Raw genomic sequence first — 144,179 nt, 5'->3', positions numbered from 1 at the left:
GGACATGTGGCAGGCATATTCAACCATATTGGGTGGTCTAATGGGCCATAATTGGGTGACACGTGTCACCTCTAAGGAGTCACCACGTGGCAGTGATGACATCATATCGGAAGTCAGCGATCGGAGGATTGAAGATGTCGGAACTCTATAACATATCAAGTGTTGAAAAGTTCTGATATAGAGGGCTTTCGATATGGGCTGGAACATGGTCATAAGAGCTCAAAGAACCAAAGGCATGGAGCTAGGGCTGAGCACCGAGAGCTATGGGCTATATTGGAAGTGGTAATATCGCAACTCCAAAGTTAAATCCACGATTCGAAACTTTCGATGAGAAGGGCTCCGATATTTGGCTAGCGCATGGTCAAGAAGAACTTAAAGAACCAAGGGCGTTAAGAATTTAACAAAGGAAAAATATCCCTCAATAGGATAAAAAAATTCTCTAGGACATCAAGGCTAAGAGGAAGGTCACGACCCTCAGTTCTATGGTGAGAAATGCGGGAAGGGCTAAGTAGAAGGAGATAGTCATATCGGAGGTCGGCAATAAGAAGATTAGAATACTATACCACTGTGAAGATTGCGATATGGAATCACTCCGATAAGGAAGTACAGGGTTTTAAAGAGCGTATGGGTTGGCAGCTGCGAAGTTGAGTGTAGCAATTGAGAAGTTGGTCTCAGGATTAATCGTGACTGTCAAAGATCATTGGGTCAAGGCATCAAGGACCATGATCTTCAAGAAAGAGTGTTGGGATTGCCTTGAGGTAAGACAAGCGATCTATGTGCTCTGATTCACGTCTTAGTGAGGTAAGTGGATGAATGGGTCGGCTACAAAGGAACAAATGTAGGTCGACAGATTTGGTTCATGGAGTCAAATGGATCAGCAAATTTTTTTGAGAAAAGGCAATGGGGACAATGATCCACAGAGAAGCCATGTCAAATTACAACCAAGACTATGTGAAACCATGAATAAGCATGGAGAGCCTCAGTGATAAGAGAGTTGTACATAGAGAGGACGTGCCTGGTTGGAGTGAGCAGATGGACTGAGAATTCACTCTCAGTATGGAGAACTTGTTAGTGCCCATTCTCATGGTTAATACAGTGGAAGAGACCAAGTCATATGCAACAACAGAATGGAAGAGCCATGTCAACGTACACTCGTGCACTGTGAACATAGGATAGCGTGGAAGCATCGATCGAGGGGTAGCAGAGGAACAAAACCCAGGAGCTCATGTGAGAAAATGGGTGGAAAAAACATAGTTGCTAGAGAGCTAAGAAGAAAAGCTCTGAGTGTGTGCACTACTGTGTAAGGCTGAGTGAGATCTTGTTATGTAGAGAGAGGCCAAGAGTGCCTATGCAGAGGTAAGAGACACCGAGTGTTGCTTTGTTGTGAGAAAGTAGGAAGTTTCCTATGCGTTGTGTGAGAAAGGTTGAGGTTTCCTATGCCGTGTGAGAAAGATCGTAGTTGCTTGTGCTGTAAGAGAAAGGTCGAAGGTGCCTGTGTAGTGAAAGAAGGCCAAGAAATGTGTGTTTTCTATGGAGAGAAAGATGCTGAGAGATAAGTGACTATTGATGAAGAGCAGAGATCAGAGAGATGCATGGACAGTGATGAGCGGATGATGTTGAGCAGATCAGTGGGCTGCGATAGAGTGAGCAGAGTGAGAAGTGAAAAAAGATGAGATCAAGTAGAGTGGATGTCATTTACAGAGAACATTCAATTCCTATTTGAGTGTGGGTTGGTGCGTTCATACAGGACTTTGGTGCTTCCATCTCTAGTGGGTGCTTCAGAAGGCTTGGGGGTTGGTGCCTCCTGCAAGTTGGCTTGTAAAAATACAAGGAGCTGTAAGTTGGTGCTTGCAAAAAATCCGCGAGGTCGATACCTCACATGGTTCTTCTGGTAAGATGGACAGGTGTCTACAAAAAGAGGGAGTTGATGCTTCTTGCTAGTCAGTGCTAGCAAATAATCAAAGGGAGTTGGTGCTTCCTGTGAATGGGTGCTCACAAAAAAGATTGATGCAATAATGTATGTGCTCTTATTTTAAATCAATAAGAACAAGAAGCTTGGTGGTTTTTTCCCGAAAAGGTTTCCATGTAAAACCTTGTGTCTCATGTGTATGATGCTCATGGTGTGTATGCTTGTATGTTGATTTCATATTGTTTCTTATTAGATGAATGGTTGCCAAGTTTGAATAAAAAAGGTAAATTGGCATAAAAAGTTTAAAATTAGCCTTTATATTGATTAACCCCCCCTTAGTATTATCATTTTTTCCAAAAAATATTAATGCAAGTTCCAAATAGAAAAAATTAACATGGGTATGGCCTAATCCCTGTAAAAACTATCTTAAAATTATATTCAATCATTTCACATCTTAATGCCCATTAAATTTTCAATCCTCCTTCTAATGATATAAGGAAAATCATGCTTATAAATTAGAATGGATAACTTGTTTTTTCTCTAGATTCATCATGTGGGTCTATTGGTTTTGAAACAAATATGAATTTTTTCTATTAAAACCCTCAAATCATTGAAAACTTGTCGAACAAACCATTGCATAAAAAATTATGTAGAATACATTTCACTGAGGTTTGAAGAAGTACCCTTCCATAGTCATCAGTTACTATGAAATTGGATAAATAAAGAGTCACATATATCAACTTTTAATACTTTTTTTAGAGATGCAACTTGATGAAACTAAAATCCATAATTTTTAGTCATATTATTTTTGTCTATAATCATTTTATTGATATTTTCTTCAGAACAATGACACAGTCATGTAATTTATACAGGAAAATAACACAGTGGTGTAGTTTCTTGTAACTATATAAGCATAACTACTTCAATGAGAAATTTTTTTAGCTTAATTTCCTCAAAAACAAAATAAAACACTTAGACGATGTCGACTGGAAAATATATATAATTTAGATCATAATCTACATAATGTAATAAAGACAACCACAAAATCTTTATTTTATTATTATACCTTATATCATCTAGAAACATGTAGATATTGTAATAACAAGTTCATGATCATTTGACAACCTAAATAGCTCAGATGCTCTATTAGCAAAGTCCACTATATTCATCATGTCAAAAAAATTGCCAGCATCAACCGTATGAGGAAACACAAAAAACTTTAACTATCTAAATATAGCTACTCTAAAAAATTGTAAACAAAAAAAGGCTCGAGTTCAATCTTGACACTGAAACTAGAATGATAAAATAGAATGGCTCCTTTATCATGTACCTACCTATACATAGAAGCCGAAACTAGAATACAAAATTGCATTGACTGTTTCTTTGGTTGATGGAAAACATAAAATACATAGAATTTCATATTTTATGAGGAGAAATAACCTGGATGAATAGAAGTATTACCGTAGATTACTCAAGAATATCAATATGTATTGGTTTTCGTATATTATGAATAAAAAACATCATTTTTTTCTTTCTCACAAAAATGATTATCCAAAAATATAAAATTTATAAAGACCAATTTGATTGGAAAACTAATTAAACCAATTTCTAAATCCAAATATTGGATTAGGTAGAGGATCACTTTGCAATCCCTCTACCCTTAATCCAGTATACATTTTTTTAACACAAGCATAGATCCATGTCACAAATTCTGGCATTAATGAGTGAGAATTATGAACGAGTAAAGTATTGACTTGATTCATTTCATTAATTAGCAATAAATACAATGGAAGACTCTGTTGTGATCCCCTTAAAACACTTGTTCCAGGGGAACTACCATAGATATATAGTTATTTCACTACAATTTAGAGTTCGATATATCATCCTCCTCCCGCGGTTTAGATAAAGAGGTCCATAGGGTAAAATACTTGTGAGAGATAAGCTGGATTTATTAGAATGCTTCATTTAAAACAATACTATAGATATATAGGAAACACAAAAAACATAAAAAACATTAACCATCTAATATAGCTACTTGGTATTTCTTTGTTTGGAGAGCGTAGGAGCGATGACAACATGAGCAACTAGGGTTTTCATAGACCCATCCTGACAAACCTGCAAGCCTTGCAGATAGTGAGGCGATTGCTACAACAGGACAAGGAGGTACCACTGACAGTAGCCATGAGTGGCATGGTAGGGGGGGGAGATCTCCTCCTATCGGAACATTGGTGCAAGTGAATTGAGCTAGTACAAAACAACTAGAGGTAACAGAAGCTGTGGAAAAGGAATGATGGTTTTGGGAGCCAAATGGCAAGCGGGTTTTGGAGGGAAATGCCTTCCCAGGGAAAGCAAGAAACCCTGATTTGTTATTCCAAAAAATAAACTATAGGAATATAGAAGATACATGAAGGATCACACCCTGATATGTAAGTTTATTAGGGCTTGGCCAACAGAGAAGGAACTGATCAAATGGATCCAACAATGGTGGAAACCAAAGGGGCACATAGATCTCAATCTAGGGGCAAAAGGGTTCTTCTCAGTAATATTTTCTAACCTTGAAGACAAGGAGAAGGTTTTCGAAGATGGGCCGTATTTTTTCAACAATGCAGGCTTTTTTATGAGACATTGGGAGGAATGCTACAACCTGGATTAAGAAAATATTCTGGCAACCCCCATCTAGGTATGAATTTTCGGTCTACCAATGGATTTATGGGACCCCAAAATCTTGGAAGGGATAGGCAACTCGATCGGAACCTTCGTCAAAGTAGAAGACTCGACAAGAAAAGGTAGGTACACCTCTTACACAAGAATTTGTGTGTACATGAATATCACTGAGTCGTTAACAGAATTCATAGAGTTGGAATACCATGATGAGATATGGAAACAACCCCTCGACTACAAACATACCCCCTTTAGATGCCGGCAATTTCATGAATATGGCCACCTGTACCAAGTCTGCCTGTTAAATAACCATGAGAACCCTATGACTGAGAAAAAGGAAGGAGAAACGGCGACAAGATGATGTAACAGAATCTAGCTAGGGGAGATCAAGCTGGAGTATTTGTCTTGGCAGACTAAAAAGGTTCACATCTAGTTTTCTAAGTCTCATTTAATTCTTTTAGTTAATAGCATTTATGATGTTTTGGCAAGTTTAACGTTGTCTCAGCCTACTGTTTTTATTTTCATTACGTTTTCTTTTAAATTTACTGTTGTAGGTTAATTTTAGAATCTAGATAAAAAGAAATGAACAGTTATCATGAATAACCATATGTAACTACTGGCAATTTTAAGTAACTGTACAGTAATCCTTTGAAAAAGGAAAAAATAAAAACTGTAACAATTTCCATCATAGCTGAAAAGAATAGAAACATACAAGCATTTTTTTAAGAGAGAATCTGAATCCATTTCCATTGCAGCAACAGATTAATTTCTTCCTAATTAAGAACTGACTGTGTACCATAATAACCACAAAGAACTAGCAATTTAGTTTTTCTTAACATCCACTGAGAAAGTCAAATTCAGTGAAACAACATAGGGCCTCGTGAAAGAATCAACCACAAATACGAGGGTGAAATAACTAGCGGAGGAATCAAATACAGTTACAACCAACATCTACAGTTCCTGAGTATACAAAGAACCTGGCAAAGACTATAGTCACACATTGATGGAGGGTTTCATAGAACCAATAAACACAGTCATAGCGAGGACGCCACATACATCTACAAGTACCAGAATATATAAATATATTTTCTTTTTCCTTTCAAAATATTTGCATAAACATATACACAGAAGTACCAAAAATATTTACATTCCAAGTTAAGGACGAGATTGTAAACTGAAAAGACCAAACGACGAGACCGTGGTTCGAAACCCCAACTAATAACTTAAACAACAATCAGACATAAGTTACAAAATTCTTTAAGGCTCGAAGGCATTCAGACATAAAGCCAGTAACAGAGAGGCCGAAGCCCTCAACCACATACCAGAGACAACCAACAGGTAGCAAGAGTGTCGATACAAGAAAACAAACAAAGCAACATGGAATGACCCTACCCGTTCCAACGTGTGGGAAACAGGACCTGAGACCAACAACCAGGATGGCTCAACATCCACCTGCAACCACCAAGAGCCAACCATCAAGAAATAGGAGTTACATTCTGAAACTGAAGTAGAAAGATAGGGGTAAGGGTTTATAGAGTTGGAACTTACTAGAGGAGTTGAGCTTCAAAACCCCTGAGAGAACTGGCGAACAGAGGACTGCAACCAAAGCTAACACATAACTAGAACCCTCGGCTACAAGGGTAGAATTCGTGGCCAAGGTGTGTAGACAGAGAGCCATCGAACCCTCACCAAACGAAAAAATAAAACCAGAGCAGAAAACCCTCTCGGTAGAACAGAGAAATGTCGGGCACAATGACCAAATGAGGGATTAGGGTTTTTCGGGAGTGTAGTGTAAAGGCGGGAGAGCAGAGCCCGAGGTCGGGACAGGTGTCCCCCTCACAATTAAGAGCTGGTACCAAACAATTAATCACACAATAACGCAAATCAACCGCCAGATATTATCACAAATCACACGTTTAATAATTGACGGGGTACAATAGGGCTGGTCCCATCATTTTGGTATTAGAGCCAGGATTAAGTTTTTTTTTTAATAAATGGAAGTTGGAAGACGAGGTCGTGGAAGAGCTATTCAAAGAGTAGCAAATGAAGGATTGAGAGAGGAGATTAGGATCCCGAATGCCCATTTGGCAGCAGTAGAAGTAGGAAGGAGAAGGGATCTAGACGGATGAGACGATAGTGAGGAAGAAGCTGCAGCTATGACAGATGGATCAGATGAGGAAGGACCTGAAATCAGGTTGTTAAAGTTAGTTTTGTTGGCTAGTAGTAAGCCAAAGCCTGAGATTTCAACCTATGATGGTAGCTTTCCTGCAGAAGTACTGTTGGACTGGATCAGTGAGTTAAACAAGTACTTTGAATATGAGGAGATCAACGAAGAGAGAAGAGTTAAATTTGTTGCCACCAAGTTGAAAGGGCATGTAGCCTTATGGTGGGATAGTGTACATGCAGAGAGGAGGAGATTAAATAAGCAACCTATTAAAAAGTGGAACAGGATGGAAGCGAAACTTAAGGGTAAGTTTTTGCCCAAAGATTACCAGATTGTCTGTATCGGCAGGTGCATAATCTGAAGCATAAGGGAATGACTATAAAAGAATACACCAAAGAATTTTATCAGGTGAACCTGAGAGTAGGTTACTTGGAGAACACCCCAAAAAAAACAACGAGGTTTGTAAATGGCCTAAGGCTAGAGATATTGGACGAGATAAGTATTCTTTCCCCAAAAACTATAGATGAAGCCTGTCAGAGTGCTGTTATAGACATTTTTGTGCCTTACAGCATTGAGCATGAAATGTCCATAATCTAAGGGATCCAAAGTCCCTAAACATGTTATTCCTACCCCTAGAGGAACAAGGATAAAAAATCACAGCAATTCACAAAAGTTCTCCACCTGAAACTTCTCAAAAACAAGTCAATTCAGGATCATGTCAACTGCTCCATTGACCATCTGCGCTGAATGTCAATGGCTCCACTGTCTACGTGCGTTGAATGTCAACTCCAACACTAGCTACCTGCGCTGAGCGAGTTTGGACAAGTGGCAGACTCATTCCTCAAGGTGTCAATGCTCAGGAAGCTTCCAAAATGACACTTGCCTCAGGGAATTCGACTGGTGATGAGTAAGAGGTTCCAAATCTCCAAGTGGAAGAAAGAACCTCCAAGTGGACTCAAGAACTGAGAGAGGGAGAGGACACTAGTCAGATCTCAAGATGACTCATCCTCTCTCCAAAATAACTATATATAGATCTCTCCTCCATGAGATCTAGGAGGCTGGAATTTGATTATTGCAAAGAATTGTTGTTGGTTTGAGATTGGAATCATTGGGTGCTTAATGCTTTGAAGGGGCTGAAGATAGGAATTCCAATCGCTGGGAAGGAGATGCTGGATTGGAGCCCTCTGGGTTGTATCTCTTCCTAAACCTTGTTATTCATCAATAAAGCTATCTTGGTTTTCTCCTATATACTGGTGTATTTGTATGATTGCATTAGTGTATTTGATTTACTTCTAATCTTGAATCATTTATGAATATGAATATTTTCCTTTGTGTTGTGTTCTTCTCTTGTCGCAAGTAGTTGTTCTCTTGTGATCTTGCAGGAATCAAGTAGTTGTTCTCTTGGGCGAGCAAGGAGGCAAGTAGCTGTGAACACCCGAAGAGAAGAGGATCTAGATCGAGGGACAAATGGAAGACACCGGTAAGTCTATTGATCTCTCTTCTTTCATATTTCATAAAGGAAGAAACCAGTGTACTTGTACTCATTTGTTGCTAAGGCACTGTCACACCTTAGGTGGATAGGATCGTCTTGCATAGGCATTTTTCCCCACAACAAATTGGTGACTCCGCTGGGGAAAAATTGGTTATTCATATCATTTGTGTTTCTGTCATTTGTTTACTTCATAGACTTGATAGCAACAATCGAACTGCATCTTTCCCGGATGCAAAGTAGAAAGTTGCTGCTTTGATCCAGTTGCTGGACTTGTCTATGATCTAAACAATGGATCCACAAATGATTTGATGATCCTTGTGATAGATCTTAGTAGCTTTCAAAGCATCCCTTTGATTATACCTTCCTTGTGTTTCTGATTTGGCCTGAAACTGTTGATTTTTGAGCAATTTGTGACCCAGAACCTAGGAGAAACAAGAGTTTCTCCTTCAGCGCAACTACTGTGAAGGCAGTCTGCATTTCAACACAGGTCCCGTGAGGGCTACCTGCGCTGAATTTCAAATCCTCAGTGTTGAGGTTGCGCTGAACCAGTTTGGCCTTGTGCAGCTGGGGTTCTCTGCTCTCTGTTGCCCTGTTTTGATCTCTGTTTTTTGCAGCCTTTAACCAGCATAGGTACCAGTCAGATAACTCCTTTTCTTTGCTTAGATTCCGCCTCCTTTTGTACAAAAAGACTGTGAATGTTTTTATTTGTTTGTGGCATCATTTACAGTTTTCCTTTGCATGAGTAAAGTAGTCATCTTGTAGCCTTTGATTCAGATCTGATTAATTGTGGTCTTAGAAGAGAGTTCATTGGCTGTTTGCAGATTGATTATAGATTTACTTTTGCTTATTGGTTTGAATTTGTCTCTTTTAAGTGTCAAAACAAGTCTTTATTTCGAAAATCGTTAAGTGTTGTAATCTCTTCTATCTTCTCTGATTTCGAAAAAGTGAACTTGTTTGTATTGATCATTTTAAAAGCAAATTCAAAGTTGTACAAAAAGCTTTCTTTGTAGGCATCATACTAAGAAAGCGGAAAACAAACACCTGCATTGTGCATTTTGCATTTGATAGTTTGCATGTTGGATTTAGGAAAAGTGCATTAGAGTGTGCTGATTGCTCTTTGAGAAAAGATGGTGTCTTTCTTTTCCCTTAGTAGCTAGGATTTTCAAAGTTGAAAAGATAATAAAGCTTGCTTATCATCTTTAGACTGCATTTAGGAATTTGTATCATACATCTCGTGGTGAACCTTGAAAGGCAAACTTTAAAAAGATCAACCTAAAATAAACTGAATGAACCTAACAACGCTTTGTAACATAACGCACAACATAGAGGTCTAGGCTAGAGACGTGTTCCAGCGTCGTTAAGCCTAGTGACTGTCGATCTCGTGGAAGGTGGGTGATTCCTCCTGAGGGACGATAGCGCTAGTACGGATTGTGCTCCCACATACCGTCGCGTATATATTGGGAGACCCCTATAGGCATATATCCTTTATCCTTAGGAAGCCGTGTCGGCCGCCCTACTGATCGCAATGCAGTGAACACAGCATTCACGAAGATCGACCGCTCGTACCTTAACAAGTATTCTCCGGTTTTGCGAAAAGTTTGGCACACCCTCTGCCTAGAACTCTAGAGCAGTTCCTTTTGGCCTTTTTCAGACTCTATAACAGAAAAAGTCCATCCTAGCATTTGTCACTTCGGGCTCGTTAAAACATCGAAGGAGACTAGAGTCATCTTTAGCTTTTTCTCGACTCTTTAAAAGTGAAAAAGCAAGTTGTATCTAAAGCGTCTAATAAAATTCATTCAATTCGGAAACACCAATTTCCCCTTTTTGTATTTTGGTTGATCGAGTAATCCGCAATCGTGGAAGAAAGTCAATTGAAACCCCGTCGTTCGCGGAGGCTTACGAGTCGACCGTATTTGTCTCCGGAATCGAAAACAGTATGGACAAAGCGAACTCATTTAACCGGTTCAAAATATCCTATCAAAGTTAGAACAAGTGTTCCAACCACATCTGAGATTCCGGTTACTCCAAACATTTCTAGAAACCCTGCCTCTATAGAAGAAGTTCAACAGCCACAGAGGGACAGTAATACTGATCCTAGTCTGGGGGAAAATACTTGCGTTACTGAACCAGTTCCATCTGTAACCGGTTTAGAGAGTCTTGCTCCCCAAACAACTGTCGCTGTCGATTCAACCCCTTCTTCAGCACCAGAAATATTTTATGGACCTGACGGTCTTCCTCTTCCACCGGGTCTGATTGCGATAGAGGAAATTTTAGAGGATCCGCAAGCAAGTACTCCAACCCATTTTGGAGTCGGGGTCACTCTATTTCCTTCATCAGAAGTTAATCCACCACAAGTGGAAGTTCCTGTAGAATCGCTAGGCAATCTATTGGATAGACTCAAAATGTCTGAAAAACCGTCAACATCTAGGACTGTGTCGAACGACACAGTGACAGCAGAAGCTCCTGCCGTCACTCCAACAATGTTTGCCGGCATACCATCTGTCCCGACTAGCTCACAAGCGCTAGAAGGAGTCCACCAAGGGACTATTTCGACAGTGTGGTTTGTTCCAGTTTGTTCATCCGGAATAATATCCGGAAACTCTTATGTTGAGACTCGCCAGATTGATCCTTTTGGAGGTCAATTTGGGCAATCCAGTCCCCAAGGACAAACAATCCCCTTGAGTTCCGGATTGCTACCGTATGGGGGCCAGTATTCCCTTTCATTACCCCCTCCGGGAGGGTATCCATACGGGAGTTCACAACAGTATTCAGGTTATACTGGAATTACATCAAGTGGTTGGGTACCTATGCTACCTCAACAACCAAGGGTTGTATATTCTATGCAACAGTGTGTACCTATGTCGAATATCCCGACCACACCGGCTATTGTGACAGTGTCGCAGGTTGAAACGTTTCCTGTTGTATGTCAACCTCAGATTTCTTAGGTTGTAATGCAACAGCCCCTTGACCCTGGGTCACAACCGCAATCGCCAACTGGTAGGGCGACACAGGTCCAAACGGGTACAATTACCCCACACCTTGGTCCAGCAGTTAGTATAGCACAACAAAACATGGCTTCACAACTGTGGCTAGTGCAATACCAACAACCACAATTCCAGCAAGTGTACCAAGGTTCTGAGCAGCAGATCTTTGCGAACAGTGGACAACCGTATATTCAAAACGGTCAAAACCAACCGCTTTACAGTGGTCAAGTCCACCAACCGTATCAGTCATACCAACATCAATTACATTATGCTGGTATGCAAAGGCCCACTGCTCAAGCGATTCCATCGTACCCTGGTTATGCTTCACCTAACCTGAATCAATAGTTACCATTCGTGGAAACTTTAGAGTTACTCGATTTACACCGGTTAACCAATGATCCGATTGCTTACGCCCCTTGGTGGCCAGCGATTCCTCACAAACTTCCATCTGACATTCCTAATTTCAATGGAAATCCAGGTGAAGACCCATCGAATCACGTGATGACTTTTCATCTGTGGTGTTCATCAAACACCCTAAATGATGATTTGATAAGGCTTCGCCTTTTTCAGAGGATGTTAACGGGTCCAGCGGAAAAATGGTATATTGAGTTACCTAGAGCCTCGTTCGACAATTTCAGCTCCCTAGCCACGACTTTCTTAACCCATTTTCAATTACTGATAAGGTATGAAACGGGAACAGAAATATTAACCAACTTCAAACAGACAACTGCCACTCATATATCCAATCATATACATGAATGGCGTCGTCGTCGTAGGATGGTGAAAACATACATTCCCGATCAGCTGCTAGCTGAATGGTTTATAAAGTCGTTACTTCCTGCTATAACAAAAGATGTGGCAAAGGGGGGAGTCGTAACAGAGGAGCAAGTTATTGCTCGTGCACAGTATCTAGACTTAGTTTATACTCAGTCTGGCACACTCTACGATAAAATACCTGACGCCCCTAGACCGGAATTCTCAATTCCTCCTCCTCATAAATCCAATAGTGACTCTCATGCCGGCGATGGCGTGATTGGCACGGTAAACGCGAAATCGACAAAGGCTTCGTCTAAGAAAGCCCGTAAGAATTCAGATCAAAATGCAAAAGATGAAATTCTTGCTTCGGAAGTAAATGCCGTATCAACAGATAAAGGCAAAGAAACCAATCAACCAGGGAGCAAGAAGAAACAAAACAAAGGGAAGAAGAAGAAACAGGGTGAGTCATCTCCTGGAAAAACTTCTTCAAACCCTCCTGGGAAAGGGAAATCAAATTATCCATGTCAAATATGTGATGAGGAGGATCATTGGACAAGGGATTGTCCCTATAAAGCTGAGCTTAAGAGGTTCTTTAAAAGTTCACAAACCTCAGCTGTGTTAACTGATCCATTTCCAACCCAGGTCAAAATCTGGTTGATAGTGGAAATGCTTCCCCGTCGCAAGTGCTTATGTTGTCAGTTTCAAAACAGCAGAATGATGCTTTGATTTCGACAAGGAACAAAGATTACGGGAATCCGCAGCTGTCGAACGACAAAGGTAAAGATCAACCAAGTAGTTCGACAACAACTTCGACAGAAGTTGTACCGCCCATCATTCCTGAATTAAAAATAAAACCGCCAAAGGGAGTAGTACACAAGTCGACATTTAATCCTCGTGCCAGAGCGGCGCAGCATTATAACATAGTGGAATATTTGGCCCAATTTCCATCCGCTATGTCGACTCTTGAAGTATTACAAAATTGCATATCCCAAAGGCAGGCTTTGTTATCGGCTATTGGTGGGGTGGATCCTAAGGATTCCAATCTTGTATCCTTTGATCACAAAGGATACGATCCTCAGTTACCAGCTCAACTAGCTTTCCTTATTCAAGTGAAAGCCCTCAACAAAACTGTTCATTGAACAATTATTGATGAGGGGGCGTCTACATGCATTATGTCGATGATTTGCTGGAAAACTTTAGGATCTCCAACCTTGTCGCGATCTTCGACGACATTAAAAGCTTTCGACGGAAGGACTTATACCCCATACGGTATCCTTAATAACTTGAAGGTTGAACTGGGAGGAAAAACAGTAGAAATAGATGTTGAAGTCATCAATGGGAATCTTGACTACACCATCCTACTGGGAAGACCATGGATCTATGCCATGGCAGCTGTTGTGTCGACTTATTTTAGGAAGATCGCATTCCCGTTTGAAGGAGGGATTACGATCGTCGACCAACAAAACTTCCTCCCTAATGGTTCACAAGTTACAGGAAGCATTCCCATGATCCATGGAAGCAACCATTCACTTCAAGACATCCGAGTAGGCCTACTGAAAGACCCCAAATTAATGGGAACTTTCGCACTTCCACCTCCATTCTATATAGGAGAAGTAGCATTCGTAAGAGCCTGCAACATGATATCTTCCACAAAGATCTCAGAAGACAATGTCGAAATGGATCATGCAATGGTTTTGCCCCCAAGCCCTATAGAAATATTGTAGCAATCAATGTTTCGAGCATGGGAGGCTAACCCAAATCAACGCTCGTCAAGCGTTTGGGTAGATAGGTCTAGAGAATATGGTACCCCATTAGATCCTTGGTCGAAAGTACATGGGACTGACGAAGGAATTCTACAATCAATGATTGAGGGGGCACCATGGAATGATTGCCACCATCGTTCCCTTCTTCAGGAATATGAAGAAGATACTCAACATGACCTTTATCACCCTTCAGTTTTTGAATTCCTATCAACTACTGTAAATACGGTGGATTCCGAGCGAAACTTATCCAATATTGAAGAGAGTATAGCCATAAATATCTCGACTAAAACAAATGTTGTAGAGAATATTTATGTCGGCAAAGGTTGTTCCCCTTCAGAACTGGAAATATATAACGCTATTTTTCGCGAATTCAGAGATGTCTTTGCTTGGTCATATGATGAAATGCCAGGCATTGACTCGAGTATCGTTGAACATGAAATTAAAATGTATCCTGATGTCAAACCAGTAAGACAACGGCTTCGGCAGGTGCACCCCAAGAAAGTCGCTGCCATTAAGGCGGAAGTTGAAAAGCTTCACCATGCTGGTTTCATCTACCCGGTTCCTCTAACCGATTGGGTATCGAATATTGTCCCTGTTATGAAGAAACAAGGGACGATTAGAGTGTGTGTCGACTATAGGGATGTAAACCAAGCTTGTCCTAAGGACAACTACCCTACACCCTTCATCGACCAGATAATTGATGAATGCGCCGGATGTCAAATCTTTTCATTTATGGATGGATTTTCCGGGTACAATAAAATAAATATCCGCCCACAGGACCAGTCAAAGACTGCATTCATCTGTCCGTGGGGCACATTCGCTTATCGAAAATTACCCTTTGGTTTAAAGAACGCAGGGGTGACGTTTCAGAGGGCAATGAATTATGCCTTCCATGACATCAAGAGCATCGTTCAACCATATCTCGACGACCTTCCGGCTCATTCGCGAAAGCGGACTGATCATCCGCAGCATTTAAGAGCGATATTTCTACGTTGCCGACACTACAAGATAAGACTCAATCCGCACAAATGTGTGTTTTGCGTCGGTTCTGGTCGTTTACTTGGCTTTGTAGTCTCTAAGGATGGGATTCATCTCGATCCTTGCAAGGTTCAGGCAATCGTTAATTTGCCTCCACCTTCAAATTTGCTTCAGATTCAGAAACTCCAAGGGAAAGCAAACTTTCTGAGGAGGTTCATTCCAAATTACGCAGAACTTGCTAAAGGTTATACTTGTCTTTTGAAAAAGGATGTACCTTTTGTTTGGGATCAGGTGGCGCAAGCTTCCTTTGATGCTCTGAAAGATTCTCTAGTAAAAGCATCATTAATGTATGCCCCAGACTATCAAAGAGATTTTAACCCGTATCTGGCTGCAGCGGATACGACCATTGTGATGGTTTTAGTTCAAGAAGTCGATGGAATTGAACATCCTATATATTATTTAAGTAAAAACTTAAATGATACAGAAAGTAAATATTCTTATGTTGAAAAACTAGCGCTTGCGGCTGTTTAAGCGATTCAAAGGTTTCAACATTATGTCCTCTTTCGGAAAACTACCATTTTATCAAATTGCAACCCTATGACTTATATACTGTCGTGACAGTTACTGGGGGGCAAATATTCAAAATGGATAGCGATCCTTCAAGAGTTTGATCTGGAATTTGTAAAATCCAAATCAAAGAAAGCCCTAGTTTTTGCAGAATTATTGTGCGATCTCCCATCGTCGTCCAACGATGAAACCTACGAAGAATCAATCGTGGACGAGAATTTGTTTCTGATATCTACAAGCAATGAGTGGTATGGAGATATCATAATTTATCTCCAAACCCAAAAGTTCAGGCCTGACACCTCTCACTCAGAACAGAAACGTATACGATACCAAGCGAAAGACTACATGATCGTCGGTGATACACTTTACGGTCGCGGTATCGATATAGTTCTGAGGAGGTGTCTCACCCATGAAGAAGCCGAAAAAGCCCTGAATGAGTGTCATTCAGGCGCGTGTGGTGGGCATCAATCTGGATATGCAACAGCACAAAAAATCTTACGAGCAGGATACTTCTGGCCAACCATGTTCAAAGATTGCATAATCGCAGTCAGAAGTTTCCATGCTTGTCAAATTTTTGATAGCAAAACCAGAAGACCACCTGCACCTTTACAGCCAATAGTTGCTGTTGGGCCTTTCGCCAAATGGGGCATCGATTTCATGCAATGTAATCCCACCTCGACCGGGGGGCATGGGTATATTATAGTCGCTGTTGACTATTTTACCAAATGGGCCGAGGCGATGCCTACATTGGATAACACTGGTGAAACAACTGCCCTTTTCTTTTTCAATCATGTAGTCGCCAGGTTCGGCGTACCACAGGCTATAGTGACAGATCATGGATTGCATTTTTGCAATCACATGATGGTCGAATTAGCTGCCAAGCTAGGGCTATCTCACGACAGCTCTACCTCGTATTATCCGCAAGCCAACGGACAAGTTGAAGCAATCAACAAGGTCCTGAAGCGTATGTTGCAAAGGATGATCAGGGTTCATAAAAGAAGATGGCACCTAATCCTGTACTCAGCCTTGTGGGCTTACCAAGCATCGGTAAAGAATGCGACTGGGTTCACACCTTTTCAATTGGTGTATGGCCTGGAAGCAGTCTTGCCAATCCAGTGCGGAATTTCGTCGCTTAAACTCGCAATTGATCTCCTCCCCGAAACTTCGGAAGAAGAGGCTCGTTTCTTGGAATTAATCCAATTGGATGAAACCCGTTGTGATGCCGCTTTGGCTAACGAAGCCCATAAGAAACGAGTCAAGGCGCAGTTCGACAAAAATGTCAAACCCCGTGTCTTCTCAGAAGGTGACTTGGTCTTGCTTTACGACCAAGAATCCGATAAATTGGGAGAAGGTAAATTTAATTCCTTATGGATGGGCCCCTATATTGTTAAACGAGTGTTAGCAAAAGGAGCCTACGAGTTAATGGATTATGACGGAATTCCACTGGCGCAACCCCGCAACGGGTTGTACCTCAAGCGTTACTATGCTTAAATAGTAACCTGTATGCTTTTGTTGTATTTTGTTTTCGCTAAAGTATTTGTTTTGGCCGAGTGATCCACCTTTTCTCATTTATTGCAGATGTCAAACCTTCTGGAGACATGTGTTGGATATGCCGACGGAGCGAGTCGTAGTTTGCGGAACCTATCCTCCACAGCCTGGGCCATTTTTGGTCCAAGCGGCGAGTTAGTAAGTTTCAAAGGTGTGTGTATTGGGCAATCAACGAATAACATCGCTGAGTATAGCGCGTTGATAGAACTACTCTCTGATGCCATCACCCATGGTATACACCGACTAATTGTCAGGCTAGACTCACAACTCGTAAAACTACAACTCAATGGTATATATTCTGTTCGCAATCCAGCTATTTATCGCATGTTCCTAAGGGTTAAGATTTTGGAAAGACCGTTTGATTCAATTCAATACCAGCATATTTCCAGAAACTTGAACACATTAACCGACTCATTAGCAAACTATGTGTTAGATATACATTTGCGACATTTATAAAAAGAGACACATCATCAATGATTGTACATATGGATCATATAACTCAACTAGAATAAAACATGAAAATCAAAATATATATAAGCTGTTTATCGTTCATACATAATGTTCTGTAACCAAGACAAAATCGGTCATATGATCCAAAAACTCAAAAGTGCTAGGGGGCACCCTAGTCTAGTGATGCTCATGATAGCACGTCACGGCCTGTGCAATCATGCGCAAGAGACGAGTCCATCGTCTAGGCACGCCAGTAGTATGCCGCTGCAACTGTAAAGGTAACTCATCAATCCTCACATCGGGAATGCCGAGAGTAAGGCTCTCAACCTGCTCCTACACAACTGTAAGGGTCTCAACTACGTCAAGGTCGCGGAGAATAACTCTCCCAGCAGTCTCCCCTGCTGGGGCAGCAACTGGCGCTCTCGGGCGAACTGATGGACGAACAGGACCAACATCTGCATGCACACATGAGTTTGATTAAAGTCTTGATAGAATAAAGCACAAGGGAATTATAAATAAGAGTAGTAAACAGTACTATGGTCGAAGGTTTTACCAATAGCGCCCCACTGTTCGCTATCCGGCAGTACCAAGTCCGGATCACCTCGGAAATCCATACCAACATATGGATACTCAGAATAGACCATCTCCTGGCGCTCGAACCACCTGAAGAAGGTATCAGTGAAAGTAATCTGAGATTGACCAGCATGCCTAGACATGTGGTCAACCCATCTCTGCATGCGTGGCTCGGTAGGAGAAGGCAGGTCGAGTGCAATATACTGAGGCTGCATCAGTGGTATTTTCTCCAAGGCAAAGGCAGTCAAAATAGAACCAAATCCAAATTTCTTCAGCTTCCCGTCCTTTACCTTGGTCAATTGACTTTTCATCTGAACAAGTACTGCATCACACCAGTTGAATACTTTCGGTTGGAGACACTCCAAGGCATGTTGTACATAGGACCTATTGGTGACATGAAGAGATGCGCTACCGGCCATCCTACCAATAGTATACAGAATGGACCAGGGAGACCTGTCAGTAATCTCACGGATAACAACCTTGCCGTCTCTGCTCGGCTGGGAACCTTCCCTGCAATACTGGCGGACATAATCTCTCACGGAGTCATTCCCCTGGGCCGAACCTGACAAAGAAATGGGGGCACCCCGCCTTGACAACCCAGTCAAGAAGTAAATGTCCACTATGGTCAAGGGGATAGATTTTCCCCTAATCTAGAATACTTGGTTGATGGGATCCCAAGCATCAAGCATATACTGCAGTAAAGAGATCTGTGCTCTCATGCTAGAGATACGGAAAAACTTCGGCAGGCCACAGTTCCGCAGCGCGTTCACTGTGACAGGGTCGTGGAGAGCGATCATATCTTCTTCTTCATGTTCTCATTCTCGCCATGTAAGGGACATTTTGCTCAAAGATCCCTGCAAAACAAATAAGAGAAAGAGTAAGTTCCTAGATTTGATGAGAAACTGGCAAAATTTAATCAAAAAACTGTGCAAAAAGACCAGTTTTTGTGTCCAACGCAGGTAACCAGTGTCCCACCTGCGTTGAATGTCAAACTGCCTTAAGGCAAATTGACATTCAACACAGGTTTCGAATGGACCACCTGCGTTGATGACAGGGCGCCCTGACAAAACCCCAGGTGCTCAGAAAGACAAGGAAACAGGCACAGAATGGAAAAATGAAACCATGAAAAGAAAGAGCTAGGGTTTAGCTCCTACCTGGTCCAGACGGTGCCGAGAATCGTCCACAGAATCTCCCGAAATCAGCTGGTGAAAATCAAGGGGAAGAGGCACCTCCAAAGCTCCAACAAACCAAGTTCAAATGAAATGGTAAAATGAGAGGTAAAAACACCTTTTAATTGCTTTTTACGTAGTTCAAAGCGAAATATTAGGGTTATATTCTCATTTCCATGCAAATGTTATTCATTTCTAACTAAGTTTGATGCAGCAATTGAGAATGCAGTACTATCCTTGAAAAGAGAAAAGCTAGTTATGGTTAAAAAATCGAAATTTGACTATATATCGAGCAGTTTTAGCACAAAGTTCATGCTCGTTAAAAAATAAACGCAAGATCCGAGCAGTTTTAGCACATAGTTCATGCTCGTTAAAAAATAAACATAAGATCGAGCAAATGTTTCCACCCGCGTTTAAGTTCGTTAAAAAATGAACCTACCCGGTAAATAACCACCGTGAATGTAATATCACCAGCCATTAAAGCCTTGGCCGTGTTTGCACCTGCCACCTCCACTTTTCATTTGGCCGATCGTTCACCTCCATATGATTGTTTACCCATTTTGAGGAACAGCTGCGAAGAGTGATTTCACCTAGCCATCCTTGTGACACTGCCGTGATTGGAAAATTCCAACTTGTACCTGGAATCTGCTGCTAACCCTGTTTATCACTCGTTCCTCAAAAGACGAGTCTTCTTTAAGCTCTTTTCAATTGACTCGTAAAATATGAAAAGATTGCCAAGTTTTGGCCTTCCAGCTCATTAAAGGACCGGGAGAGCTATCCCTCCTCTAGATTTTAATCTTTTTGGACCTGAGGGATTATTGCACAAAAAGATCGAGCGCTTGTTTTGTTCGGCTCGTTAAAATGATCGAAAACTCATCCCTTCTGTATTGTTTTATACTTTTTCAGACTTAAGGGATTAGATGACGAAAAAGGAATTTTGGAGTTGACTTTATGTACCTTTTCAGACTCTCTAAAAATGAAAAGGACCGAGTTATCCTTGTTGTTAGACTCGTTAAAATCATTAAATAGCGACAAACTTGTCTTTAGACGAGAACGAGTTTCACTATCGCTAGGCTCGTTAAAACATAGCGATGGGCTTGCCCGAAGGGCAGGTTATAGAACAAGCATATGTTATCCTCCTCAAGCTTGACAAAAATAAAGAGGTACTGGTCAGTAATGACTGGGGAAAAATTGGGAGAAACTAAAGAAAGCTTTGATGGTAGCAAGTCAATCTTGAACATGACACTTTTCCCCCGTATCACAATCGGGTTGGGTTGTTTCATTCACCGGTCACATCACCATGGTCTCGCCATACCATCCATATTTGGGGTAATGCTACCGATCCATCGCATCAGTGTCGCCATATGTTCAAGAGAAGTCGTTCAGAAAGAGTCAACCGTGTCCCATCCACTGCCATACATTATCCTTCATCCATTCATGACCGCCACCCTGAATCATATGTCACAGATCGTTTTCACCTCCATTAAAATCATTAGCTCCGTTCCATGTCACTGATGTGGGATTCATTAAGGCCCTCCTGTGACGGATCGCTTCTTGTCGACATCAGCTCATTATCCAAGAAGTTGATCTAGGAACAATCCCTTCAGTACTTTGAAGCTTGCATGCCTCAATGGCAAGTTTCTCACTTCCGGCGACAGGTATACATCAATGACCTTCGACCAGAAGATTTTGCGTGGTGTTCGACACCAAGTCCTTTATTCACACCACGTGAATTGTACTGCAGTACCTTGAGGGTCATTATCATTATCAGTGATTCCTCTCACGCTTGTTAACGGTTTACATCATTGACCGGTAATCAAGCGATGTCTTTCCATGTTCGACTTCAGAACAATTCTCACATGGATCGACTTGTACTTAGAGTGAAGATCGAACGAGTTTGAAGACCCCGGATCTAGTTTCATCCATCCAGGCTGCGATATATATTCAGGAAAGATAAAGACATTGACATGTACATCATTGCAGCAGATAATCATCCTACTCAAAGGATGATAATTTCATCAAAATTATCAGTCTATCATCAGACGATTGTCTGTTCTATGTATAGAAAAATGAATTTATAAAGCCGAGCATGGGAATGCCCGCCTCGGCTAGATCATGAAAGCAGTATGAAAAATAATGTATTGTATTGTATTGTATTACAGGTCTCCTCCCAGCATTGGATGAACTTCGGATCCCCATGATAAAGCATTTCGCCCGATAAACAGCCTCATACTTTAGGGGGAAACTGTTATAGACATTTTTGTGCCTTACAGCATTGAGCATGAAATGTCCATAATCTAAGGGATCCAAAGTCCCTAAACATGTTGTTCCTACCCCTAGAGGAACAAGGCTAACAAATCACAACAATTCACAAAAGTTCTCCACCTGAAACTGCTCAAAAACAAGTCAATTCAGGATCATGTCAACTGCTCCATTGACCATCTGCGCTGAATGTCAGTGGCTCCACTGTCTACCTGCGTTGAATGTCAACTCCAACACTAGCTACCTACGCTGAGCAAGTTTGGACAAGTGGCAGACTCATTCCTCAAGGTGTCAATGCTCAGGAAGCTTCCAAAATGACACTTGCCTCAGGGAATTCGACTGGTGATGAGTAAGAGGTTCCAAATCTCCAAGTGGAAGCAAGAACCTCCAAGTGGACTCAAGAACTGAGAGAGGGAGAGGACACTAGTCAGATCTCAAGCTGACTCATCCTCTCTCCAAAATAACTATATATAGATCTCTCCTCCATGAGATCTAGGAGGCTGGAATTTGATTATTGCAAAGAATTGCTGTTGGTTTGAGACTGGAATCATTGGGTGCTTAATGCTTTGAAGGGGCTGAAGATAGGAATTCCAATCGCTGGGAAGGAGATGCTGGATTGGAGCCCACTGGGTTGTATCTCTTCCTGAACCTTGTTATTCATCAATAAAGCTATCTTGGTTTTCTCCTATATACTGGTGTATTTGTATGATTGCATTAGTGTATTTGATTTACTTCTAATCCTGAATCATTTATGAATATGAATATTTTCCTTTGTGTTGTGTTCTTCTCTTGTCGCAAGTAGTTGTTCTCTTGTGATCTCACAGGAATCAAGTAGCTGTTCTCTTGGGCGAGCAAGGAGGCAAGTAGCTGTGAACACCCGAAGAGAAGAAGATCTAGATCGAGGGACAAATGAAAGACACCAGTAAGTCTATTGATCTCTCTTCTTTCATATTTCATAAAGGAAGAAACCAGTGTAGCCGTACTCGTTTGTTGCTAAGGCACTGTCACACCTTAGGCGGATAGGATCGTCCTGCATAGGCATTTTTCCCCACAACAAGTGCCTTGAAGGCAGAAGAGAAGATTACTAGGAGACAAAATGCCAGAAAAGGACATGGATCTGGCAGAGGCAAAACTTCCAACCATAGTGAAGAAGGCAACAGTGCAAAGACTTTAGGAACAACGGAAAAGGAAAGTAGCGCTACGGGGGGAAGGCCATACCAGTGTGGAAGGGGTAGTGGCAGAGGCAGAGGAGATGCTATCCAATGTTACAAGTGCCACAAGTGGAGGCACAAGTCCTATGAGTGTCCTGAAGGTGAACTGGCTGGACCAAGAGAAGCATATGTTGCTCAAATAGAGTAAGCAGAGGCACCACCCCAGGAGGTAGAGAATGTACCGGAGACAAAAGAGGCCTTAGTCTTGAATAAGGTACTGCAGAAACCGGCAAAGGAGACAACTGACCAAACCTGAAGAAAGGCATTATTCCGGACTATGTGTAAGTCACATGCGAAATCCTACAAACTGATTATAGACAATGGAAGCACTGATAATCTAGTTGCCACATAGATGGTGGAGAAGTTGGGTTTGAAAAGGTTGAAGCACCCCACTCCTGATAAGGTGTCTTGGTTACAAAAAGGGCATCAACTACTAGTTGATGAACAGTGTGAGGTTGAGTTCCATATTGGCAAATATAGGGACAAGGTAACTTGTGATATTATACCTATGGACATGTGTCATATTCTGCTAGGTAGACCATGGTAGTATGATTGAAAGGTGGTTCATGATGGAAAGACAAACTGCTATAAGTTTGTCAAGGATGGGATTAAGCATATGCTTTTACCCATCAAGGAAGAAGAGATAGCAGAAGCTAGTGGAGCCAAAGCGTTGTTGGTGGGAGGAAAAGGATTTTTGAAGCAGATTGAAGATAATGAGATAAAGTATGCTGTTGTAAGGAGGCCAAGAAAAGTGTTGTTACATACTGAAATTTCGGACTTACCTGAAGAAATTCAGGATATGTTGCAGGAGTTCAGCGACATTGTGGTGGATGATTTACTGGATAAATTACCACCAAAGTGAAGTATCAGTCATCACATAGATTTCATTCTTTGAGCTAGTTTACCAAACAAAGCTACTTACTGGATGAGTCCTAAGGAAAACGAAGAGATCAGGAAGCAGGTTGTTGGACAAAGTCTTAATACGGGAAAGTTTAAGTCCCTGTGCAGTTTCAACAGTTTTAGCTCCCAAGAAAGGAGGAGAGTGGTGAATGTGCATTGATTCAAGGGCCATCAATAAGATTACCATCAGGTACAGGTTCCCATTGCCACAAATGGATGACATGATGGACTGCTTGAGTGGAGCAGCATATTTTTCGAAAATAGATCTAAAAAGTGGATACCACTAGATGAGAATAAGAGAAGGGGATGAATGGAAAATAGCTTTCAAAACCAATGAAGGTCTGTATGAGTGGCTGGTGATTCCATTTGGGTTAAGTAATTCCCCTAGCACTTTCATGCACCTAATGAACGAGATGTTGAAAGAGTTCATTGGGAAATTCGTGATTGTATATCTTGATGATATAACAATTTTCAGCAAGACCAAGGAGGAACATTTTCGACATGTTAGATATGTGCTGTAGAAATTACAGCAAAATAAAATGTTGATAAATTTGAAAAAATGTTCTTTTTTTCAGGAGGAATTAGTCTATTTGGGTTTTGTGATTTCAAAAAATGAGCTGAAAAAGGAGCCAAAAAAAGTTGTAGCTATAATCAGTTGGCCATCCCCTAAGAGTCTGTTTGAAGTTTGGAGTTTTCACAAGTTGGCAAGTTTCTATCGTAAGTTTGTAAAGGATTTTAGTGGGATATGTGCAACTATGTTGGACACCATTAAAAAGGTAAGTCAGACTTTCCATTGGACTGAAGCAGAAGAGAAAAGCTTCCAGATATTGAAGAAGAAGATCACTAAAAGGCCAATCTTGAGATTGCATGATTTTAACAAACTTTTCCAAGTTCGTTTTGATGCTAGTGGTACAGCCATTGGAGCCATACTCAACCAGGAAGACAAAATAGTGGCTTACTTCAGTGAAAAATTAAATGAAGGTAGTTAGAAATACACGTCTTATGACAAGGAGTTTTATGTTGTCGTCCAAGCATTGAAGCATTGGAGACACTATTTGTTGGGTAATGAGTTTGTCTTGTTTTCTGATAATTCTGCATTGCAATATGTTATGCAGCAACATAAGCTGAATCACAAACATGCAAAATGGGTGGAGTACATGCAGAGTTTTACATTTGTATTGAATCATATCAGTGGTCAAGCCAACAAGGTAACAGATGCGTTAAGCAGGAGAGTTTACTCTTACAGGAGAGCACGATACAAGTGTTGGGTTTTGAACACCTGAAGGAATTGTATTAGATAGGCACAAATTTCAAGGAGGCTTATGAAGCCTGCCAAAATCCTTTGTTGAGGAACAATAGCCCATGGCTGGACTATAACTTATAGGAGGAGTTGTTATTCAAGGGAGGACAACTGTGTGTTCTATAATGTTCGATGAGGGAGAACATCATCCGGGAAAAACATAGTGGAGGACTAGCTGGACATTTCGGCATTGATAAGACCTTGGATCAGCTCAGTCATTTCTATTACTGGCCGAAGATGTGAAGAGACGTGCAACGATATGTGACCAGGTGTAAGATATGTCATTTGGCGAAAGGGCACAATCAGAACACGAGGTTGTATACACCCTTGCCTATTCCAAACAGATAATGGGATTCAGTCAGTCTGGACTTTGTCCTAGGTCTACCCAAAGCACAACAAGGTTTTGATTCCATCATGGTGGTGGTGGACCATTATTCCAAGATGGCACACTTCATCCCTTGCAGGAAAATCAGTGATGCTACCCATGCAACACACTCGTTTTTCACTGAAGTTGTTAGAATGCACGACTTACCCAAGTCCATTGTTTCCGACAGGGATGTGAAATTCACAGGGCATTTCTGCGCACCTTGGCGAAAAAGCTGGACACATAGTTGAATTTCAACTTCGCTTATCACCCACAGACTGATGGGAATATGAAGGTGGTAAACAAGAGCTTGGGAAACCTACTACGAAGCTTAGTTGGAGAAAATTCACGGATGTGGGATCATGTACTTTCCCAAGTGGAATTTACTTACAACGATTCACTGAATTGAAGCATGGGAAATAGTCCTTTTCAGATCTTGTATGGAATGCATCCTCGCGGAGTGCATGAGTTATGAGATTTGGGACAGTTGGAAAGAAGGAGCACTGACGGGGAAGATTTCACAAGAGCAATTAATGACCTACATGAGTAGGTAAAGTCAAAGTTACAGGACAACAATTAGAGGTATAAATAGCAGGGAGATCTAAAACGGCAAGAGGCACAATTTAATGTAGGGGACCAAGTCCTAGCACATTTGCGTAGAGAAAGGTTCCCTAAGGGTGAATACAATAAATTGAAATTTAAGAAAATTAGACCTTGCAAAATTTTACATAATTTTTTTTCAAATTCCAATGAGTTGCAACTACCTCTAGGAATAGGCATATCACCTATCTTTAACGTGGCAGATCTATTTCCATACACTGCCAGTCCTGAAGAAGACAGTTTGGCATAGCCAAATCGGGATACCTAAAAAGGAAGTAGTTCTTGGATGAGGCAAATGCCTTCGGCTCACCCCCTTGAGATCGAGAGAATCCTCAATACACAGGTGGCCAGGTGGACTCGAAGAAAAGAGTACCTACAGTACCTTGTCAAGTGGAAGAACCATCCCATTGAGGACAGTCCATGGCTTGATACAGGACAGATACAACGTGCAGGGTATTCAATCGAGGAGCTCATGGACCGGAGCCATGAATTTTTATTACCCCGGGAGCCTGATGCAGGAGCATCCAGCTAGGGGAGATCAAGGTTGGAGTATTTGTCTCGACAGACTGGAAAGGTTCACAGCTAGTTTTCTAAGTCTCATTTAATTCTTTTAGTTAATAGCATTTAGGATGTTGTGGCAAGTTTAAGGCTGTCTCAACCTACTGTTTTTATTTTCATTACATTTTCTTTTAAATTTACTGTTGTAGGTTAATTTTAGAATCTAGATAAAAAGAAATGAACAGTTATCATGAATAACCATATGTAACTGCTGATAGTTTTAAGTAACTGTACAGTAATCCTTTAAAAAAGGAAAAAATAAAAAACTGTAACAATTTCCATCATAGTTGAAAAGAATAGAAACATACAAGCATTTTTTAAGAGAGAATCTGAATCCATTTCCATTGCAGCAACAGATTAATTTCTTCCTAATTAAGAACTGAGTGTGTTCCATAATAACCACAGAGAACTAGCAATTTAGTTTTTCTTAACAGCCACCGAGAAAGTCAAATTCAGTGAAACAACATAGGGCCTTGTGGAAGAATCAACCACAGATACGAGGGTGAAATAACCAGCGGAGGAATCAAATACAGTTACAACCAACATCTACAGTTCCTAAGTATACAAAGAAAATGGCAAAGACTATAGTCACACATTGACGGAGGGTTTCATAGAACCAATAAACATAGTCACAGCAAGGACGCCGCATACATCTACAGGTATCAGAATATATAAATATATTTTCTTTTTCCTTTCAAAATATTTGCATAAACATATACACAAAAGTATCAAAAATATTTACAGTCCAAGTTAAGGACAAGATTGTAAACTGAAAATACCAAACGATGAGACCGTGGTTCGAAACCCCAACTAATAACTTAAACAGCGTTGGGACATAAGTTACAAAATTATTTAAGGCCCAAAGGAATTTAGACATAAAGCTAGTAACGGAGAGGTCGAACCTCACCCACAAACCAGAGACAACCAACAGGCAGCAAGAGTGTCGAGACAAGAAAAAAAAAAAAGCAACATGGAATGACCCTACCCGTTCCAATGTGTGGGCAATAGGACCTGAGACCAGCAACCAGGATGGCTCAACGTTTGCATGCAACCACCAAGAGCCAACCATCTGCAAACAGGAGTTACATTCCGAAACTGAAGCAGAAAGACAGGGATACTTGGGTTTACAGAGTTGGAACTTACCAGAGGAGCCAAGCTTCAAAACCTCTGAGAGAACCGACAAACAGAGGATTGCAACCAGAGCTAACACATAACCAGATCCATCAGCTACAAGGGATGGATTCCTGACCAAGGTGTGCAGACAGAGAGCCATCGAACCCTCACCAATAGCAAAACGAAACCAGAGCAGCAAACCGTCTTGGCAGAACAAAGAAATGTCGGGCACAATGACGAAATGAGGGATTAGGGTTTTTCGGGAGTGTAGTGTAAAGGTGGGAGAGTAGAGCCTAAGTTCAAGAAAGGTTTCCCCCTCACAATTAAGAGCTGGTACCAAACAATTAATCACACAATAATGCAAATCAACCTCCGAATATTATCACAAATCACACATTTAATAATTGATAGGGTACAATAGGGCTGGTCCCATCACAAGAGAAGACGGGGATGACATTCAGGAGGTGCACAAGAGAAAAAGGAACCAAAGGCTGACATGCAACCAGAGAGAAAATCAAAACAAGAAAGAGCAGTGCGTCCATAGCAGATTCGCCACCCTCCAGGAGGACGAAATGGGGGAGACAACCCCAGACAATATCATGGAGATGGAAAGCATGCAAAAGAAGGAGCTATAAAGAAATAAGTTAAAGAGCTAGGAGGTAGCAGAAATACCACGAGAGGAGCTCACAATGCAAATGATAGAGAAAAATCCAATGGAGATCGATAATCTGAAAGAAGATCTCAGTGCGGAAGAGAAAGTAATGAAACATTTACTACAAACGTGGAGACACTTGGATGAATGTTTCACCCTAGAAGATCAGAAGAAACTCTACAAGGAAACCTTTTAGCAATATAAGACCAAACAAGGATCAACTATCATAGCCCAACCATATCACCTAGGGTCTCAAGGCGGGCAAGAATTAGGAGCCCTAGAAAAATGGGGGAAGAAGCAGGGAAGAAGAACAATGAATGAATCCATCCCGATGGTTGGGGAAATACTAGTAAAATCTAGAAGAGTAGTGATCCGGATTTAAACAAGAACACAACAAATTACAAATATAACAATAAATACAGAGATGCAACAAAAATAACACTTCCTTTCATTAATAGAAAAATACTGAAGTATGCTTACAAACATAATGGAAATAGGACTAGCTCAGACGATGGTAGCTTATCTCTGAGAAGAGATGTGGTGGCTACATGCCTCTGAATTGTGTTACAATGAGGCTCAGAGGCCTATTTATTATTGAGAAACAATGGAAAACCCCAAACATCCAAAAACCTAACCCTAGGAGATGAGGCGCCAATACCGTGGGCCTCGTTTGGGTAAATTTGTACATCAACTTCACGGGGTAGTAACTTTTGCCTACGATCTCCGTTTGGCTATCATAATTCCTCTTTTTGAATACCTCAAAGAGAAGGCCGAAAAAAGTGACATGCTAGTTTGGGATGATTTTGGTCTCTTTGTTTTCCCTAAGAACGTTGTTTAAGGCCTCAAAACGACTCAGGAAGTTCGGGACCTAAAAAACTGCCAAAAATAGTACACTGTGCTACAATTAAGGATACCAAAAAACTGAAAGAGACAGTGTTAGGGGTCCAAGTGGAATAGGTGGGTGGCCACCAATATCCACCTGGATCATTCCTCCCCCCTTAGGAAGCAATGGTCCCCATTGCGTTGAGTGCCTCCATGAGATGAGGAAATTTCTATTGAACTGGTCCGTGGTGAGATGTTCTGTAATCTTTGATGTGTCCAGTAATGGTGGGAAGTATGGTCGAGGGTGGTGCAAGCCAAGGAATGGAGGAATGTTGTGCTCCAAATCATTGTTTCCCACAACCTTGGTAATGGTGTAAGGACCATATCAGAGTGGTTTGAGTTTCCAATGGGCTCTTGTAAGGCATTCTTTCTGCAAATGAAACTAGACTTTGTCACCCACCTGAAACTTGTGTGGCACCCGATGTTGATCATGTCATTGCTTGTACTTGGAATTTTCCATAATGGAGCAGTGATATATTAGCCCATTGGGTATAGGTGCTTCGGGAGTCAGATCGAACGAATGGTTGACTTGACAGTGAAACAGTACACCTATCGGTGAGGAGAAGATGTTCGTGTATTATTTCATGACTGTATCCACCTGCTTCTGCTGCATGGAGGAACCCTTCCCAAGGGCCATGCATGTAGCTACGAGCTTCCCCTTACTTTGAGAGTGAATGAGAAAGAAAATAAATTTCTTGGTCTGGGAGATGATCTTATTGCATTTCTTGGCAGAGATCAAAGAAGTGGTAGTAGGTGGGGATACCTCTGGTATCCTCTATAACCTATTACCCAAATAAATAATCAAAGAGTGAGGTCTAGACTCATATACATCATGTTGCTTCCACAAGTATGGTTGTCCTAATAATACATCACAAACGTCAAGAGGAGAAACATTACACAATACCTCATCTGTGAAGGGCTTGATGCTGTAGGGAAGGTGGCACTACTAGCTGACTTAGAGGTCTCATCCTTGGTGAAGCCACCTGATGATGTACGAATGTGGGTGTGGTATGGTCAGTAGTCCCAGCCGCTTCACAACTTTTTTTGAAATGAGGTTCTTTTGGCTGCCACTGTCGACAATGAATTGCAACAGTGAACCCTTTGCCCACATTTGTGAGTGGAAAAGGCACTCCCTCTCCTGTAGATCGTTGGGATTATTCTTCTGGATCTTAGCAATGGAAATAGTGGTGCTGGGCTCCACATCAATAATATTCTTCCCTTTGTCATTCCTCTTGTCGGGTTCTGACTCAGGGTCGTGACATGCATCTGATTCTGAGGCCTTCAACTCAACCACCAACGACTGCTTGGTTCGACACTAACTCGTGTTTTGAGTGGGGCTCTTATGGAACTCACACCACTTTCCTGTGTACCTCTTTGAATTCGTGATGGTGTTCTTTTCTTGCAGCTTCGACGGGTTGCCTTCGGTCACCCCACCTTGTCCTTTGTTTTGCGGATTCACAGATCCAAATTATCGCTTCTTTTGTTTAAACTTCTTCTTGATCTTGATAGTGTATCGATATGCCGTGCCAAGCGAGGAGATGTCCAAGAACTCCATCTCGTCCTAGATGTACTAGTGTAAGAAACCATGATATTTGAGTACCAAATTCCACTCTAAATCCTTGATACCCAACTTTGTGTGAAGGGTATGAAAAATATTAGTAAACTCTGACACGTCTTGGTCCCTTCCCTGCCACTGTGTGGTCCACTTTATGTATTTATCCTCATAGCTTCCAACAGGGTAGTACTGCTCCTTGATGGCATCTTGGAATGAATTCCAGGTGGGTGCAGATGAAAACAGTGAGGCTGTACTTTCATCCTTCTATTCCTAGTAGGTTTCCCACCAATCCTTGACGTGGGGGGTGGATTTGAGAAGTGAAAAAGTCATCTTTTCCCGGATAGAAAAGTCATGAACAAAAAAATATCCTTCTAGAAAATTTAACCATTTATCTACGGTGTCTGCATCTATCTTACCCTCAAACACGGGAATGTCAAAATTAAATTTTACCTTAAAGGATGTGGCGCTTCTAGAGTAGCTGCTGGAAGTCGATGCATCACCCCTAGGTAGCCGCTGAAGGATCTGGGCAAAGTTGTCCATCATCGTGTTCCTTTGTCACATGAGGGCTTCTTCGAGCAAGATTTTGATAGGATCTCCTGCCTCCTCATCTTTATTTTCATCTGCCATGGGAGGCTGTGGGGATTTGTGAGGCTGATCTTGCAAAGGTTCGGCCAAATCGAACCTTAACTCCTTATATCTTGACCTCGCTGGGGACATGCAAAGAAAAATAGAGAAAGAGCAGACCCCTCTGATACCACTGATCCGTATTTAAATAGGAACACAAGAAATTACAGATATAAACATAAATATAGAGATGCAACAGAAATAAATTTTCCTTTCATTAATAGAAAAACACTGAAGTATGCTTACAAACAAAATGGGAATAAGACTAGCTCAGACAATGGTTGCTTATCTTTGAGAGCAGATGTGGTGGCTACAAGCCTCTGAACTGTGTTACAATGAGGCTCAAAGGCCTATTTATTATTGATAAACAATGGAAATCCTTAAACATCTAAAAACCTAACCTTAGGAGATGAAGTGCCAAAATTGTGGTCCCTATTTGGGTAAATTGGTACATCAACTTCCTGGGTTGTAACTTTGGCATACGATCTTTGTTTGTCTATCATAATACCTCATTTCGAAGATCTCAAAGAGAAGGCTAAAAACAAAGTGGCAAGCCAATTTGGCACTTTTTCAATCTCTTCCTTTTCCCTACAAACGTCGTTTAGGGCCTCAAAATGGCTCCGGAAGTTCAAGACCCGAAAAACTGCCAAAAATAGTAAATTGTGCTACAACTAAGGATACTGAAAAGCTGAAAGAGACAGTGTTGGGGGTCCAAGTGGAATAGGTGAGTGCCCACCAATATCCACCTGGATCAAGTAGTGCCATTATCACAGGTCTTTCAACAACCCCTAAAATTGTTCAAATGATTATTACAACATGGAACATAAGAGGCCTCAATAGTAGTGCAAATAGAGATACCTCAAAGAGAGATTGAAGAAAGATAGACGAAGCATCATGACAATACAAGAAACTAAAATCAGTGAAAGAAAACTGAAAGGAATTCTGGAAAATTTCAAACCCTAGTACCAAGTTATAGCCCAGGACGCAAATGGTAGTGTTGGAGGGTTGGCCATTATATGGAATCCTGGAGAGATCTGGTCAGAAGACTGGGTTAGCCTCCCTCAAATACTCTCAGGCAGATTTAGAATTATTGGATCGAAAGACTAGGTGCTGCTCACAAGAGTGTATGTACCACATATCTCGGGGGAAAGAAGAGCATTCCTTCAAAATTTGGCAAAGATGAGAAACCTATACCTGGAAGACCTTTGGGTAGTAGGAGGAGATTTTAACATGATAACCTCCCTAGCAGAGAAGAAGGGAGGTATGAGAAGAATGGATATAGACATGGAAATATTTGGCGATACCATTGCAGAACTGCACTTAGTAGACCTCCCAACAATCAACGGGGTTCACACTTGGAATAATAGAAGAGGAGGGAACCATCAAATTGCTTCACGATGGGGTAGATTTTTAATCTCTGAATAATTCATAAGCAAAGTTATATTCATAGAAGCCTTGATCCTCCCAGGTATGGGATCATACCATTGGCCAATAAGACTAGAAGTGGACCTGAAAGCGAGCCCTAAAAATCAACCTTTCCGGTTTGAAGCCTTTTGGCTAAGAGACACATACCTCATAAAAAACATAGAGGAATGGTGGACTTACAACAAACAACAAGGGAGGAACTGCATGCATACATTCCAACTAATATTGAAGCATCTCAAGAAGAAGCTGAGGAAATGGAATAAAGAATAATTTGGGCATATTATGAACGACCAAAACCAGATCAACAAGCGCATGACAGAGGTGAAAAAAAAATCATACAGGAAGGGAGATCAGAAGAGCTAGCTAAAGAAGAGGGACAACTAATAAATCAGCTAGAAGAAAGGAGAAAACAGGAAGAGATCCAGTGGAAACATAAATCAAGGGTGAACTGGTTGCGGGAAGGGGAGAAATACACCCAATTTTTTCACAAGGCCATGGTTCAACATCGACAACACAACATAATCTTCTCCTTGAAAGATGAGGATGGCAATCGCAGAGTCCAACATGAAGAAATGGAGGAACTTTTGGTAAATCACTTCAGAGATCTCCTATCAGAACCACAAGAAAATAGAATGGAAGCAATTCAAAGAATCTCACAACATATACCTCACCGAGTAACTCAGGACTAGAACCTAGCCTTGATGAGAGAAGCTACTCTAGAAGAGGTGGAAGAAATTGTCAAGGGTATGCAGAAAAACAAGGCCCCAGGCCCGGATGGATTCACAGCAGAATTCTACCAAGCCACCTGGAAATTCATGGGACAAGAAATTCTTGAGGTTGTTGAGGAATCCCACTGCAATCAAAAGGTATGCCCCAGTTTGAACTCCACTTTTATTGCTCTCATTCCTAAAACATTGAAATCAGAAGATCCTCAAGGATTTTATCTTATTGCCTTATGTAATGTCATATATAAAATCATAGCTACTCTTAGTGTAAAACGGCTAAAACCCCTCCTTCTGAATATCATCTCTCCAGAGAAGATGAGATTTGTCGAGGGAAGGAAAATCTTGGACAGGTTGGTAACTTCTCAAGAAGTAGTCCACTCTCTCAATGCGAAAAAGATCATTGGAATAATGATTAAGTTGGACCTCTCTAAGGCATATGATCAGTTAAGTTGGGCGTATCTGAGTAGCATCCTCAAAGCCTATGGATTTACTCAAAGATGGATAAATTGGATCCTTGCTATGATATCCACTCCTGTTATTTCTATTCTACTGAATGGGACTCCTTCCCAAACCTTTAATCCAACACGGGGTCTTAGACAGGGAGACCCATTGTCTCCTTTTATGTTCATTATTGCTACCAAAGGTATGGGAATATTTATAAAAAACGAAGTCTATGAATCTAGGATTAGAGGCCTGAGGATTTGGGGTAACAATTTAGCCATCACCCATCAACAATTCATTGACAATATCATGCTCTTCTGTCAAGTCTCCCTTAGGGAAGCTCGTAGAATAAAAGATATTCTGAATACCTTCATGGAGGCCTCGGGGATTCAAATAAATAATGAAAAATCTTGTATTTTATTTGTCAACAGTGAGGGGAATGTCAAGACCTATCTTGCTAGGATCCTGGGGTTTAGTACTGGAAATCTCCCCTCTAAATACTTGGGCATGCCCCTATCAGAAAATTCCCTAAAATTATCATGCTGGCATCAAGTCTTACAAAATTTGCAGGGAAGATTAAGTAACTGAACTTTTAGATTCCTCAACCTTGCAGGAAGGACCGTCCTTCTAAAAGTAGTCCTTTAATCGATATCCATATAATAACTCTTAGGTACGTCTGCCCCTAAAGGGGAGTGCTTCGGAATGGTGGATATTTTCAAAAATTTCTTGTGGGGAGAGGCACATCAGGTCACAAAAAATGGAAGGCGGTATAGGCCTAAGAGACCCCTATACTTTAAATCAAGTAATGGGCGCAAAAATATGGTGGAGATGGATAGGAGGTGGAAGGGATCTATGGAAACAAATATGGACAAGAAAATATAATATTCCTAAGAGAACTGAGGATATTTTGTGGTACAGAGACCCCCATAAAGGATCGACAGTATGGAACTTGGCAACCCAAAATAGGGACCTCATAAACCAGCATGCTTTCTGGGAAAATTGTAATAGGAAAACAACATGATTTTGGAAAGAATCTTGGCAACAAAGAGAATGACTAGAAAAAAGGAAAGACCTTAGGGATATATATCAATTTACCAGAGACATCAACATACAATATGTAGATAAATTCTGGAAAGAGGACCAAGGAACGGGAAATTGGATGAGATGGAAGAAGAAGAAATATTGGTGCCATGCTATAGAGACAGACCAATGGATAAAGTTCGAATAAGAAATGAGATCGAGACAATTAATGATCCGAAATGACCTAGACATTCTAAGATGGGGACACACCACGAAAGGAACCTTTACCATAAAAGAAGCTTATGACCTACAAGTAGAACAAGTTCAAGATGGGCAAGGCATTCTTTGGAAAAAAATCTAGAAGGGAGGGTGGTGGCCAAAGGTATCTCATTTCCTCTGGCTGGTATGCAAAGGACGAATCCTAACTTGGGATCAACTGCAGGAAAAGGTGATTCTAAGGGCTGTCCCTATGTTGGTTATGTCAGCAAAACAGAGAGGATATGGAGCACATGCTCAACACTTTCCTGTTTGCTGAACATAAATGGGGTCAGATGCAAGGAGTTTTCGAAAGGATGGATCAAGACTACCACATCATTAAGGAAATAATCCTCTTATGATGTAACAACATATTCACAAGCCCAATATTGAATCGAGCATGGGGATTGGCCCTAGGATTAAATATATGGGCCATATGGAAAGAGAGGAACCGTAGAGTCTTTTAAATTAAAGCATCATCTCAAGAACAGGTGTGGGAAGGAATAGTTCAACACATCAGAGAAACTATCAATAGTTCAACACATCAGAGAAGCTATCTTAGCAGAACAATGGGACCAAGAAGATTGGCAAGTCCCTCCCCAACAAGCTCAAATCTTACGGAAACTTAATCTAGTAATGGAAATGTTTGCCCCAACTACTTGGAGAAAAGATAGGCTTGATGTGATATCCCTGGCTCACTTCACTACCCTAGGAGAAGGATTCATAAAACTTAACTTTGACGGAGCATCAAAAGGGGACCCAGGAGTAGCAGGCCTTGGTGGCCTCTTCCGAGAAAAACATGCCAACACACAACTCATATATGCTTACTCGTGTGAGATAGAAAGAAACAACGAGGCAGAATTCATTTCAGAAAGACAGGGACTCATAATAGCTATCAGAATGGGATACCGAAACGTAGTGGTGGAAGGAGACTCAAGTCCAGTCATAAACACTCTGGCGAAAATGAGCAATGGCACCAGATGGGACAAGCTTAGCCAAAGTTGGAGCACAGCTCGCCTCATACAAGAGATAGGAGAACTAATTCAAAATTTCGATTATATAATGGTCTTACATGTAAGACGAGAAGGGAATAAAGGGGAAAATTTTCTGGCAAACTATGGTTGCAACCAACAAAATGGCTCGGTGGAAAAATTATGGCCGGTACAACCCTCGGATGAGAGGTTCGAAGCCCTGGTGGAAATACTAGATCAGGACTGCAGGTAAAGCCAGGAAAATGGGTCTCCAGAAAATCAAAATCCCGATCGGGGTGCATGCTGGAGGATGGAAGTGCCTGCGGTTAGTAATGAGAGTACATGTGATTTATGTAACACTGCCCCCACATGTTCAAAGCGATGGGTGCGGTGGCCCTTGGCATGAGTACATGCAAGGGTGGTGGGAAAGGTGGCAGAGATGGCAGGGGCGAGGTGGGATGCATAGTAATTAAGGCGACATGGGCGGGTAAGAATTGTAATTTGGCTTGTGGAGTAAGGAGTTGGAACAATAGAGAAGGAAGGTGACGACAACAACGACATCAACCTTGGAGTGGAAATGGGTATGTATCTTGGCTCTTTGCCTCCTTTGCAATGTCGACCTGGTTTGATTCTTGCTGGGGGGAGAGGGAGATACTTGGGAAGGGTAATTGGGGGAAATGTAGGGGGAATTGGAGGAGGCATCGAGCTGCATTAGTTTGGCTTTGCGTCTTTGTTTTGAGCCTGTCGGGATTTGATTTGGCCTATGGCTGTGAGGACCTTACTGTGGGTGGCAATGGGAACCCGGGCTTCACATACTGTGGGATGAGAGGGGTTGGTCGCTAGGGATGGGTAGGTAGTTGCTCGACATTGGAGGTTGAGGGTAGCAAAGGGCAGCTAACATGTTGGTTTGGCGGATGGACCAGTGGTTATAACCATGGAAAGCTATGGGGAACTAGGAATAATTACAATGCTAAGAAACCAACTAGGATCCCTGTGGGGGAGGATAGGCATGATAAGGGAAGAGGAATGTATTTGGCTTACTGGGCAGAGGGAAATGGGATGGCACACCATGGAAGAAAACTAGCTGGGCTAAGGCTAAGCTCATTTGCAAGGCCTCAACAGGGGCTTGTCAACCACACTGAATATGTGAGGAAACAGAGAGGGAGGAGTGAAAATCCAGAAGGGATAAGGAGTCTGACCCTGTCTCAAGGTTGGCTCACCACCCACCGTGCCCCTGGTTCTGCTCGTAAATGGGACAAGAGAAATAATAGTGAGAGTGACGGAATTGACAATCCCAACTAGGATAGTAATATGCTACAATGCTTACGGTTAACATATCTTTCCTATGAAGAGGTATCGAATCATGCTGATATGGCTCAGTGAGAAAGAGAATGGGGATGGAGAAGATGAGGTTGGGAGCCTGGAAAGGCTAAGGACCTGAGCACGTCGGAACCCCACAGAGGAAGGAAATCATTGGAGCATATTATTAGTGAAGCAACTACGACATATCGAGAGGGAAGAAATGAAGGCATTCAAAATTTTCTAGAAGAATGGGAAGAATAAATCAAGCAGGGTAGTGAGATAGAGGAGGAGATGGAGAATTGGAGGACACTAGTCCCGGACCCTGGGAATACCAGAGGAAGGATAACCCAATTCAAGCAGACATTATACCTCTACTGGCTAATGAAAATCCTATTGGGGAAGGCCATGGAAGATATCTTGTTGGGGATGTCACTCTCTCTCCAAGGCATGTCAAGTTACAAACACGATCTGCAGAGAATTCAGTTTCAAATCCACAAGCAAGACATTAGATCAGACAAAATTCAAAGGCACATTCCATGTATCATAGAATTGACTGAGATGTCTGGAGCAACTTTCAAGGATCTGACACCTGTGGAATCGACATCAGAAGAGAAGAAGGGCTAGTTAGTTTACCATGTTTATTTTTGTTTTATATGTGGTTAGCATTTACTTTACATCATTCATGTTTAAGGATAGTTAGATATATATATTCTGGTCATAAAACAGAGACATACATAGCTTGTCTAGAAAGATTTAAACCTTTTTGTTTTTGGATGGCTTACAATGAGGATAGGTGGCCAACAAACTTGGTTTCCCACTAGGAAATTTGAGGCCACTTAGACAACCATGTCATGTAAATTTTCCAATTATAAATAGAAAATGAAAGGTCCTAGCAAGCTTAACAAAAAAAAATATAGCTACCCTAAAAAATTGCAAACAAAAAAAGGCCTCGGTTCAAAACTTAGCCAAACAGAATGGTTGATTCTTCCATCCTGACACCAAAACTAGAATGATAAACTAGAATGGCTCCTTTATCATGTACCTACCTATACATAGAAGCTGAAACTAGAATGAAAAATTGCATTGACTATTTCTTCGCTTGATGGAAAACAAAAAATACATAGAATTTCATATTTTATGAGGAGAAATAACCTGGATGAATAGAATTATTACCTTATATTACTCAAGAATGTTGATATGTATTGGTTTTCGTATATTATTAATAAAAAGCAACGTTTTTTTCTTACTGACAAAAAAGATTATCCAAAAATATAAAATTTATAAAGACCACTTTGATTGGAAAACTAATTAAACCAATTTCTAAATCCAAATATCAGATTAGGTAGAGGATCACTTTAGAATCCCTCCACCCCTAATGCTGTATACATTTTTTTAAGACACGCATAAATCCATATCATAAATTCTGGCATTAACGGGTGAGAACTTTGAACTAGTAAAGTCTTGACTTGATCCATTTCATTAATTAGCAATAAATACAATGGAAGACTCTGTTGTGGCTCGCTTAGAACACTTGGTCCATGGGAACTACCATAGATATATAGCTATTTCACTACAATTCATAGTTCCATCTATCATCCTCCTCCTCTGGTTTAGATAAGGAGGTCCTGAGGGTAAGATACTTCGGGAGATAATCCTAATTTCATAGAATTCTCCTTTTAAAACATTACAATAGATATATAATTACGTCATTGAAACCCAAAATTGCAACCAAATAGTTGAACATGAAGATAGTTCTTCCATCCATCCTCCTTGTCTGGTTTACATAAGGAGGTACAGAGGGAAAGGTAGTTCAGGACATGGTAGAATGGGCCAAATAAGCAAGGGAGCCTACTAAAGGTGCATTGATATATTTAGAATGTTTTGATTGCTTGTAACCATTTCGGTCATCAGGAAATAAATCCACGTTGTTCGAGCCTCCCACCACATCTCCCACCAAGATGTTGGGATTGGGTGCATTGGTGTACAAAGATTGGAAGCTTGTGTTGCATGCAATGGGTTGAGGATGATTTTCTTGTAGGGAAGAGAAGAGCCTCTGACGAATATGTTTTGGAGAGTGGGAACCATATCCAACCATGTATGACATGTTGAGAGGATTATCCTCCAATATGTAATCAACTGTCATTGAAAAAACAAAAAAATGACATTGAATTAGATCCCATATACCAATAACTGGATTAAAAGGTTAGAAAAATTAATTAGTGGGTTTCTATGAATATATACCTAGCGTTTTACAATAGTTCTTAGTCTCTTTGGACTAAAATTCATTGACCCACAAGTTACTACTTGTTTGGAGGAGCTCAGGTATTTAGCATAAGTGAAGATCAAGAAGGAAGAAGATGTAACATATTGCAAATTTCTATTAGACATTGTGTAAAGAAGCCCTCCTGCTTACACAAGAATATACCCAAAGTTAGAATCAGAATAAAACACTGAGGAGAGAGCATGTATACCCTTCAAAAGCAATACATATCAATGCTTTCAGCAGCTCCTTCATGCATTATTACTAAAGGTCCCAAGCTCCAAAGGTCTACCAACAATGGGTATGAAGCAACTGGAGGGGAAAGTGCCGATGATAGTGACTGATCCTCAACAAGATTCCACAAACCACCATGGAATAAATTGCTTTTCAATTCTGCTTATATGGGAAAAAAGAAAACTGCTAAGCCATTACCCTACTAGACAAGTCTGCTGCCATACAATGTGAGTAAACTAAAAACAACAGGTTAGACAACAGAGCGAAGAATGCAACCAATCACTGGGAAAGGTGTAATGAGAGATATTCCTGAAGGATGTTGAAACTATAATTTGAATATATCTCAAGCATCACCTGTGCATAACTCCATGGCTATGAAAATGAGCTACTGCTTTGCACAGTTGATACATGAAGCTCTATTAGCAAAGTCCAATATATTCATCATGTCAAAAAAAATTCCAACATCAATCGTATGAGGAAACACAAAAAACGTTAACCATATAAATATAGTTTCTCTAAAAAATTGCAAACAAAAAATTCCCCGTTCAAAACTTAGCCAAGCGGAATGGCTCATTCTTCCATCCTGACATCGATACTAGAATAATAAACTAGAATGGCTCCTTTATCATGTACCTACTTGTACATAAAAGCCGAAACTAGAGTGCAAAATTGCATTGATTGTTTCTTTGCTTGATAGAAAACAGAAGATACATAGAATTTCATATTTTATGAGGAGAAATAACCTGCATGAATAGAAGTATTACCGTAGATTACTCAAAAATATCAATATGTATTGGTTTTCATATATTATTAATAAAAAGTAGCATTTTTTTCTTAACAAAAAAAATTATCCAAAAACATAAAATTTATAAAGACCACTCTGATTGGAAAACTAATTAAACCAATTTCTAAATCCAAATATCGGATTAGGTAAAGGATCACTTTAGAATCCCTCCACCGCTAATGCGGGATACATTTTTTTAACACAATCATAGAACCATGTCACAAATTCTGGCATTAACGAGTGAGAATTATGAACGAGTAAAGTCTTGAATTGATCCATTTCATTAATTAGCAATAAATACAATGGAAGACTCTGTTGTGGCCCACTTAGAACACTTGTTCCAGGGGCACTACCATAGATATATAGTTATTTCACTACAATTCAGAGTTTCATCTGTCATCCTCGTCCTCTAGTTTAGATAAGGAGGTCCAGAAGGTAAGATACTTCAGGAGATAAGCCAGATTTCTTGGAATGCTCCTTTTAAAACATTACTAGAGATATATAGCTACTTCACTACAACACGGAGATGTATAGCTACTTCAAATAGATGAACATGAAGATAGTTCTTCCACCCATCCTCCTTGTTTGGTTTACATAAGGAGGTATAGAGGGAAAGGTAGTTCAGGACATGGTAGAATGGGGCAAATAAGTCAGGGGTCCTACTAAAGTTGCATTGATATATGTAGAAGGCTTTGATTTCTTGTAACCATTTCGGTCATCAGGAAATCGATCCATGTTGTCCAGGCCTCCCACCACAGCGCCCACCAAATTGTTGGGATTGGGTGCATTGCTGTACAGAGATTTGTGTGTATTTTCGTGTGCTTAAATTATAGTTGCGTAGTCATATAGATGACACTTACTGTAAGTTTAGTGTGAATATGGATAACTTTAACATGAGAAACAATGACTTTGAGTCATGAAATATTTGGTATTAATGTTGATTATGGTTGATATTAAAAGATTGATATAATGGTTGAAATGTTGTTTGAGATGTGTTTTCTTAATTATTGTTTTTTGGTTGACTTAGGTTGAATGGTTATATTGCATTTATAACATTCATTGAGGGTTATGTTTGTATTCGAGTATTATTAATGTTGATTTATGTCAATATTAAAAGATTGATTTCAATAGTATGTTATATTGCAAATTATTTATGTTAAGTGGATGTGTTCATTAATGTTTATTTCACACCCGTGATTGTCTTTAACGGTTAGGTTAGGTTGTGATTTTTTAATTGTTTCTTTATATTATAATGTTTATCATGGTTGAATTATGTTAATGATGACTTCTTTTAGCTGGCCATAGTTCACTATGGTTACGATTGACCATAGTTTATTATCATTGACTTTGGTTTATTATGGTTAATTTTGTTTAACCATAGTTTACTATAATATTGCATAGTGATATTATGGTTAGTTTATCTCAATTGTGGTTGTTTTTATTTAAACGAAAATCATTTCACTTACATTAAAATAAAATAAAATTATTTCACCTAATTCAAAAATAAATTATAAAAAAAAAATAACATCCAAAAATTATTTAGCTTAATTTCCTAAAAAAAAAATAGAACACTTAGACTATGGTGATTTGAAAATATATATAATTCAGATCATAATCCACATAATGTAATACAGATAACCACAAAAATCTGTATTTTATTATTATATCTTATGTCATCTAGAAACATGTAAATATCCTAATATCAACATCACGACAACCTAAATAGGTCAGATGCTTTATTAGCAAAGTCCAATATATTCATTATGTCAAAAAAATTGCCACATCAGGAAACACAAAAAAACTTTAACCATTTATGCATCTTATTTAGATTTTCTCTGCATCTTATTTAGATTTTCTCATTCCCATGTCGCTATTGTTCCTCAATTTATGCCTTACCACGTTTCCTTTGCAACATGTGGTGCAAATGCTAGTTAAAAAACTCTGAAATATTGCATGCATGCTCATTTCCAATATAGATAAACATATCAAGAAATACAAGTATGAAAATAAAGTAGGCAAGAACTCAAAACTTAGAGTTGAAAACCAACAATGCAGGTAAAAAAGTTTTAATAATACAAACAATCATAAATCCATATTCATAAAATGTAAATAAATTAATAAATTGAATCACAAGTTTTTATCATATTCATAAAATGCAAATAAATTAATGGCGCAAAACAATTTAAAAAAAAGAATGTGATTTTTTGTTATTTGAAATACATTTTTTAATGCATAAATGGATTCAACACTCTGAAAAAACCATCATAGCACTCAAGTTTGCAAATAAACAACTTAAAATCAAGTTTTTAAAAATTTATACCAGATTTTGATAAAAATTAACCAGAAAACATGTCGTGAAAAAAATCATTTCATCTATAATTTAAACTACACCTAAATTAATAAATTAAGTCACAACTTTTTATCAAATGCCATAATGGAAAATATTATTTTTGTCGAATTTTTTTTTATTAAATTTTAAATATATAAAAAATATTTGTAATAAAAAAAATAGATAACAAAGTTCTTATAATATTGATATTAAAGTCATTTATATTTAAATTACATCAAGTTGAATTATAAATATAAACCACTCCCACACGTAATTAGTATTTATAATTTTTAAGAAAAACAACCATTTATGCCCTTTAACCTATGCGAAGTTAAACGGATTTTAAACGAGAGGATGATAGAGGTGATCTGCGCGCTCTTTATGTGATTTATGGTTTTGGTTTTCTCAATATTAAATGTTCAGGTTCTATATATAGCATCCACAGGTCACAGAGTTTTCTCAGGAGTAGATGCCCAGGTTCAATAGTGTGAGAATATATATTAAACACAAAAGTTCGGCTCGGTTAACTTAGTGCCTGCTAACATGGCTTCGAAGGGTTTGATGGCAGCGCTGGCAACGGTGCTATTACTCTGTGAGAAAATCCTTTGAAAATTTCCCATGTTCGTGCTCGTGCTCGTTGGGATTTCTGACTGACGAGTTTGTCTGTGTTGTGTCGTTGCAGGGCGCGTTGGGGTTAACGGAACGGTATTCACGGTAGTGAACAGGTGCTCGGAGACGATCTGGGCGGGCGTCCTCACGGGGAACAACGGCGCTTCCCTCGCTGGCGGTGGCTTCGCCCTCAGCGCCCAGCGGTCTGCACAGGTTACCGCCACGGCAGGCTGGTCCGGCCGCTTCTGGGGCCGGACGGGCTGCAAGTTCGATGCATCGGGCGCTGGTTCCTGTGCCACGGGTGACTGCGGACGCGGCCTCAAGTGCAATGGCGCCGGTGGGGTTCCGCCTGTCACCCTCGCCGAGTTCACAATCGGCGACCCGGATTTCTACGACGTCAGCCTCGTGGACGGCTTTAATGTCCCCTTGAGCATCAGCGCGGCGGGCGGCACCGGGAACTGCAGGACGGCCGGCTGCGTCGACGATCTTCGGAACAACTGCCCGGCCAAGCTTAGGGTTACGGGCAGCAACATGAGGGTGATTGCCTGTAAAAGCGCTTGCGAGGCGTTTGGGAGTCCGGAATACTGCTGCACGGGCGACCATGGGAGCCCTCAGACGTGTCCTCCCAGCAAATACTCCAAGGTCTTCAAGGCCGCTTGCCCGACGGCCTACAGCTATGCTTACGATGACAATACCAGCACGTTCACCTGCAGACATCCCCATTATACGATCACCTTCTGTCCATGAGCTGCCGGAGAGAATTTTATGACGGGTGTACGCCTATAGGCTGGCATTAACAGAAAATGAGCGAATGTGCATCATTATTATAATGTCAACATTAATATAAGATTAAGTTTGTGAATTCAAAATTGTTAGGTTAACCATATTCCAACCTATCAATGACATACATAGATTTCACATGGATCATGTCACCAAAGATATAAAATATGCTTAAGCAATTCTTCATGAATTCCTCTCAAATCACATATTATATTGACATGAATAGTTTTCATACCTACCTTGATGCTACTAGTAGCATTCCTATTGTTGCATGATTCGCCAATGCCTCATGGAAACTCTCATGATCTCTCCATTAACCATTGGAAAAGCATTCTATGGTCTTAATCCTTTGCGTATGAGTGTCTACCATGTGTAGCTACATTGTCAACATCTTCAACCAGTTTTATTTATACATTTATCACAATTATATTACTCAGTGACATAGATCCATCTTCATTTGTAGCTACATTGTTAACATCTTCAGCGAGTCTTATTCATGCATTTATCACAATTATATTAGCCACTGACATAGATCCATCTTAACTAAGGATCTAACATGAGTCTAGAGAGATACAATTTCTTCACTTGCAATATTTTTATGACTAGACATTATTTAAATGTTTTGTATAGTTTTTTTTTTTTTCATATTTAAAAAAAATATGAGCCACTCAACTCAATCATGTCATGCTTATTGCATTTGTTACAACACTCTTCAAATCAATGAACAATATAAGACATACTCCCACATATCTACATGCACTCTACCATATATTATCTCTTAATTGTTTACTAGTACACATGAATTGTGATTATTTATTTTGTTGCAATACATTTCAATTATTTATTTTCTTGCAATTATCAACTTTCTCATGTTTGTGACATGATCCCTCCATCCTCAATTAACCATTGGGAAATCATTCTGTTGTTTCTATCCTTTACATATGAGTGTCTACTATTGGTAGTTACATTGTCAACATCTTCAATCAGTGCTACTCATGCATCTATTACAACTATGTTAGTCATCATGTCATGCTCAATGCATTTGTCGCAACACTCTTAAAATCAATGAGCTATATCAGACATAATCCCACATAGCTACATGCACTCTACCATATATTATCTTTTAATTTGTTTACTAGTGCAAATGCATTTGGATTATTTACTTTCTTGCAATGCATTTCAATTATTTATTTTCTTGCAATAATCAACTTTCTCATGTTTGGATTATTCATGCATAGTACTTTTTAAAGCTCGAGACAATATAGAAAAACAACGAGGAGTTGAGGCATTGTCCCTTCCATTCCTTTGGAAAACCTATAATTCACAACATATCTCATCCATCCCATATCCTCTAGCACCTAACTTAGTATTAGTAGTGATATTTATCAAAGTGGTTATTCCTATTCACTTTTCACAACCATACTCATTACCTTATTTACATGGTTCAACTTTCTCAATGCATTCGCCATACTAAGGCATACATGTAGCTTATGATTTTAATTACAATGAAGTGTATTTTATATGAAAAATCATATACAAATAGATTTATTAGCAACTTTTGTAACAACCCTTCCGAAAATTCCATGTAATAAAAGTAAATAAAGGCAAAATAATAACCATGGATGATGGGACACTTATTCAAGCTAAATGTTGGGTAGAATCCTAGTGATGGGGATCACTTGTGTTTGTCTATGACTAAGGAAATTGGCAAACACAATGGCTAACGCTTTCGAAAGAAAAAATGGTGTTTTGACACATTTACTTATGAAACTAAGGGAAATTAGGAAAAAAGGGAGGTGAAAGGTCACAGGTTGCATTAGAGGAGGAAAATTAAGGAAAATGAAGAAAATAGAGGCCTCATTCATAAAAAGGATTATGAGGATTAGTTGGTAACCTTTTGTCAGTTCAGTTTTTGAGTTATCTCATTATTCTCTCTCTCTCTCTCTCTCTCTCTCTCTCTCTCTCTCTCTCTCTCATACTCTTAGAGACTTAGATTTTTCTTGGAGCAATCTTGGAGGGTGTGGCATACTTGGATTCTTAGAGAAAGAAGGCAAAGGAAGAGCAAGAAATTACAAGAGGGCATCAGGATCAACAACAACATCAGATTTTCTTGTAGGTATTGAGTTGCATGTATGGTTCCTTCACTAGTTCTGGAATGCATGGCATATGCATGTGGATTTATGGTTGTGATCTTTCAGTGGCATGGAGGATGGTCAAGATTGACAGTGGATTTCCTTGTATTTCCATTTCCTGGATAGCCATGGTGATTGTGGGTTTACTTTCATTATTTGCTTTTGGTTGTTTCTCATGTTTCCTTAGCTTGGCTTGAGTTATTAGTCCTAGAAACACTAGTTGGACAAATGCTTCGTAAGCCCTATAATAGCATGGGTTGAGTTACTAGTCCTGGAAGCCTTGGTTGGACAAATTCTCTCAAACCCCTTGGTCAGTTGAGTTACTAGTACTTGAAGCCTTGGTTGGACAAACACTCTGGAAGCCCTGTATAAGCTGTGGGTTGAGTTACTAATCCTGGAAACCTTGGTTGGACAAATGCTCTAGAAGCCTTGAAAGGCTTGGATGGAGACCAATCTGATGATTGTTTTAGTGATGTCCGATTGGGTGGTGGAATCATTGTATTATGGGTTGAGGTGGATGGCCTCTCGAAGTCCTGTATGAGTTTTGACTGATGTGTTCTATGAGATCCCACATTCATACTTGCAATATGGCATGGGGATGAATGACTGAAGAGAGATTTTCTTCAACCATTCTATGGTCAGATGGAACGTGGATGTCTCATCTCAGGTTTGGATTTTGCATCATTAATGAAAGGTTGTTTCTCCTTGATTTCTATGACAATCTTGATGGATTATATGTGGTCTATATGTATTTACTTTCATGGGTATTTTTTCTACTATTATGTTGGTTATGTATGTATTTTATGACAACAACTATGTATGGCTTTCACCATGTTCCTACTTGTAATTGAATGATCAATGTATCTATGACGTAATGGATGGAATGGTAGGTGATGTGTTAAGACATAAATCGTTCTTAGTGATTCTTGGCTAAGTATGAGACCCCTATTCGTGATATTTATGATATGTTTGATGAAATGCCTATCATGGCTAGTAGGGGTCGAGTCAAGGTTTCATTCAATCATTTGCTTTAGACTGTTATTCCATGTTATTTTACTGTTCTAAAGAGATGGTTCAATTCTGGGCAGTGACTTGGGCTCTGGGCCTAAAAGGATGGCTCAAATCCCGGGTACACTAGCATAGCAATGACAAATTTAGTCTCTCGACGCTGGAAGGAAAGCCCGTGAGTGCGACTTTGTGTTTCTGGATGTTGTCATGCCTATAGCATGAGAGCGACTGAGGCTTAAGTTGTCCAAAATTTTAGTGGGACTTAAGGGAAAGTTTTCTAAAGTATTGGATTGGTTCCTACGGGTCCTGTAACTGATGTTGAACGTTTGTATGGTGTGTTTCCATCAATTCCACTTCGTTAACATGAATTAGTTTCAAACCATATCATAGTGGCCTCTCGTTGCATGTTTACCTTGGTTGGTCGGTTTCTTGGGTAGATGTGGGAAGAGGGTGTTACAGAGTGGTATAAGATCATGGTTCACCCCTCAGACTAGATGGGCTATGTGTTGGTCATGCATGCATGTTAGTTGCATGTGTGTCTCTCACACTTGCATTCCATGTGCTTGTTGCATTTTCATGATGTTGTTCATGGTTGTAGTGATGTCGTTATGTGAAACTTGAGGTTCTTATTATGGAATGTAGGGTTGTGAGTGTAGGGCTAGTTACATGTCGACTTATTTCGCTTACATGTATTGTTGTAGTATGTTTGATTGTAATATTTCTTTTTGGTTACATTCTTGTATGCTTGGTTGCATGTATCATTCTTGCAGGTTTGATTTCAAGTATTGTTCATTCATGCTTGATCATATGTGTTTATGCATATGTGTGGATGGTTATGCATCACTTATGCATGTTCACGTTTGCATGTTGTCCAGTGCATAGTGACATAATAATCATGATTGTCATGCATAAGGTCGCGATGTGTGTTGTTGTTGAGGTCATGCATTGATGACTAGACCCTAGCTAGAATGACGGTTCCATGGTCATATGCTTATGTATTAAGTTTCTATATGCTATCATGATTATGTTATACATTTATCACGCTGATTTTTGGATCTTGCAGACAAGGTATCCTCCCTGAGTTATACTATGTTACATTGGTTTATGGTGATTTGGTTTAGCTGACATGATGTACCTTGTAGGAGGAAATATCAAATGGCTAACAAGATGGTCGACTAAAAATACTCTCCCTATGAATCATAAGAGCAGTATGGCATTGGGAACTCTTTTGATTGGGCAGTTACACTGAGAAGTTTAAAGGAAGAAATAAAGAGTCGTGAGGTAGATAATTACCGAATCATATAGGCATAGGAAAAGTTAGCAGAGGTAAATGCAGTCATACTTAAGATCTCGTCAGATTTGTGGCGATAGGGAGTGCTTTAGATTAGCCATGAGTAGGAGGATAGAACTAATGGGGCATATGGTAGTAGATCGTATAGTGGTCACATATCATATAGAGATGACACAATTAGAGATGAAATATTGTTGGACACTCCAGAAAGGAGAGGGGATAGACACATGTATGATTCTATTTCTGATTCATATACACACTATGATCATCATCAGTATCATCCTTATAGGAAAAGTGATAAGGGGTATTTTCCATATGAGTTTAAGAAAGAAAAGCCACCTAATTCTGATGGAGAGGTAAATAAATCACAAGATGTAGAGGTACAGTTGCTAGGCATGAAGAAGTTCTTCAGATTGCATGACTACTTAGAGAACATGAAAGCTAGGGTGGCTACATTTAGTCTAAAAGGAACGGCAGACATTTGGTGGGAAGGCATGAAGAATGTCAGAGGTATAAATGAGGAGTACTTGAATTGGAGTGAGTTTGAGCAGTTGTTCAAGAAGAAGTACCTATCATAGAGATATTATGATTACAGAGAAAATTAATTTTATGAGCTAAAGATGGGTTCCATGACAGATGACGAGTACATTAGAAGATTCTTGGAGTTGTTGAGGTATGTTCCTTACCTCAAGGAGGAGAAGGCTAAGATTCATATATTTGTTAGCATATTACCGGTTGCATTCAAAGATAGGATCGAGTTCAATGAGCTTAGATCATTGGACGAGGCCATCTAGAAGCTAACACATTGCTATGAACAACCGAAGCGCAAAACTAAGACTAAGCCAGACTTGAGAGGTGATGCAAAGAACAAAGGAAAATAGGATAAGAAGTGAGTAAGACCACAGGATACATGTAACAAGGAGAATGTTGCACTAATTTTACAGCCATCATCCCTATTGATGTTCCTCGTCCTTCTTTCGATTTCTATGGCTTCCCTAAATTTCTGGTGATGTAAATGCACCACCTTGGCAATAACACAGGCCTCCTCAATAGGGATGACGACTGAAAAATTAGTAGTTGCTGGATCCTTGCCCTCTCCTCCTAGCCGCTTCCCCGTTTTTTCCCTCCCTCCCCCCCGTCCTTGGCCTGGTTCCCTTGTATTTCATTTTATCGCTTTCTGTTATCACACTGTCGTTTCAATCTAGCTTAGTTTCCTTAATTCACTATTTTATCATTTTTTTATAACTCAATTAAATCTTGTTATTTCGTTTGCATTTGAATTTCTTTTTAGTCGTTTAATGGTTTAGTTTCTTCAATATTTTTTCCTTAATTACAGTCTGTGTTAAAGGAATGATTTCATTCTTTTAGAATTAGAACTTGTATATACTATGTATTCAACGTTAAAATATTATGTTCATGGTTTTTAGAATCAAAATTTGTATATACTTTGTAGGAAAATTCCAAAAGATTGTTTTCTTTCTCTTAGAATCATTTGAATCTCAATACTCTGTTTTATTGTGGCAACATGTTTAGGATTGGTTCATAATTTTAGAAAGATTAACATAAGATGTTTGAGAAGGATAATCAATATATATATGACCTGGTAGATTAGTTTAACAATAACTCTACTTCCACTAATTAATTTGTAGAAATCTACCTCTAAACTAATGCTTACAAATAGGAACCTAGATAACAACGAAAATCCCCAAAACAAATATAACCGCCATCTTATATATTAGAAGAAAGTCTTCTAGCATATATAGTTCACTTTCACTTCATAAGTTTACCAACTCCGATCGATAATTTATGCTTGCAATTTAGGAACATTAAATTGACCAAACATTTGGGCGTCATTGTCGGGGAAGTGTAAATAGAAGTCTTAAAAAAAAATCAAATAAAAACATGATATGCATTGGGAAAGAGACTCTAGAGGTAGGTTTATAGGTTGAGGAAGAAGTCTAATTCCCACATCATCATTCACTCCACCACGACCACTTAGTGCCACAACACCCACACAAACTCGAATTTACATCCATAGCAGGCCAATATAGACTTCTTGAAGTCTTGAGATCTAAAATCCAACCTAAAGATTCACCAACTTCATCAAAAAAATTTGTAATCGAAGTAGATCCTACAATCCCAACAAAAGGAATAATTTTCTTATATTCAACTGGAGAACAACTTCTAGCTCAAGAGTTGGAAGTTCCTATTGAAGAAGAGGAAGGAGAAACCCACTTCAAACCATTGATAGAGGAACCAGAAGATCTAGAAGAAAAGCTAGATAATCCTGTTGTAGAACTGGATATTTATTCTGAGGAATCCATCATGGCTGAATAGAGAGAAGGAGAAGTACACAATGTCAATGGTGAACAACATAGGATTGGGGGAGAAGGAGGAGGAAATAGAGGTGGTGGTAGAGGTAGAGGAAGAGGAGATCCATAACCTTTTGAATTCCCTATCCTTGATGAGGATACACCATTAACAATGAAAAACATATCGCCTTCTATCCTCCCTAATTTTCATGGAATAAGAAATGAAAACCCATAGGCATTTCTCTTTGAATTTGAATTATTATGTAGATCATATGATTGTTTGCATGATGCTCAAAAACTAAAATCGTTCCCTGCCACCTTAAAGGATTCAACATTAAAATGGTTTATGAGTTTAGGAACAAATTATATAAGAACACGTGGACAAAGGAAAGAAGAATTCTTAGAGAAATACAAGGATTATTGTATGCCCCATAACATTAGATATGTAGTCTTTAAAATGGTATGAAAAGAAAATGAAAATCTTGAAGCTTTTGTCGAAATATTTGTTTATAATATCAAAAGGGAAAAAATGAATAATCTGGATGAGGAAACTTTGAAAGATCTCTTACTAAAATGCATTAAAGATGAGTGGATTGATCTTCTCAATCTATTGGGAAAAGGTGATATTTCTTAGTTACCATTTGTAGATATTTGTGATCTATGTGTACATATTTCAAGAGGTAAAGCAAGAACAAGGAAAAGTCCAAGTATTGTCTTTTATTAAGAGTAAATAAATCTGTAGTCGGGACAGTAAGTATGGCAGAATTATGTAGTTTTATTTATAATTTTACAATAGATATTTTAGAGAGTCTCAGTGAGAAAAATGACACCCTTAAAATACAGAACAAGTAGAAAGCCGAAAATGCTGCATTATCCATATTTTGTCCTAGGTGTAGAAATAAACGTGCTCTGAGAGAATGTCCTTTAGATTTAAAAATCATAGAAACCTGTGTTATATGTGCGGAAAATCATGATACAAAAGAATGTCCCTCTATACCAGGTCTTAAGGCTGTGTTCAATGAAGAAGGAATACCAAATCAAGTAGACCCTCTTTACTTTATTTCCAAAAGACCATGGAAAAATCCTCAAACAAATCAAATTCAAGGCTTTAATCCTCAACAATTTTCACAATATTCACAAAATAATTGGAATCCACCTATGCCATGGTAGCCTTGGGCTCAACCATAATCTTGGAATCAAGTATGGAAAAATCCTTATGGATGATATTCTCAATATCAACAATATCTGCCACCTTATCCAAATTTTCCACCACAATACTTCCCTCAACCCAACCAGTTACCTCAAACTCAAGCTCAAAATGAAAATCCACAACTTTCTTTTCCATTTCCACAAAGACCAAATCAATTACCCATTCAACCACTCCCAAATCCAAAAAATAAGGCTTCACAATCTGTTTACAACTTAGAAGGACAGAATCCTCAAACTTATATGATAACTCAATGAGATACGAATAGTGTTCAATTAAGGTTTGGTAGAGTATTAGAAAGGAAGAAACCATCTGTTGTCATTCAAGAAACAAAAAAAGAATTCCCAAAAAAATAATAATGAATTTGAAGGAGAGATTTCCCTTCCTTAGAAAGAAAAAATTGAAACAAAAAAAAGATCCTATACAATCTCATAACACTCCTATTATAGAACAATCTTCAGTATCTGTCTCAAGACCACCTTTTCTTGAAAGGTTGAAAATCGATAAGGGAGTAGAAAAGCAAATCATGTTGCCTCATTATGATATGTTATATGAATTGAAAAATGTCTGTATAAAAATTCCTTTATTACAAAAAATAAAAGAAATACTAATTTTAGCAAAAACAATTAAGGAATTGAGTACTCAAGGATCAGGAATAAAAATAAAATAAATAAAAAGAATTCAACTAGTAAGGAGAATTGTAGATATCATGATGGGGAAGAGAAAAATTAAAAAATATTTAGATCCAGGAAGCCCCATTGCGAAAACACACATCAATGGAACTGAAATACCAAACAAACTGATTGATCTAGGAGAAACCACAAACATAATGAGAAAAAAATCTATAGATAAATTGAAGCTTCCTAATCTTCAATATTGACCAACATTGTTACAATTAGCATATAGATCTGTAATTAAACCTGATGGTGTGTTAGAGGATATATATGTATCCTTAGATTCTTGGGAATATCCTGTTGTTTTCATGATCTTAACACCCAAGAATAATTTAGGAGGACATCCATTAATTTTAGGAAGGCCATGGTTAGCTACATCTGATGATTTTATCAGTTGTAGATCAGGAGACATGTTTATCTCATATGGAAGCTTGGCAAAGAAATTTACATTATACCCACCTGCAAAAACAATGATAGAAGTAGAAAATGAAGAATGCATAGATAATGATAATGATATACAACTGGTTTTCACTATTGCACAAATAAATGAAGAGGATGAAATTTCAAATTCAATAGAAAATAATGAACCCTATTTATATTGTGACAATAGTCAAGATTTTCAAGAAAAATGTAATATTGAATATCTATCATCTAGACAAATGTCTTTACATTCTATGGAAAAATTTGGAAACACTTCAATAGAATATTTTCCAGGGAAAATTTTGAACATCAATGAAAACCTAGAAGAATTACAGAAAAATAAACTAGTAGAAATATTGCAAGAACACTCTTCTGCATATGCATGGGAATATACTGATATGAAGGGAATTAATCCTAAAACTTTCATGCATCATATTTATATTGAAGAAAATGCTAGACCAGTTCGACAACCACAAAGAAGAATGAATCCAAACTTAAAGGAAGTTGTTAAAGAGGAATTGTAGAAACTGTTAAATGTAAATTTCATTTATCCAATATCAGAAAGTCAATGGGTTTCAACCCTAGTAATCGTTCCTAACAAAAATTGAAAGTGGAGGGTATGCATTGATTACAGGGAATTGAATAAAGCTACTTTGAAACATTATTTTCCACTTCCTTTCATAGATCAAGTTTTAGATACATTAGCGGGAAAGATTATTTCTCAATCTTGGATGGTTTTAGTGGGTATAATCAAATTTAGGTAGCACCTAAAGATCAAGACAAAACCACATTCACCTGTCCATGGGGGACTTATGCTTATCGAGTACTTCCTTTTTCATTATGGAATGCCCTAGAAACATTCCAAAGAGCAGTACTAGGAATTTTCTCTTATCTTATTCATGATTGTGTGGAAGTGTATATTGATGATTTTGTAGTTTATGGAAATTATTTTGAAGAAACACTTGAAAATTTAGAAAAATTTCTCATAAGATGCAAAGAAGAAAATATTGCATTAAGTCATGAGAAATGTTTTATGATATTTAATGAGGGAATTGTTTTAGGTCACCATATTTAAGGAAATGGAATTAAGGTAGACTCGTCTAAGGTAGAAATTATTTCCAAATTATCAGTCCCAAGTTGTCAACGAGATGTTAGGATTTTTTTTGTTTTTTTTACTGGATATTATAGAATATTTATAGAAAACTTCACAAAGATTGCATCTCCACTCTTCCAATTACTCACCAAAGACTATGAATTTAGTTGGAACTTTGACTATCAAAAGGCCTTTGAAACTTTGAAAAATAAGATCTCTCAAGCACCTATCTTAAAAGGACCTAATTGGAAATTTCCTTGTCATATATCAACTGATGCTTCAAACACATCTCTAGGAGTTATGTTAGGACAAAAAGATCTCACTCCTTATGCCATTTATTATACGCATAAAAATTTAACTCCCGTGGAGCTAAATTATACTGTAACTGAAAAGGAGTTTTTAGTTGTCATTCATTCCATTAATAGATTCAGACATTACATCACTAACTATGAAGCTTTCATTCATACGAACCATTATGCCATTAGATATTTAATGAAAATACCAGTTATTAATGGTAGAGTAAAAAGATGGCTATTACTGTTACAAGAATTTAATACCACCATTTCTGGACCGAGAATTTAATATCACCATTTATGGACCGACCTGGGAAACAAAACACAATTGCTGACTTTTTATCTAGAATTCAAAATCATAACAATGATACACCTATAGAGGATAAATTTACTAATGAATATCTTTTTGCAGTATCTACTAAATCACCTTGGTTTGTAGATATTGCTAATTATTTGGTTATAGGGAAGTTATCCTCCTATTTGTTTCCTAGAGAAGAGAAGAATAATCCAAACAAGTGCATATTATTCATGGATAAATCAATAATTATAAAAGAGAAGACCAGATCTCATCAGCCGAAGGTGTGTAAGAGAAGATGAAATACATGAGATACTTAAAGCATGCCATGATGAACCATGTGGAGGTCATTGTGCTGACAAAAGAATTGCTTATAAAGTCCTCCTCTCAGGATATTGTTGGCCTTCCATTTTTAAGGATGCTAAGGAATATGTTAAGAGGTGTGATAGTTGTCAAAGAATGGGGAAACTACTACAACATCAGGTACTCATTGAAACTTTCCAAAAATGGGCTTTGGATTTTGTTGGACCAGTTAATCCATCTTCAAAACAAAAAAAAATATATTCTTGTATGAATTGATTATGTTACTAAATGGGTAGAAGCTAAAGCACTTTCTTTTGCTACTGAAAATGGTGTAGTTTCATTTCTTTTTGAGGATATTTTTAGTCATTTTGGTGTCCCAAGAGAAATTGTAACAGATCAAGGAAAGAAAGTTACATCCAGAGTAGTGCAAAAGATAGTGGAAAAATATAAAATAAAGCATTGGAAAACTACTCCATACCATCCACAAGGAAATGCACAAGTAGAGTCTACCAACAAAGTGATTGAAGCAATCCTCACCAAGACAGTTCACTTGCACATAAGGGATTAGGCAGAAAATGTTCCAGAAGTTTTATGTGCCTACTGTACCACATGGAGAAGCACTACAGAACATACTCCCTATGAACTTGTTTATGGGAAGCAAGTCCTATTTCCAATTGAGTTCTAGATTCAGAACTATAAGACAACAATCAAGTTGGGACTTGACTTATTAGAAGCACAAAAATCAAAGAATGGGACAACTCAATGAGCTTGATGAAATAAGGAAAGATGCTATCCACAAGACTTGTTTAGTCAAACAATAGAGATATAGATGGCATGATAAATACATCAAAGAAAGAAAATTTTAGCGAGGAGACCGGGCATTACTTTTTGATTCAAAGTTCAAAAATTTCCAAGGAAAGTTTTAAACTCACTGTCTTGGGCCTTATGAGATTGAAAATGTTTTTGATAATGGATTGGTTAGAAATAGGACTATTGATGAAGAAAATGTTCCTCTCTTAGTGAATGGACATTGACTTATGATATATCATAAGACAATGACAAAGGAGGAATTTGTAACGCTTTTATAGAACAACTATGATGTTGGAAATAATACTGAGAGGGGGGTGACTCAGTAGTATCTGATCAATAATTTTTCTTTTCTCAAACAGATTTATATACACTACTCCTATAAAGTCAACTAGTGTGTACACACAACTATGATTAGAGAAACCAATGTACACCCAGAAAACTTGTGTTTTAGACAATTTATCATGTGTTGATCTTTAACCAATGCATCTGTAACTTATTAAACAGAGTAGTAAAAATAGAATAAACCATCACACATAAGCAACACACATGAACACCAAGTTTTAAGGTGGAAACCCAATGTGGGTGAAAACCACCTACTGTTTTCGTCTCTGTCTTCTTTTAATAATAATAAAATATGTTTACAATCTTGTACTGGTGCAGAATCATACCAATATGCAAGTACCCACCTGCAGAAGGCTACAACTTTGTCTCATTTTCTAGCTTCTATTGGAAGGGAGCTGCAACCCCCTAGCTCTTCTACTAGCCAATGTGATTACTAGTACATAGGTGCCGACCTACAGAAGGCTACGACCTTATCTCTTCCACGAGGGACCATGTTTCATAAATTTTCAAACTAGATGCTCCTGGTACACATCAATACACATGAATATCTTGTTTCATCAAATTTTCATACTGGACCCTTTAGGAACTTTGAAACTCAAACTAAATCAACCAACAATCAATTAATATGAACAATCAGACCACTGTCACCAGAACACTATGCTGAATCCAGGAACCTGCATCATCATTCAGAACCAGCTGCAACCTCAAAAATCATGCATCAAAATGTATACACTGCTTTACTGAACCCAACTTGTGTGTATACGCTATTCCTGTAATCAAACCTGTGTATACCTTCAAGACTACTGAAACACAAAATTTTTGAATCAAGTCTATACCAACTAACAGTCTGTTGACCATATACTATCTATTTACAGAGCTTTACACAAGAAATAGCAAAGATCACCCTTCTCACTTATTCAATCAATCAATCAGATACCAAACTCCTTATGTATTCATATTTACATTCAGATTTAAGAAGACTTCATTGACAGATAACTGTAAAACAATAAAATTGATTAGATTGATCAATCAGATCTGAAGAACAGGCTTTTCTTTTGTATATGCTATCTTGAAGAGTAGAAATTGCATGTACACGTGCTTTTGTAGAGATGAACCGGCATACAAATCTACAAATATTAACTCATAACTTCGCCACACTTATAGAATTCAGATGAACCCTGATCACAGCATTTAAAGAATAAGACAGGTGTACATATTCAGATCTAGCTCAACCAATATCAGATCATTCAATAATAATTCATTTTATGTCTCATGAACCCGATCCAACATTGAATTGAAGGTGCACAAAGTATTTCAGATCTAATCACAAACATAGCCCCTACAACACAAAATATACTTTAGATAGAAGTATTCCTTAGAAACCCATACACTTGCACACTTGGCCTTATGATATTCTCCTCCTTATATGGCTTTAGGCCCTTTGTCAATAGCTTGAACCAATAACTTGGACCAAATACATGGGGTCAATACTTCAGACCAAGTACCTTGGACCAAATACCTTGTACCCAAAATACCTTGGACTAAATACCTCAGACCAAAACCTTGGTTTTCCAACATGTATGCTCTTTTCCTTCTATGGGAGTGCATGTATACGTATGTCCTCTTTTTGTTCTATGGACCAACGTGTATATGTTGTTTTGACTAAGTGTACCTACGTATACTTCTTAAACTGCTTTACATCAACCTTTTCCTTTACTTTCTTTATTATGATCAATAGACCTAAGTTCCACCTTCCTGTTCTTCTGTACCAATGTCCTATTACTTCTAAATAGATCTATTACACTGTAATTTGCCATATTACTTCTAAAAAGATTCCTTTGGACTGCCATGCATTCTGTCACATCTGATATCTCTCATGTAGATTCACATAGTTACGTAGATTCATCTAATTACCGTATACAAGTGAGTTGTTCTGCTACAAGTGGGTTTCCATCAAGTACAACACATGTATCATAAGGGCAACATCTGATTTGAAGTTGGTCAAGAAGAATTCTTCTTCTTCTCCCTCTTAAAAAAAGTATTTTTCATATAAATAAATAAATAAATATGTATAAACATGAAAACCAACAATTGTTGGCATGTTTATACAGAAAATTCAAGGTGAAAATAAATAATTCTTGGCATCTTAAATTTTCTTTATATCCCATTTTCTAGAATTCCATTTTTGTTGCATCCCTTTCTTTAAAAAAAAAAAAATGGCTACAAAATCACTGATTTTCTGTAGCTCTAATAAATTTATGTAGCCAATTTGGCATAAAATTCTGATGATACAATTGAAGGAATGATTGACTCCCTCCACTGCAAAGCACCTGAAGACAACATAGAAATGGAAAGCAAAGGTTATCAAGACAACAATTCAAAGGCATGCAACTCCTTGATTTAATAATAAGGATCAAAAGGTTACAAATATGAATTATATATACATGGTACTACCAAAAATAAAAATCATTATTGCTAAGAGTTGATAGTATCATGTCAAATCAAGTATAATAGCCATTCACTCCCCGTCATAATAAATCATATCCCGACTCACATCACGATCCATTGATCCGATCGCTCAAATGGTAAACATAAATGCTCTTAACGGTTAGATTCTACCACATTCCCGTATACCCTTACTACATACGCTCTCATTATTCCATCACCCACACCCTTGGCCTTTCCTCTCAAAAAACCCTATCAAGTCATCCTACCTTGTCAAACAAAACAATTTTTGGAACAAGCTTCTCAGCCATGGGAGTGATAGTTAAAACAGAGCCAACAGGGATTTGTTTTTTTGAGGGGTATCCATAGGAAAAATAATTTTTGTAGAGGGTTCAATGGCTAGAATTTATAGAGAAATTTGATGGCTTCCATAAATAAGTGACCAAATCCTTTGCCAGGGATTTTGATGGAGTCGAAGTGGAGATAGGAGACATCAAATTCATAGTAACAAAATCATTTATAGCTAAAGTTATTGGACTACTGCGGATTGGATAAAAATGGTTCAAAAATAGAGGTATTGAAAGAGAAGACTAAAAGGTTTTCCTGAAGAAACCAAGCATGGGCACCACCATTTTCAAAAAGGTCATCCCAAGCATGGCATTGAAAAGTAAGTAGAGGAATTTACTTCTAATAATCCAAAATTTGTTACCTACGAAGGAAGATTCGGATGTATGTTTTTTTATCATATTCATTTGCTAATGAATTTTCTTGAAGAAAATGAGATAAACCTTCAATATTTCTTGCTGAATAGTCTAAAAAAGATGTCAGGGAATGTTCAAAGGAGAATTTTGTCCATAGATAATACAATGTATCACCATGGTCTAGTCAAAATACTTGTTGAATTTCATCTCTAAAACATAGGTGATAATTGGGAATGCTTTTTACTAAGGAATCACTTTCAGGAGGATACTCATGAGTAGCCAAATAGCAGCAGAACTAAGAGGGGAAGGAAAAGAAAAATTGATAGAACACTGAAACAAGAACCACAACAGTTACGGGAAGTGTCAGAGGATGACATCCCTCTTGCAGAAATTTTAGAGAAAATAAACAAAAGAGATGTTAGAAGAAATAAAGCCAGTAAAGAGACAAAGATTTCACCTCAAAAAGAGAACCCTAAAATAGAAAGGAAGAAAACTCAAAAGATCCCTGTCATAGGTCTAAGAAGGAGTACCAGACTCAACTCAACAAAAGAATTACCCTCAAAAAGCATAAAGCATGTAGACATTTTGAATAATATGACACATATTCACAAAGATTATCCTGATTATACACTTATAAGTGGAACATGCATAATACATAACCTCCTCTACATTGATCATCAATTTACAGAATCAGAAACATTCACAAGTGCACATAGAAGCATCAATCACACATATCAACACAGTATTTTCCCGGGGAAAGCATCTCGCTAAAAACCCCAACTATCTGTATATTATATTGATTGAATCATGTAACAATACATAGTACAATACTCATCACAAGTACTCAGTACTATCTCCTCATGCTACACACAATACAGCTCAGATCTGATCTCCAAATCTATTCCACTGCTTGCCTGCCTCTCCAGCTCAATACCTGCTCAAGAACTGATGAGAATGGCTTACCAAACTCGTATTTGACCTGCAAATAATCACTCACACTATGTTGGACGTGAATATGACACATATTCACAGATATTATCCTAATTATACACTTATAAGCGAAACATGCATAATACATAACCTCCTCTACATTGATCATCAATTTACAGAAGCAGAAACATTCACAGGTGCACATAGAAGCATCAATCACACATATCAACACAGTATTTTCCCGGGGAAAGCATCTCGCTAAAAACCCCAACTATCTGTATATTATATTGATTGAATCATGTAACAATACATAGTACAATACTCATCCCAAGTACTCAGTACTTTCTCCTCATGCTACACACAATACAACACAGATCTGATCTCCAAATCTATTCCACTGCTTGCTTGCCTCTCCAGCTCAATACCTGCTGAAGAACTGATGAGAATGGCTTACCAAACTCGTATTTGACCTGCAAATAATCACTCACACTCTTGACCTGCAAATAATCACTCACACTCTGTTGGACGTGAGCACAAGCTACAATTCTTGATATTGGCCAATTCATTGGCATACTCAATCCCTCTGATTGTGAAAATCATCATGCACAACTATAGTCACAACTGATAGCAATCTGATCCTCTAACACCTGTCCCTGCTGAACTGAACATGCAGTGACATGCAACTGAGTTAACTGATGTATTCTATAGTTGCATTATGAGTTAATAACTTGTGAATTAATTAATAACTAATTCACCCAACTCATCTCTAGTATATTGATCAGTTAGACTAAATACAACTAGTTTAACAAAGCTAAACTGAAAACAACTCCATCAACTGCACCTCCAGTCCACTAAAATCAACTCACTTGAGTTCTAACTGAAGTCTTGCATGAAAATATTAGTCATCCCATAGGTAACCACGTATTTCCTTCTGGGATCTGCATGTACCACATCCGTAGCTCATCCTGAAGTGCTACAAGAGAATAAGACAAAGTTTATAGTCCAAATATTCTTATGAGACAATAATATTTGACTTTTCTATTTTTGACAACCAGTATAAAAATAGACTTTGATCACGCACACTGTGATCACTCACACTGTGGTCACCCACACTGTGGTCACCCACACTGTGGTCACCCACACTGTGATCACTCATACTATGATCACCCACACTGTGATCATCCACACTGTGATCATCCCTGCTGGGATCAAAAATAGAACTTGCGCCATAATTTGCTTGCGGGCCCACTTAGTGAAGGCGACTCTTTTCACTAAGCTCCATCATCTTGTTGCATTCTCAACAAGCATTTCTTGTTGCACACTTTTCAACACTCCCTCTCAACAAGAAAGGCTTCCTCTCAAACTCGATCCCGTAACTCTGGAATGTTCTCCATGCAACACATCTGGCCGGTCCACTTTCTCTGTCATCAAAGTCTCTGATTGCTATTTCCTCTATCGACTGAAGACTCTGCATCTCTATGCTCTTCAGTATCTGACTGCTTTAGCCTCTGTCACTTTGATCTCTGACTGCATCTGTGCTGCTGTTGGTTCTATCTCCCAGCATTGCATTCGCACTACACCTCCCAACTGACCTCCCTTTTGGGCAAGAAACACCCTCTGACGCTGAAGCTCTACCTGCTACTGACAAGTGCTTCCTCTCTGACATCTGTGCTACTGCAACATCTCCATGCATCTCGCACCATTGCACACCTCTCTGTGCTACCTAGCACTGTGCAAAACACTTGTGCCTCTCGCATTGCTGCAGCCTGCTAGCTATGCGCTGTCCTGGGATTCCCTGCACTGTCGCTCTCTCTGCCACTCCATCCGCATCTGTCTCTACCCAATTAGTCAGTTCCTGCTACTACACATATGGGGCTCCCGTAGCAAGGTCTCATCCAAGAGGTTGGGTACCTCAAGGATCTTGCCCCTCCTCCTTGGGACGATCAATCCACATCACCCCACCTCCTACCTCGAGGTATGGCTGCATGCGATCCCTCAGCCCACATGGCTCGAAGTTTCCCCCTACTGGAGGTCTTTGGATGAGTAGATGTCTCTACTCGATCTCCTCTCAGCTTCCCTTGTTGTGGCTCCTCCACAACCTCCTGAAGCTGCTGCACCAATCGTGGCTCCTCCACAATCGTTTGAGACTTCTTCTGGCTCTGCATGTTGAGAGGTAATATACGTTCCCTCTCAACCACCAAGTCTCCATCAGTGGCCTCGCTGCTCAAGGCTTTGCATGCATCTTGAACCTCAAGAGCATATAGGTTCTTGACCCGTGAACCAATCTGCTTCACTTGTCTAGTGATGATGTGTCTATGGAAAACCTTTCCCTTACTAAAGACTACATCATAGCCTCTGTCTTCCAGCATCGTGATCGACACCAAGTTTCTCTTCAGTCCTGGTATATACTTGACATTGGTCAAGGTAAGGCGAGCTCCATGCTCCCTCTGAAAAATAACCATGCCTACACCTGAGACACTATACTTCTCATCATTACCCATCGCTATGAGTATCTGGAGATCTTTCTCCTCCAAAGTATTGAACAAACTTTTGTCATCGGTCATGTGGAAAGAAGCTCCACTGTCAAGAAACCAACCACTTCCCACCATGGATGAAACCATGCATGAGAAGAGTGTGAAGTCCAACTCAAACTGTGAAGCAAGTGAGGCTGCCTCGCCTTCAGATCCTTCCCCGGATCCCTTCTTGGACTTCTTCTTTGGGAAATTAGTAGCATAATGACCCAACTCATGACAACGAAAGCATCTCACCTTCGCCTTGTCAACCTTCTTCCCATCATTGGAAGAACTGGATTCAGAAAGAGAAACCTTCCCCTTCCCCTTCTTCGCCTTACTCGCTAAGGCACAGTTCTCCTCATCCTGCATGGATGAAGAACCATCTCTGGTGCTCCATCTAATCTCCTCCTGCACAAGATCCGACCAAAGTCTCTCCCATCCTGACAGTTTCTCTCTTCCATTCACTGAGTCCTGGTAGCTATGCCAACTCTTAGGAAGGTCAAGGTGTGCTAGACTCACCATCCTCATCCTGACAGTCACCCCCACACTTCCCACCTCATCCCGACATTGGATGAACTTCATGAGTTACCTGGGCATACTGTCTCCATTCTCACACTTAATGTTTCTAAGTTTATCTCTTGCTTTGGAATTAAATTCGAATTCCACGAGCTCAAAACTCAACCGCTTCCGATCTAGAATTCGTGAGAACAAAGTATTTCTTATACATAGATTGACTGTCTGGGCATTCACCGGATATCTCACCTTCCAAAAGAAGGATGAATCCAGAGGCTACCTAACCCGATTACAGACTCTATCTGAAGAAATAAAATGTAAACAATTTCTGAATAATAGATCCGATGATCAATCCTCGCTTGATATCCTGTAAAAATCTCTTCTACAAATCAAGCAGCTCTGATACCATGTAGAAACTTTTTCTACAAATCATCTAGCTCTGATACCATGTAGAAATTTTGAATAATTTAACACATATTCACAGAGATTATCCTGATCATACAATTATAAGCGGAACATGCATAATACATAACCTCCTCTACATTGATCATCAATTTACAGAAGAAGAAACATTCACAGGTGCACATAGAAGCATCAATCACACATATCAACACAGTATTTTCCTAGGAAAAGCATCTCGCTAAAAACCCCAACTATCTGTATATTATATTGATTGAATCATGTAACAATACATAGTACAATACTCATCCCAAGTACTCAGTACTATCTCCTCATGCTACACACAATACAGCTCAGATCTGATCTCCAAATCTATTCCACTGCTTGCCTGCCTTTCCAGCTCAATACCTGCTCAAGAATTGATGAGAATGGCTTACCAAACTTTGACCTGAAGATAATCACTCACACTCTGTTGGACATGAGCACAAGCTACAATTCTTGATATTGGCCAATTCATTGGCATACTCAATCCCTCTGATTGTGCAAATCATCATGCATAGTTATAGTCACAACTGATAGCAATCTGATCCTCTAACACGTGTCCCTGCTGAACTGAACATGCACTGACATGCAACTAAGTTAACTGATGTATTCTATAGTTGCATTATGAGTTAATAACTTGTGAATTAATTAATAACTAATTCACCCAACTCATCTCTAGTCTATTGATCAGTTAGACTAAATACAACTAGTTTAACAAAGCTAAACTGAACACAACTCCATCAACTGCACCTCCAGTCCACTAAATTCAACTCACTTGAGTTCTAATTGAAGTCTTGCATGAAAATATTAGTCATCCCATAGGTAACCATGTATTTCCTTCTGGGATCTGCATGTACCACATCCATAGCTCATCCTGAAGTGCTACAAGAGAATAAGACAAAGTTTATAGTCCAAATATTATTATGAGACAATAATATTTGACTTTTCTATTTTTGACAGCCAGTCTAAAAATAGACTTTGATCACTCACACTGTGATCACTCACACTGTGGTCACCCACACTGTGGTCACCCACACTGTGATCACTCATACTGTGATCACCCACACTATGATCATCCACACTGTGATCATCCCTGCTGGGATCAAAAATAGAACTTGCGCCATAATTTGCTTGTGGGCCCACTTAGTGAAGGCGACTCTTTTCACTAAGCTCCATCATCTTGTTGCATTCTCAACAAGCATTTCTTGTTGCACACTTTTCAACAAAGCATATCGATAAAGAGGCAAAAGAAGATTCAGGAATTTCTCCAAAAACATCTCCAATAGTTTAATCGTTGAGAGTTTCATCACCAAGGGTTTCATTGCGAACTTTCACCTCGCCTCCTCAGAGTCTAGGTCGAAGAATGCCAGCAATGGATCCTGTGCAGCAAGGGATTTATGATTATACTGAATCCATGGAGAAAAGGGATGCAACAAGAACACCAATTCCAATTCAAGAGGAATAAGAAGTCTAGTTTAGTGAACCATAAGAACCTCTAGTAATCAATGTATTACAACATGAAATCTTCAAACTGGAGACATTAAAGAGGTACATTGAAATTGAAAATCAAGTCTTGAAAGCACAAAATGAAATCCAAATAGCTAAGAGTGACAACCTCCTTTTACCTCTAAGTTTGTGGTTTAAGAAGAACAAGGAACTGAAGAAGAAAAACGAGGCTTTACAGAGACATGTTATAAACTTGAAATACAAGATCCTCATGAGAAAACCAAGGATGGCAATGGTTGGTAAGAAAGTGAAAAGGATGAAGTTTTATGGAATGGCAGAAGTATCCAAGAAAATGCAATAGTTAAACAAAGATATCAACTTTGTGTTTTGTATGAGGACATATAAAATCTTCAGTGTGGGGGAATGTAGAGTTCCATAACTGTTTTGTTTTGACACCCTTTTTCCTCCATTTTCCTCTATCATCATCGCTATCAACTCAATAAAAGTAACAAAACCATAGATTTTGATAAGGTAAAAACTCTCATATGTCTTATTTTTCATATTCGTTAATGTGCCTTATTATTATGTTAAATACTGCATTAGCTACGAAATTAACATGATTCTACAACTATTTGACAAATTTGCAGCTATCTCCATGGTTTGCGAGGTTTTGGTGCGCCAACGAAGCAAGGAAGCACATGGACAGTTTAGGATCAATCCCCTCATGGATCTCTTCCTACTCTCTCAAGTCAATTCACTTAAGGAATTACAGAGTGGCACAGTCAAAGGCACGGGTCAAACATGTAGCAACAAAAGTCTAAATGCATCACATTTCTCCGATTTGCTTTCCAAATAGAAAATCATCGAGATACCACTTTTACTGTTTAAGTTTCAAACATGAATAAGGTTTGATTAAAAGACCCGTAGGGGTAGAAGTCTCAAACTGTTGAGCACACATTTTATAAATAAATATGTATCCTCTGTAAAGGATAAAATGGAAGTAATAGTTAATCTCTGAACAAATTGTGTGAACCAAACCTTTGTTCTCATATTGAATTAAAGTTACCTTTCTATTCTTCGATGCGTATTTTAGCGTGATTTACACCTATTGTATGCAGAGGGCTCCTGCACACAGTCGAGGTTAAATTTATTTCATTTTATCGCTTTCCATTTTCGCATTATCATTTCATTCTAGCTTAGTTTCTTTAATTCACTATTTTATCATTTCGTTATAACTCAGTTAAATCTCGTTATTTCGTTTGCATTTGAATTTGTTTACAGTCGTTTAATTGTTTAGTTTTTTCAATGTTTTTCTCTTAATTACAATCAGTGTTAAAGGATTGTTTTCATGCTTTTAGAATTAGAACTTGTATATACTCCACATTCAAGGTTAAAATATTTCCTTCATGCTTTTTAGAATCAGAATTTGTATATACTTTGTAGACAACTTTTAAACAATCATTTTCTTGCTATTAGAATCATTTGAATCTCAATACTTTGTTTTATTGTAGCAAGGTGTTTAGGATAGGTTCATAATTTTAGAATGATTAACATAAGATGCTTTAGAATGATAATCAACATAGATATGACCTGGTAGATTATTCTAACAATATCTTTACTTTCACTCATTAATTTGTAGAAATCTAACTCTAAACTAATGCTTACAAATAGGAACCTAGATAACAACGAAAATCCCCCAAAAAAATATAACCATCATGTTACAAATTAAAAGAAAGGCTTCTAGCATATATAGTGCACTTGCACTTCATAAGTTTACCAACTCCGATCGATAATTTATGCTTGCAATTTAAGAACATGAAATTGACAAAAACCTACAATTCCTAATACCTCACAAAATTCAACTTAAAAATTAACACATCAGACATGTGCACATAATACTTAGTGAAATATACCTCATCAAGCATATTATAATGAATCATAACCAATAAAATATAATTCCAATTGATTTGTATCAATGGAAGTCAAGTCCAACTAAACTGTATAAAAAACTTAGCTCTTAATTGGAAAATACTCATTATCCTCCTTTTCACAAGCTCTATTCTAGTAACTATATTAATATTTATCTCTCACATTGTTGTTTAATTTAGTAGAGTCATAACTCCCATTAATTTTTTAACCATACTTTTTAAGTACATAATTGCCACATTTTCAGGAAAGATTTCAAAATGAGGACTCTAATGGCATAATATCATTCCATGGCATATTGTTATTCCATTTTTCAAAATTATTATGCCTTTCAATAAATGCCATTAGTCAAGATCATTTCCATGTAATGATGCATATTATCAAGAAAACTCAATTCACATATCAAATTCCTATCTCAATGAAGGACTATTCAAAATTGGAATCATAGTTTATTTATTCATTTCTTAAAACTACACTAAATTTCCATAATATATTTTCAAGGACTAGACAATAATTCTCACATATTCAAAACAGTCTTAAAATCATTTTTTCTTAGGAAATTTTGCCATCATTAAAATAGTAAGTTTCGAAGGCATACTTATAAGTATGTTTCTCTATTTCATAACAACAAATGAATATATATATATATATATATATATATATATATATATATATATATATATATATATATATCAAGTCATTTATAATATTCTTTCTCACTTTCTATGTGAGCAATTCATTCTAGATGGGAGTGACCTAAAGCCCATTATGATTACTATTCTAAATAATACACAACATATCCTTCAAGATAAGGTCAATTAGGTAATAATATTATTACCCAATATATAATAATCACTATTTCTTTCTCCATACTTATGAAAACATTCATATAGGAAGTCATGCACTTATGTCAATGGAGATATATATTCCTCTTCCATGATAGCAAAATTCACTCTATATATTTATAATCCTACAAATATACCAATATTCACATGATACCTGATCCTTTTTTATGTGGCACTTGATAAGTCCCATTAGCAATATAATATACCACCCAAGCTGACTCTTTCAAAACAATTAGACTCTTTCCTAATAGTTATATCACAATTGCATTTTAGGAATCATCTAAAAGATCATGGGTGAGGACGATCCTAACCTCCAAGTAATATAATCCTAATGACAAGGATAATACCATTAACTCCATGCATTGAGAAGCATATAGAATTGAAGAAGGTTAGTATCATAAATCCTTAGGGTTCTTAACTTTTTAGGTGTTAAGTCTATTTGAAAACAAGCCACTTAACTTAAAAGTCAAAGTTTCATAATGCATCAACCATGTGAAGGTTTAAATGATGGATTTCATTGCATTCATGAATATCAAGGTACTTTTATACTCTTTGTAGCTTACATTTATGAAAATCAGGGACAACTTAATTAATATCTTTCACATCTTGTAATACCAAACCTGGAGGGCTCACTATGAACATGTCATTCAACTTACTATATGAATCACTCAATTATAAGGATTTCAAATATGACATTACTTGTTCATAAAATTTGTTTACACACACATAAATGGAATCTAACAACATTCTCTTCCATCACAAGTCAAATGGATTGACCATAACTATTTTCAATCAATGCCCAAAACATAAGGAACTAATAATACCACACCTAACCTTTACATAAAGAATAATTATAATTGCAAGATATGTATGTCATCATTCTTATAAGTAAATTTATTAATTATTGAAACAAGCTCATCAAACTTCGTAGTTTCCAAATAAACTATTTGATTTAAAGATAGGGCTAAAGTGGCCAATATACACTTATGGGCGAATTCCCATAAGGGCTCTTAAAAACTATCCTTTTGCCTAATTTTGAGCTTGGGGAAACAAAATATAGATTTTGAAGGTTAATATGTTTCCATTTATGGACCTCATTGTGCTTATGTGGCGCTGGGTTAGTATGGCATGACCAGAGCTAGTGAACATGGAATCTCTATATGAAAGTTGTCTCGAAAGCACGAATGAAAAACGAGTATGTGCATTAGTGAGAATATTTGGATAAAGTTATAATGAACGAGACTAATAGATACAATGAAACAAAGTCCCTTGCTCTATCGCTTATTAATTGATTAAAGTTGTGTGGAGTGAAGAAGAAGCACAATGAAATATTTCTCCACACTTATGCATTTTGTGCATTGACATATCACCCAAAGCAACCCCTAGCAAAAGTCGTAACATGGTGAACTTTCACTTAATCGAATAATTGTAGATTTTCAACCCGTGTAGAAATTACTTGCATGCGAATTATAAAAATAGAAAATAAACAATGGTGACAACATAAAACATAAAATAGATATACACAGAGATTTTCCCCTGGATCCTAAAAATGGGACTACCAGATTGATTTTTCATTATGTTCCTTTCAATTTTATAATACATATATATACATGCTGAAGCATTCATAAACCCCAATCCATTAACCCTAGATTAGAACATAATAGTAGTTCCCTTGACTGGATCTAGAAAATACCATGTGCAGAAAACCATCATACCCAAAACCATGTGTGAAGACCATGCACAAAACCATAGGTAGATCCACCCACCTAATATAGGGTCCAAAAAACACTTCACCATGGCACTGCCCCCGACCCTGTAGAGGGTGGCTAACGCCCCCCTCAAACCCCCAAATAAGGGGGGCTGTTGTCCCCCTTGTGAGCCCCCTACTGTGCTTGGCACAATGAACAGGAGGGACTATCAACCCCCGACGTGTGGGGCTAGTCGTGGAAATAATATAACACACACCCAACAGTAATTAGTGCGTCTTCTTATCCTATCAGCATGTGCCACTATTACAGGTGCTAAAAAAAAGCATGTTATCCATATCATTTGTAAACATCAAACCATATATTGAGAGAACTAATGATTACCGGTGAAAATTAGTTTTTATTACATATTATATCACATAATATTTGTAATGATAAGTGGTGAGTGAAATCCGTTGAAACAATTTAGAACCAGAACATGTGAGAAAGGATAAGTGTGTAATGTATCCATATATGGGAAAGCTTTGTTAAGATGAAAATGTTTGTGGAGATGCAGGAACCTGTAGTGATGGATACTGACTATGGCGCAGATGATTCCACACTCATCATTGAAAATTCAATCAAGCCGTAAGTATTGCTAATCAATTGATTAAGGTTGTGTGGAGTGCAAAAGAAGCACAATTAAAGCTTTCTTTGCACTTCCGTATTCTGCGTAGTGACATATCACCCAAAGAAGCACCTAACATAATTTGTAAGACGAGGAACTTTCACTTAACTAAAGAATTTGTGCATATGCTTACCCAATTAACACATGTCATTATTACAAGGGCCAAATATAAGCATGTTATCCATATCATCTGTCCAGATCGAACCATATATTGATAGAACCAAGGATTATTGGTAAAAGTTAGTGTTTACAACATATTATCATGTAATCCTTGTAAATATAGCACACGACGTGACAAATGTTGAAATCATTTAGTGTGACAACATGCGAGGAATGGAAAGTGTGCAAGGTATCCATATATGGGAAATTTGTGTCAAGAAGGAAATGTTTGTGAAGATACAAGAACTTGCAGTGAGAGGTATTGACTATGGTATCAACAATTCCACATTCAACATTGAAAATTTAATTAAGGCTTAGCTATCACTAATTAATTGATTAAGACTATGCGAAGTGTAGAAGAAGCACAATGAAATCCTTCTTCACACATCCACATTCTGCTCTATGACATACCGCCTAAAGCAATGCCTAATAGAATTCGTAGGATGGGGACATTTCACTTAAATGAGGAATTTGTGCGGATGTTTATCCAATTAACACATGTAACTATTATAGGAGCCAAATGCAAGTATGTGATCCATATCATCAATACACGTCAAACCATATACCGTTAGAACCAAGGATTACTGGTAAATGTTAGTGTTTATGACATATTATATCACATAATATTTATAATGATAATATTCCACGTGCAAAATGTTGAAATCATTTAGTACCAGAACATGTGATAAATTACAAGTTTGCAATGTAGCCATACATGGGAAATTTGTGTCGAAACAAATTTTTTTTCGAATATATGAGAAACTTTAGGGATGAATACTGACTATGGTGCATTATTGGAAAATTAATTAAGGCTTAGCAATACTATTAATATTTATTTAAGTAATTGATGCACAATCGGGCTATCACTCTAGTGTTTAATAACATTTTCTCTCATTCATTGTGTAACAATTATTGGTTGTAAACATATCAATAAAATTATATCTATCATTATTATAAAATATTCTTTTCGGGATTTATTTGGTGAGTCCATACATAATCAACACATTGTTCAAGTTCTTAATAACATTTATTGTTTGTAAACAAGTCAAAAATATGCATAGGTCTCTATAGTCAGTGTGTGTCATAGAAAATTGAAACGATGTGTAGATCTCCTTTGTACACTTCTTTCCATTCACACGTTTATTCCACACAATGAAAGCTTCCTTCGCACCTATGCAGTTCCTACAGAGAACACACATCATTCGACTACTTAATTGAATTTAATCTAACTCATTTTCTAATGATTATTCATTGTAAACATATCAAGAAGATTGTATTTATCGATATTATAAAATAGTATTTTCAAAATTTATTCAACAAATCAACGTGTAATCAACACATCACTAAAGTTCTTAGTAGTATTTACTACTTGTAATCAACTCAAGAACATGCATGGGAATTTGCAGCCAATATCCATTATAGAAGATTAAAACAATATTCTTGTTACACTTCTTTCGTACATTACCTCATTTTCCAACAACGTTTTGGCAAAATGTTACATAGATTCAGTTAACCTCCCATTAACTGAAAGACGTGTAATTAGCACATCCTTCAAGTTCTTAGTAGCATATTAAAATAATAATTAAGGCTTAATCATATGAGCAACCAAAGGTCCCTTTCTGGCTAACATAGGCATTTAATCGATGAATCAATATGTAATCAGGACATCGTTCCAATGTTTAATAACATTAATGCATTATGTAATGATTACTTATTATTAACAAATCAAGAAGATTGTATCCATTAAAAATATAAAATATTCTTTTCGACAATTATTCGGTGAATTCACATCCAACCAATAGCCATTCTAGTGAACAGGAAGGATGTGCAGAGGAATGATATGTGTGGTAGAAACTTTGTTCCATCTTTTTTTGCAGATTCGAAAATAATAAAAACTTAATAAATCCTTAATCCTATGATTAACAAATATCTTTTCAAGACTTAATGGAAAGCACTATTGAAATCATAAGTGTTCATAGAAGAGTAATGGTAAAATCAATATATATTTAGAGCCTATGTGAATTCAAAGCTATTGATTTTTCTAGTGGTTATTTTTCCTTATTTTGTTTTTATTCATGCTATAAAGTTATTGCATTTTTATGTTGTTTATAGTAATAAGAAATTTTAAGGTTCCTCTTGTCTAAAGGTTCTCTAGGTCAAAATGAACAAGGGAAAATAGACGAATGAAATATGGACCCTTGTTCAAAATCTACAAATGAAATGAAGGACAAAATTTAAGTATTCTTATTTTAGTAGTGTAGTAAACAACATGACACAATATACATCACTCAATAAACCCATAATCTTTAGAATATCAAGAGCCAAAGTTCAGTACATAGAAAGGAACGAACCAACAATTCTAATTTACTTTCCTGGGAAACTCATAGCTTAGAGATGCACTCTTTACACCAAGGTCATTTATAGTATTGTTTGTCTTGTTTGCATAGTTATAGTCTTGTTTTGAATGACGACGATTAAGAAGTTGATAGATCTTCGTAATGCAATACAAAAATAGGAATATGTTTCTAATTGTAGTTTGTTCAATGCTCAAAGATAATAGCCATTAAAGATAATAAATTAAATAATGAAGTGACAATAACCCAAATATTTGTTGCGAAAATACATAAGTACGCGTAAAGGATGTAGTGTGATATTTGTGTTTATTTATGTTATATATATATGAAGAGAGCTAACCAAAATAATATAACCATAATCATCGCTTCAACAATTCTGCCTTATAATTCATGTGGGTAGATCTCTATCTTTTATACCAATTACTTAAACAAAATAACATTGAATATAACAAGAAAAATCAACTATTATTTACCCATATTACATGAATTAATGGTTTCTTTTTTTTCATTTCATGTAATCTAGTTGCCGCTTATTAATTTTTCTATATGTATTTGTATCAATATTTAAAGTGTTTTTTTTGTTGCAATTGTTTCATGACTATTGAAATAAGTACAACTAGCATAACATGTAGATTTATCATTCATATTCAGCCTTCGAAATATAAAACTGATAAAATAAGTTCAGTTTTATTATTGGTTTTTGCTTAATTGAAAGGAATGCCAAAATGTGCAAATGAATGAATAAATAGTTTTTTAAACATATTTATTTCAACATCTTAAATCAATTTATTTAATTAAAGAAATAAATAGTTTGATAAATAGTATTAAGAAACCCAAAACATTTAAATGATATGTAAGACACTTCATGGTACGGAAACTGTAATGTGTCGCATAAACGTTTCATTATTAAAATAATGTAACCAATTATAGAAGTAGATATTGCAAGTGTTGTGGGGAAAAGTATCCGATGCGGATGACCCTAACCCTTTCTAGATGTGACAGAATCTAGCAACAACTGAATGATAAAGTTTTCATATTCTTCTTTATGAGTATATAGATAGAATGGAAAGAAGGTCAACCAACCTGGTGTCTTGCGCTTGATTGATCCTTATCCTTCTTCCTTTGTATCCAGCTCCCAGCTCTTTGCTCTCCAAGCCGATCCAGCTACACAAAAGACCTGCACAACAAGAGAGAGCAAACTAACAGATACATGCACTCATAATCAAAGCATGGATTAGATTGCAATGAATACACATGTAAACACAAAGCATCTATGTAAAACAAGTGAATAGGAGAACATGCAAACTTTATTGATAGAAAGTAACAGGGTTCCAGAGGAAGTTACAACCAATGATATTGGCTCCAATCCAGCAGCACCTCCTCGGCAGCAAGAACTCTCTTCTTGACCTCTAGTAAAACAATCACCCAAATAATCCTGGCGGTATACCAACAGCACCTCCTTGCTTATACAAAATTTCAGCCCCTAGAGCTCTCATAGAAGGGCTCTATATATAGGAGAGAAGAGGAACAGATGAGTCAGCTTGAGACTGACATGAAGCTGCCTTGTGTCCTCTCTCTCTTCAGTTAATCTTCAGTTCCTGTGTCCACTTGGAGATCCTTGGTTACACATGGTGATCAAGTACCTCTTACTCATCATAGGGCGAATCTCATGACCCAAGTGTCAGTTTGGAAGCTTCCTGGGCAATTGACACCTTGCAGGATGACTGTGCCACTTGGCCAATCTTGCCCAGCGCAGGTAGCCTTCATAGTTTTTGACTTCCAGCGCAGGTACAGAGTGGGACAGTTGCAATACAGCGCAGAAGCTCAGTTAAGCAGCTGACATGATCCAAAATAAGCCTGTTCTGAAGTGTTTTCAGGTGGGGAACTGATTGGAAGTGCTGTTGATTGATGACCTTGTTCTTTTAGGGGTAAGAACAACATGTTTAGGGACTGAGGATCCCTGTAATCATCGACATTCCTTGCTCCTTGACGCGAGGCACAAAAATGTCTATAACAGTTGCCCCCTAAAGTATGAGGCCGTTACTCGGGTGAAATGCTTTAGCTAGAGGGTCCGAAGTTCGTTCCAGTACCGGAGGAGAGTGCCCTGTAATACAATACAATACAATACATTATCTTTCATTCAATTTCATGGTCTGGCTGAGGCGGGCATTCCCATGCTCAGCTTTTATAAATACATTTTGATACATATGACAGACGATCGTCTGTGGCCAGACTGATAATCTTCTGCTGAAATTATCATCCTTTGATAGGATGATCATCTGCTGCAATGATGTACATGGCAAATGTTTTTATATTTCCTGAATATATATCGCAGCCCGGATGGATGAAACTAGATCCGGGGTCTTCAAACTCGTTCGATCTTCACTCTAAGTACAAGTCGATCCATGTGAGAATTGCGTCGAAGTCGAACATGGAAAGACATCGCTTGATTACCGGTCAATAATGAAAACCGTTAACAAGCGCGAGAGGAATCACCAATAATGACAATGACCCTCAAGGTACTGCAGTACAATTCACGTGGCGTGAATACAGGACTTGGCGTCGAACGCCACGCAAAATCTTCTGGTCGAAGGTCATTGAGGTATACCTGTCGCCGGAAGTGAGAAACTTGCCATTGAGGCATGCAATCTTCAAAGTACTGATGGGGGTGTTCCTAGATCAACTTCTTGGATAATGAGCTGATGTCGACAAGAAGCGATCCGTCAAAGGAGGGCCTTAATGAATCCCACATCAATGACACGGAACGGAGCTAATGATTTAGTGGAGGTGGAGACAAACTGTGATATATGAATCAGGGTGGCGATCATGAAAATGGATGAAGGACGATGTATGGTAGTGGATGGGACACGGTTGACACTTTCTGAATGACCCCTCTTGAACATATAACGACACTGATGCGATGGATCGGTAGCATTACCCCAAATGGATGGTGTGGCGAGGACCATGGTGACGAGACCGGTGAATGAGACAACCCAACCCGATGTGATACGGAGGAAAAGTGTCATGTTCAAGAGTGACTTGCTACCTCTAAACTTTGATGTTCTCCCAATTTTTCCCCAGTCATTTCTGACCAGTACCTCTTTATTTTTGTCAAGCTTGAGGAGGATAACATATGCTTGTTCTATAACCTGCCCTTCGGGCAAGCCCATCGCTAAGATTTAACGAGCCTAGCGATAGGGAAACTCGTTCTCGTCTAAAGACAAGTTTGTCGCTATTTAATCATTTTAACGAGTCTAACGACAAAGAAAACTCGGTCCTTTTCATTTTTAGAGAGTCTGAAAAGGTACAGAAAGTTAACTCCATAGTTCCTTTTTCGTCAGCATATCCCTTAAGTCCGAAAAAGTATAAAACAATACAGAAGGGATGGCTGTTCGATACTTTTACGAGCTGAACAAGACAAGCGCTCGATCCTTTTGTGTAATAATCCCTCAGGTCCAAAAAGATTAAAATTTAGAGGAGGGATAGCGTTCCGGTCTTTTAACGAGCTGGAAGGCCAAAACTCGGCAAACTTTTCATATTTTACGAGTCAGTGAAAAGAGCTGAAAGAAGACTCGTCTTTTGAGAAACGAGTGATAGACAGGTATAGCTACAGATTCCAGGTACAGGTTGGAATTTCCAATCACGGCAGTGTCACAAGGATGGCTAGGTGAAATCACTCTTCGCAGCTGTTTCTCAAAAGAGGTAAACACACAAATGGAAGTGAATGCTTGGCCAAATGAACGATGGAGGTGGTGGATGAAAACACGATCAAGGTTCTTATGGCTAATGAATTTACAATCTCAAAAGGTTATTTACCGGTTCATTTTTTCCATGAGCTTGAACTCTGGGGGAAACTTTTGCTCACCCTCTTCTATTTTTTAACGAGCATGGATTCAGGCCTAAAACTGCTCGGATTTGCGTTTATTTTTTAACGAGCATGAACTATATATTAAAACTGCTCGAAATACCAGTCATAAGAACGCCTCCTATAAGGACCAATTTTTATAGAGCTTATGCCTTACTACAGCTATGCTCTTATTTTGGCAAATTTTACTTTTGCCCCACAGGCTTTCTTTGTGCAAGTTCGGAAACGGCTAATCCTACGAGTTTAAAGGGTTAGACCTACAGGTTTAAAGGGAGGACCTAAAAATTTAAAAAATCAATAGTCGTCCCTTGCTTGCATTCCAAAAGGTTGCATGCCCCCAGGTATAGGATAGAATTTCGAGGCCCCACCCCTCCTCTCTTCTACTTTTGTTTTTCTTTGGGTGTTCACAGTTACTTGTCATCTTGCCAATCTAATGCTAACGATACTAGTCTTCTCGTTATTTTAAGGGGTCTTACGCAGTACTCAGACTTCCTGTCGGCCCACTTTTAACAAACAGCTATTTGTGACAATAGAAGAACACTACTCAAAGATAAAACATAGGTATTATCGAGGGAGGCTTGCCTCTTTCTTATTATCCGAAGAGTGGTTCTATTCGCTGCCGCAAATCAATCTCTTTCTTCGGCGGTGTCTATCATTGGGTTGTCCTAAGATGGTTACCTTCTGTCAAAACAAAATAGTCCCCCTCCTTGTAAGCTGCCCCTGCTTATCCTTCAAAACATATGTTTCGATGGGCGAGGCTGGAATTCAAGGATGTTTACTATTTGTTGCAATAAGGAAAATCCCACTTGGGCATTGCCCACTTTTTTAAACAAAGGTGAATGACTCTTTTGCCAAACACATAACTTTAACAAAAGATTATTATTCCAGAACAACCCCACTTCCTTCCACGGACGGGGTACGGACTAGTCATATTCTTCTGCGGAAATTCTTCCTTATACCCGGAGTTTCTTCTGCCCGAAGCAGACCAGGGTGCATGCCCCCTGGGTCCTAGTCTTTCTTTCCGAATCACTCGCATTCATCGGGAAGGAGGACTGGGGGCGGAGGTGAATCTTGAGCGAACAGACCATTTAGGATTGGTATTTGACTATTTGCGATGTGAGATCCCGGAAATGAAAGTTGGTCTACGAGCTTGACCACTCTTCCTTCGTGTGGAAAACACATTACTCTAAAGAGTGAGGAGACTATCGCTCCCATGCAATAAATATAGTCGCGTCCAAGGAGTAGGTTATAATCCAAGGGTCCTTGAACTACCAACACGTTCATCCTGACGGTCTTCCCCTTCAATGTAACAGGTACATCGGGGAGGATTCCTAATGGTCGACTGGTTCCTTTATCAAAACCTGAGAGATTTCTTAACTCAGGTAAAAGCGCCGGGGAACCCAGTGCTTTCCAAGCAATAGAGGAAAGGATACTCACAGATGCCCCTTCATCAATGATAGTACCAGCCATGATCATTCTATAGATCTGGACAATGATTCTGAATGGTATACTGGCTGGTAACCGGGGTCTGCCTAGTTGATTCCAATCAAAGGATACAACCAGGTTGCTTGGTGGTGGGACCGAATATACGGCCGGATGCGACTCTGATGATGTTCCTTCCTGCGATAAAGGAATGGGCGCATTGCCCAGATGCTCGTCGGAGTCGGTGCTGATAAAGAGAACCTGGATGGTGTCATCCTTGTTCTCATCAGTGAGAGTGCCACATGAAGATGACTCTTCGGTGACGGTGTCATTTGAAGACGGGTCTTCAACGACGGGGTCATTGGACGATAGAACCTCTGAAGGAAGAACCGGGTCAACTGCCGTTTCGACCTTTAGACTTTCGTCTGGTCTAGATTCTGTAGGTTCATTGTCGATGACCGACACTTCAGCTGACCACTTAAGAGGGCCAACTGGATTTACAACTGTCGAGGGATTAGGCGCGAGTTTTTTATATCCAGGCGGAAGTCGCGACGGTGACACCGGGCGATCTTCCAAAACTCTCTTGGCCTCATCTAAGAATGGACATTTGTGGATGGCATGACTACCTTCACACAATAGACAGGGCGATCTTGGTCCCCTTCTTCGTCCTTCACTCTCGCTAGTTGACGGAATGCAATCAACTTGACAACCAGAGGTTGATGCTACCGGATTGTGCAACCTTGGGGACCAGTCCTTCAGTATCCGGGGAATACAAGGACAATCACGATGGAAATGGATCCCTTTGCAAATGACACATGGCGATTTAGGCCCGGTCGGTGCAGTGTGTGGGTTTTTGTCAGTTTTCTTCTGCTTGCCCCCAGTCGCCTTCGCCAGAGGCTCCTTCTGCTTCTTTCCTTTCTTCTTCTTTTCTTTCTTCTCCTTGGGAGGCTGACTTTTGCCGGCTCTACCCTGTGAAGATGAAGGATCAGAGGAAGTATTATAAGAAGTGGAAGGCTGGTGGGTAGTTTCAGATGGTTCTGACTGTTGATTCGATTGCTCAGGATTAGTGGCGATTTGGACTACATTAGTTGAAAAGAGCCAAACAGGAAGGCCAATTGTCAATCCTGGAAGCGACAATGTAGCCATATGGGGCGCACCAACATCTCCCCAAGAGGAGAAGGGATTTGGACTTCCGCCAAGGTTACTTCCTTGGTTGGTGGGCTCCATACTTTTCAACTAAAAGATCAACGTGGGAATAACAGGTGATTATGTTCCGCTTTAAGATAAATTTTATTTACGACGCTTTTAGACACAAACTTTGCTTTTTCATGTTTTAAGAGTCGAGAAAAAGCTAAAGATGACTGTAGTCGCCTTCGTTATATTAACGAGCCCGAAGTGACAAATGCTCGGTTGGACTTTTTCAGTTATAGAGTTTGAAAAAGGCCAAAAGAAACTGCTCTGGAGATCTAGGTAGAGGGAGTGCCAAACTTTTCGCGAAACCACAGAATACGTTTTACGGTACGGGTGGTCGATCTTCGTGAATGCTGTGTTCACTGCATCGCGATCAGTAGGGCGGTCGACACGGCTTCCTAAGGATAAAAGGATAAAAGCCTATAGGGGTCTCCCAATATACTCGACGGTACGCGGGAGCTCAAATCCGTGTTAGTGCCACCGACTCTCAGGAGGAATCACCCACCTTCGTAGAGATCGACAGTCACTATGTTTAACGACGCCGGAACACGTCTCTACCTAGACCTCTAGATGTTTGCGTTAAATTCCAAAGCGTTGTTATGTAAATTGAATTTATTTTAATGTTGATCTTTCTTAGTAGTTTGCCTTTCAGGTTCGCCACGAGATGTATATATACAACTTCCTATATGCAATCTAAGAATGAGAAGCAAAATCTTTTCAGTCTTTCAACTATGAAAACCTTAATCTACTTGAAGAAAGAGTAAGACACAACTTTTCCACAGATCAAAGAACACACACTATAATGCACATTTCCCTAAATCATCATATATACAGTCAAATGCAAAATGCACAATGCATGTATTTCTTTTCGTTTTCCTTAATGTTGATGCTTAACAAAAGGAAAATGTTGTATGATTTTTGAATCAACTTTTCAAATATGAATAAACAAGCTTGTCCACAATCAGAAGAACACCTTATGAAAGACTTGTTTAAAATACAAGAAAAATACAGATTCAAACCATAAAGTGAAAGCAAATCAATCCAAAACAGCTATGAACAGCAATAACACTAACTCATAAGATCGAAATCTAAGAGGTCAAGGCTGTAGGCTTGCTTTTCACTATGGGAAATTGTAACTGAAACAAGAAATACTGAAAGAAAGTTTACAATTTCATCACACAACTGAGGCGAAATGAAGTCAAGGAGATGAGGTATACAGCAAATACATTAACCAGCAAGCAATCAGCCAAAAACAAGTGCAAACAGGGCCAAGACACAGAGGAAGAGTTAAGCTAGCCTAAGGCCAACTGGACCAGCGCAGGTACTGCACTGTCAGTTTCACTCTCAGCGCAGTTCCCGAAGGGGCTACCTGCGCTGTAATGCAGACTGCCTGTGGACAGCCTGCACTGACTTACGAGAGTTACGTCTGCTAACAATTCCGGGTCATAAAAAGCTCAAAAATGTACTGTTTTGACTGAAACAAAATGCTATGGGTTAAGTACAGGTAGAGGGATGATCAAGAGGACTAAGATCTATCACAAAGAGTAAAGATCTACCTGTAGATTAGCTCTTTAAATCTTGAAGTTGCTCAGCAAAGGAGCAAGAGTAGCAAAACCCTCTACTTCGCTTTTGATATAGTCAAAAGCTTTTCGATTCGGTACTCGGTTCTTCAAGATAGAAATAGCAAAATACTACAAATAACAACAACAAGATACTAGGATCTCCCCAGTGGAGTCGCCAGTTTGTTGTGGGGAAAAGTATCCGATGCGGATGACCCTAACCCTTTCTAGATGTGACAGAATCTAGCAACAACTGAATGATAAAGTTTTCATGTTCTTCTTTATGAGTATATAGATAGAATGGAAAGAAGGTCAACCAACCTGGTGTCTTGCGCTTGATTGATCCTTATCCTTCTTCCTTTGTATCCAGCTCCCAGCTCTTTGCTCTCCAAGCCGATCCAGCTACACACAAGACCTGCACAACAAGAGAGAGCAAACTAACAGATACAAGCACTCATAATCAAAGCATGGATTAGATTGCAATGAATACACATGTAAACACAAAGCATCTATGTAAAACAAGTGAATAGGAGAACATGCAAACTTTATTGATAGAAAGTAACAGGGTTCCAGAGGAAGTTACAACCAATGATGTTGGCTCCAATCCAGCAGCACCTCCTCGGCAGCAAGAACTCTCTTCTTGACCTCTAGTAAAACAATCACCCAAATAATCCTGGCGGTATACCAACAGCACCTCCTTGCTTATACAAAATTTCAGCCTCTAGAGCTCTCATAGAAGGGCTCTATATATAGGAGAGAAGAGGAACAGATGAGTCAGCTTGAGACTGACATGAAGCTGCCTTGTGTCCTCTCTCTCTTCAGTTAATCTTCAGTTCCTGTGTCCACTTGGAGATCCTTGGTTACACATGGTGATCAAGTACCTCTTACTCATCACAGGGCGAATCTCATGACCCAAGTGTCAGTTTGGAAGCTTCCTGGGCAATTGACACCTTGCAGGATGACTGTGCCACTTGGCCAATCTCGCCCAGCGCAGGTAGCCTTCATAGTTTTTGACTTCCAGCGCAGGTACAGAGTGGGACAGTTGCAATACAGCGCAGAAGCTCAGTTAAGCAGCTGACATGATCCAAAATAAGCCTGTTCTGAAGTGTTTTCAGGTGGGGAACTGATTGGAAGTGCTGTTGATTGATGACCTTGTTCTTTTAGGGGTAAGAACAACATGTTTAGGGACTGAGGATCCCTGTAATCATCGACATTCCTTGCTCCTTGACGCGAGGCACAAAAATGTCTATAACAGCAAGACACATAGTGAAAGGAGAAAATAAGAAAGAAAAATAGAAATATGAAAAAGCTTTCATTGAGGAGAGTGCATATATGCGAAAGAACATTTGATTGTGTGGAGGAAGATTTCATAATGGACACAAAGTTTTCATTATGTCGTGAGAGAGTGCAGGTGCGAAAGAAAATGATATATAATATTACTCATTATTTCTCAATATGTATTTTTAGGCTCTATACAATGTATAAATACACACCTCATCTCTTTGCATAATGTATCAATGGTAGCAGTGGCGGGAGATAATATGAAAATATTAATCTTTTTTTATAATTCTAAGATATACTGTTGGGCATCAACATGCGTAAAGTGCGGAGATGTGGAGGTGTCATTCATTATATATAGTTCAAAGGTGCCGGGGCAAGAATAACAATAGATGGTGGAAATGATTGTTGAAACGAAGCATTCCCAAATAACAAAAAAATATGAACCCCACATTGCTCTAAATAATTAACCACACATCTCTACACTCTGCAAATTGCAACGTGAGGCTTAACGTTTTCATTATAAGCCATTAATATCTGAAAAGATCTTCGTTAATCATAGGACTAAGCATTAATTAACTTTTTAATATCCATTAATCAACATTGCGGAAATTTGATATGTTTGGAGGAGTATCAGATATGAAAGTGTAAAAAAAATGGAATAATTTTTTTTTCCACACATATCATTCTTTTGCACATATTTCTAGTATGCTAGAATGGATACTGGTTATTGAGGCATGTTTATGTGTGCATTCACTGAATAAGTGTAAAGAAGTGAAGTGGGGGGTGATCACTGGGAAAATGATGGTCACGCTCAAGTATCTGGAAATGCAGAGGGAAACCCAGCCCGAACTGAATGAATAGTACAATGCATTGGTTGATCTCTACGAGTGCAAGCTATGGCACCAACTCACTCTCAAGCTCAAATAGTTCATAGCCCTTGCAGTTTGTCAAAGGATCGTGGACAACGCGCTTGGCATTGTGAAAGAAGATAGGGTTTCTCCACTCAACAATGGGGTTTGGGGCACTGACGCCATTTTGCAACCAGTGGACATCTTGCTGGGTTGTAGGGTAGCTGAAGCACAGGGTTGATGGTGGTTCCAATTTCCGGGATGGGATTCAGTTAAGAAACATTTTTGAGGGGAACAAATAGGGTTGTTTTGCTGCACAGGGGTTTTATATATCCACAAGAACAAAGCAATCATCATCGCCAGACCACTGGAATGCTCCCCAGATGTCGCATGTCCTTGATTGAGGGCGTTTCTTGGGGGCATGATACAACTAGAGGTATGAAATGGCAGATGGACCTCTGGGAGCGAGGCGTAAAGGTGGAGGCAGGACCATTCGGATGGATGCTCTTTGCAATCATCAGCTACAATGATTTCCCACCCTATTTGTGATTCAAGATCATGGGTACTCCCGTGCCCTGCCAGATCTGGCAAAAACAATCCTCCCCATCAACTCGCGAACAACTAGGACTTCAGCGCTGTATAGGATACTTGTTTCTGGGTGGTCTACTAATCATGGAAGGGAGACTGGCCAGTGGGAACAGGGTAACAAAACCCTAAAGGAGAACACATAAACCTTAATCCAGTGTGGCGCTTCTAATGTTGCTCGGCCTAGACACCTTCAGATGGAAACACAACCCGGAGCTCTGGTAAATCCTTTTCAATTTCAAATCTTTATTAAAACCCCTTCCAGGATGTCATTATTGTTTTCGGTACATGCGATAGACTGTGTGTTGCATTTGAAGAATCTCATATTCCATCATGTTGGATATCCTGTCCGATTACAACATCTGATTTTTGAGGGCAGAGCACTCCAGGACCCCAGGCCTCTCATGGACTACAATATTTTACCTGTGACTACCATAATACTCAATTTGAGGCTGAGAGGTGGCACGATAGACTATAGTAAAACAAATTATATAGGAGGAGGTATTGGAGCAATTCAACAAAAAATACAAAAACACATTAGAAGCACAAAAATTGGGGACTTTCTTTCAAGAACATCCTCCAAGGGAAAAATACCCCTATAGCGACACCAAAGAAAGCTGCAACCAAACCCAACCCATATATTGTGGAGCAACTAAATTATACACCAGAATTGAACATAGATATACCAAAAACAAATGAGCATTGTAATACCTTTGAAAAACAAGCTATAATATGTTGAAAAACAAGCTATAATATGAGCTCTATCATTGGATTTTCACAAATTGGACTACAAACTGTGAAATTCACCTCTGTTACAAGGGTTTCTTCATTATAAATTTCCCAACAACAGATGCTAGAGATGTTATATACGGGAGGGACCATGGTTCTGGGGATCCATGGGTCTCTTCACCACACCATGGTTTCCAGAATTTGATGCCAATACAATGGTTGTTTCCAGGATGCCAATTTGGGTTCGTTTGCACAATCTCCCATTACATATCTGGAACCAACAAGTCCTTGCAGGTATTGGTAACGCCATTGGGCGATATATTAAAATGGACACACAAAGACTGGAGGAAATAATTTTCACATTCGCACGAATTTGTGTGGAAGTAGATCTCAGCAAAGGCTTGCTAGGCCGAATCCAAATGAAGCACAAATAGTGGAGCTGGACACAGATACTAGACTATGAAAATACAACATTTAGATCCAAAATCTGTTGGCAAACATACATGTCCTGAAGCCAAAAAAGATACCTGAAGAAAGAAAAAAACAGGAAAACCATCCGAGGGATGGAAATTCCCCCCACCAGTCTCTGATGAGGAGGAGGAAGATGATGTGGAACAACCCATACCCAATGAGAACAATCAGATGAAAAAAGAACCAAAAGCTCAGGACTTAAACCCACAAGATTTGATGGACACACAACTGACAAAGATACCAGAAACAATGAATATCAGTGGATCCAAATGACTACATACATCACACAACTCAGATTCAAATAAAGACAACCCTCCTCGTGAGGTTGACACTTAACATGCACTTATATCTACGATGCCGACTCAAGAGGAGTGGCATAAGGTTGAGAAGAGAAAAGGGAGAAAAGCATGATTTTTCTCCCCATATGTACATTGTTTTTTTCATTCATTGAACTCTGAATAGCAGTCATTGACTAGCCGATGAAATGCGTCATAGCATATGCAACATGTAATTTTGTTTTGATTAATAAAATTACGATTTTTCTTTGGGAAAAAAAAGTGTCCAAGAGACTATTTTATAATATTGATGGAATTATTTAAAAATTATAATCATTGCACAATGCATTATAGTAAATTCTATTAATCATTGAAACGATCTCTTTATTAAGCATATATTTACCAAATAAATGCTTAGAATCAGAAACATAAATAGAGAAATACACAAATTAAATTAAGACAATATTTTAAAATCAGGGAGATGTTTTTTGGTTTACAAAAAGATGGGGAAAATAAGTTTTTACACCCAGAGCAGGGCAATGGCTAAATGAGTGGAAATATATATTGATGTAGGGTATAACCAATGAATTAAATATAGGTATATAAATACATGTTACCCATGAAAATAAAATTTTATTTATTCAAAAAGTCTGATAATATGTTATTCTATTATTTCCGAACTCTATAATGAGGTAAGGTGGAAAAATTCTATGCTCCGGTTTTATTTGATCATTGTTCTTGTTTACACTTCTTGGGGTTTCTGTAACGTTTCTTTTGCAGCCTCTGATTTTTCATTTACATAGTTTCTTTTGGGACTATGTCCTCATTCATTACAATGCAAATATAGGTGGGTTGTTTTTGTTCTCATTTGAGTTAATGCTATGTTTAACATAGAAGGTTTGTTAGATTATCCCATCGATAACATTATTGTATTCAAGTATTTTTTATTTTCTAGTGAAATAAAAGATGCCATGTGAATGAGGTAAAGGAATGGAGTTGGTGAATGAGGAAATTCAATCCAACATCATCTGGAGAGAAATGGATAGAGGGACGCTATAGATCCTAACCCTGTAAACAAACCTAATTTTAATAACCCTACATCTGATTAACAAAAAAGTGGCATTGAGCTTGCATATTTCAAGATGATTCTAACTCAGCTCCTAAGATACAGACATACTAAATGGAATATGATCATCTCATTCATGAATTATCTCCAATGAAACGAGTGGTAGATGTAGGACATCTTACCAAATCTATAAAAGGGTCATGAGCATGTACAAGAAAAATTAGGTTCCTTTGAAGGAAAGTAGGCTCACATGGAGAAACATGTACAATCTGAGTTTCATCTTCTGCCATCACCAGGGCTAGAACTAGAGAATCCTATTCGATAATTATACCTCATATTTAATAGATTTTGGTTCTGTATCGATCCTGAAATTTTTATGGGTGTATGATTATTTTCCTTTTTTGATACTTAAGCACTTTTTTACAATTTGTAATTATTTTTTTTCTAATTAGATACTAACCAATAAATCTTGGAAGAGTGAAGCCGATAATATGTTGTCAAATTTTCTCAACATGTAATCTCCTTTTTTTGCATAAATTGATACTTAGTTTCATTTACAAACACTTATAATATTCTCATTTGTTCAAGGTTTCTCTATGTACTATGCATCAACATATTGTTTTTTGTTTATTTGCATTTCCTTTTATTTAAACTTAGATGAGATGATTGTTTTATTTCTTTAGTACGAGGTATACAATCCCTTGTGATGGAATTAAATTTTAGCCTTTAATATCTTATTCTTGATATTTTGTTGATATTCAACAATTTCTTGGATGCATTAATTTATTTATTTATTTAACATGTCACACAACACCATGATCGAACATAGATTTTTGTACTGAGGTTCAATGAGCAATCCATGCCTTTTGGAAAATTGAAAGGAATGCTAAAATGCATGAAACAATTGATTGGTAGTTTTAAAACAAGCCTATTTTGACATCTTAAATGAATTTATTTATTTAAACAAATAAATAGTTTGATAAAGTGTACTATTAAAATTTGGGAAAAACCCAAAACACCTAAATAATTTATGCAGAGTGCAAAGGAAGCCTTTATTCTCCATCCTTCATACTCTTGCACACCCACATTCCACAAATTTCAATTTGAAGCATTACCATTTCATTATTAAAATAATGTGAGCGCAATTATAGAAGAAGTCTACTAGGATAAAGTAATTGCTATACTTTTTTACCAATAAAAGTGTTGTTGTGGAATAACTAAATATGTGTATCAAATAATGTAAAAATTGATGATTTGTAGTGTGAAAAAATAAGTGTATGAAGGGGGAATATGTAAGAAAATAGGAAGTTGACTGAGTTTACATGACATTTCATAGAAATGTTAATTTGGAATAGGAAAATATATGTTTCAAATACCATGAATGTTGGCATTTTGCAGTGTCCAAAAAAGGTGTGTAGAGGGTGACCCTATGCAGAGCTACTCGTTTGGGTGAATAAAAGATCTCTCACATCCCTCCTTTTCCTATTGTTTGAATATGTTAGAATGAATACTAGCTACAGAGCCTGATCAATAAGTGAACATTGCACGTTGTTTCATAGTAAATGCTATTAAGCATTGAAACGATGCCCTATTTATGCCAAAAACCATTAATTAATTCATTAATATGTAGGTTGTGGGAATGTATGTGAAGGCATGGAACATTTCCAAAAAAAAATGTTCCTCGCTTTGGATGATCGTTTTCCCACACAAGACTTCTTCTTCATATGCGTTAAAACGAGATTTTATTTAGTGTATCTATTCAATTGACAAATGTGAAATCACAAATGAACTTAGTATTTACATAAACCATTCTTTTTATGTGCCAAACGTTAATAATCCCAAATTTCTAATTAATTGATTAATATGTAATGTACAAAAATGTATGCAAAGATACGAGACATTGCAGAAGAAATTTTATGTTCTTTTCTCCACACACCCATTTTTCCACACAACCCTTCTTCCTCACATATATCAGTAATAAAAAACTACCAATTAGTAGATTAATTCCTTTCCCAATTTTTTTAAACTCAAACACTTCACTCTAATTCCCAATTCGTTTCTCTTAAGGTATGTTCAATGCATACCTGTTTACAAGAGAGTGATGTTGATGGCTCAATATTTTAATTATCATTTTGTGTAAACCAATACAATAGCACTGCTTTCCTAGAATTGTTGTTTATTCAAATGGTCAAATATTTATATTAAAATATCAAATGGAGTTAGTAAGCATGCCAAAACTAGGATTTTGATTTCCCGTAATAGTATATATTAATTCCCCGGTTGACCTAATGTTGATCATTTCTGAAACGAGATGCAATCTATTTCCCTACATAATGCTTCAACTTCTCCATTAGTTAGATTGAATGATTTTTCATATTGTTTAGGTATATTCTATGGGATATGAAATTCTATCAAGGTACATATACATGCTAAGATATGAGGCTAGTAAAATCCTTTTCAATGTGCAGAAAGAAGTTATTCATGGAGTGCAACAGAAATTGTGTGGAGAGTGCAACAAAAACTTTATACGGAGCAAGGGACACAAACACCTCTGCACATTCTTCCTTCACAAAACCTTTCTCCATAGGAAAAAATATCTATTATTTGTGTGTGATGGGGAAGGGTTTTTGTTTCTTTCTCCACACGCTTGCTACACTTTAAAAGTCTAAAATATTCTAACTTAGATATTGGACAATATTTACAATTATATGTGTAAATCAAGATTTTAATTTTTATATGTAAAATAATTTAGGTTTAATAAATCCTTAAATCTTGAATTTAATTAGTTTGAATGCGTAAATACATAAAATATTAAATTTATAGAGTTTAAGTGTGTAAATATTTATTTTCATATGGTTTATATTTGTAAATTGGTATAACTTGAATGAAAATTGATGTCTCTTGCACATCCTTTTGGTAAACAGGCATGATTAAATCCATTTCTTTGTTCCAAGGAAACACTCATCAATTACAAATGCTTTTAATCTCCCCACTAATTCCAGAGCTAATGCGGTTCCAGGTCCCTTACATAGATGAGAGGGTGGGGGGGTTGGTGGCTGAACGAATCTCCAAAAACTTGACACATTGCACGAAATGCATAGGTACAAAGGAAGAAACAAGGGGTTAGTGGGAGATCCTCCATATTCGACACAATGTAGTAATGTTATGGCACCGGTAGATTTTTTTTGAACTGAATCTCATAAAAAAGGGCATAGAAAAGAAACTAAAAAACTATAAAAATGCATAAATTTAATCACAGATCTTGGATATTGATCCAAATATGATACTTTACAATGAAAGAAACTTAAAGAACTAGTAGAGGTGCAAAGGAAGTATACATTGTGTTAAGTGTGGAGGAAATAATCTTGAGTCGATATAGTCCTTGCTCTTTGAGAAACTTCCCCACGCATAATTACTCCATACACCCTTTCTCTTGTATTTTCCATACACTTGATCATGTATGAAAGTGAGCATCAAATCCTCCATCCTGATGAGAGAAAATATTCCAACTAATATCATTTATTCGTTAATAGCCATAGAAATCACCTTTTCAAATATTCCTCCATACTATGCCACATTAATTCCAACACATTGTGTGAAAGTATAAAAGAGCATAATGAAAGCCTCTTCCACACCTTCACATAAACTAATATTTTAAAAAACAATGTTGGCCAACTAAATTCGATATTTAGTTGAACCTATATTTCAATCCACGTTCATATGATCATTGAAAACATAAAAGAAAGTGGAAAGTCTAAAAAAACTACTTTCTTCGATGAGTTGAGTGTAACTCCCTAGCCCGTAATTGGCTTGATATTTCCATGTAATTACCTCATGTATTTGATTTTTGAAAATTTAAATGGATTGAGTGAGGGTCACAGATTCCAAAGGGACTAAGGAAGGACATTTTCTTGGGATATTCAACTTACATGCTGAAGGAAGAAACTAGATAGTGTGGATATCCATTGATGTTTGGTTTTTGAATAAGTGAATATAATATAAAGTATCTGTTTTCGCAAAGACAACTAATTGTTATAAGAAGATAAGTAAGATCCGTGGCGTGACTAGGGGAAATAGCATAGACCGTTGCTCTAGCAGTGCGAAAGCCCCACAACCCCTAGTTAGGGTTGCATGAAGATGAATATAATAGGGCTGCGAAGGCCTCATAGGCCAGGAAAGCACGCGAAGAAACCTACGTGAACATATTCATAGTTGGACTAAATAAACCCCTCAGACATCTCAAGAGTGTGGAAACCTCGTTTCAGCATCCCCCCATACTGCTTCAGGTGAGACCTCAGTCCGCGCTCCATGGACTGTTGCCGAAAGGGCCAGTAGTACAGGGATTTTTTTAGCTAACTAACTCCAAACCTAGGTCAAGACCCAACAAGCCAACAAATGGTTTCATTGCCGGGACCAGAATCTGCATAGAGATGTCTGATGTTGCATCACTAGAATCCAACTAAGAAGGAAATCGAAGGCTAGATTGACAGGAGAATTCACGAGTTCGCGGCGTAGGAGAACAGGAATTCACGACTAACAAAAGAATAATGGTTAGACTGCTACCTGTAAACAGAGATCCACGAAATGTTCTTCACGACATTCCCTACTGAGCTGTACGAGTGGATCACAAAGCTAGCATATAGCTAAGGAAGGTGGAGGCTCGACGGACCCATTGTGTGGACCCCAGAGTTGGTGTGCATATTGGAAGAATCAAAGGATAAGATCACGTGCGCGGTTGATCACTGGCTCGATCAGATTATAGGAGGATTCATTACTGAATTCGTGGTAGATACTTCGGTCAGCTATAGCGAGGTAGAGTGACGCTTTCTCAAAGGACCGCGAGGTAAGTACGTAAAGTATTTGAACACTTGGATTAAGATGATATTGTGTGAAAAGAGGATTATGTGGTTACATTGATGTTAAGGGCTATGCGAAGTGGGAGAATTTATAGAAATGAAGTGAGGAACTAGAAACTAGCCCCTTGATTTCACCTCCATGAAGGGACAAGGAAGAGCTCGCGAAGGTATCTCCGCGTAGTGCAATAAATTTGATCAGGCAGAGGATTCTGTGCATACCACCCTCACCCACACCACCACCAGTTTCACTGTCATCACCTCTGTCTTCACCTGTACCACCTCCACCACCACTGTGTTTTAACATGGCGAGCTTGATAAAGTTGCCCGTGTTCAAGGAGGTGGGAAATCAAGATCCGGACCAGTTTTGGTTTGTTGTAAAAGCTGTATGGGAAGCATAGGGAGTGACAGATGATAATATCAAGAAAGCCACGTTGGTTAGTGCTCTGCAGGATTGCGCACTAACGTGGTACATTAAGCACTCAAGTGATCATCTGAATGCAGGAGTCGCGGATCCAAGCTACGCTAACTAGGGAGTTTAGCAGGCCGAAGTCGGAAGCGCAGTCGATCATTGGGTTCAAAGAAATCATGGTGCTACCAGGCAAGACCTGGATCAAAGGTTGAAATGAATGAATCGTGAAGCCAACATGACCCTGACAGATGGACAACACCGTGAGTAGTTTGTAGCATCACTATTGCCGCATTTGAGGAACGCGCTGTCACAATAAAGATTGACAACTCAGGTTGAAGCTTTAGAGACCGCGATGAGGCTGCATGAGACCCTGATATAGGATCCTAACCTAGGAGTTCAGCAGATCCATGCGTAGTTGAAAAACTTATGCCTTGAGATGCAGAGTCTGAAACAGGATAGGATAGCTTGCCCAGAAGTGCGTGAAGAAGTATGGTGCGTAAAGTGCAAGGGTTAGAGACATGACAAGGACCATTGCCTGGTGTTCTCAAATTACCTCGCGGGAGGAGGGCCGTTGCCGTTAAGACCAGAGGCACAAGGACCTAGCGTGGCGCTTGCTTTGTGGTGCGTGATTTGTTAGATATGAGGAAAACATGTTACGGACAACTATCATCTGTCGCAGAAGTACATGTAGAACTTGCAGAAACTGTTCTGTAATTTCTGTAAATAATTGGGACTCCCACCTACAGAGTTCAGGCTAGAACATGGCCCCTTGACCAGAATGCAGGAATGGTGCGAACTAGATTTCAGGGGCGGGGATGAGGCAAGGGTGGAGGATGACCTGGAAGAGGTCGTGGACAACTGATATGTTACAATTGTGGGGGGGCAGGACCTTATGCTCGTGATTGTATGAATCCAACATGTCCATCATGTCTATATTGTACCTTGTTTGATCATGAAATGGAGGATTGTCCCACATTGATAGCTAGGCTATGCGACAAAGGAGCGCTCCAACCTCCCCTGACTCAGAACCTGCAAATGATGAGGTTTGAGCCACGTGAGGAAGACCCTAATGTGAACATTGTGCTCCAAAGTGGAATTACGACAGGAGATGATAAAGGCAAACAACTTGAAGATAGTACTTGGGTTTGCAAGGCTCCAATGAAAGAACCAGAGTTTGATTTGGAGCGTGCTAATGAAACCTTCATAGAAGCCAGGAAGAGCTTTGTTGATGCCTCCACTTAAGGAAGCAAAGACAGGCCAGAGCTAGAAATGGACCCATCAATGCTAACGATGTTCCTAGAAACATGCATGAAGCTACTACACGATAGTAAGCTTGTAAAAGGATTGCAGTAACTCATTAATAGATGCGTTGGGACCGCGCTAGGAGAACCACGCCTAGTCTAGAAGATTGGAAAGCATGCGTCAAGGACGAGAAGAGAAATGAGGTTGACCATGCAGATTGGAGAATATGAGATGGACCAAGTGATTCTGGACCTAGGATCAGACGCGAACGTTCTGCCGAAGAAGACATGGGAGCGCATGGGAAGGCCTATGCTGCAATGGTCTCCTATCCAGCTATGAATGGTGAACTAGCAAAAGATCATACCTATGGGGAGATTGCAAGGAATCACCGTGGATATTGAAGGGGAAAGCACACTAGTAGAGTTTGAAGTTATAGAGATTTTTGATGACAACAATCCCTACCCTACGCTCTTAGGAATTGATTGGGCCACTAACATGAACAAGGTGAAGAAGTGCAAGATGATTTTTGAGAAAAAGTCCCTGCACATAATTGTACCTTTGGACCTTGCTGAGGGATCATGTTACACTGAGCTAGTGCGCGACTATGGAAGTGATGATGACTTAGACTGCATCTACAAAATAATTGCGCAAGAACAAGACTGGGTAAATCCCATTGTAGATGGATGACTTTCATGGGAGCGCGAAAACTCCTGTACTTCAGATTCAGATGAAGAAATAGAGTGATGGCAGAATAGGTTACATGAGGTAACCACACTTAACTGTACTATGATGACAATATTGCTGTGTTGCGTTTCCACAGAAATGAGGGATCTACCTATTTATGACAGAATAGGTGAGGTAGATGGATTCTTGGACAAATTTGAAAAGGAGGTACCAAAGAAGCAATGTTTCAAAGCCTTGAATTGGGTGCTACATGTTATACCCACGAAATGGTGGGGTATGCACAAAGGGAACTTCGAAGACTAGAGCATGTGTAGGAGGATGATGTGCACACGGTTTGGAAAGCTTATAGGGTGAATTATAGATGAATGTGAGTGATGGGATGGTCCCCACACACATCTGTGCAGGGGGGTACAGGTATATGGTAAACAACCTGCGTAGATACACATGAGGTTCGCATTAGGAGAAACAGTCTATAAGCATGGGTTAGGAGGGAAAATGTTGAACAACTCTTCAAGATGGAACAACAGAATGTGGAAAGAATGAGCACGCAGAAGGTTATCCCCATGAGAGCATTTAATGAAGTGTGCGAGGCCTTGAACAAGGTATGTAGGGCACAACGAACTAATTGGGACCTGCATGTAGCAGAAGTTCTATGGGATTCTAGGGAAACATGCAAGAAATTGACAGGATAGTTGCCTTCTAGGTAGAGTTGTGGTATGAACTCTGTACTTCCAATGGAGTATCATAGGCATGCTCTGCGCATAGAGCCATCTGCGGACATGGAGGGTGGCAGGACCTTGGAAAATGGAATCGCGTGAATGGAAAAAATTGGGGAAGTACGTGTGGGACCTGATGAAGAAATTCAGCAGAATGATCTTTGGCTCCAAGAACTCATGAATGAAAAAACCCAGTTGAGGGAGAAAAGTGCCATGGCAGAAGAAGAAGTCAAGAAGCTGGAGGAAGGAGTAAAAAGGGATTTTCTTGACAAAAAGACTATGTTGGGGAAACATGATGTGCACGATTACGATGAAAAATTTAGAGACTACCATCAGGAATTGATCAATTTAATGCCATGGATTAGACCGCGTATTACTAAGGGGATCACAAATGGTGGGACACTACAAATGGTAACTTGTGTGGTACTGGTATTGAAGTCAAAAGGAGAACTTTTCCCAGAAAAAGCGGATGATGATTGGGTGAAGTTGTATACAGGTGGCACAACCACTTGAATAGCCATGGAAAGAACAATCTTAGCGCTCTAGGCAATTGAAAAGAGGCGTAGGACTATAAACAACTCTGCGCAAGAGCTGCGTGATGTCGGGGTTGTGCGTAGAAGTGAAGTGTCATAAGGTCCACGACTGCGCAAGGGGGGCTGTGCTGCCATGCAGGTTGGTTGGAAAGTGACTGTTGTAGTCACTATTCATGATGTGATGCTTGATTTGAGACCGAGTGGAGTAGGCGGCATGCATTTAAGACAAGCCTTATGGGCAAGATTTGGGAAAATCCGCCACCAAGGGAGCATTAATGGACTGGATTCGGGGGGAACAGTCGAATTCAAATTCAAAAGATGCTATAAATTGCAAAGGGCTGCCCAACAAACAACACTTGGTCATTCGCGAGTTGAGTTGTTGTGTGCCACGCGTATTCCGAGCTGAGACTTGTTTTCCCTGTGGAGAGCATTGTTTGAGCACCTAGTTAAGCAGTTGAGAGACTTGTGGACTCATGAGATGGTAGCGTCTAGAGAAGCCAGAGAAATCGTAGAAATGACCGCCGAAGAAGTCGCGTAGGCCATGACCATCAGAGATGCCGTTGAGAATGCCAAGATCATTGCAGAAATCCCTAAATCCCTATGCACATCGAGACCGAAGAAAGATAAACAGTCTATGATTCCAGTGCATGTGCCCCCACAAAACTCATTGCGAACCAAATTGACGATGGAACAAAAGGGGAAAGTGGTTACTCTGGACACCGATGAGGAGGAAGAAGACCTAGAGGATATCATAATAGAAGAAGACGAGGACGAGGGCATGGAGGAAGAAACTTAGGGTGCGCCCCCTCTAACCAAGCTACTTGCATATGTTCCTCCACAAAAGGGGAAGGGAAGGGTTCCCAAGGACCTCGATGAGAGAAATAGCTCTCTGTAGAATCTGCTCCTCCTGGACGATATTTTTTTTGAAGGCATGCACTTGGGATGGGTGCCAAGTTTGAAATTCGAATATTGAGATCTTGCCAACAACAAGAAATTCCCTCACTTGGAGACTGCACAACTCATGAAGCCAAAGCAGAACACCACTGAAGGATTCATAGAGTTGGAGCCGTGAAAGTGGTTGTGTGGGGTCAAAAGGGTAAGGTTGTTGAACCTACTCTGGGTGTCGCATTACCATTGTGCCCAGTAAATATCTTTGTCATCAGGAAACTGCTTTGCCTTGTGCATGATGGGTGTTTGTAGCTGGAAGAGCTTATCCCCATCATGGACCACCTAATCCATCGAATTACCTGACTCCCATGTAAAGGAGAAAACCCCGCATACATTTTGGAGGGTAAAAGTGGTGACTTGGCCATTGCGGAGGCCATGAAAAAGAAATACAAGCTAGAGAAGAAAAATAGGGGCTACGCAATCTCCAACATCAACAACAAGGCTGTCTAAGTTGCGACGCACTTGCCTAGTAGTGTGCAGAGGGGGTCAAGTTTAACTGGTCTGAATTTTTGTGCAAGGAGTTCCTGGAGAACTGCCGTGAGGCACAGGAACAAGGGAAAGCCTTCCACTATGCATGGCTTTTGTCGTCCATAGTGCTGGTGGCTGGAGAATTACTCGAGCACAGCCAGTTCGCCACAATTGAGAGGGATCTCCTGAAGCCCGTGAAGTACACTTCGCTATGGGCTACTAAAGATGCACACCGGGTTCACGACAGTAAAATATTCTGGGTGTTCATGAAAATGAACATCAGGATGGGGATTAACTGCGGATCGCAGTTATCACCCACTGTCTACAATAGCCTACAAGGTTTTGCAGAGTTTAAAGCAAACTTTCATCACATCTACCTCAGGGTGCCCAAGGACCCTACAAAGCAGTGGAACGAACTACCGTATATGGCCATCAACGACATGATCTTCAACATACTTGATGCGTGGCCACTGGAATGGTGCACTCCAAATATCTCTGAGTTAGAATCAGAGAAGTCTGCTGTGCAGAAAATGAAGGAAGAGGAAAAACTGCGAGTGGCATAGTTGGCAGAGAAATGGAGAAAAGAAGCAGCATCTACAAAGGGATAGGAGGCACGGGACATTACGTAGACAACAACTGAACAATAGAAGGCCGTAGCAGAGGCACAGAAGGTAGCAACAATAGAGTGCGAGGACCGAAAGTGGCCTTTGCCTTAGCAGGAATAGGAGAAGGAGATAGAGATAGAGGAGGGTGGCGCGGACCCACATACAGCGCCGACACTATTGAAGAGCCAATGCCTGAGAGAGCAGATGGGTCGCGAAAGAAGGTAAAAGCCTCTAATCTATCTATCAACCCGATCACCCTTACTGAGGGGGATCTACACGATATAGGTGTGATGGTGCACGGTGTCACCACGAAGGCCCTCTAGCAGTTTGCGGAGGAGAACCAAATTGTGTTGGGGGCCCTCCGGTCGCACATTCAGGAGTTTTAGGTGCGAACTCCTCAGGCTAGTATGCTCTCAACGAGCCTCGTAGTAGGGACAACCATAGCCGAGGAAATGTTGCGCACTCGCACGAACAATACAATAGTGCTGCCAAAGGGGGCACTAGTTATAGAAAATGAGGCCAACAGGCCTACGGTCAATGTGTTGAAAGGCATAGGGATCAACATGGCTGCGCTCCCTCGGGAGACGCTCTACGTTCTACATGATGGGATTACTGCAAAACTACGGGCTAGGGAGAGTTGTGCACTGCAGGTGTTATGCAAGCAAAGGATCAACATGGAGCAGTTGAGCTTGCAGCGCGATGAGGTTGTATCTTAGAATAGGCAGATGGTGTAGGTAATCAAAGAAGCATGCCAGATGGTCCCTGAGTTGGCCATCCCAGTAGAGGCAACCGAAGAGGCGCGCATACAGAGATTAGAAGCAGGGGTGCATGAGAAGAAATGGCCATGGTTCAGCTAGAACTGAACCTCCAGATAGCAGAGTTGTGGTTGAAAGTGCAGCCTTCAACTCCTCCATAGGTAAGAGAATAATGCACCAATGCCATTACAACAGGGATGGAGGAGATTAGCAGTATAGTATGGGACTACACCAGAACATTGGAAGAATCATTCAAGGTCCTCACCAATCTGCAGGAGGACCCGAACATACAACGCTTAGAAACGGAGGAGCGTGAGCTACAACAACAGTATGACAATGTCAAAGGAACCGCACATATAGTGGCCCTAACAGAGAGGCTCATGCAAATGCAGAAAGTCAAAGCGCTTAAGGAGCAAGTAGACACAACGCGACACAAAGAAGCAGTTTTGAAGGTGCATGTTGAGCCTTGGATCGACGAAGCCTTCACAATCACAACAATAATTGAAGGCAAGCTCATGGAAATCCAAGGGACACAGGCGCAGCTGGAGGGAAGCAGTTCAGTAGTTTTTGAACAATGTGTACAAGAGATACAATAGGCAACCGCTCAGTGGGATGCCAACCTCGCAACAATCTGAGCAGAGCTGGGAGGTCTCCGTGCAAAGATCTCTGCACCAATAGAGTGACTCAAGGGTGAGTCATGATGTTTATGTTGGGGGCTTGTTGGATGTGGAATCCCCCAAAGGCATGTTTTGGGGATTAAAGCCCAATTTTTTACTAAGTCCAATGTAAAGGCTCCACGATTTATGGGTGCGGAGTGCAGAGTTGTAATCACGTCATAGGGTTGTCAACCCTTACTTTTGTAAATGTAATGTAGGCTTGAGAGTTCTACCCATGGTCTGTGGACCATGGGATTGTATAAATAGATCGAGGCTCTAAGTTGTTGGAGGAGTAGAGAAAATGAATGATGATGAATTGAGTCTTAGCTGAAGTGTAGAATCGTGTCTTTGGGTTGTAGAGTAGGACAAGGCTCTGCAACTAAGTGTGCAAAGGCCTAGTAGTCTGTAGCTAAGTGCGCGGACCCTTGCAGTTGAGTGCGCAGGGCAAGTTGAGTTTGTAACCGATTGAAGAATTAATAAAGAGAAGTTCTACAATATTTTTGTGTATCTTTCCCCGTTTTATGCATTGAAGTATATTGGGTATAAATTGTAAGTTTATTACTTATTTACTATGCGGACTTATATGAATGTGTTGAATAAGTGAATATAATATAAAGTATCTATTTACGCGAAGAAAACTAATTGTTATAAGAATATAAGTAAGATCCACGGTGTGACTGGGGGAAATAGTGCGGATCGTTGCTCTAGCAATTCGAAAGCCCCAAAGCCCCTAGTTAGGGTTGCGTGAAGATGAATATAACAGGGCCGCGGAGGCCTCATAGGCCAGGAAAGCACTCAAATCAACCTGCATGAATGTATTCATGGTTGGACTAAATCAACCCCTCAAACATCTCAAGAGTGTGGAAACCTGGTTCCAGCATCCCCCCATACTGCTTTGGGAGAAACCTCAGTTCGAGCTCCATGGACTGTTTCTGAAAGGTCCAGTAGTACAGGGATTTGTTTGGCTAACTAACTCCAAACCTGTGTTAGGCCCCAACAAGCCAACACAAAGTCAGGAAGTTGGATGGTCGTGGGTCATGAATTACACTAGCCCAACATTTTATTGTACCAAGGAGGAGGGTCGACCCCAACCTAGGTCAAAGGCCAAGGGTCAAGCCTATAAATGGAAAAGGAAAGGGTGCATTGGTGAGTAGGGCCAAATTTTGAATGGTCTTTGGGCCTGACTACCATGTGGCTTGTCCATGGTGGTAGCGCCTCTAGTCACTTGTTGTGTGGTCCATTGGATGGTTGTTACGTTGAGGGTAAGTTGATGTGGAAAGGTGACAAGGACTATACTTAAGAAGGAATAGATCTTGATCCGTAAGTCAAATTTAGGAAATGTTTATATTGTTGGAATTATGTTGTTTATATTATCATAACAACAGTTTCAAATTTAAGTTTTAAAAAATTTTGGAAACGCTAAAATTTTTAGGTCTTGTTCCCATAACGATACTTTGGGAGTTGGATTTTCATAGTAACTAGCTTCTAATAAATCTAGTGGGCTTATGGGTTTAGGAAGGGGGGTTACAAGCGAGTATCAGAGTATCTGGTTTCAACACTTGGACTAGATGGGCTCTATCATGAGAAAGCTAGTAGTAGATTTTGTACACAGGATTTTGTAATGATTTCTTTTTAGAAAATTAACAAAGATGATATTTAGGTGTTAAAAGTTAGTTCAAAATTAACCAGTTGGAATTGATATGTATAATACCACTAATTAAAAATTATATTTTAATGTTGATTGATGTGCTAACGTGGCCTGTTTTGTTGCAGCTAGACTGTTATGGCAGCTCTGAGAGAGCAAGTTCAAGGTTAAGAGTTTGTTTATTTGATTATGATATTATGCACCTAATAGTTGTCTAAATGGTAGCACATCACAAGCAACAAAGAATTAAAGGATGAGGGTAAGAGTGGTCTTAAAGCTTTGGCAGGTCACATGAGTGATATGAAGGGGCACAAACAAACGAGGAAGAAGGATAAGTCAGAAACAGGGGAGGATCCAACTCTCCTAACTAGTTGGACACCTTAAGTAGATTTAAGGGTGAGATAAGAAACTTCAAGGTGGGCAATGAAAGGTTAGTAATTTCCCAAGGGAGGAAAGCAGAGGTGAATGCAGTCATAGTGCAAAGCCTCGTAGGCTTATAGAGAGAGAAAACGCATGAGTCAGGGACTAGACATAGAGCTAACTTAAGCCCTTTTGAATCAGAAGATAGAAAAAATAGAGCGGATGGTAGCGGATCTACGAAGAGGCACAAAAGCGAAAGTGAAGGCACTGTGAAGGGAAACATACCATTAAGTGCCTCAGAGGGAAGAAATAACACTCATGGAGATCGATCTTATCATCATCACCCTCATTGCCATCATTCTCATCATCATTATCAGAGGAAGAGGGGAAGGAATTATATGCCTGGTGGGTTTAAGAATGACAAACCACCTACATTTTACGGGGAAGTGAAGAGTTATGAAGATGTAGAAGATTGGTTACTTGGGATGAAGAAGTTATTCAAAATTCATGAATATTCTAAGAACATGAAGGGAAAGGTAGCCACCCACAATATGAAAGGAAGAGAAAACATACGGTAGGAATATTTGAAAAATGTGAAAGGATTATCAAAAGAAAGACTAAAATGGAAGTGTTAACACCCAGGTTGTTCCCTATGACTCCCAAGGGAATACGGCCGGGGTAACCACTAACCAATATTTTAATCACTGTTTCTAGCCAAACTGTGATCAGAGAGGGCTCTCTCTTTATGATTTTGTATCTACAATGATAGTATTTCAGGCTAGGTATTGAGCACAGGTTATGTTTATGTTTTGGTTGATGAAACTCCTTTTAGATTTCAGTGATGTAGTTTTCAAAGAGGTTGAATACCATTGGGCAATGGAGTCGGTGGCTATATGTGTTTGAAACTTTGAGATGAAAGGTGGAACTTACAGGGCCATTTGAGTGTTTAATAGAACAGTTTTTTGATTAAATAACTGGAAACAGGTAACACAAACAGTGAAAGCATTCAAGAATTTTCACTTATTGTTTAAATATTTCCAACAGACAGGTTTAAAAGAAAGGGACAGATGTCTCAGGGGCAAACTTGAATCCCTGGGAATGTCTATCACAGCAAAAGACACAGTTTTGAAGTGCAGCAATTAAGAATTACAATTCTGTTACTGTATCTGAGGAAAACATGTATAATAGCTCAGTTTGAGTTCAGGGTAATCATGGATTAAGTCCTGGAACCATTCTTTTACCTTGCTATTAAGTGTAAAACATTTAAACAACAAAAGAGAACAAAAGACTCGAAAAACATATGATAAAGAGATTTGAGAAAACTTATTGTTTTATGAAACACCCTGGAATCCTGTAACATTCATCATTCATCACAATCCATCAAAGTACACCAAGCCTTGGAAATTCCATTCTTCCTTTGTATTACTTCTCTGAAAATATTACAGCAAGTGAGAGTTCTCAAAAGGAAAATTACAACAACCCCTTATGCGTTACTAAGGGGGGGTATATATACAAGTTTACATTTGGAAAATATCTGAAAGAAGAGTAAATGCCTCATAAATATTCTACCAACTGCTAGAGAGCAGTAGCTGAAGAAGTAAATGTTGTAATAACTCTTAGTCCTTTAGCTGTCAAAACCTGTCAGATGCTGTTGACTTTGTAGCAATTGGAGTCGGCTGGAGACGTGCGTTTCAAAAATGTGGCTAGCTGTCATTGTTAGTGATGAATCACTTTTCAGATATTTTCAATCACTGACCATTTTACACTTGTCTTGTGGTGACCTGAGCTGGCATTTGGCCAAAAGTTTTGAAGCTACCGTGGCAGAATTTGGAGCATGGCTTGCCACCAGTCCTCCTTAGGCATTTGATGCCTTCGCATTTTAATTAACGTCTCATCAAGCTCTGTATATCTGAAAAAACTAGGAGGAGTTTCAAATAGATGGTTAACCTCATTTTCAATAAAAAATGAGCCTTCAAGCCTAGTGTACAAACTCTGTCCTGTAGGAGGAACTGTTTCTTCAGAAGTACTGCTGGATGCAGTGATTTGATTCTCAATGTACGCGGTCATCCTATTTGTAAATTGATCTCTGTTGATCAATTTCCCTGTACTGCTCAATAGGCTAGGCAGTCCTCTTGCCTGTAGCATCCCCATCTTGAGTTTGAAGTCTTCAACTTCAGTCTGTATCTCATAACTCCTCCTTTCTGCCGTCTGCACATAACTTCTAAGAGTTAGCACCTTTTTAGCCATGAGGATGGCCTCTGTTCTGTTGGTGATTCCGACGGCTGCCAGCTCATCTTTGTCTTGCCTGTTCAGAAAGTCTATCAGTTGGCTAGCTTGATCAGGTCTATTTCCTAGTGCTGTCTTAGCCCTCTGGATATCTATCTGAGCTTGCACAATTAAATCCATATGCTCATGGATCGTTTTAAGTGATTTCCACTGTTTGATAATGCCTTGGGTGATTTTATTCCACAAAATTCTTTTGATTTCAGCCATAGTACTTTTCAGATCGAGCTCTTTCTCCAGGGCCTTTATTTTATCCTTTTGGGCCTTAATCTGTCTGCCCTGTTCTGCTACTGTTATTTTTGATTGATCATATTTGGCATCTATCTCTGCCAGTTTTTCTTTTGCTTTCCTTATTTCATCTGCCTGTAGCTCCATTGCCTTGACAGCTTTGGTCAATTCTTCTATACTGGGGTGAGCATCTGTAGTTGCTGTTGTACCTGCTGCTTCTGTTGTAGGGGCCACTGCTGCCCCAGAAGCTGTTGCTGTTGTAGAATCTGTTGGGGGAGCTTGGAGTGTGGATTCTCCCTGCTTGTCCTGCAATGCCCCTTCCAGCTCTTTCTCTAGTTCTTGGATCCTTTGATCCTGCTGTAACAAGAGGTCAAGTTGTTGATCAACCTGTTTTTCTTTTTGCAATTCAGCTGTCTGAGGGTGTTCTGTAGGTAACAGCTTCAACCTCTTCTTCATGGCATTAAGATCATCATCCTTTTTCTTCATGAGGGCTTTTACCCCGGTTGGGTCACTAGGGTCATGCCCTAGATCAACAATAATCTCTTCAAGAGATTTTATCCTATTATCCTTGGCCTTAGAAGACAACCTCTCAAAATCTAGTTGAGTGTTGGTGTTCTTCAAAGATTCTTTTAGCTCATGAGCTAATGTGGCCTTCTCCACCAAAGTGGCATAGACCATTTCCCCAGTCTGCTTGTGGAGCTCAATTTGGTCCATAGGGTGTATGTCTTTGGCCAGGACCTCCACCCTTGTTTTGATGAAATCAGCAGTTGACATTGGGTGCGGCCCCTTAGGTTTGAAATGGCTGAATATCATCTTCTCCTCTTTGAAGTCGTAGACCGACATCAACCTTTCTTGCTGGGCTGGAGTGGCATCTATAAACTGTTTGTAAACCTCAGCCCTCAATAGTTCATTTGCTGCCTTGATTTCTTTGAAGGTAGCCTTAACACCTTTGAGCTTCTGGCTTTGCTGAGAAGAGGATGTCACCTCCAAGCCAAGCTGTAAATTCTGCTCCTGCTGAAAGGAGCTTGTCCCTGTGTGTTGGCTGCCCTCCCTATCCTTTGCTGTGTTGTTCAAGACATCTTCAGTAATGTCTTCTACTTCTGGGGAATCTGCCCTCTGCCTTTTGGCTTCTGGTTGGTGGGAGGATCCACTGAGGGGAGTGGACTCTTCTCTTTGTCTTTTAGTACCCCTTTCTTCATGTGCCGGGTCTGTAAAATTGAGGTAGTCAGTGGCTCAACTTGAGGGGGTGGTGTTTGCAATAAGGGGGTTTCTGGCAGCCCAGTTTGTGACAGAACAGTTTGTTCTTCTTGCTGCTCTGTTTCTTGCTCTGGTAACTGCTTTTCCTGCTCTGACTGTTGCTCTGATTGTTGCTTTTTCGCTTCATCTTCAACATCCATTTTTCCTTTTCCTTTATCCAAGCCCGGTGCTAGTGTTTGTGGCGCTGTCCTGGTAACTGAAGTCCCTCCTCCCACTGTTTGAGGCAGCTTGAAAGGTACCTGGAGCACATAGTCCAGGTCAATAGTCTTTTCAAGTTCTTTCATATTTTTAACTATTCTTTCTTCTTCAGACAAGCTCTCAACTAGGGTATCCAGCTGCCACTCTTGTAAGTTTGCATACTTTTCTAGATGTGGATAGTGGCAGTGTTTAATGGCTAGGAGTCTGTACTTAGTTCTCCTGGCAGTGATGAAACCTTGAGGGTCATAGGGGACCCACCGGAAACTGTATGACAACTTGTATTTGTCTTTGAGGATCAGATCTGCAGACTCCCATCCTTCCTTCTTATTCATGATGAAAGGGCCCAGCTCATTTTTGAAGTTAAGATGTGCCTTTTTCTTGGAGCTGTGGAAATGGGTAAGGTCTGACTGAATTAATTGCCTGTAATACTCCAAGGCAAATAATCTCATGGGAACATACTTGGGTAGTCTGTATGGACAGAGCTCACACCCATACACTCTGAACACAGTATGGTGTTCATATAGGTACCAATCACCTATTTTGTACTTCTTAGATAGCTGTAAAGCTTTCTTGATCTCATTTGATACTCTAGGTGGAGGGGACTTCATAAGCATGCTGGAGACTGGGTATACAAACTGGTCTACAAATTCACAATAGGTGTAGGGTGAATTTGTGACTTCATGATAGACTGAGGTCCAGAATATGACAGATCTTCTCTCTCCTTTGTTGTCCAGCCTTCTGATGTAGCATGGGAAAGCTTCAGAGTGATAAAACATGAACAGGTGGTAGATGTAAGCTGAATATCTAAAGACCCCCTGTCTGTCCAATTTGCTCAATTGATCATGGATCCTATTGGCTATGAACTTGGCGAAGTTGTACTTTCGGGCAGGGGGTTGACGTGGGCTGTAAGCAGACAGCAATACGAGCATTGCTTGATCCACATGCTCACTGTTCTGGTAGCCGAACACATAGGCTATCATGTCCATAAGCAGCCTGCCTGAGTCATTGAAGTGTTCATACTGATAAGGGGGTGGCCCTGTAGGCTGGCACTCAGCCCACATATAGTTCCTGGTGACCTTCTGCAGCTCCTCACTGGTCATCTTATCACCAGCTTCCAGTAAAGATCTCATGGAGAATGGGACTAGCAACTCCGTTTGCTCAAACTGCAACATCTTGTTGATGGAGTCAGCGTTTATATAAAACAGAATCCTCCCTGATGGAGTATTGACAGCTCTGTGCTCCAGATCATAATTTTGAGCACATAAGTGAATGATTTCAGGGAAAACATTCACAGCTGGGAGGCAGTAGTAGGGCAGGTTTGACTCCCATATCCCATCTGTACCAAGTCCAGCCTTATAGTCTTCCCTCAGTGTAGTGAAGGTCTTCAAAAAGTCCCTGCTCCCCTCAAAATCATTAATGAGACAGTCTTTGTCAACTAATGGCATGGCCTCCAGTTCCTTATTGGTTTGATTTAGTGGAGTAACACTGAGGGAGGAGGATGCAGATGCTGCCATGATATAGTCTGAATGTGTGCAGTAAGAGGTAGAAGTTTGATAAGTCTTTTAAAGACTTTGAGCAGCAGGTAAACTGCAATCAGTGTGATGTCTTCTTCTAGTGTAGAGTTGTAATCAAGCTGGTAAAGTACTGTGATTTCTCAGGGATGTGGATTGCCTAAAGGGATGTTTGCAGAGGTATTGATACTTCTTTAGGAAGAGTGCAGGTAACCTGTACTTGGCAAAAGGGAACAATGCCGGGTACTTCGGGGCAATTTCTGCAGTTTTAACCCGCGAGCTGGTTTCTCCAGTGCTGAATTGTAGCTAATGAATGGGGCAGGTTGCTTGGGTCTGGTTTGGGTGCTTAGGTAGAGCTGAATTTAGTGTTTTTAGCAGACTTCAATGGTGATTTTTACAGAAAATTGGAATTCACGGGCAAAGTGGAAGAAAATGGCGAAATACCTGGAAAATCGAGTTGGAAGCTCGCGGGCTGGGTTGTGGAGACTTAGTGCTGTCAAGTTCTGAACTTTGAACGGTTGAATTCTGGAATTTGATGGCTGAATGAGAGATTTCGCGGCAGCTGTTGACAACGGCTAGTTCACTTTCGCATGCAAATGAGCGAAAACCATTCGTTTAGCCGTTTAAAACGTTAAATTTGGCAAAAGTGTGCATTTGGCGCTTTTCCGCCGATGACGTCAGCATGACGTCATGGCGGGGCCCAGGTAAGGAGGTGACGTGGCTGCTGAGGTGTTCGCCAGGTCGGCAGGACACGGTGGCGGGCGGGTACAGTGGCGGGTCCGCGTGGAGGGCCACGGGACGCTGGGGCGGGCACCGGCGAGGTGACATCATGGTGGCGTACAGATGACGTGGGGGAGAGTGGTATAAGGGGTGGCGGTAAGCGGGTTCCCCGCACCACCTTTGGGCAAAGGCGGTAACGAGGAGGGGGGCTCCGAACAACCTCACCGCCTGCCACGCGTCCATTGTACGGGATAGGCAAAACCACTTTCCCCGGACGCTAAAGGTCGGCAGATCGGGGGTTGAAAATGACCGCCCACCTTTAGATCTGGGCGACGGAGATCTGACGGCTGGCAGGCCTCCCGACTGGTCGAGCATGTTGGGGAGGGGTCCCGCCAGCGTAATAAAATATTCGGTTTAATTTTTCGGGCAGAAAACTATAGGTAAGTGGGTTTTTTCACAGTTTTGGGTTCTTTTGGGGCCTTTTCAGGGGTTCATGTAGGAAAAAGGGGTTTTTTATTCGTTTTCAGCAGAGAGAGGGTAAAGACTTTGAGGGACAGGACTTCTGCTCATAACCAGGGGTCAGAGCACATCCAAGACAAGGTTGACCATAGTCCCAGGTGGACTGAAGTCTCCTTAGACCATTTACTTGGCTATAATGCCAAAAGGAGGATATGTAGATAATGCTGGGATTTATACACCTTGGTGTTAGTAATTTAGGGAAAAGGGTGATATAAGGGATTTATACAATAGGGTTAGTGTTAGTTATGGAGGAGGGGGTAACTGGATGCTGAAACCATTGAGTTTATATGAAACAAACTTGGTTTTAAGAGTAGATCAAAGTGAAAAGATCTATATACAAGAAATGTGCAATCTGAATGAACTAGAACCACCACGCAACCATGATCTTTCTTCCTAAATCTCAGCTAACAGAAAGGGGGTGTTAGTAATGGAGTAGAGGGGGAAAAGGGAGGTTAGTGATGCTCTTTGCTGTGATTTGATGGAATTAACCACTTTGTTTGCTGATAGATTTCTTGCCTTGGCCAAACACCTCTTGACACCTGTGTAATGGTGATTATACCCTTTCTGCAACCACAACTGCCTACCCAGCTATTTTGCCTAGCATTTTTTGTTTCTTCTTGAAGGGGCACTTGGACTTGCAACCCTTGATTGCCTTTTCTTTTCTTTGGCTTTTTCCTTTTTCTTTCTATCTACTTGTACCCTTATCTCTTCCAAGGTCCCAGATTAAACTTTTGGGAACCTTTGCTTCTCTACCTGAACTACTTGTCTGCCAAGATTAAGCTGTTTGGACAGACTTCTTTCTCTATTCTATAACTCAAAATTGAAGCATGGCATGATCCAGTTTAAACTATTGAATCATCCACAAAATTGAAATGAGGTCCTCAATATTTAAAACACTTTACACACCTCTGTTTCTCTTGGAAATATGGGATCTTTGTAGTACCAAAGCAGAGCATATTTGGATTTTCTATAGTCAATCATGAAATATGAAACCTATTACTATAGGTATCCAACAGTGGCTCCACATGGGGATGGTTTTTCTTTTGAAATACCAAGAACAGCAGGTCAGATTGCCTTGTTGCTTGACTTCCCCTCTTAATCTTTGAAATCTGCTGCATATAACTTGTCAAAATTGTGTGCCTTTTCTTGGAGAACCTCTGATTCTATCTGCCTGTTGCTGCTAGGTGCAGCACTTGGAAAAACCTCTTTTTACACTCTAAAAATAGAAAACAATATGTAAGCCTGCATATATACAGTGAACCCTTGGATTTCTATCATAGTGAACAGTCAAAATAGTGCTTCAGCATCCTGCCATTGATAGGACCTTCATCCAGGTCAGTTTCAGTCAAACTTTTTAGGAAGTAGGTGTTATTACCTTGTACTGCTTGGACAGCAAATGGTCCTTTCCATAAAGAGTCAAACTTCCCATGTTTTCCTTTCTCTTCTCTTCTTGCATCCCATTTTAAAACCTTGTCCCCTACATTGAAATCTTCTGCTTTGGTTCTTCTGTCAAAGGCCTTTTTCAGTTTCTCTTGTAGTATCTGCACTCTGTCGAAAACTTGTTCTCTGGTCTGCTGTAAACAAATTATCTGGTTAATCCTTCTTTGCATGTTATTTGGCTCTGCTTGGCTTTCTTGTAGAAGTTTCATAACCGGCACCCCTAGTGATGAAGGAAATCTGGCCTCTAATCCATAGACTAACTCATATGGGCTAGTCCCAATTGATCTTTTAGTGGTTAGTCTGTCTGCCCATAAAGCATTTACTAGTTTCTTATGCCAGTTCTTTTTGTTCTCTTCCAGCACTTTCTTTATGATGTTTATCAAGCTTTTGTTTGATGATTCAGCAAGACCATTTCCCTGAGGATAGTAAGCTGTAGAATGGCCCAGGGTAATGTGAAATTTATGGCAGAAGTTGACCATTTTCTTGGATTTGAAGGCAGCAGCATTGTCTGTTATTATCTTGTCCGGGCATCCAAATCTTGCCAGTATATTGTTTTCCAAAAACTGAATGATTACTGAATCATTTGCTTGTCTGCATGGGGCGGCTTCAATCCACTTGGTGAAGTAATCTGTTGCTGTCAGAATCCATCTGTGTTGTCCTGAAGATGAGGGATGAATTTCTCCAATGAAATCCAAGCCCCATTGTTGGAAGGGTCTTTCTGTTGAAATGGTCTTCAAAGGAAGTGGCAGCAACTGTCTTTTGCCTTCAAACAGTTGGCACTTGTGGCATGATGCTGTGAATTTCTTCACATCAGAGAACATAGTGGGCCAGTAATAACCAGCCCTTAATATCTTGTCCACAGTGGATTTCCAGTACAAATGTCCACCACAGTCTCCAGCATGGAATTCTTGCATGATATTGTCAGTTTCACTCTCAATAAGACAGTGCAGCAAAATACCTTCATGGTTTTTCCAGAGTAGATTCTCATCCATTACACAAAATTTAGATGTTTTCATTTTTAGGAACCTAGACTTAGTTCTGGACAGTCCTGGGGGAGCAGACAGGTTTTGTAACACATAACAGATATCAGAGTACCAAGGAGATTGTTCAAAGGCTACATTGATCTTTGGAGTCGCCAGCTTTGTTTCACTGTCCAGTTGGTTGATATCTAAGGCTTGGAAATTTGCTTCTGTCATTAACTTGGCCAAACCTTGCCCTTTTATCAGTTTTGTAGGCTTTATTTCGATGTCAAATTCAAGTATGTTTGCAATCCATTTTCCTCTTCTACCCTCTAAGTTTTCTTGGGTGAGAATGTCTTTGACAATAGGACTTGGTACATAAGCCACAACATGGGAGTAAAGGATATAAATCCTAAAATCTTTGATAGCTTTGATTAAGGCATAGGCTTGTTTTTCCATTATTTGGTACTTTAGAGGAGCATCTCTAAGAGCTCTGCTGAAGAAGGCAATAGGTTTCTCATTCCCTTGGTCATCTTTCTGCAATAATACAGCAGCAATAGTATGCTGGGAGGCAAAAGAGAAGATGATAAAGTCTCTGTCAAACTGAGGATTAGTTAATACCAGGGTTTGAGTTAAGGCCAATTTTATACTTTCAAAGGCTTGCTTTGCTTCAACAGTCCATTTGACCTTTGAATCCTTTTTTAGCATATTGTTTAGTAGTCTGATCAATTCTGCTAAATTTGGGATAAACCTTCTTAAAAAGTTGATTTTTCCTAAGAATCCTTGCAGCTCCTTGACATTCCTAGGGTGAGGCATTTGTAGGATAGCTTGTATCCTATCTGGATCAATTCTTATACCATCTTTTGAAATGATGTGTCCTAAAAGTTTCCCTTCCTCCAAACCAAATAATGATTTCTTGGGGTTCAAGGAAATGCCATATTTCCTGCATGTTATGAAAATTTGTCTTAAATGTTTCAAGTGTTCTTGGTCAGATTTTGAAAAGGGTGTAAGATCATCTAAGTAAATGACCAAGAAGTCATGAATCTCTTTTGCAAAAGCAATGTCCATTGCTCTTTGAAATGTTGCCCCTGCGTTTTTTAATCCAAAGGGCATTTTCACATACTTGAAAGTTCCCCATGGGGTTGTAAATGCGGTTTTGTCTTGATCATCAGGGTGTACTAGGATTTGATTGAAACCTGAGAATCCATCAAGTAATGATATCCTTGAAGCCCCTACTACCCTTTGGAGAATATGATCCATTTTGGGTAAAGGGTAGTTATCTTTGAGGGATACCTGGTTCAAATTTCTCAAGTCTACACAAAGTCTAATCTCACCAGTTTTCTTTCTTGTAGGGACCAAATTTGAAATCCACTAAGAGAACCTGATTGGTGCTATGATCCCAGCTTTGAACATTTTATGCAACTCTTTTTCAATGGAAGGAAGGAGCACAGGATTGATCCTTCTCAATTTCTGTTTAAATGGTTTTTGATTAGGCTTGAGGGGGATGGTATGCTGGATGACAGAAGTATCATAAGACTTTAAGTCCTCATAACCCCAAGCAAAGACATCTTGAAACTCTTTAAAGAGATCAATGTACTTAGGCTTTTGATCAGGGGGCAAAGAAGCAGATAGCTTTATTATTTTGGGCTTTTCAATAGTACCAATGTTGCATTCTTCAACTGCTGCATTTAATGGCTGCATCTTTGGCTTCCTAGGGATGTCATTTGAGTCAAAAATATCCTCTAGTGGGGTGAGGCCTACTGGAAGGAAATTGTCTTTGAGTTGTATGATTTCAGCTTCAACATTACTCATCTCTTCACAGTCAATTTGGTTAATTTGCTGAATGTTTTCATTGTTGAAAATGGTTGGACTGAGTAGTTGTTTTGCTGTCCTAGGTGACATTGGGTGAGCAGACTGTTGAAACTGTATTTGTGATGGACATGCTTGATCAAGTATTTGTGATTGACTTGCTGACTCAAGCATTTGTGATTGACATGCTCCATCAATATCAATATTTAATCCTATGAACTCTTGTTGCAAGGTTAGAAAATTGTTTATTTGTTTGTCATCCTCAAATACTTGCCATTCTTTGACATTGTTTGGAATAGAAGGTCTGTATTTGACCTCGGCTGTGAAACAGTTATTGGGTTCTAATGGGAATTTGAAGGTGCTGGAAAATGTTGCCAAACTGTGTGCATGGAGATTTTGGCCCCTTGAAATTTTTGTGATAACAAACTCAGGAAAGGTCTCTAATATTTCAATTACAGCAGATCTGTAAGACCTCAACCTTTTGTCATTGGTGACAAAATTTCCTTTTACTTGTTGAATTACTAGATCAGAGTCCCCCATGATAGAGAGGCTATGTGTTTGCAATGATTTGGCAATCTTGAGGCCTAGTAATAGAGCTTCATATTCTGCCATGTTATTAGTGCATTTAAAATTCAACCTGTAAGCCCTGCCTTCTGCATAATCTTTCTCTTTATTATGTATCCATACTCCAGCTCCTGCCCCTAACTTGTTAACTGAGCCATCAAACTCTAGAATCCACCGGATATCTTGCTGAACAGGAGATTTAAAATTCTGTTCATGGGATGGCAACGTGAGCATAAGTTGGGGCTTCTTTTCCCATTTATTTTCTGGGATAATTTCATCCTTTTTTTGACAATCTTTGACAACTAGAGGAGGGCTGATGTGTATTGTTGGGCTGGTTGAAGTTTGGCAGGTGCTACTTGTTTGATCAATGCTTTTTTCTTGCATGATTGTTTCGGTCTTAATGTCATTGTTTGAGAGGTCTGCGCTGTCATTGAAGAGGATGAAGGAGTCTATGTCCGAATGAACAGCATATATTGGAAAATTTTGGGGCTTTTCTTCGCTGCTGACCATATATTTCATGAGTGTTTCCCTATAAAGTCTCTTTGGTTGCCCAAAGACAGAGATGGTTGCATATGACATGTATAATTGCAGGGATCCTTGGAGCTTGGCTCCCCATGATCTTGATAACAGCATCCCATATTTGGGTGGGATATCAGCAACAACAACATCCATTAGAATGGTCTTGTTGGGAAATTGAACCAGGGACACACATAAATCCTTTATCAGGCCCAAACATTTGACTTGACTGGAATCAAAAGAAAACATGTCTTTGTATGGTCTTGTGATATCCAAGTTTAATCTTTCCATGACTGCTTTTGGCATCAGGTTATGAGAGGCACCTGAGTCAAACATTGCATTGTGCAGTATTTTATCATGTATATGCAAGCTGACATAGAACGGTAAGACCCTTGTGACTATTGTTTTTCCATCTACCTCTGGGCCAAACAGTAATTCTGGAGTGTCATCTAGCACATTTACATCATCTTTGCTGTTGGTGAGCTGAAGGGATTTTTTGATCTGTTGCTTGTATATGTCATGCTTGGCTAGCTCTGAAAGGGGAATTGCTACCTTTAACTTGCCAATCTCTGCTCCTAGGTCAAAGGGTTTGTCCACTTGGGTTTTGGAGTCACGGGTAGCAGTCCTTTCTCTGTTCATTAAATCTTCTGGTTGGATTTCGTTTTGATTTTGGGGCCTGCCCCTTATACTCATGTCTTGAGGGGTAATGTTTGGGTTAGGGTGAGAGGAGGAGGTTGCCATGGGCTGTTGTAGTGGGGACAGTAGTTCAGTAACCTCCTCAACCACTACTTCTTTTGTAGGCAAGTTTGTTTTGTTATTAGGTTCAGTGACTGAGGCTTCTTTAGACTGTTGTTTCTCCTTTATCTTTTCGGGCTGATTTACATTTACAGTCCTACTCCTTAGTTTGTATTGCTTGTGGACTTCATAGACAACAGTATCATATCCTTGTTTAAAGTCAAAGGATTCTCCTGACTTGGTTTGAAATGTATTACTTTCATCCTCCTCATGGTCTTCTTGTGTTAAAAAAACATGGCTTTTACCATCCAGACCCATTAAGTTGATTTCAGGATCTTCATTGAGCTGATTGGCTGAGGAAGTTTCTGCATAGTTTTCTTGAAAAGGGGGTCTGATATCTTGGTCCGTGCTTGTTTTTCCTATGTTTGGGTTCTGATTTCTCCTAAAATTTGGATTTCTAGGAGGGTTGCTTTGTGATGCTTCCCATGATGATTTTCTTTCAACTGATTCCACTCTTTCACCCAGTCTCTTCATGCTGTTTAGTATTGCATCCAACTTTTGATCAAAACCCGAGGGCTCTTCTCTGAAGCCAGCCTTCTTTTCCAACTTTGCCCGGTTTCTTTTGGCAATTAGATTAGCCTCTACAGTGACTGCAACCCTTTGGGCTTCTGCAAGGGTTGGAGGATCTCTTTCTTTCAACTGATAGGCCATATCAGAATCAAAACCATCAGGGAAGTTATACAGGGCCAAATCAGGAGGGGGCCTTAAGTTCTGGGGGATAGCATTATATACATTGTTAAACCTAGCACAATATTCCAAAACTGTTTCTTGGGGACCTCTTTTGATAGTGTTATATTCACCCAGTATGTGGAGTGGATCTTTCTTTTTCTCCCATCTGTTGGTAAACTCTTGGTACAGGACCTCAGGGGTTGCAATGGAATTTGCATTCAGGGATCTAAACCAAGTTCTAACATCCCCAGTTAAGCTTTGAACAAAAATTCTCATCCTGACACTGTCATCATCTATTTCATAGGTCTCAAAATGGTCTTGCATCTTTTTAGCATGCTGGACAGTAGTCAAAGGGCCATGGGAGTCAAAAAATGAGATTTTGGTTTGGTAGTCTTGAGGTAGAGCTGGAGCATTGGCTGGTATCTGCAGAGGTGCATACCTGTTAGCCATGTTTACGGGGTTTATAGGGTTAATAAGAACGAATGGTGCGGCTGGGATTATGGGTGTAACAGGGTTAATAGGATGGGTAACAAGTGGGGAACTGTTTGAAAGAGTATGTGCAGATGGTGGAGATGGAAGGAGAGGACTTTGAGGGGTTGATGATGAACTAGGGGAATTGGGTGTGGAACGGAAAAGAACTTTGCAAGGAGTGGGAACGAGGACAGGTTGGTCTGAACTTATATCTGAATCAGCAGGCTTCTCCTGCTTTTGCTGTCTCCTTATGTTCTTTGGTATGATATTTGGGTTATCAACAATGATGGGTTGATTAGGGTCAGGGTTTGCCCTAGTGTGCCTTGGGTTTCTTTTGGGAGCCAGCTTCTAAGTATTCTTTTAGAACTTTATACAGGAGGTTTTATATGTACAAGGACTAGGTAAGAATTCTGGAATGACTATATATGTTTCAAAGCTAGGATGAAGATTCCCTAGTTAGCTCTTCCCTAAAGCTGTCCCTGTATTAGAGAGACAGTCCTAAGGCCTCTTGGCTAGTTACAGGCTTGATGGTAGCTTTGGAAGATAGATAGTAATTGAAAAATTCTTAATAGTCCCCAGCGGAGTCGCCAATTATGTTAACACCCAGGTTGTTCCCTATGACTCCCAAGGGAATACGGCCGGGGTAACCACTAACCAATCTTTTAATCACTGTTTCTAGCCAAACTGTGATCAGAGAGGGCTCTCTCTTTATGATTTTGTATCTACAATGATAGTATTTCAGGCTAGGTATTGAGCACAGGTTATGTTTATGTTTTGGTTGATGAAACTCCTTTTAGATTTCAGTGATGTAGTTTTCAAAGAGGTTGAATACCATTGGGCAATGGAGTCGGTGGCTATATGTGTTTGAAACTTTGAGATGAAAGGTGGAACTTACAGGGCCATTTGAGTGTTTAATAGAACAGTTTTTTGATTAAATAACTGGAAACGGGTAACACAAACAGTGAAAGCATTCAAGAATTTTCACTTATTGTTTAAATATTTCCAACAAACAGTTTTGAAAGAAAGGGACAGATGTCTCAGGGGCAAACTTGAATCCCTGGGAATGTCTATCACAGCAAAAGACACAGTTTTGAAATGCAGCAATTAAGAATTACAATTCTGTTACTGTATCGAAGGAAAACATGTATAATAGCTCAGTTTGAGTTCAGGGTAATCATGGATTAAGTCCTGGAACCATTCTTTTACCTTGCTATTAGGTGTAAAACATTTAAACAACAAAAGAGAACAAAAGACTCGAAAACATATGATAAAGAGATTTGAGAAAACTTATTGTTTTATGAAACACCCTAGAATCCTGTAACCTTCATCATTCATCACAATGCATCAAAGTACACCAAGCCTTGGAAATTCCATTCTTCCTTTGTATTACTTCTCTGAAAATCTTACAGCAAGTGAGCATTCCCAAAAGGAAAATTACAACAACCCCTTATGCGTTACTAAGGGGGGGGTATATATACAAGTTTACATTTGGAAAATATCTGAAAGAAGAGTAAATGCCTCATAAATATTCTACCAACTGCTAGAGAGCAGTAGCTAAAGAAGTAAATGTTGTAATAGCTCTTAGTCCTTTAGCTGTCCAAACCTGTCAGATGCTGTTGACTTTGTAGCAATTGGAGTCGGCTGGAGACGTGCGTTTCAAAAATGTGGCTAGCTGTCATTGTTAGTGATGAATCACTTTTCAGATATTTTTCAATCACTGACCATTTTACACTTGTCTTGTGGTGACCTGAGCTGGCATTTGGCCTGAAGTTTTGAAGCTAGCGTGGCAGAATTTGGAGCATGGCTTGCCACCAGTCCTCCTTAGGCATTTGATGCCTTCGCATTTTAATTAACGTCTCATCAAGCTCTGTATATCTGAAAAAACTGGGAGGAGTTTCAAATAGATGGTTAACCTCATTTTCAATAAAAAATGAGCCTTCAAGCCTAGTGTACAAACTCTGTCCTGTAGGAGGAACTGTTTCTTCAGAAGTACTGCTGGATGCAGTGATTTGATTCTCAATGTACGCGGCCATCCTATTTGTAAATTGATCTCTGTTGATCAATTTTCCTGTACTGCTCAATAGGCTAGGCAGTCCTCTTGCCTGTAGCATTCCCATCTTGAGTTTGAAGTCTTCAACTTCAGTCTGTATCTCATAACTTCTCCTTTCTGCCGTCTGTACATAACTTCTAAGAGTTAGCACCTTTTTAGCCATGAGGATGGCCTCTGTTCTGTTGGTGATTCCGACGGCTGCCAGCTCATCTTTGTCTTGCCTGTTCAGAAAGTCTATCAGTTGGCTAGCTTGATCAGGTCTATTTCCTAGTGCTGTCTTAGCCCTCTGGATATCTATCTGAGCTTGCACAATTAAATCCATATGCTCATGGATTGTTTTAAGTGATTTCCACTGTTTGATCATGCCTTGGGTGATTTTATTCCACAAAATTCTTTTGATTTCAGCCATAGTACTTTTCAGATCAAGCTCTTTCTCCAGGGCCTTTATTTTATCCTTTTGGGCCTTAATCTGTCTGCCCTGTTCTGCTACTGTTATTTTTGACTGATCATATTTGGCATCTATCTCTGCCAGTTTTTCTTTTGCTTTCCTTATTTCATCTGCCTATAGTTCCATTGCTTTGACAGCTTTGGTCAATTCTTCTACACTGGGGTGAGCATCTGTAGTTGCTGTTGTACCTGCTGCTTCTGTTGTAGGGGCCACTGCTGCCCCAGAAGCTGTTGCTGTTGTAGAATTTGTTGGGGAAGCTTGGAGTGTGGATTCTCCCTGCTTGTCCTGTAATGCCCCTTCCAGCTCTTTCTCTAGTTCTTGGATCCTTTGATCCTGCTGTAACAAGAGGTCAAGTTGTTGATCAACCTGTTTTTCTTTTTGCAATTCAGCTGTCTGAGGGTGTTCTGTAGGTAACAGCTTCAACCTCTTCTTCATGGCATTAAGATCATCATCCTTTTTCTTCATGAGGGCTTTTACCCCGGTTGGGTCACTAGGGTCATGCCCTAGATCAACAATAATCTCTTCAAGAGATTTTATCCTATTATCCTTGGCCTTAGAAGACAACCTCTCAAAATCTAGTTGAGTGTTGGTGTTCTTCAAAGATTCTTTTAGCTCATGAGCTAATGTGGCCTTCTCCACCAAAGTAGCATACACCATCTCCCCAGTCTGCTTATGGAGTTCAATTTGGTCCATAGGATGTATGTCTTTGGCCAGGACCTCCACCCTTGTTTTGATGAAATCAGCAGTTGACATTGGGTGCGGCCCCTTAGGTTTGAAATGGCTGAATATCATCTTCTCCTCTTTGAAGTCGTAGACCGACATCAACCTTTCCTGCTGGGCTGGAGTGGCATCTATAAACTGTTTGTAAACCTCAGCCCTCAATAGTTCATTTGCTGCCTTGATTTCTTTGAAGGTAGCCTTAACACCTTTGAGCTTCTGGCTTTGCTGAGAAGAGGATGACACCTCCAAGCCAAGCTGTAAATTCTGCTCCTGCTGAAAGGAGCTTGTCCCTGTATGTTGGCTGCCCTCCCTATCCTTGGCTGTATTGTTCAAGACATCTTCAGTAATGTCTTCTACTTCTGGGGAGTCTGCCCTCTGCCTTTTGGCTTCTGGTTGGTGGGAGGATCCACTGAGGGGAGTGGACTCTTCTCTTTGTCTTTTGGTACCCCTTTCTTCATGTGCCGGGGTCTGTAAAATTGAGGTAGTCAGTGGCTCAACTTGAGGGGGTGGTGTTTGCAATAAGGGGGTTTCTGGCAGCCCAGTTTGTGACAGAACAGTTTGTTCTTCTTGCTGCTCTGTTTCTTGCTCTGGTAACTGCTTTTCCTGCTCTGACTGTTGCTCTGATTGTTGCTTTTTCGCTTCATCTTCAGCGTCCATTTTTCCTTTTCCTTTATCCAAGCCCGGTGCTAGTGTTTGTGGCGCTGTCCTGGTAACTGAAGTCCCTCCTCCCACTGTTTGAGGCAGCTTGAAAGGTACCTGGAGCACATAGTCCAGGTCAATAGTCTTTTCAAGTTCTTTCATATTTTTAACTATTCTTTCCTCTTCAGACAAGCTCTCAACTAGGGTATCCAGCTGCCACTCTTGTAAGTTTGCATACTTTTCTAGATGTGGATAGTGGCAGTGTTTAATGGCTAGGAGTCTGTACTTAGTTCTCCTGGCAGTGATGAAACCTTGAGGGTCATAGGGGACCCACCGGAAACTGTATGACAACTTGTATTTGTCTTTGAGGATCAGATCTGCAGACTCCCATCCTTCCTTCTTGTTCATGATGAAAGGGCCCAGCTCATTTTTGAAGTTAAGATGTGCCTTTTTCTTGGAGCTGTGGAAATGGGTAAGGTCTGACTGAATTAATTGCCTGTAATACTCCAAGGCAAATAATCTCATGGGAACATACTTGGGTAGTCTGTATGGACAGAGCTCACACCCATACACTCTGAACACAGTATGGTGTTCATATAGGTACCAATCACCTATTTTGTACTTCTTAGATAGCTGTAAAGCTTTCTTGATCTCATTTGATACTCTAGGTGGAGGGGACTTCATAAGCATGCTGGAGACTGGGTATACAAACTGGTCTACAAATTCACAATAGGTGTAGGGTGAATTTGTGACTTCATGATAGACTGAGGTCCAGAATATGACAGATCTTCTCTCTCCTTTGTTGTCCAGCCTTCTGATGTAGCATGGGAAAGCTTCAGAGTGATAAAACATGAACAGGTGGTAGATGTAAGCTGAATATCTAAAGACCCCCTGTCTGTCCAATTTGCTCAATTGATCATGAATCCTATTGGCTATGAACTTAGCGAAGTTGTACTTTCGGGCAGGGGGTTGACGTGGGCTGTAAGCAGACAACAATACGAGCATGGCTTGATCCACATGCTTACTGTTCTGGTAGCCTAACACATAGGCTATCATGTCCAGAAGCAGCCTGCCTGAGTCATTGAAGTGTTCATACAGATAAGGGGGTGGCCCTGTAGGCTGGCACTCAGCCCACATATAGTTCCTGGTGACCTTCTGCAGCTCCTCACTAGTCATCTTATCACCAGCTTCCAGTAAAGATCTCATGGAGAATGGGACTAGCAACTCCGTTTGGTCAAACTGCAACATCTTGTTAATGGAGTCAGCGTTTATATAAAACAGAATCCTCCCTGATGGAGTATTGACAGCTCTGTGCTCCAGATCATAATTTTGAGCACATAAGTGAATGATTTCAGGGAAAACATTCACAGCTGGGAGGCAGTAGTAGGGCAGGTTTGACTCCCATATCCCATCTGTACCAAGTACAGCCTTATAGTCTTCCCTCAGTGTAGTGAAGGTCTTCAAAAAGTCCCTGCTCCCCTCAAAATCATTAATGAGACAGTCTTTGTCAACTAATGGCATGGCCTCCAGTTCCTTATTGGTTTGATTTAGTGGAGTAACACTGAGGGAGGAGGATGCAGATGCTGCCATGATATAGTCTGAATGTGTGCAGTAAGAGGTAGAAGTTTGATAAGTCTTTTAAAGACTTTGAGCAGCAGGTAAACTGCAATCAGTGTGATGTCTTCTTCTAGTGTAGAGTTGTAATCAAGCTGGTAAAGTACTGTGATTTCTCAGGGATGTGGATTGCCTAAAGGGATGTTTGCAGAGGTATTGATACTTCTTTAGGAAGAGTGCAGGTAACCCGTACTTGGCAAAAGGGAACAATGCCGGGTACTTCGGGGCAATTTTTACAGTTTTTAACCCGCAGACTGATTTCTCCAGTGCTGAATTATAGCTATTGGATGGGGCAGGTTGCTTGGGTCTGGTTTGGGTGCTTAGGTAGAGCTGAATTTAGTGTTTTTGGCAGACTTCAATGGTGATTTTACAGAAAATTGGAATTCACGGGTAAAGTGGAAGAAAATGGCGAAATACCTGGAAAATCGAGTTGGAAGCTCGCGGGCCGGGTTGCGGAGTCTTAGTGCAGTCAAGCTCTGAACTTTGAACGGTTGAATTCTTGAATTTGATGGCTGAATGAGAGATTTCGCGGCAGCTGGTTGACAACGGCTAGTTCACTTTCGCATGCAAATGAGCGAAAACCATTGGTTTAGCCGTTTAAAACGTTAAATTTGGCAAAAGTGTGCATTTGGCGCTTTTCCGCCGATGACGTCAGCATGACGTCATGGCGGGGCCCGGGTAAGGGGGTGACGTGGCTGCTGAGGTGTTCGCCAGGTCGGCAGGACACGGTGGCGGGCGGGTACAGTGGCGGGTCCGCGTGGAGGGCCACGGGACTCTGGGGCGGGCACCGACGAGGTGACGTCATGGTGGCGTACAGATGACGTGGGGGAGAGTGGTATAAGGGGTGGCGGTAAGCGGGTTCCCCGCACCACCTTTGGGCAAAGGCGGTAACGAGGAGGGGGGCTCCGAACAACCTCACCGCCTGCCACGCGTCCATTGTACGGGATAGGCAAAACCACTTTCCCCGGACGCTAAAGGTCGGCAGATCGGGGGTTGAAAATGACCGCCCACCTTTAGATCTGGGCGACGGAGATCTGACGGCTGGCGGGCCTCCCGACTGGTCGAGCATGTTGGGGAGGGGTCCCGCCAGCGTAATAAAATATTCGGTTTAATTTTTCGGGCGGAAAACTATAGGTAAGTGGGTTTTTTCACAGTTTTGGGTTATTTTGGGGCCTTTTCAGGGGTTCATGTAGGAAAAAGGGGTTTTTTATTCGTTTTCAGCAGAGAGAGGGTAAAGACTTTGAGGGACAGGACTTCTGCTCATAACCAGGGGTCAGAGCACATCCAAGACAAGGTTGACCATAGTCCCAGGTGGACTGAAGTCTCCTTAGACCATTTACTTGGCTATAATGCCAAAAGGAGGATATGTAGATAATGCTGGGATTTATACACCTTGGTGTTAGTAATTTAGGGAAAAGGGTGATATAAGGGATTTATATAATAGGGTTAGTGTTAGTTATGGAGGAGGGGGTAACTGGATGCTGAAACCATTGAGTTTATATGAAACAAACTTGGTTTTAAGAGTAGATCAAAGTGAAAAGATCTATATACAAGAAATGTGCATTCTGAATGAACTAGAACCACCACACAACCATGATCTTTCTTCCTAAATCTCAGCTAACAGAAAGGGGGTGTTAGTAATGGAGTAGAGAGGGAAAAGGGAGGTTAGTGATGCTCTTTGCTGTGATTTGATGGAATTAACCACTTTGTTTGCTGATAGATTTTTTGCCTTGGCCAAACACCTCTTGACACCTGTGTAATGGTGATCATACCCTTTCTGCAACCACAACTGCCTACCCAGCTATTTTGCCTAGCATTTTTTGTTTCTTCTTGAAGGGGCACTTGGACTTGCAACCCTTAATTGCCTTTTCTTTTCTTTGGCTTTTTCCTTTTTCTTTCTATCTACTTCTACCCTTATCTCTTCCAAGGTCCCAGATTAAACTTTTGGGAACCTTTGCTTCTCTACCTGAACTACTTGTCTGCCAAGATTAAGCTGTTTGGACAGACTTCTTTCTCTATTCTATAACTCAAAATTGAAACATGGCATGATCCAGTTTAAACTGTTGAATCATCCACAAAATTGAAATGAGGTCCTCAATATTTAAAACACTTTACACACCACTGTTTCTCTTGGAAATATGGGATCTTTGTAGTACCAAAGCAGAGCATATTTGGATTTTCTATAGTCAATCATGAAATATGAAACCTATTACTATAGGTATCCAACAGGAAGGATTTTAAAAATATCTTCAAGGCTGGGGGGCGCAAATATCTATTAGACAAATATTATAATAACAAGGAAAAGGAGTTTTATGAGTTGAGGTTGGGGAATTTGTAAGATTAAGAGTATATTACCATATTTATTGAGTTGTTGAGATATGTTCCATATCTCAAGGATGAGAAGGCCAAGGTTCAAAACTTTATTAGTGGGATTCCTATGTCATTTAGAGACTGCATCGAGTTCTATGAGCCACAAACTTTGACAAAGCCATCAAGAAATTCAAACACTATTATGAGCAAGCTAAGAGGAGGCCCAATTGTACAAGAAATTTGAAATCAAAGGGAAACGAGATAGACAAGAAGAAATGGACCAAAAGGATCACTAATAAGAAAGAATGTATGACCTTAGTTGGTGGAGGCCGATTTCAATAGAAAAATGGTCAAAGGGAGAAACGAAGTGCACAAGCAGGCATGGGAGAACAACATGGGCCTGGGGCAAGAGAGCCTCTAGGATGTTGGGTGTGTGGTGAGAGTCACCAAAACAAAGATTTCCCACACCATAAAGGCACAAGGCCTCAAATCCACTATGCACAAGAATCTCAAACAATAGGTGACAAAGAAAAAATCATGCCCATAATTTACGCAGTGGTAGACAATCACCAGGCATACCACCAAGCATATATCATTGAGATGGAAGGTAAGTTTTCCAACAAAATTAGCTCTATTTTAATTGAGACAGACTCTAACTATAGTTATGTCAATCCATAGCTCATAGAAGAGTTTTGATTGGCCTAGTAATTACATGGAGAATCATGACTTGTTCAACTACAAATAAGAATCAAGAGAAACATTAATTACTATATGAAGTCATGTACTATCGAGCTCACTGGAAGGTGTTGGAAATAATACTGGGGGGGGGGTGAATCAGTATTAGCAAATCACTAAATTTTTCATTTCCATAATCATATTCATATACGCTACTTCAGTTAAGGGAACTCGTTTGTACATGCAACTGTGTTTAATGCAACTAGCGTATATCCAGTAAACTTATGATTCAGTTAATCCATTATATGTTGATCTTTAATCAGTGCATCAGAACTTCATTAACCATATAAATAGTAAACAGGTGCAGTAAAACAAAATAGATCATCACACATAAGAAGCACACATGAACACCATGATATAAGGTGGAAACCCAATGCGGGACAAAAACCACTTGCTGCCGTCTTCCTTTAATATAAGAAAAACTTGTTTACAATCTTGTACTGGCGCAGACTCATACCAGTACGCAGGCACCCACCTGCAGAAGGCTACAACCTTCTCTCGTTCTCCACCTACTACTGGAAGGGAGCTATAATCCCCTAGCTCTTGTACTAGCCGATATGTTTACTAGTACGTAGGCATTGACCTACTGAAGGCTCCAACCTTCACTCATTTTCCAGCTGCTATTGGAAGGGAGCTCCAACCCATTGGCTCTTGTATTGGCTGATATGTTTACCAGTATGTAGGCACCAACCTACAGAAGGCTATGACCTTCTCTCTTCCTCCAAGGACCACGTTTCATAAATTTTCATACTGGATCCATCAATACAAAATCAATCACCACTGCAATACGACCATCAACTATTTTTGCATCATCGATCTCTGAATCACCCAACAAATGCATCACTAAAACTCTGTCCACAAAACCACAGTCACCAGAACACAGAGAAGAGCCCAGAACTCTGCAACAACCACTAGAACCAACAACAACCTCAAATATCAAATCTCATAACGTATACGCTACTTGACTATTGTCAAGCAGTAAAAAGGGTCTTTTTCACCTCTATTTACCCTACATTAATTCTCAATAGGAACGATTTGTTATCTCAAAGAGTGTACTCAGTTTGAGGTGTTCATTTGTCAGAGTAATGCTAGTAGTATAGTGCTCTAGATACAAGAGTAAACAGATGCTTGGAATGAAATCTACTTGTAAAAAGAAACCTAAGACTCAAATCATGCGTTCAGAAAGCTAAAAAAATTTATCAGTCAAGGGTACAGTAACGGTGACTCTTCTCTCTGTAAACTAATGCAATCAAAAATCACTCAAAGAAAGGATCATCAATCTGGGAACTAGACAACATGTGTTGATGTTCACTACAGTCTTAGACCTTCTGCACACCAAAGCAATGATAACTTCAAATGACTGGAAATGGAACAACAACTATCTTTATAAACAAGATTGAACAGCAAAGCCTTAATCTACGGAAATGAATGCAACAATAATTATAACCTATGGGAATTAAGTAACAACCTTTGAATTGAACAGTAAACAAAAATGGAACAGTGGACTAACAGAAATAAAATATAGAACAACAACTTAAATCAAATATGAATGTACAACAATCCATATTAAACACGTGACACACTTAACATTAAAAGGAACAGTAATCTGAGCTTCAATACAATAAGCATGAATCACAGCTATAAAGTAACAACATTTGCAACCACAACAGAATGACAATCCCGAACGAACAACAATCACAATTTAAGAATAAACCATATAGTAGTACTGATTTATGAATGTACAACATTGTTAATCTATAAGTGAATGGCAATCTGTAAGGAACAACAATGTTATATCAATTTTCAAAAGGATCAACAATGCGATATAAAGTTAGAATGAATATCATAGCATTCTTGTTGCAGATAATAATATTACTTAGTCAAGTAGAAATAACAGAGCTGATATGTAAAACAGTAAAGTGTGTCAGATTACTGAACAGAGTAAATGGAAGAAATCAAACCACACATGAATAAGAAATAATGGTATAGGAGCAAGTGATCCACTAGGGCCGAGCCCTTAGCCTCCAGGGACTCACCGCTGAAGGCTACTCCAGAATCAACGATAGAACGAAAACAAGTTTTTTATATTAAAACATTAAACAGAGTTACAATGAATCACTCTTCAAAGAGAGTCGATGATCAAAGGTCAAGTACCAAGAAGAATTTCATAAAATAACAATAGTTCTCCCCTCCAAGCTAACAGTGCTACCCCTTCTCATAACAGCCGAACGACGATATCAACGATATAGAGGATTGTTAGGATAGTGATCCCTCAGGATCAAAGGATCCTGAGGGATTCACCAAATTTTTAGTTCTTAGTTATCCTATTGTTCTTTTGTGCCGATTGGAGATCTCCTTTTCCTTTTTCTAATTGTTACGATCCAATTTGGATCACTTTGTTTGAACGCGGTTCCCTGCAAGGGACAATAGTTAAATTGGTCTTGTTCTTTCCTTTGGGATGACAGCCTTTCGTTTTCTCTTCTTTTTGCATAGAAAAAGGGTAATTATAAGTTATTTCACATTACATATAAATCTTCTAGATTTTACGATATTCATTTGTCATATACCTAGCTCATGATGTAAAAAGGTTATGAGTTTTGAAGAAACGGTAACAAAGTAAATGAAAATAACATACCTTCTCCAGTGCTCAACACACCCCCCTGGTTACCCTTTTTCATGGCCTCATGAAAACATTGTAGTTGACATGCAAGGTGGTGAGAGAGTAGGCTAGAGACGAGATCTCATGAGGAGGTCTACAGCCATGATACCTAGCTAGGTGCTCAAAAAGATGTCCTGGCTGGCCCTCAGGCATTTCATATAAGACTTGGTATGTTGGTACAAGATGCCAAATGACTGGACTTTAGAACCTACAACCTAACCAAGATGGCCCTTCCCTCAAAATAAGATCACCATAGAGGCACAAGCGATCAGTGGCTAACTTAAAGTTCTCATAGTTAAATGGTTCCCTGTTTTGGATATTCGGATTAGAAGTTTGATATCAAAATTTAGCAGCTGCAATGGCAAGGTCTTTGATGGTAAAGAAGTATTCTATCTCTTGCCAATTGATTGCTTTATGAATGGGTTCTAATGCTTCAATCACGCCTGGAGTCCTCATTAGGTTCCTATGTTTTTTCCATAACTGCAATGGATCTCTAGGCTTAGCTCTCACCCATAAGTCTAATCATTTTTCTTGTCTTTGGAAGGCATTATAGGCTTTAAGCCATTTTATTTGATTAACTCCAAACGAAATAAATGCCTGCAGTTGGACATCCCCAACGAAAGGGCTGGGATCCTGCTCTATTTCTTGATCTAACACAAAGTTGTGCAAGTAGAATTTTCATAATAATCTCTGAACCTTCACCCCATAGTGCTTACAACAATTTATGAAGTCATGAATAGTGTTTATTTCTATAGGGGTCCATACTTTAACAACTTTAATTTTCAATTGCAAATATCTTTCCATTAAAAGCAAAGCATAATTCTTAGCAGGTGCTCTACATGCGAGGACGTTAGTATACAAAGAGCATAAGGTATCCATTTGTTTGATGACTACATCTAGCCTATGAGTTACCTTTGTGACTCTTTTTTCTTCCTTTTTCCATCCTTCAAAAGCCCGACTTTCGGATAAATTGACATCCCTTTGCTGTTGTAGTAATTCTTCATACTTTTCTCGGCAGACAGTTTGTTATGTAAGTTTTTCTACTGCTTGCTGGGCTTGCATCAAACCCTCTCGAAGGGTTACTATCCTCAGATCACTATCCCACATAGTAGTTGTAAATGGGAGGTTCACTTGAATCTTCTTATTGCGTAGTTCTGTAGTTATGGTTCAAATTTCCTCAGAGGACTGTGCCTCTGTCTGAATTTCTTTGTCACAGGCCATTATGTTATCTATTTGTATTTCGACATGGGTAATAGCTGAATGTTGTTCCTTTTGATTTTGAATAGCAGGTTGGACCTGAGTCCTCTTAACCTTTTTCTTAAGGGGTTTCACCGGAGTGGTTTCATGCTTTACCACCAGGGTCCTTTTTGCCTTCTTCCCCATCTTCAGAATCCCGATTTGTTGTCGAAGTCATGCTATTACATTAAGCAGTCTTTTTTGTTCCTTTCATAATCTTTTGATTTCTTCCATTTTATTGGAAGGAACAACAAACCACTCACTCGGGCCTAGACTTTCTCCTTGACCAATTTCTTGATTTTCCTCTTGGGGTGCTTCATCATTATTCTACTGATTGGGTTGTTCGGGGGTAGAAACCTTAGCTTGTTTTGCCATTTCCTGGGTAAATTCTTCTTCCTCCCTTTCTTCTTCATAAAATTATTCTGGTGTATTTTGACTTGGAACAAATTGTTCCTCTTCTTCATCCTCATCATTTTTCTCTCCAGATGCACTTTCATCATGGCCAGAGTGATTCTCTTCTTCTTCTTCCTCGTCACATAATTCTTTGGATGCACTCTTATCATGAACAGAGTGCTTCAGTTGTTCTTCTTCAGTGTGGAGGTTTAGTGGGCTGAGAGGTTGAGTATATTCTCCCATATTGGCGAGAATCTGAGCCAATTCATCTTTCTCGTAGCGGATTTTGCAACAGGATTTCCTCTCGTTGCTCTGTTCCTTCTTCCACCTGACCAGATTGCTTAGTCTCTCCCTTTGTTTCTCCCTCATCATTCAATTCTCTTTCGTTTTCTCCTCCTTCTAATTGCGGGGGTTGTTTATCTCTTGAATCAACTATCTCCACTGGTTGACTGGTGTTCCCTTGGGAATTTTCCAGCCTCCCTCTGATCCATGCCAATCTAACTGATTTCCTTTGTTCAATGGTCTATTCGATGTACTTGTAGTATGCTCTCGTTTGGGGGCTAGCAAAGCCAATCCCCCATCTATTGTAAAAATTAGTTCTTCCCAGCTGCTCTGTTGCTGAGAAAGACTGTAGCTAACTATCAATCGTATCAACCCATGCTGACTTACTACCGATTCTACATGGTGAGATTTTTTCATGCTTAAGGCAACATCATGTAATAAAGAATTTAAGAACAAAGACAAATTCACAGTGCATTTTTGTTTTAATACAGCTAAAATCTTAAGGTGGCATGGTCTACCACGTCTTTTCTGCCTTCACAGGTGATGTAATTCTAGATGATCTTTGCCAATTCTGCCCACGGTTCTCCCAAGGCTGCTGGTAGAACTCCCTTTCCGTTTCAAGTCAGGTTCTGACCTTCATCTTGGAAGATTTTGATGGTGTCTCGCAGTCTTACCTTCTTCAGAGTCCACACAGATCCAGTGGCTGGTAATCTCAAAACCTCTGCAATTATGTCGTTTGTGACTGCTATCTGTGTCCCTCTTACCATGGAGTGATATTCTTGCAGGTTCTGCAAAAATTCAATTGCCACGGTCTCGTTGGACTATTGTAGACGATTGAGATAAACTATCCATCCTGCCTTTGTTAGGATTTCTCATGTAGCATCAAAGACTGTCAACACTTGTGGTTCTCTATGAATTGATATTCCTGCCATCCTTAGCACACTATAAAAGCACAGAGACAGTAATGAAACAACAGGCTGTTCAAGCTGTTGGAACATCAAGCTTGTTCAAATTTCAAATTATTGCTAATTGTTGCAGAGCATAATGCGGAAATAACTTTGAAATAGCAAGCCATGCAAATTGGAAAATAATATATTGTTAAGCCTTTCTATTCCCAAGTAAAAGTTCTCCAAATGATAAGCTGACACGTATGCCAGTGAATTATGAGGTCACCTACTCCACCCTGCAATGTGATAGGCTGTCCTCGGCCGTCAAATGAGGGAGTGGCATGCTGGACTGACATGATACAGAATCAGAAAGGAGCAACGTATATCGAGATGCCATGTTTACAAGAACGAGAAGATTGCCAAAATCGAGGTATATAATAGAATCGCTTAATAAATAAGAGAATGTCGTGATATGATGCGAGATTTGGAGGATAGGATAGCTTACATGCACAAAAAAGTTCAATACAGTCACGATCAACTTTTTCCGTCATGATTGATTGTAATAGATTTCATGTATTAAAGGTTCGGAGGAATTATGTTCATAATCTTATTTGACCCATTACAAAGTTAGAAGAAGGGATTCATAACTACTATTGGTGTATAAAAATGTGACTTCAATACCATCAACAAATCTCTGTTTCTGATAGGTGTCCATAACCTTGACAGAGTTGTTTATTTCACCCATGGAACCATGATCCTTTTTGTATGCTTAGGAAAGTGTTGTGGAATGTCAAAATGGAGGCCATGTTGCTAGCTTGGTAACCAGATAAATCATAATGCCATTCACTAGGAAGGAGTGAAAGGTGGGCAGGTCGGCTCGTGATGAGACCTCTTGTTCCAAGGACTTTTTATTTTTTTTGATGTGCCTCTTGGATCATATCCCTGGTGTGGTGGCCATATTGGGAATGGCACTTCACTTTCTTCCTTATGATCACGGTAGGTTGGCTCTTAATGAGACCCTCTATCCTTCATTTGACAAACCATGTTAGCAAATTATATAAATTTTTCTTTTTATTTTTTTCTTTTATAAAGTACTTTTCCTATTTATACACAAAGGGTGGTTCAGCACTCCTTAAGAGTAGGGATGATGGAAGAAGTCTTAACATCTCAATAGAAAAATATGCCCTTTGTTCTTATTCCTTAATAATGATCAAAGAAGATTACGGGAATTTAGGAGGAACCATCATGATAAAGATAATCAATCATATCGGTATTAGTAGAACAGTGAAACAAGATGATCAATAGTTGTGTCATTTCCTCTTTTCTCTTATCAATTCAGAGTAATTTCTTGTAAAGATAGCGAATTTTATGTAATTTTCTGATTTTAGTATCCTCTAGTTCTTATATTCATTGCGTAGGTGTATAGCTGTGTTTTAGAAGTGATCCGAATGATAAAACACATAAAGAAGAAAAAGATAAAACAAGTATTGTGCACAAAATCGCAAGCGAAAAGAAAGAAAAAGTCGAAAGTGTTGTGCATTAAGAAGAACAACAGCAAAGAAAACAAGTGCAAGCAAAACAATGCAAAAATGTTGTCTTTTCGAAAAAGGAATAGTAGAAAACGCAAGTGCTATTCCTTTGGAAACAGGAACAAAAAAAAAAAAAATGTTGTTCCTTCGGGAAAGGGAACAGCAGAAAAAATGCACCGTAAAAAAAGAATAACGAACAAAAATGTTGTTCCTTCGGGAAAAGGAACAACAAAAAACTAAAATGTTGTTCCTTTGGAAAAGGGAACAATGGAAAATGAAAATGCGTCATTTCTTCGGAAAAAGGAATAGCAGAAAACGAAAATGTTGTTCCATTGGAAAAAGGAACAACAGAAAACGAAAATGCACCGTTCCTTCGGAAAAGGAACAACAAAAAAAAAATGTCGTTCCTTTAGAAAAAGGAACAATAGAAAACGAAAGTGTTGTTCCTTCGGAAAAAGGAACGGTAGAAGACGAAAATGTTATTCCTTTGTGAAAAGGAACAACAGAAAATGAAAATGCTATTCCTTTGGGAAAAGGAACAAAAGAAAATGAAAATGTTGTTCCTTTGGGAAAAGGAACAGCAAAAAATGAGAAATGCTATTCATTTGGGAAAAGGAACAACAAAAAATGCAAGTGTTGTTCCTTCTGAAGAGGAACAACAAAATGGAGGAAATGTTGTTCCTTTGGAAAGGAACAACAGAGTGCAAAAGTGTTGTTCCTTGAAAAAGGAACAACAAAATGGTGAAATGCTATTCCTTTCGAAAGGAACAGCAAAGTGCAGAGATGCGGTTCCTTAAAAAGGGAACAACAAAGTTGTAAAAATGATGTTCCTTTCGAAAGGAACAACAAGGTGTAAACTGCAAAAATATATACAGAACAAATGAATTATGTACAATGTGTAAGAGTAGTCGAATTACTTAATGAACCAAAGGTGAGGAAGATTTCTCTTCCTCAACCAGAATCTGTATGTCAGAGTCTTCGCGGAGTTGCTGGTAGAAGGATTCCCGAGTAAGTGGTTTGTCGTATAATCGAACTCGATGGCCGTTTTCCTTAAAGGTATGTCCGGATCCATCAATGGTGGTTAGAGTAATGGTGCCATTATCATGTACCTTCTAGATTTCGTATGGTCCCAGCCAGAAAGTCTGAAGTTTCCCAGGAAAATCCTAAAACCTGGAATCGTATAGGAGTGCCCAATCTCCTTCGTGGAAGACTTTCTTTTAATGAGGGTGTCGTGCCAATTGGCTCTCTGTTGTTGGATTAACATAGTATGTTGAAGGGTAGAGAGCCTGATTTCATCTAGCTCATTGATCTGCTGTAATCTATTAATCTGGGCCTCGTCTAAATCTAGACCGACTTCTTGTGTTGTTCGCAGTATCTGTATTTCAAATTCTATTGGAAAGATAGGTTCCTTTCCAAATACTAGCTGGTATGGTGAATAACCGGTAGTACTTCTCCATGTTGTTCTGTATACCCACAATGTTTTTGGCAGTCTTGCAGCCCAATCATGTCTGTGTGACGTAATGGTTTTTGTCAGTATTGCTTCTATTATTTTATTCGTGCTTTCTACTTGACCATTTGCCTGTGGGTGATATGGAGTAGTAATTTTATGCTGAATATGATAGTTTTTTAGTGTTGCAGCAATTTTATTACCAACAAATTATGGTCCTCCATTCGTAATTATATATCTTGGGAGTCCATATTACACAAATATGTGGAACAGGAACTGTATGAAGGAATCCTCTATAGCTCTCGGCAATGCCCCTACTTCAACCCATTTGATGACATATTCTGTTGCTACCAAAATGTATGTTTTCTAATTTGATGATGGGTTAATTGGACCAACAAAATCAACTGCCCATCGTTCAAATGGTTTAATAACTAACTGTGGGTTCAGGGGCATTTCATCAGACTATCCAGGGTGTCCTGTTCTTTGGTAGCTATCACAAGTTTGAACAAACTTCTTTGCATCTTTGAAGATCGTGGGCCAATAATACCCTGTTTGTAGCACCTTGTGACCAGTTCTCCGATCTGCGAAATGTCCGCCACATGGTCCATCGTGGCAAGCTTTCAGGATGTCAAAAATTTCATCTTCACGGATGCATCTCCTGATGTGCATATCTGCCCCTGTATGAAATAGGTAGCCCCCTGTTATGAAACCAGCTCAAGAAAAGATAGAAAAGATAGATCAACGCTTTAGAATTCAGCCTCTTCGAGGGGGCAACCTCCTTTACATTACATAAATGAACAATTCTTGGATGATACAAATGACAAAACCTCCTTTCTATATATAGGAGTCTAAGGAGTCACAATATAATCCAGCCGACCTAACAATAATAATATAAAGCCACACAAATAACGATAGGGGGATTCTATGGGGCACAAAAATAACAATATGGGGGGTAATAGGGGCACAACAATATAAATAAGGGGTATAACTACAATAGTAATGGGGTAATCACTAGTATTATAGGGACCCAACATGCCCCTCTCCTTCAAAAAAGTGTTGTCCTCAACGCTTGAGTAGTTCTGGATACTTTTGCATAAAATTCTCATCCTCCCATGTGGAATCTTCAGCGGATCAGTTCTTCCACTTGATAAGATACTCTGAAATTGATCGATTTCGTAGCTGTCGAGTTCTTGTTTCTGTGACTGCTTCCGATTCCAATATAATTTTTCCTTCCTCATCAAGTTTTGGCAATATTGTTTGAATTGGGAGCTCGTCACCTATAACCTTCTTTAAACATGAAACATGGAAGACTGGGTGCAATCGAGAAGCTGCAGGAAGCTCCAATTTGTATGCCATAGTACCAATCTTTTGCAACACCTTGTACGGACCATAGTACTTTGGTGATAATTTATTATCCTTCTTAGCTTGCTTTAGGGACATTTGCTTATATGGTTGTAGCCGTAGGAATACCCAATCACCTACATCAAAACTTCTTTCACTGCGATGTTGATCTGCCTGTTGTTTCATTCTATTTTGTGCCAACACGAGGTTATCCTTTAAGAGTTGGAGGACTTGTTGTTGATGTTCGATGTGATGTTCCACTGCCTGGACCTTAGAATTTTCTCTTAAATATGATGTGATGGATGGTGGTTGATACCCATAAAGTGCCATAAATGGGGTCATTTTTGTTGCTATATGGAAGGTAGTGTTATACCACCATTCAGCCAGAGGCAACCATTTGACCCATTGTGTCTGGTTATTAGATACAAAGCAATGAAGATATCCTTCCAAACATTTGTTTACTATCTCAGTTTGCCTATCAGATTGAGGATGATAAGATGAGCTATGAGCTAACTGAGTACAAAGACAAGAAAATAATTCTGTCCAAAAATTTCCAGTGAAAATGGGATCTCTGTCACTTACAATAATCTTTGGGTTTCCATGTAGCTTTTGAACTGTTTCCATAAATGAAGTAGAAACTGTACTGGCTTTAAATGGATGTGATAATGCACAAAAGTGTGCATACTTGGTAAGTCTGTCAACTACCACTATGATGACACTCTTTCCCTCAGACTTGGGTAAACCTATGATAAAATCCATTGAAACCTCCTCCCAACGTTGGCTTGCAATGGATAAAGGTTGTAATAGACCCGGTGTCTTAATTGTTTCAACTTTATTTTGCTGGAAAACCAAACATTCCGCCACAAACTTTTGAATATCTGATTTAAGGCCATCCCAAAAAAATTCCTTCTTAACCCTGTGGTAAGTTTTTAAAAATCCTGAGTGCCCTCCTAAGGGAGAAGTGTGCAATTCCATAAGAATCTTTTGTTTTAGCTGGGAATTCTTACATAGGTATAAGCGATCTTTGTACCATGACGAATCATTTTGCCAGCTAAATGTATCAAAAGTACTGGAATCTTGTTGTAGCTTTCGAATAAGTGCCCACACTTCTTTGTCATTCTTCCATTCCTCCCTTGCTTCGCTAATCCAATCCGGTTGGATAATAGAAATGGCACACAACAATGCTTCCACATCCTCATCCTTTCTTGAGAGTGCATCTGCCACCACATTTTGCTTCCCTTTTTTGTAGATGATTTCAAGGTCATAACCCAACATCTTTGTGACCCACTTTTGTTGCTCTTCAGAGGATAATCTTTGTTCTAAAAAGTATTTAAGGCTATCATGATCCGTTTTTACCTTGAAGTGTCTTCCCATTAGGTAGGGTCACCATTTCTTAAGTGCATGGAGTATTGCCAACATTTCCTTCTCATAAATAGCTTTGCTTAAAAACTTTCCCTTGATTGGACGACTTTCAAAAGCAATGGGTCTTTCATCTTGCATTAGAACAACACCAATTCCATTTACTGAAGCATCACATTCCACAATAAAGGTTTTTGTGAAGTCCGGTGTAGCTAAGACCGGTGCTTGGCACATTGCCTCTTTAAGATGTTCAAAGGCCTTTGTTGCTTCTGGACTCCATGAAAATGAATCTTTCTTCAATAATGTTGTTAGAGGTGCTGCATTCTCCCATAATTCTTAACAAACTTGCGATAATACCCTGTCAACCCAAGAAATCCTCGTAGATGCTTTATGGATGTGGGGATTTTCCATTCCTTAATGGCTTTAATTTTGCTAGGGTCTACCTTAACTCCTTCATGAGATACAATATGACCCAAATATTCTACCTCCTGGACTCCAAAGAAACATTTGGATCTTTTTGCATATAATTGTTTCTCCTCCAATAGTTGTAACACCCTGTCAACATGTTCAACATGATCCTTCCAAGGCTTGTTGTAGATTAGTATATCATCAAAAAATACTAACACAAATTTTCTAAGGAATGGTCTGAAAATTGAATTCATCAAACCTTGAAATGTTGAAGGTGCATTGGTAAGGCCAAAAGGCATGACCAAAAATTCATAATGACCCTCATGAGTTCTAAATGCCGTTTTTGGAATGTCTTCAATCTTCATTCTGATTTGATGATATCCCAAACGAAGATCCAACTTGGTGAAGTAAATTGATCCATGCAATTCATCCAGTAATTCATCAATAACAGGAATGGGGAACTTATCTTTAATAGTGAGCTTGTTGAGCTCCCTATAATCTGGACACATGCGCCATGATCCATCCTTCTTGTGCACCAATACTACTGGAGCTAAGAAAGAACTTTGACTCGGTTGAATTATACCAGCCTCTAGCATTTGTTATGAAACCAGCTCACAAAAAGATAGAAAAGAGAGATCCACGCCTTAGAATTCAGCCTCTTCGAAAGGCAACCTCCTTTACATTACACAAATGAACAATTCTTGGATGATACAAATGAAAATACCTCCTTTCTATATATAGGAGTCTAAGTGGTCCCAATACAATCAAAGCCTACATAACAATAATATTGTAGGGCACAAAAATAACAATAGAGGGATTCTATGTGGCACAATAGTAACAATATGGGCACTACATGGGTACATCAATATAAATAAGGGGTATAACTACAATAGTAATGGGGTAATCACTAGTATTATAGGGACCCAACATGCTCCTCTCCTTCAAAAAAGTGTTGTCCTCAACGCTTGAGTAGTTCTGGATACTTCTGCATAAAATTCTCATCCTCCCATGTGGAATCTTCAGTGGATAAGTTCTTCCACTTGATAAGGTACTCTGAAATTGATCGATTTCGTAGCTGTCGAGTTCTTGTTTCTATAACTGCTTCCGGTTCCAATATAATTTTTCCTTCTCGTCAAGTTCTGGCAATATTGTTTGAATTGGGAGCTTGTCGCCTATAACCTTCTTTAAGCATGAAACATGGAAAACTGGGTGCAATCGAGAAGCTGCAGGAAGCTCCAATTTGTATGCCATAGTACCAATCTTTTGCAACACCTTGTACGGACCATAATACTTTGGTGATAATTTATTATCCTTCTTAGCTTGCTTGAGGGACATTTGCTTATATGGTTGTAGCCGTAGGAATACCCAATCACCTACATCAAAACTTCTTTCACTGCGATGTTGATCTGCCTGTTGTTTCATTCTATTATGTGCCAACACGAGGTTATCCTTTAAGAGTTGGAGGACTTGTTGTTGATGTTCGATGTGATGTTCCACTGCCTGAACCTTAGAATTTTCTCTTAAATATGATGTGATGGATGGTGGTTGATACCCATAAAGTGCCATAAATGGGGTCATTTTTGTTGCTGTATGAAAGGAAGTGTTATACCACCATTCAGCCAGAGGCAACCATTTGACCCATTGTGTCTGTTTATCAGATACAAAGCAACGAAGATATCCTTCCAAACATTTGTTTACTATCTCAGTTTGCCCATCAGATTGAGGATGATAAGATGAGCTATGAGCTAACTGAGTACCAAGACAAGAAAATAATTCTGTCCAAAAATTTCCAGTGAAAATGGGATCTCTGTCACTTACAATAATCTTTGGGTTTCCATGTAGCTTTTGAATTGTTTCCATAAATGCAGTAGAAACTGTACTGGCTTTAAATGGATGTGATAATGCACAAAAGTGTGCATACTTGGTAAGTCTGTCAACTACCACCATGATGACACTCTTTCCCTCAGACTTGGGTAAACCTGTGATAAAATCCATTGAAACCTCCTCCCAACGTTGGCTTGGAATGGATAAAGGTTGTAATAGACCCGGTGTCTTAATTGTTTCAACTTTATTTTGTTGGCAAACCAAACATTCCGCCACAAACTTTTGAATATCTGATTTAAGGCCATCCCAAAAAAATTCCTTCTTAACCCTGTGGTAAGTTTTTAAAAATCCTGAGTGCCCTCCTAAGGGAGAAGTGTGCAATTCCATAAGAATCTTTTGTTTTAGCTGGGAATTCTTACAGAGGTATAAGCGATCTTTGTACCATAACGAATCATTTTTCCAGCTAAATGTATCAGACATACTGGAATCTTGTTGTAGCTTTCGAATAAGTGCCCACACTTCTTCGTCATTCTTCCATTCCTCCCTTGCTTCATTTATCCAATCTGGTTGGATAATAGAAATAGTGCACAACAATGCTTCCACATCCTCATCCTTTCTTGAGAGTGCATCTGCCACCACATTTTGCTTCCCTTTTTTGTAGATGATTTCAAAGTCATAACCCAACATCTTTGTGACCCACTTTTGTTGCTCTTCAGAGGATAATCTTTGTTCTAAAAAGTATTTAAGGCTATCATGATCCGTTTTTACCTTGAAGTGTCTTCCCATTAGGTAGGGTCGCCATTTCTTAAGTGCATGGAGTATTGCCAACATTTCCTTCTCATAAATAGCTTTGCTTAAAAACTTTCCCTTGATTGGACGACTTTCAAAAGCAATGGGTCTTTCATCTTGCATTAGAACAGCACCAATTCCATTTCCTGAAGCATCACATTCCACAATAAAGGTTTTTGTGAAGTCCGGTGTAGCTAAGACCGGTGCTTGGCACATTGCCTCTTTAAGATGTTCAAAGGCCTTTGTTGCTTCCGGAGTCCATGAAAATGCATCTTTCTTCAATAATGTTGTTAGAGGTGCTGCTATTCTCCCATAATTCTTAACAAACTTGCGATAATACCCTGTCAACCCAAGAAATCCTCGCAGATGCTTTATGGATGTGGGGATTTTCCATTCCTTAATGGCTTTAATTTTGCTAGGGTCTACCTTAACTCCTTCATGAGATACAATATGACCCAAATATTCCACCTCCTGGACTCCAAAGAAACATTTGGATCTTTTTGCATATAATTGTTTCTCCTCCAATAGTTGTAGCACCCTGTCAACATGTTCAACATGATCCTTCCAAGACTTGCTGTAGATTAGTATATCATCAAAAAATACTAACACAAATTTTCTAAGGAATGGTTTGAAAATTGAATTCATCAAACCTTGAAATGTTGAAGGTGCATTGGTAAGGCCAAAAGGCATGACCAAAAATTCATAATGACCCTCATGAGTTCTAAATGTTGTTTTCGGAATGTCTTCAATCTTCATTCTGATTTGATGATATCCTGAACGAAGATCCAACTTGGTGAAGTAAATTGATCCATGCAATTCATCCAGTAATTCATCAATGACAGGAATGGGGAACTTATCTTTAATAGTGAGCTTGTTGAGCTCCCTATAATCCGGACACATGCGCCATGATCCATCCTTCTTGTGCACCAATACTACTGGAGCAGAGAAAGAACTTTGACTCGGTTGAATTATACCAGCCTCTAGCATTTCTGCAACCATACGTTCAATTTCACTTTTTTGGACATAGGGATATCTGTACGGCCTGATGTTTGGAGGAACACTTCCTGGAATCAGATGAATAGCATGATCATGATCACGCATAGGTGGGAGACCTTTGGGAGTCTCAAATACCTTGGAATGATTGTCCAGGACTTTTTGGAGATCTGGAGAAATAGATGATTCCAATGTGGAAACATCTAGCGAACATAATTGTGCAATTACACCTCTTTGCTCCTTTTTTAGAAGCTTTGTCATACCATTAGAGCTGATTATCTTTCCTGGTTTCCCTGCAATACCCCTTAATTCAACTTCCTTTCCTTCCACAGAAAATTTCATGAAAAGTTCTTGAAAATTAAAAGCTATTGTACCCAAGGATTGTAGCCATTGGACTCCTAGTACAACATCAGCACCTCCCATTGGAATGGAAAGCATTGGGCTAGTCAATACATATTCTCCCATGGATAGCTTGATATTATGGCACTTTCCAGAACAATTTATTGTTCCTCCATTTGCAATCATCACTTGACACTCTGGTGCTGGATATAGGAAGCAATTCAATTCTTTTGCTACCCTACAATGAATAAAATTGTGGGTGCTTCCTGAATCAATCAACACTATTACCTTTTTCTTCTTGATTTGTCCTTCTATCTTGATGGTTTGAGGAGTGGTAATTCCCGCCAATGCATTACAAGATATGGTCGGATTTATTTGTTCTTCATCTAGGCTTTGTTCCTGGAATATATCCTCTTCTTTTGACCTTTCTTGCTCCTTTTCTTCTTCCTCTTCACAATCTATGTAGAATAATTTCTTCTCAGCACACTTATGACCTTTTGTGTATTTGCTATCACAATTGTAACAAAGCCCTTTTGCTCTTTTTTCTTCCAATTGTTGTGGTGTCAACCTTGTAGGTTGTGGAAGACTATGGGCAACAACACTTCCGTCTTTATAGTTGTGAATGGTATGCTTCCTAGTTGCCATAATTTTGCTTTCCATTTTTCTTGCTAACCTGAATGCCTTCTCTAATGAATCAGGTTCCCAAAGGCGCACATCATGTTGGATATTATCCTTTAAAGACCCTATGAACACATCAATCCTATGCTCCTCTGGAATATCTTTTACCCTTATGTTCAATTTTTGGAACTCCTCAATGTGCTCCATTATTGAACCCTTTTGTTTGAGACTTATCAATTGGCTAAAAAAAGTGTTGCTTTTTGTATCCTCATAATGTGCTATCAATTCTTCCGTAAAAATTGCCCAAGTGATAAATTGTTTACGAGAACAAAGCCATTGATACCATACAAACTGATTTGGTTCCAAATATAAAGTTGCCATACGTACCTTTTGTGTGTTTTGCACATTATTGAGATCGAAGAATTGCTCCATCTGTAATATCCATGTGGCGGGATCCTTGCCATCAAACTTCCTCACATCGATTTTTGGAACATGGTGAGTCTTCGATCCAACATTAAGTCTATGGAATCATGATTAACATTTCTTTTGTTCTCATAATGAGTTTCCTTTACTACCTTTTCACCATTAGTGACCCTTTCTTGTAGCAACTTCTTCAATTCAGCCATCTTATCATCCATGCCATCAATTTTAGTGTCAATATTAGCTTCCATGCCATCCATCTTAGCTTCCATTCCCTTTATCTTAGATTCCACGCCATTTACCTTAGATTCCACGCCACTTATCTTAGCTTCTGTTAGCTTTTGTGAGCGTGACATTTGTTGCACTTGTTCTTGTAATTTTGATATATCATGTAGCATTTCTTCCTCTTCTTCATGAGTCATGCTAGAGCTTTCAGGTTCCTTACTAGGTGTTTGCATTTTCTTTCCTCGGGGCATCAGTTACCGATAATAATGCTTTACTATGCCCTTTGAATTTCGTTAAACCAAGCTTACACAAAAATAAAAAAAAAACTACACACCTTTTTTCACTTTATAGAAGCCTGATATTGAATCTGATGTATCTCTGTAATTTCGGATCATCCAATTCTGAAATTGCTACCTGTAGTAGCCTTCTGCGTCCTCTTTCCAATGCCACAAGTCTGAGCCAAATTGGATTCTCCAAGGAAGAGTTATGTGAAATCTCCCACAGTGACTTGCTTTTAGACTGGTTCAGTAGAGCGAACTTGTACGACGTGCCACGAGTCACTGTTTCAACCTTTGAATCTAAAACACACATACAAGAAACTACAGTCCGTCCTCTTTCTGTACCTTTTTACGAAATTTCAATCCGATCCTCAGAGAGAGAGTTATGACGATTTTCCCCAGGTCACCTGTTTTGAATGTAATTCAGGAGTCTGCAAAAAGGCCAACTTCCTCAGATCATATCTCCGAAAATATCACGCAAAAGCTCTGAAATTCGGACCCAAGGTTCAGCGCCAATTCTTCTCAAATGGGTTTTTTTTTTGCGACTTCTGAAACGTCACAAAAAAAGGTTATAGCGAAAATGCCACGATGACCTGTTTGGAGCAGCGAAACCCTAGAATCCAAAGCTCTGATACCAAATGTTATGAAACCAGCTCACAAAAAGATAGAAAAGAGAGATCCACGCCTTAGAATTCAGCCTCTTCGAGGGGGAAACCTCCTTTACATTACATAAATGAACAATTCTTGGATGATACAAATGAAAAACCTCCTTTCTATATATAGGAGTCTAAGGGTCCCAATATAATCAAGCCTACATAACAATAATATTATAGGGCGCAACAATAACAATAGTGGGCTTCTATGTGGCACAATAGTAACAATATGGGCACTACATGGGTACATCAATATAAATAAGGGGTATAACTACAATAGTAATGGGGTAATCACTAGTATTATAGGGACCCAACAGCATTTCTGCAACCATACGTTCAATTTCACTTTTTTGGACATAGGGATATCTGTACGGCTTGATGTTTGGAGGAACACTTCCTGGAATCAGATGAATAGCATGATCATGATCACGCATAGGTGGGAGACCCTTGGGAGTCTCAAATACCTTGGAATGATTGTCCAAGACTTTTTGGAGATCCGGAGAAATAGATGATTCCAATGTGGAAACATCTAGCGAGCATAATTGTGCAATTACACCTCTTTGCTCCTTTCTTAGAAGCTTTGTCATACCATGAGAGCTGATTATCTTTCCTGGTTTCCCTGCAATACCCCTTAATTCAACTTCCTTTCCTTCCAAAGAAAATTTGATGAAAATTTCTTGAAAATTAAAAGCTATTGTACCCAAGGATTGTAGCCATTGGACTCCAAGTACAACATCCGCACCTCCCATTGGAATGGAAAGAATTGGGCTAGTCAATACATATTCTCCCATGGATAGCTTGATATTATGGCACTTTCCAGAGCAATTTATTGTTCCTCCATTTGCAATCATCACTTGACACTCTGGTGCTGGATATAGGAAGCAATTCAATTCTTTTGCTACCCTACAATGAATAAAATTGTGGGTGCTTCCTGAATCAATCAACAATATTACCTTTTTCTTCTTGATTTGTCCTTCTATCTTGATGGTTTGAGGAGTGGTAATTCCCGCCAATGCATTACAAGATATGGTCGGATTTATTTTTTCTTCATCTAGGCTTTGTTCCTGGAATATATCCTCTTCTTTTGACCTTTCTTGCTCCTTTTCTTCTTCCTCTTCACAATCTATGTAGAATAATTTCTTCTCAGCACACTTACGACCTTTTGTGTATTTGCTATCACAATTGTAACAAAGCCCTTTTGCTCTTTTTTCTTCCAATTGTTGTGGTGTAAACCTTGTAGGTTGTGGAAGACTATGGGCAACAACACTTCCATCTTTATAGTTGTGAATGGTATGCTTCCTAGTTGCCATAATTTTGCTTTCCATTTTTCTTGCTAACCTGAATGCCTTCTCTAATGAATGAGGTTCCCAAAGGCGCACATCATGTTGGATATTATCCTTTAAAGACCCTATGAACACATCAATCCTATGCTCCTCTGGAATATCTTTTACCCTTATGTTCAATTTTTGGAACTCCTCAATGTGCTCCATTATTGAACCCTTTTGTTTGAGACTTATCAATTGGCTAAAAAAAGTGTTGCTTTTTGTATCCTCATAATGTGCTATCAATTCTTCCGCAAAAATTGCCCAAGTGATAAATTGTTTACGAGAACAAAGCCATTGGTACCATACAAACTAATTTGGTTCCAAATATAAAGTTGCCTTACGTACCTTTTGTGTGTTTTGCACATTATTGAGATCGAAGAATTGCTCCATCTGTAATATCCATGTGGCGGGATCCTTGCCATCAAACTTCCTCATATCGATTTTTGGAACGTGGTGAGTCTTCAATCCAACATTAGAGTCTATGGAATCATGATTAACATTTCTTTTGTTCTCATCATGAGTTTCCTTTACTACCTTTTCACCATTAGTGACCCTTTCTTGTAGCAAGTTCTTCAATTCTTCCATGTCTGTCTTCAAATCTATCTTCAAATTTACCATCGAATCCTCCATCTTAGCTTCCATGCCCTTTATCTTAGATTCCACGCCATTTATCTTAGATTCCATGCCACTTATCTTAGCTTCTGTTAGCTTTTGTGAGCGTGACATTTGTTGCACTTGTTCTTGTAATTTTGATATATCATGTAGCATTTCTTCCTCTTCTTCATGAGTCATGCTAGAGCTTTCAGGTTCCTTACTAGGATTTTGCATTTTCTTTCCTTTGGGCATCAGTTACCGATAATAATGCTTTACTATGCCCTTTGAATTCCGTTAAACCAAGCTTACATAAAAATTTAAAAACAAAACTACACACCTTTTTTCACTTTATAGAAGCCTGATATTGAATCTGATGTATCTCTGTAATTTCAGATCATCTAGTTCTGAAATTGCTACCTGTAGTAGCCTTCTGCATCCTATTTCCAATGCCACAATTCTGAGCCAAATTGGATTCTCCAAGTAAGAGTTATGTGAAATCTCCCACAGTGACTTGCTTTTAGACTGGTTCAGTAGAGCGAACTTGTACGACGTGCCACGAGTCACTGTTTCAACCTTTGAGTCTGAAACACACACACAAGAAACCAAAGTCCGTCCTCTTTTTGTACCTTTTTATGAAATTTCAATCCGATCCTCAGAGAGAGAGTTATGACGATTTTCCCCAGGTCACCTGTTTTGAATGTAATTCAGGAGTCGCAGAAAGGCCAACTTCCTCAGTTCATATCTCCGAAAATATCATGTGAAAAGCTCTGAAATTCGGACCCAAGGTTTAACGCCAATTCTTCTCAAATGGGTTTTGTTTTTGACTTCTAAAACGTCACAGAAAAAACGTTATAGTGAAAATGCCACGATGACCTGTTTGGAGCAGCGAAACCCTAGAATCCAAAGCTCTGATACCAAATGTTATGAAACCAGCTCAAGAAAAGATAGAAAAGATAGATCAACGCTTTAGAATTCAGCCTCTTCGAGGGGGAAACCTCCTTTACATTACATAAATGAACAATTCTTTGATGATACAAATGACAAAACCTCCTTTCTATATATAGGAGTCTAAGGAGTCACAATATAATCCAGCCGACCTAACAATAATAATATAAAGCCACACAAATAACAATAGGGGGATTCTATGGGGCACAAAAATAACAATATGGGGGGTAATAGGGGCACACCAATATAAATAAGGGGTATAACTACAATAGTAATGGGGTAATCACTAGTATTATTCGTGCTTTCTACTTGACCATTTGCCTGTGGGTGATATGGAGTAGTAATTTTATGCTGAATATGATAGTTTTTTAGTGTTGCAGCAATTTTATTACCAACAAATTGTGGTCCTCCATTCGTAATTATATATCTTGGGAGGCCATATTACACAAATATGTGGAACAAGAACTGTATGAAGGAATCCTCTATAGCTCTCGGCAATGCCCCTACTTAAACCCATTTGATGACATATTCTGTTGCTACCAAAATGTATGTTTTCTAATTTGATGATGGGTTAATTGGACCAACAAAATCAACTGCACATCGTTCAAATGGTTCAATAACTAACTGTGGGTTCAGGGGCATTTCATCAGACTGTCCAGGGTGTCCTGTTCTTTGGTAGCTATCATAAGTTTGAACAAACTTCTTTGCATCTTTGAAGATCGTGGGCCAATAATACCCTGTTTGTAGCACCTTGTGACCAGTTCTCCGATCTGCGAAATGTCTGCCACATGGTCCATCGTGGCAAGCTTTCAGGATGTCAAAAATTTCATCTTCACGGATGCATCTCCTGATGTGCATATCTGCCCCTGTATGAAATAGGTAGCCCCCAATCCAAGAAAATCGAGTACTACACTGGAAAATCTGCTTTCGTTCATTGGGGGTCAAATGTTTTGGTAATTTGCTTACTTCTAAATAATTCGCAACATCAGCATACCAGGGTGTTTTAACAGTGATA

The 144,179-nt window shown here is 39.4% G+C and overlaps 1 pseudogene; it reads left to right on the top strand.

Moving 5' to 3' along the window:
* The first annotated feature begins 43,324 nt into the window (after positions 1-43,324).
* Positions 43,325-44,176, top strand: LOC149195615 (pathogenesis-related thaumatin-like protein 3.5; annotated as a pseudogene).
* The last annotated feature ends 100,003 nt before the right edge of the window (positions 44,177-144,179 follow it).

This window comes from Pinus tabuliformis, chromosome 2_2, assembly GCF_031772625.1.
Source record: "Pinus tabuliformis cultivar Carrire ecotype Pingquan chromosome 2_2, CPIR1, whole genome shotgun sequence".
Taxonomy (NCBI): domain Eukaryota; kingdom Viridiplantae; phylum Streptophyta; class Pinopsida; order Pinales; family Pinaceae; genus Pinus; species Pinus tabuliformis.
Note: the sequence above shows the minus strand (reverse complement) of the source record. Positions and strands in the feature narration are given on the sequence as shown.